This window comes from Gobius niger (assembly GCF_951799975.1).
Source record: "Gobius niger genome assembly, chromosome: 12".
NCBI lineage: Eukaryota > Metazoa > Chordata > Actinopteri > Gobiiformes > Gobiidae > Gobius > Gobius niger.
The window spans coordinates 16,983,740-17,105,635 of NC_136863.1; the positions used below are offsets into that span (position 1 = coordinate 16,983,740).

At 41.0% G+C, this 121,896-nt stretch overlaps 8 protein-coding genes across 9 annotated transcripts in view; 3 read left to right on the plus strand and 5 right to left on the minus strand.

Annotated features, from left to right (window-relative positions):
- LOC306971140 (guanine nucleotide-binding protein G(o) subunit alpha) overlaps nt 1-3,241 on the minus strand; it is an 84,952-nt gene extending 81,711 nt beyond the window's left edge. The window contains exons 1-2 of one of the 2 annotated variants that reach the window (XM_079567297.1): nt 2,501-3,231; nt 1,586-1,628 (exon numbers count right to left, since the gene is read on the minus strand). In XM_079567297.1, coding sequence (XP_079423423.1) covers nt 1,586-1,628; nt 2,501-2,618 — 161 coding nt within the window. In that variant the 5' untranslated portion in view covers nt 2,619-3,231. Of the gene's footprint in view, nt 1-1,585; nt 1,629-2,500 lie in introns of both variants that reach the window. The other variant, XM_079567298.1, reaches the window with a different exon arrangement.
- Nucleotides 3,242-11,470: 8,229 nt separating this feature from the next.
- On the minus strand, nt 11,471-18,175 carry hsf4 (heat shock transcription factor 4; the record flags this gene model as incomplete). Its single annotated transcript, XM_079568122.1, has 13 exons — nt 11,471-11,546; nt 11,639-11,721; nt 13,023-13,088; nt 13,165-13,282; nt 13,581-13,802; nt 14,071-14,189; nt 14,498-14,597; nt 15,037-15,104; nt 15,421-15,496; nt 16,711-16,835; nt 17,144-17,271; nt 17,362-17,470; nt 18,050-18,175. The coding sequence occupies 12 exons, from the start codon at nt 18,173-18,175 to the stop codon at nt 11,662-11,664; spliced, it is 1,317 nt and encodes a 438-aa protein (XP_079424248.1). The 3' UTR covers nt 11,471-11,546; nt 11,639-11,661.
- Nucleotides 18,176-18,938: 763 nt separating this feature from the next.
- LOC306972019 (cytochrome P450 2D10-like) lies at nt 18,939-31,383 on the minus strand (the record flags this gene model as incomplete). Its single annotated transcript, XM_079568462.1, has 22 exons — nt 18,939-19,126; nt 19,207-19,348; nt 20,072-20,173; nt 20,254-20,339; nt 20,531-20,669; nt 20,753-20,857; nt 20,931-20,999; nt 21,080-21,240; nt 21,664-21,828; nt 23,996-24,158; nt 24,223-24,391; nt 27,016-27,196; nt 27,268-27,409; nt 28,251-28,352; nt 28,482-28,567; nt 28,659-28,800; nt 28,888-28,992; nt 29,090-29,158; nt 29,654-29,814; nt 30,378-30,530; nt 30,698-30,860; nt 31,222-31,383. 22 exons carry the CDS (start codon nt 31,381-31,383, stop codon nt 18,939-18,941), a joined length of 2,955 nt encoding a protein of 984 aa, XP_079424588.1.
- Nucleotides 31,384-36,754: 5,371 nt separating this feature from the next.
- On the plus strand, nt 36,755-50,605 carry LOC306971171 (protein-glutamine gamma-glutamyltransferase 2-like). Its single transcript, XM_079567345.1, has 15 exons — nt 36,755-36,775; nt 41,637-41,807; nt 45,842-46,072; nt 46,143-46,261; nt 46,655-46,780; nt 47,189-47,366; nt 47,451-47,589; nt 47,680-47,783; nt 47,860-48,002; nt 48,078-48,177; nt 48,256-48,401; nt 48,474-48,603; nt 49,045-49,205; nt 49,277-49,413; nt 50,094-50,605. Exons 1-15 carry the CDS (start codon nt 36,757-36,759, stop codon nt 50,266-50,268), a joined length of 2,079 nt encoding a protein of 692 aa, XP_079423471.1. The 5' UTR covers nt 36,755-36,756; the 3' UTR covers nt 50,269-50,605.
- Nucleotides 50,606-50,731: 126 nt separating this feature from the next.
- Nucleotides 50,732-57,874, plus strand: psme3ip1 (proteasome activator subunit 3 interacting protein 1). Its single transcript, XM_079567614.1, has 7 exons — nt 50,732-50,849; nt 51,769-51,897; nt 51,979-52,077; nt 52,681-52,804; nt 56,097-56,234; nt 56,733-56,827; nt 57,114-57,874. Exons 2-7 carry the CDS (start codon nt 51,774-51,776, stop codon nt 57,365-57,367), a joined length of 834 nt encoding a protein of 277 aa, XP_079423740.1. The 5' UTR covers nt 50,732-50,849; nt 51,769-51,773; the 3' UTR covers nt 57,368-57,874.
- Nucleotides 57,875-58,923: 1,049 nt separating this feature from the next.
- Nucleotides 58,924-89,886, minus strand: cpne2 (copine II). Its single transcript, XM_079567233.1, has 16 exons — nt 89,508-89,886; nt 83,957-84,150; nt 79,042-79,221; nt 78,678-78,752; nt 78,427-78,498; nt 77,645-77,728; nt 77,344-77,433; nt 77,152-77,250; nt 74,216-74,302; nt 72,261-72,320; nt 66,365-66,498; nt 65,246-65,300; nt 64,809-64,860; nt 63,780-63,913; nt 61,151-61,387; nt 58,924-60,255 (listed from the first exon to the last, which is right to left on the minus strand). The coding sequence occupies exons 2-16, from the start codon at nt 84,128-84,130 to the stop codon at nt 60,148-60,150; spliced, it is 1,641 nt and encodes a 546-aa protein (XP_079423359.1). The 5' UTR covers nt 84,131-84,150; nt 89,508-89,886; the 3' UTR covers nt 58,924-60,147.
- A 1,066-nt stretch (nt 89,887-90,952) lies between these two features.
- Nucleotides 90,953-110,069, minus strand: nlrc5 (NLR family, CARD domain containing 5). Its single transcript, XM_079568464.1, has 55 exons — nt 110,004-110,069; nt 109,113-109,432; nt 108,531-108,602; nt 107,810-107,974; nt 107,554-107,702; nt 107,343-107,474; nt 106,752-107,067; nt 106,383-106,680; nt 106,123-106,288; nt 105,895-106,016; nt 105,287-105,500; nt 104,915-105,156; nt 103,198-103,281; nt 103,028-103,111; nt 102,837-102,920; nt 102,607-102,693; nt 102,450-102,503; nt 102,344-102,373; nt 102,145-102,228; nt 101,984-102,067; nt 101,764-101,853; nt 101,273-101,332; nt 101,098-101,181; nt 100,944-101,027; nt 100,728-100,817; nt 100,601-100,648; nt 100,485-100,508; nt 100,322-100,405; nt 100,155-100,238; nt 98,970-99,059; nt 98,834-98,893; nt 98,678-98,761; nt 98,482-98,565; nt 98,307-98,396; nt 97,928-97,987; nt 96,923-97,006; nt 96,741-96,818; nt 96,589-96,675; nt 96,451-96,516; nt 96,015-96,059; nt 95,862-95,945; nt 95,483-95,566; nt 95,327-95,413; nt 95,158-95,232; nt 95,011-95,094; nt 94,546-94,629; nt 93,489-93,569; nt 93,344-93,427; nt 93,116-93,199; nt 92,942-93,025; nt 91,687-91,770; nt 91,518-91,595; nt 91,353-91,436; nt 91,144-91,227; nt 90,953-91,085 (listed from the first exon to the last, which is right to left on the minus strand). Exons 2-55 carry the CDS (start codon nt 109,414-109,416, stop codon nt 90,977-90,979), a joined length of 5,517 nt encoding a protein of 1,838 aa, XP_079424590.1. The 5' UTR covers nt 109,417-109,432; nt 110,004-110,069; the 3' UTR covers nt 90,953-90,976.
- Nucleotides 110,070-112,146: 2,077 nt separating this feature from the next.
- On the plus strand, nt 112,147-121,379 carry LOC306972022 (myosin heavy chain, fast skeletal muscle-like; the record flags this gene model as incomplete). Its single annotated transcript, XM_079568465.1, has 38 exons — nt 112,147-112,353; nt 112,427-112,570; nt 112,663-112,819; nt 112,910-112,937; nt 113,016-113,127; nt 113,199-113,291; nt 113,380-113,443; nt 113,521-113,619; nt 113,710-113,813; nt 113,893-114,031; nt 114,113-114,231; nt 114,313-114,462; nt 114,538-114,708; nt 114,791-115,091; nt 115,173-115,240; nt 115,322-115,409; nt 115,503-115,620; nt 115,696-115,819; nt 115,914-116,396; nt 116,472-116,714; nt 116,802-116,978; nt 117,061-117,206; nt 117,284-117,374; nt 117,445-117,834; nt 117,915-118,041; nt 118,121-118,239; nt 118,310-118,506; nt 118,592-118,775; nt 118,860-119,025; nt 119,163-119,287; nt 119,385-119,693; nt 119,779-119,982; nt 120,278-120,403; nt 120,474-120,644; nt 120,739-120,843; nt 120,927-121,022; nt 121,111-121,242; nt 121,359-121,379. 38 exons carry the CDS (start codon nt 112,147-112,149, stop codon nt 121,377-121,379), a joined length of 5,898 nt encoding a protein of 1,965 aa, XP_079424591.1.
- Nucleotides 121,380-121,896: the final 517 nt, after the last annotated feature.

Below are 121,896 nucleotides of genomic sequence, written 5' to 3' on the forward strand. Positions count from 1 at the left end.
AGGTCTTCCGTCTGATCGAGATTTACCAGTTTTTGCGAACACAGCTAAAAACAAAAAGCAAACACTTAGCAACTTTAAAATGAGGAACCGCTCTGTTTCAGTCATGATTATTGTGTTCCATTTTAGCCTTGTTTGCTCCTGGTTAACCATGATTTAAGTATTTTCTGGCTCTACATTGTGCTATGCGGTGTGTCCTCAGTAAAGAACAATATGACAGTGCATTGTGTCTGATATAGAGTAATGAATGAATGAAGTAAGAAGCTCAAGTTATGAAGTTACGCTATTCTAATGATTCCCAAGTCAAATCAAATTGATTTCAAGCTGGATTCGCAACAAATGACAACTGGTGGCTGTAAGCAGACTGACAGAACTGAAAAGGTGGTACCATTGAGGAGCAACATCATGAACCATAGATCGAAAGAGATTTCTCTACCACGACAATCACTGTTTGTCACATGCAATAGTCGGTGTTGGCGTGATATTAATCTGGTTCACACTAGTGCACCACAGCAATGCTCGTAAAGTACAAAGTCACATAATAATTGATGGTCTAAAAATAAAAGGAGCATAAAAGCAAGCACACGTGTGGCATTGTCCACACTCATATCTGCTGCTATCACTCAGTACACCTGCACATCTGTGAATACAATACCGCTGTTGTTATACGTCAAACCCTTGCTGTCCAATCATCATCTTCTTCATGCCTTATAGTTTTAAAGTTCTCATAGCTTATTTTTTATCTAAATTCTGTGTTATATGTTTTATGTTGCACGAGTGTATCGAAAAAAAAATCCTAGTTTGTGAACCTGTTCTCAAACAATGGCAATAAATACAATTCTGATTCTGATTCTTGAACTAGTGTAACATGATTTTAGTAAAAATATCTAATTGGACTTTCATGGAGGTGTTGTGTTTGTGATTCAATTGGCAATACCTGATTTAATATCAAGAATGAAGAATGTGAAAACATATTGTACAGGTCAAAACTACAGGCTGAGCAAACGTATCAATCACTGATACTATTTTATAAAAACAAAATCTTAAGCGATGTGTGTGTGTGCAAACATGGAAACTTTGATTTCAAATAGTTACACAGCTCTATGGGGAACAACAAATCACAACTAATGGCACTTCCTATACGCCTAGAGCCGTCACTACCAAGGGGCAGTGATTGTTAATGTGCTGTATTACATTTCATGGCCGATCAGTTTGGTTTGGGACTATAATTTACAATTTTCCCAGGCATATTACTCCGTGGATTCCCAGCAGTGCAGGCAATCAGGGGGCCTGCAATTCCCATTCATCTTCGTGCCAACCCAAGAGCCACCTCACATGTTTGATGAGGGCTGACACAGAAAGCAATGCGTGGCCAACTGTTTGACAAGGCCTGTTGAGGTTAAGGGGAGGGGTCACCGAGCATGGTTTAACCAAGATAAACGTGGATGATTATAGCAAGCTTAAAATTAGATCCCACAACATTGATGCAGCCAAACGAAAGACGCACATAGGGAGGAGGGGGGGGGGAGAAAAAAGAGAACGCAACCATACTAAAGGTTTATTAGACCGTGTGTTATTATAGACTTACTTCATCTGTTTGACGATGGTGCTTTTCCCTGACTCTCCAGCCCCTGGGGGAGAAGAGACAAGAAGACAATGTAAACAGACTGTATGTGTTTGTGTGAGCGAGCAAGATGGAGACAGGAGAGAGAGGGGGTGGGAGGAGAGAGGAAAGAAAGGGAGAATCAAGTTCTTTAAAAGCTAAGTGAATAAGCGCGGCACTGGGGTGGAGATAAAAAGATACAGAGAGAGAGAGAGAGAGAGAGAGAAGGAGAGGCCGCAACACCCTTTTTCTCCTGCTCCGGCCTGGATCTTTCTCCAGTCAAATTAATCAAACAGATTAAAAGCTCACAGGTAATTTTGACGAGGAATCAATGAATCAATGCTCTGGCACAGCGGGGCCTGCTATTGCTGCTATTTTTCTCACACGGATCTGCAGTTACATGGAGAATCCGTAAATCCAATGGGCCTACCCTGTATTTTTTTTATATTACAGCCTGCAGGTATAGAAATGACACTGGGTGCTTCTTTATGTTTGATATGGGCCATTTAGGAGTCGCTTTACCCTTAATGGCGACTTAATGACAGATTACCTTATTTTGGTGTACTGGTGGTGCTAAAACTTGGGTGCAGATGGGATTTTACACAAGGTGGGGGGGAAATGTGTAGGCTATAGATGAGTAGTAGCATCATCATCCTCTAGCCTGGTGGCTGAGTGATGTAACAAGGATGTAGGGTGTGTTAATGGAGCCAAAACATCCATCAAAGAACAATTTCTTTGCCACATATTGCGTTTCAGTGCACGTCGCTGCTGTATAGTCAACGTCGTGTCTGATTTTGTGGCAGCCCATCCCCAACGCACCACACCTACTATGCCCTGACCAGAAAACAGCAACGAGCCCAGGCCCTGCGGTGGAGAAGAAGAGAGCAGCGCGTCTCTTACCGAGCAGCAGCAGTTTGACATCTTTGGCCGCGGTCAGACCGTCTTCCTTCAGGTTTTTCTCGATGGCTTTGCTCCGGTCCAGAGCTGCCCGCTCCTCTGCGCTCAGGGTACATCCCATGGTTAGAGAACACAGCTTGATAGCCTTCGCGGTACGGGGTCCACGGGGAAAAATACCAATTAATCACTTTCAACTTGAGCGCGTTAATGCAAAGGCGCTGGCAAAATCCTCGTTTTCGTCTTTCTGCGCGTAATTTCCTCCTGGTGTGCCCCGCTATCTCTCTGTGGCTCTCTTGGGCAGCCTCCTCTCGCCCGCACGATCCGCTAAAGCATTTAAATCACAAGGTAAAGCACGACAGGCAAGCGCGATGGAGGTGGTTTCTTCTTCTTCTTCTTCTTCTGCTGCTTCTTCTGCTTCTTCTTCTTCTGCTTCTTCAGGCGTGGTGCTGCTGGTCCGTCCTTGCTCCTTCTCTCCTTGCCGTGCCCGTCTGTAAATCACGATCACCGTTTTCCGCTCGTCGGTAGCAGTGTGTTATAGGACTGTGACTGAGAGCAGCGCTTGCATCGTTTGCTTCCAGCTCGGCTCTGTACCTCGGTGCGGCGGCGGCGGCGGCGGTGGGCGGGCGGGCGGGCGGGCTGGCGGGCGGCGGGTCTCGCTGTGAACGCTACTGCCTCCCGGTCGCTCCGGTTAGGGCTCGCTGCTCGGTCGCTCGTTCGTTCGATTGCAGCTCGTTGACGTCACAGGGTTTTTTTTGGGGGGGGGGGAGTGGGACCGTCGGCTACTGGGGCTCAGTGGCGCCGCCTGCTGCCACGTCACGGTACTAAGTATGAGAGCTAATATGCTAATTAGATTAATTAAATGCAATGAGCCACAAAAGTTTCGGAAAGGCGGCAAATTTGAATGCACCGATGTTATTGCGTGTTATACCACTTCAGTGCTGCAAAACAAAGATTATATTTATATGGCAAGGCAAGTCAAGTTTATTTGTATGGCACATTTCATGTACATGACAACTCAATGTGCCTCACAGTAGCACCAAACATAGTACAAATAGAATAAAAAGCATTAAAAACACGAAAAAAGCATTAAAAGACACAATGAAAATCAAGAAAACAAATCATTACTTACAATTTCATAAAATAAAATAAATAAATAAAAAAGTTTCAATCTCCATAGGCAGCAGTAAAAAGGTGTCCTTTCAGCCTGGACTTAAAAATGCTCAGGGTTGAGGCCTGTCTCAGATCCTCATTGAGGCTGTTCCAGACTTTTGCTGCATAAACCTGAAATGCAGCCTGACCATGTTTATTATTGACTCTGGGAACCACCAGGAGGCCCTTCCCTGAGATCTCAGGGCCCGAGGTGGTTCATACAGCTGAAACATGTCAGAGATGTACTTTGGTGCTTGACAATGAAGGGACTTATACACAAGCAGGGCTGTTTTAAACTCTATTCTCTGAGCAACAGGAAGCCAGTGGAGAGACCGGAGCACTGGACTAATGTATATCATGTAGCCTATTTAACACTAAAACAATGCTACATGCTACTGCTTCTCCTCTAGTCAAGTCCCGACCATAGGGTCCCGACACCCAATTTGAGAACCCCTGGGCCTTCAATTAGGGGCGTGTCCAGACTTACTGAGGCGGAGTTCAGCTAATAAATAAATAATGGTAAATATGGATATATGACTAATTATATTTTTTCTTAAAAAAGTTTTTTTTATTTCATTTTTATTGAACAGTTATAGAAGCGTTTAAAAAAAACTTGTATTTACTCTCCCCCCCTTTTTTTTTTTTAAGAAAAAATATAATTAGCCATGTATCCGTATTTACCATTGTTTATTCATTTATTACTAAAATTCCATCTCTGTTCTGATTAACTTGCAGTCATTCATCTGTGCTTTTTATGGACGATCCCATGTCTGTTCGGAGTAGTAATGGAAAGGAAGAGGAAGTTGTAACTGAAACACGTTTGCTAGTGTAAAAGAAAAGGGAAACAGCAGATTATAACAGAAGCAGGCACATTACATTCTTTATATTCCATCATCATAGATGCATAAGCTATATCCAGGATTCTTTACCTCCAGGAGAGAAATGGTTCCAGGCCAACAGCATTTAAGTCCACCAAGTTGAACAAATACATTATATAATTTCAATGAAACACAATATCCCTAAGTTACCTTATGTGTGTTCTGTAATGCACTTTTTGGTAAGCCATATTAATCATATGTATACCTTTTGTATAGTACTTGGCTTGGAGTATGTTTTATACATTGCCTGTTATAAATTGTTGTTTCTCTGCTTTTTTTAAATTTGGTAATACAACATGTGACTTTATACTTATTCATAAAGATTTCGTCTGCCATTTACTGAATTACATATGTCATGTTAGAAAAATATAAATAACAGGATTAACATGCATACGCCCATTAAAATACAAAATGTTAGTGTTGTGTGTGTTTTGGATCTCAACATCTGCAAATGTTGTGGAATACTGACAATTTATTGCTGATATCGGGATTTTTATCTGCCTCCATAAGAGAAGCAGCTGTTTCCTGTAAACACCATAATGACGCCATGCCCTGCATAAGGCGTTTAGCTCGAGTAAATGGTGCAGGAAGTGAGTAACAGCCTGGTAACGGCATAGTAGCCACATGCTGGTGTGTGCGTATTGTTCCACAGTTGCTGAAGAAGGCTAGTTTAGATAGTGTTACTGTTACTGCAAGTCTGAATGCAAGCAGCCAACATAATACATTTTTCATTGGTGAACAGAAAGAGACCTTTGTTTAAAAATGTAGGTGAATAAAAATAGAAGCACTTCATCCAGACACTACATAATCCATACAGTCATACGTAAACGATCACTCTTAGATGATAATTTACACATGACCAAAAAGTCTTGTGTCTTTCAAAGGTAAAGGTAATATTGTGGGAAAGAGCGATAACAAGCACCAACACAGTCAGAAGCAGAGGCCAAGCACTGTGTGGGCTTTCAAAAACAACACACCTACTGCTGTTTCCTGACTCCAGTCCGTCACAGTGGAAAAGTGTGGGCTGAATACTACATATCTTTAAATAATATCATGTACCCAAATGTTATCCTTTACTATGTTTCCAAATGCAGTTTTGTTTTTTCAGTAGACGTTTTTTGTCGACCCGAGTCTGGTCGTGGCCCTGACGAGGTACTTTAGTTCTTCCCCAGTTTCCTCTTTTGTCTATTTTCTATGTTTTCTATGTTCACTTCAATGTTTTTTGTTTATTTTGATGAAAACTCATTCAGTACAGCACATTAATAAGTGCTGTATAACAAAAGTATGGATGTGTTTAGTAAAAATGAGGGGGAGGGAGTTGCATTGAGTCTACTTAATTTAGCTTTTTGGTTAGAGTTAAAACTTGCTGTAATTCTGGGCTCTACAACCAACACACTGGCAATATAAGATGTTAGAAATAGTTGATGTTGTGAGAATAAGTGGAAATCAGTGGATGAGCGTGAGTATTCATGACACTAAACTACTTTCACCTGATCAATCCGTCTCTCTTCATTACACTTTAGGATCATTTTGCATATTCTGATCATGAGTTTGAGCCCAGTGGTTACATTAACTTCTGTTGGTGAGAGAGCAACATATAAAAGCAAAGCATAAGCATTTCTTGCTCAAAGGCACAGAGAATGAACTGAGCACAAAGTCATTCAGTCATTTTTATGTGGAGATGGGAGTGGTGACAGTAGCCAACTGATATACTGAAGGGGAATTCTCCAAGTGAGCATGTGTGCATTTTTTTTAAATCTTGTGTGGTTTTGTTAAATATCTTGTAATTTCCCTTTCTCTAAATATAAAATAGAAGCATATTCATTGCAGAGCTAATACAATTCACTCTTGCTTACAATAAAATATAATTGAAATGAATGCAAAGAGGTCGACAAAGAAGCAGGAGCAGAGGAGTGTTTTGATTAGAAGATATTCAAAATCATTTTATTTGGAGCATTCAGTGTTTGCCTTCATAGGAATTGCTCAGTTCTCCAATATAAAGTGACCTGACCTCGAAGAAAAGCATTTTGTCCAGTGTAAGCTAAGAGAAATACTGGTGCCATCATTTAAAAAACAACAACAAAACTGTACAACTAATATAAGAATATAGCCCGACATTTTCCAAATATGTATGTTTGCACTTTAGTTTTGTGTTTGAATAAAAAAGGACGAATATTTTTCAAGAGATTTTAAATATTCTGTTGAACTGTCATTTTCTCTGTGTAATTGTATTTTTTCTTTACCCATAAGGTTTTTCGCCGTGGTCACGCTCTCCAATCATCAATGCAAGATCTTGCATGCTGTAATCAAAGCTAAAGCTAAAGGTGGTCCAGCAACATATTAGAGTTTTTTCTTTTTCTTCTCTTAGTATAAATGCTAAACCATTCTCACTTGGACAAAATGCCTATAGGAATGAATCCTTTCGGTCCAAGCTATTAATGCCACAGCTGCAGGTGTGAGCCCAGTGAGTATAATGTTAAGCAGTGCATGATATTCAGCTGCTGTCATTCAGTAACTGTGAGACAGATCAAATTTATGACTTGCTCCTTGCAAATCCAGACTACCAACTCACAAGTTGAAAGGCCCCAAAAGGTTGTGAAGCAAGAACCCTGCACAGTAATCCTCTTAATCCTCACAAACCGCAAACAGCGCTGTTTAGAGTTTGTCCGTGTGAAGGTTTGTGTGTATAGAGGTTATGCAGATTCTATGTCTATTTATGGAACCTCAAATGAATGAAAACAGCTACAGTACAACTCAACTTGACTGTATGAGCCAGACAGATTTGTCACTGGGGTGGTAACGGGGTCTTCATGTGCCCCCACTCAAGCTCTGCCCCTCTGCCCCTAGATAGTCATTTTTATTTAAGTCAAGCAAGACAACCCAACTTTTGTTCCACATGATCAACCTCATTTCAAGGCTGGATCCCCACAACCCAAGCACAACTAAAAAAAGACACTGGTTATAAAAAATGCAGTAGAGCCTTTCAACCCCAGTGGGCCAGTCACATCATCACTGCCGTCAGTTCTTCTAAGAACACCAAGAGCTCTTCTTTTTATGTCTATTCACACAACTTACAATTTTGGCAAATTCCCATGAGTCACTGGCTCACACTTTTTTGAGCTATATTCATGTTAGATGATTTAAGCTTATGTAAAAAAAAAAAAATGGGCAAAGCTGCAGGGAAGGAAAAATATGACACAGAAGCTTTCATTCAGATCAAAGTAAATTTTATGAATATGGCACATTTATGACCACCACAGCTGGCCGCATTACATCACATAGGTTCTAGCAGTCAAAAATATCTATACAATTAGGCTGAAATCTCAACTTGCAGGCAGTGCATTTAAAACTGTTAATAGTTTGGGTCTATCAGGATTGGGAGGGTGAACTGTTTCAAAGACACAATTGTTTGCGTTTGCGGGAGACGGACTAAAAACGTCCAAGCAAGTCTAATCAAGGAAGTGATCTTTAAAACTAAGTGTTGCTGCATCTGTCGGCCCCTTTAACTTCACCCACAATAATAAACATATGACCAACAGAGCTGCCGCAAAACTAAAATCCATGTCCTCACTTCATACTTCTTTTAACTCAGGATTAAATATTTCAGGAAATGTACCTGTTTTTGTCTTTGTGGCTGCTGGTAAAATGCCTCAGGTCTACGGCACTGGTAGTTATGAATAAGAAAACAACAACCTTATTCTGTCAGAGCAACCTTTTTCACATCAAGGGCCAAATCAATTTTTATAAAGTGCTCCAAGGGCCTTATTTAGCGACATACATATTATATTATCTTTGTTGAAGCTTCTGATGTCAGCTGGCAGTTGTGATGATAATACTCGAAGATGGTTTTCAGACTTTGGCATGCTGGCTTACCTTTCACTTCGAAAAAGAATAAATAATTTGTCAATTTTTTCTGGAATATGCGGTATTCAAGATCCACCTTCCTTTTCTTAGTGGTCGCCATGATTCAGCATTTGTCAATCAAGTCAGTCACTGCCGCGCGACACTTCATGTAGAATCACATGACCCTTATCAATACTATATTAAATATGAAACATGCCTTGGGGGCCTGGTCAAATGGTCTGGCGGGCCACCCATGGCCCTGAGGACCGAGGTTCTCCACCCCTGGGTTAAAGACTGGTGTTTCCTCAGCTGCCTCTACAGAGGAATAATGGCTTTATTATCAGCTTTATTGTCAATCTCAACATACAGAGAATTAAAAACTCTCAAACCCTCGGTGCAAACAGTATTAAACCAAATTCAAAATCCAAACATATTTGCTATGGCTTCCAATTTCCTCGGATCACTGGAGTGGACCACAGTTTGTGAGTGCATGTGGGATGAGAGGGAGCATTTAAATGAAAGCACTGTTAATGCTGACTGTTTCAAATACATCTTAGTCTCCGGTTTCCCTACATCCAAAAACATACTGGTAAGGTTGGCCTACAATGACAAATAAAGCACTTACTATAGTATGGTGCAATGTACTGTATATTCCAGTGGCAGAAACAGCTTTTTTGTGACTATGTCCAGCAAAGACAGGTCATGAAAAAATGTCAAGACGCATCTTACCTTTGCTTAGAAGTCAGCAGACAGGGTTTTTCAGCTCATTTTTTGGCTTTTAAGAAAGCCAGGCCCCGCTTCATTAGTTTCTATGCAATATCCAGGGAACGTCTGGAAGCAATGGTTGGTATGGGGTATGATTGGACAATGACTGTTTTGGGGCGGGGTTTTGTGAAAGGTCAATTGGTCATCATTTTACAATAAACACAATCATCATCTTCATCAAGATTGGTTTCAATATAAACATCTGAACAGAAACTGATGGTGGTGGTTTCCTACCAGGCTATAATGAGTAAAATCCCCTCCCTCTGACCTCACACTGATAGAGGAGATGTTTACAAAGTGATTTTACCACCAGCTCGCTCACAGTGGGAGCTGGTTAAAAGGTCTGAAACCCAATTTAGAGCTTTTGCAAATGGATACATCCAATAATGGAGATGTAACTGTAGAGGGCTGTTGTGAGCAGAGGAGCAGACAGCCTGACACATGAAAGGATCATGTCATTTATAGATGATATATGTGTCTAGGATTTACAGCATTAAAATCAAAGGGCTCTTTCTCAAGAAAAATATAGCTTAAGGGAACCACTGTTGCATGTGGTCATAATATGGACATGTATATGATGGGTGTCCGACGAACCGCCTTCATTCATAATGCAAACCACAGCACATTTTAAAAGCAATACAAAGAGTCTTTGTAACTTTAAATTATTGACATTTTTTTTTACAACGTTTTATTTTTCTTACCCTCCGTAACAGCACATTTTGGAGAAAACATTTTTACTTTTTTTTAGCAGCACTTGGCCTATTTACAAAAGCATCTCGAATCATGTCTCACATTTGCATTGCCAGGCTTTGTTACAGCAGAGATTTTTTTTTCTTTTAAGTGAACAACAATACATTTTTTCTGAGCACTCTCGACAAGCATGAATGTCATTTGTACACACATCTCTTCATTTCAAGTGCAAATCTTGTAATGATAAAACAGAATAAATGAAGAACACAACACAACTGGATGTTTGGAGCATCACTCTTAAAAAGAACACACCCAAATCATTATAAGAAACAAATAAATGCTGATGTACCATATACCACCAAATATCAAATAGCTGTCTCTTTAGTGCAATATCAAGTGACGCGCACCGCAGCTTACTTTACCACCAGTCACCACAAATTGTGCACAGAAGCTCGGCCACTATCACAAGAGAGACGTACTTCTTACTTGTTTAATGGCTATGGTGCAAAGTATGGGATTTAGAAAAGTCTGGACAGTATTTTCACTTCAATTCAACATTTTGTGAGTCTTACACTCACTTTGAATTAATGTTAAACATAACACTGTTCAAACAGGAGAAGATGCATGAGAAGACATGTTTGCATATCCTAGTCACTATAGTACGCTCGGACCAGGAAGAGCCTCTTTCACTATGTTGTATTCCAGCTCCTTACATTCCTATGGTCATCCTTGTGTTGGAGTTTATAAGATTCACACATTTCTTTACAATATTGCACTGAAAAGTTAAGTTTTCAACTGTTGCCAGCAACCAGTGGGAGAAGTACAATATATACAAGTATTGGCTTCACACTCTTTGTTAAATATTCATTGGACCAAGGCCCAGAGGGCTGGTATACTGGATTTACATACTGTAGGTGTACATACCCCTCTATGACGGACTTAGTTCTCTAAAATGATCTTTATTTTATGAATTAAATGGCTGATATATAGTTGGGTGTTGTTTTTCCCCATGTCATATGCAGTATGTTTCTTTGGTATTTTATCTATGAAATAAAAAATAGAGAATAGTGCGATTGCACTATTACACAGATGTGCAAAAATGCAATGCAGTTTGAAGTAAAATAATAGGTTTCTATTGCAACAATGTAGATAATTCAAACTCACATGAACAGAAAGGGGTTGGCTACATGTTAGGCTGTGCAAAGGTGCATTAGATGGATGACATGTGTTTTATTGAAAACATATAGTATGTACATATATCCCAATAGCCTTCATACAGAAGTTTAAAGTGGCCCTCGGTAAAGAGCTACCTGCTAAAATTGAGGCTAATGCACCGCTGTAGAAACACATTAATATACTCTACATTTTGTGTAACTGCTTCATCTATGACCTTTTAATACTAGACATATACGTACAATTATCATCCAAGAAGAGTATTATCCTTCTGTACATGTCAAAGGCAAATTAGTATCGCAAAATTACGAGCAGAAATTCTCTCTCACAAAATGTAAAGTGCAAAAACCCAGATGTATTATCAGCATCCATCTGATTTTCATTTTTGGATCAATCAATCAATAAAACCATTGCCTTTCAGACATGGTTGAGGTCAAAATATGCTTTTGAAGTGGTCATTTTGACCGTTGTATTGATGTGATGTAAACCCCATGAAGAAACAGACTGGCAGGACCATGGGATACATGTAGGAATGAAAAGAGTGGCAACGCCTGTGGCCAGAAAAGAGAGAACTGATTATAGAACTGATAAAGGTCAGGAATTCAGGAGTGCCTTAATAACTCACTAAACATTGAGTAGATACCTCCAGTCTCCATCAACAGATGATCACTGATCCTCACAGTCGTTGACTGGAAATGTCTCTGCTTCCTGGTTATGGAACATGTACTGCAAAAATATACACATATTGAACCAAGCTATTCAATAAATGTAAAAGTAACTGCATCTATAACCACTGACATATTACAACTGTTAAGATGAAGATTTTACAGGAAGTTGAAAAAAAAACAAGACTTCCTTTAGGATTTAGGTTTCTTATCAGTAAACTCTTTTAAAGAGTGCAGTGCGTGAGAGAGAAGTCTCTGCATATATGGAGCTGACAGTCTGTGGGGTGGATGATCAAAGAGCCAAACACCGCTCATGGAGTTGAGTGTCAAAAATGAGCAGAGTTTTCCAATTATAGAGAGAAGTGTTGATAGTCTCACGTTCAAAAGAGTTCTGCTATTTCTATGACACTGAACTCCCATTATTTATGAACTACTGAATTAAACTTGATTAAGCATGCCCCCCCCCCCCCCCCCCCCAAAAAAAAAAAAAAAAAAAAGAAAAGAAAAGAAAAAGACAACACACACAAACTACAGTACCATAAGTAAAACAAACAATTGTACTCGTTAATGTTTGAATACATGCTTGATCATTATCTAAACTAAAGCATTATTAAAAGGTTTCACAACAATCACATCTAGTTTAGTACTTACATTATTCTACAGAAGCTGAGATAACTGACTGGATCATTCTTTGGCAATTTCCACTAGTATTTTGAGTAGCTGACAGCATTAAACCAAATCACTCATTATAGAAACTCCTTTTGTACTTTTTGGAAAGTGTTTGGATGCTCCGAGGCATAACATTTATTCACTTGGAGAGCGGGCTTCAAAAGCATTAAGTAATTGTTGTGCTTCTCTAGAAATCTTATTTCTCTCTAGTTTATGCATCTGACCAATATAAAGCTAACTTGGATAAAAAATGTAAACATCAATTCAAACACTGATTTCTAAAAAGTCAGGTACAAGGCCATAAAGAGTATGGCTTCAAGACGCTAGTTTCTGATCAGCCAAACACTTCGCTCTCAAGGGTGACTAGCAATTCCTCAAGTCTCCAAAATCCCAGGTAGAGCTCCCCTCTGGGAGAGGTCTCTGTTTCAGATGCCCTGCCACTGGCTGCACTGATAACTGACCACTGGGTTTTTGAGTTTTTCCTTGCCACATAGGACGGTCTAAGGACGGGGGACGCCCGGGGCTCGTATCTGCTGCTGACCGCTTTAGACTCTACATCTGTTTGGACATTACATTAGTTATTGTTTCACTGTTTAAATGTTTGATACAGCCCTGTAAGGAAACCCCTGTTATGCTATTGAGCTGTACAAACCAACTTGATTGAGTCATTGATTAAAATGAAAGATGTCTTACAGATTTGAGGTTTGGATCCATCTCATTGAAGTTCCACTCTGTGAGAGGCAGACTCAGGCTGAAAGGCTAAGACAGAATGGAAAAGTTACAGAGCGGTGGGAGATTTGGACATGTGTTTGTATGAGTGTGTGATGAGACATACATCTACAGCAGTGCTGGGCCCAGACTCCACTGAGTTGTGCTGGTGGCTCCTCATCAGCAGCTGCTGCAGCTCCTCCAGACTCATGTCCACATTCTCCACTGCATCGGACACCTCCCCTCTATACAAACAATTAAATCTAAATATTTTTATTTGTACAATAGGTGATTTCAGAAGTGTATACATATTTTAGACAATTATTATGATTGCAGGGGTCCAGTGAGACTGAGATTTGATCTGTACTGGGACAACTCCAGGCACTCTACCATTTGCAACCAACAATGGTTTCCCCCGAAATTGCAAATAAATAGCACTTAACATCCCTTTGCTCCTTTTACTTTAAACTAGGTGCATTTTACAATCCGCTACAACATGATGCTCCAAATCGGGCATGTGAATTATTTTCTTTGAACACTAACCTTTCTGGGGCCATCCTCTTACTCCTCCTATCCCCTACTGGTCCAGTAGAGGTCCTCCCCTCCAGAACAGACTGCACCATGGCCACAGGAAGGACAGGGGGCTCAGCGGGGCATGAGCTCAGGGCCGCAGCCTCAGCTCCAGCACTGCCCCCTTTAGGCGCTCCACCTGCTCTAACATCAGGACTGACAGGCTCCTCTTTTATCAGCATCATGCACTTCTCCCTGAGGAAACATGCAGAGGCTGAAGAGAGCCAAAAAAAGACCATGGCCTTTTCATAGTCTGTGAATAAGAGTCTTTGTATTGTGTGTATTTCTGCTGTCAGGTGATGATAATGGGAAATATGACTTAAAATATATATTCATTTCTCTACATCACAAAGGCTGTGCTTGTTTTTTAGCTTAAGTTACAGCCATACGTTACAGAAACAGCACAATATAAAAACAGAGTCAGCTGTAAAAGCATGCCTTTGTTACACGTGATGTGACCAACCTTGTCTCCTCAGTTTGCATCTGCAAGGCCATGGGGGGCTGAGGCATCTCCGTGACATCTGAAATGATTGGTCCTCCAGTCATTCCGCTGGTGGAGCACGAGGCACTGTCACTGGAAGGCTGCATAAAAATGTTGAAATGTTTTAATTACTATTATTGCAAATGAAACTAGAATAGAATTGCAATGTTAGTAAACACCAGAAAACCTCCTTCAATTGACCTATTCTAATTATTTCAAATTTTACTTGTGCAGTTGACATCCAGTATAAAGAAACCACTGTTGCCCTCTAGTGTTAAACTATAGAAAAACAAGCCCATCAAGATTGCAAAAGTGTCCATATGATCAACTGCAAAACACACACCGACTTGATAGCTGAGTTGTAATACATGTTGAGAGAGCAGAACTGAAATGTTAACAAAACACCCACCGACTGAATGTAAAAAGATTCGTTCATGGGCTCCACTTGGTGGCTATGGCTGAATTTTGATGCCGGTGGGCTGGGAGAGCCATCATCTAACATCAGTGGCCTAAAACAATACACATCTGAATTATTTCACTCATCATACTTGATTAAAACAAATTAAGAGTCAGTTGTAACTCTACAGTCAAATGTTAGATCATAAAAAGAAATGTACGGAAATGATCCTGTGTTTTCAGAACGGCTCCCTTCCTTGCACCGAAACAGGTAAACTCTTTGTCTACCTCATTATGTCTTTCCTTCTTCAACCTGTGTCGAACAGTAAGCGGTGAAAGCCTGAATCAGCATTTACCACACATACACAGGGGCTGAGGTCCTGTCGTCCCTGTGTGTTCAAATGTGGTGCGTTTGTGTGTTGTGTTGTGTGTGACTCTCTGACTCAGCACTCGGGCCCATTCACAGCTCCGGTGGACGGTCAGATTGTTCAGTTTGTCAGCTGCTTGTTTGTCTCACTTCTGATGATAGTACCATGATGCATGTGCACTCACAGCTTTCTCTTCAGGCTCACTGTGCTGGGGGAGCTGGGCTGCATCTGGCTGAACAGGAACTGGATCAGCTGCCGCACGGAAAAGCTCAGTATGAATCAGCTCACATCATTCATTCACTTACAACCACTTTCTATGAGAAATAAAGCGGCACTTTTATGTACAATTCTTTTGTTGTGATCGAGCCACGAACCCCTTAGAAAATAATACTAATGATACTGCTAATAAAAATGAATGTTGGGTTTGTTGATGTGAGATTAGAGAACGCCCAACTCTAAAATTGTGGCTCAGCATTAAACAAAGTGTAGCTACATTCCAATTTCTCTAGTTTTTTGCGCAGATATAATTAAAAATAGAGAGTTCACATTTCCCAAGGGGCTCACTGACCTTGTTCATGACTTTCTGCTGCTGTGTATGATTCTGTCTCAGTGACACCACCTCTCTCCACAGCACTTCATTCTGCCTACAACAATCGTAAAAAGGAGAGCAAGTTTAACTCACAAAACAAAAAAAAGACTTATAGAGCGCACAGTGGGACTACACAGCAAAATTAAAAATAGAGACATAGTTTATGGACCCTATAACAGTGGTGGGTAAGCAAGAACGTTTAACTGGGGGACTTTTTGGGGGTAAAAGGTCATGGGCCAAATCCTTCCCATGATGTCCCCAGCACAAGCGCTGTACAAATAGTAGAGTTGTTACTCTTAGAGGAAAATCTAGATCTGGAGGTCTATTTGTTTTTGTTTTTAAATGAATCTACATTTTTCTCATACCTATTTAGACCGCTGTTGAGCACAAATACATTTCTCCAAATTTTCCAGACCAAAGAATTTATACTTTGGGACAGGATTTGTCCCAGGGGCCAAACACTGCCCCATAACCACTACAGACACATTCCTCTCAATCTTATTATTTATATAACCTAAGCTTGAGATTATTTAAAAAACAAATGGAAAATAGTAATAACGATCTGAACATTTTCAGCATCAGACTTTTACATAACAACAATAAATATCATGGGTGTGTGAATACTTCTCAAACCCATAACAGGTCATTACGCTTCACCACTGTTAAGATTTACAACAATAAGAAGTGAATGTTAATGCTAAGTGGGTCAAGTTGAACGAGATTGATGAGAGAAAGCTTTTAAGGCACTGAATGTGAGCCAGGGGCCCCCCTCCTGTGACCACGTGGAAACAGCCCATGTGTGATATGTGTCAGTCAGGTCAGGTGAGCAGGTGAACATTCTCCTCGCTCATTATCAGACAATGGAGGGCACAAAGCCCCTCGCTAACACAAAGGACCCGCTGCTGCTATTTTGAGCAACAATGACTTGGAGAGAAAGTGTTGGTCCAGCCCTGTGAGCTTTTGTTCACAGAGTTAATTAACTTCAGTGAAAAAGGCAGAAAGTGCAGGTGCTTAAGTTAAGAAGAAGTAATATCAAGTTAAAGGCGAGCTTTTGTATGTAAAGTACCCCTGTTTGGGAGTCGCCGCGTAAAGAAAAAAAACAGCATTTATAGTCGACGTAAATGGTGAGAGTGTCTGGATATGTGTTCCAGCGTCAAAACATACAGCAAATTAATCCTGTAGTCATGCACATTATTTGGTCCTGAGAGGTGAGAAAGCTGTAAAGAAAGGCACCGACAAGTAACCACACGCCGCACGATTTGCACTCACTGTTTCATGTCTTGCATCTGACACTCCATGTTGTCCTGCTGTGTCCTCAGGAGCTGGACTTCATACAGCAGCTTGCTCAGGTCTTCCTGCCGCACTTTGGTTTCCTCGCTCTTCACGATGGACACCTACACACCAAACAGTTATAAATGACTCCGATTTGGCTTATATAGTCGATGACATATAACACAATTTGTCTTTGCATGTGAGTGAGTAGCAGTAAAGTAGTAGTAGTAGTAGTAGTGTAAAATAAAGTATAAAACGGTGATAGGATGGAAAGCATGTGGTTCCTAAAAGTGTAATAACATGGTAATGTGTCCAAACAAATACCATGTTAATACTGTGCTGTAAAGCAAAGTGCATGTTAAAAGAATACATTTCATTATTATTCATTTCATTTCATTTATTATTGAATGTTAAATGTGTCTCTCCTCACCTTCCTCTTGATGTGCTCCAGCATGTGCTCGTGGCCCTGCAGGAAGTACAGATGCTGGAACTCCGTGTCGTCTCTCTCCGGTTTTACCAGCCCGCTCTGCTCGATGTTGACGACCTTACGGAAACCATCTGTCCATCCCAAGTGCACACGGGACAGACGATAAATCAGTCGATGATTACAAACAGGGCTGAGCGACATAGGAGCTCTGCATGACTTACACATGTTGAGCTGGCGGACAAAGCTTGCCATGTTGTTGTGCTTGAAGTACTTGGGCAACACTTCCTTGGCGAAGCGTCCCTGGTCAAACACGTGGAAGCTCGTCCCAGTCTGAATGAGTCGAAAGACAATTAGCATTTCCATGGTGAAGAAGACATCATTATCGTTCTATGCTTGCCATAAATCTATATAAGAAAATGTGGAAACCCTTAATATCAGCATCACCTTTTGTATTTGTCTAAAAATGCTAGGCAGAATTTAAGTAATACAGTATAATGAGACTACTTCACGTTCGACTAATACACAGTGATGTGTACTACGTGATTTGAGCAGAATCAGTGGATTGGGAAGTGACTTGTTGCTTGAGATAAGCTAAGACTTTATTCTTCTCACAATGGAGTCTTCACAAAATGATATTTTAAGGGAATAAACAATAAACAATCTCATGAGTAAATTTAGCTTTTTTACCTTGATATACTGAATATCAAAATCAGTGTTTCTTTACAGTTCTGATGATTTCAACATTGATCGCAAGACTGATTATCCACAATTTATCAAGAGTCACTTAGCGATGACCCCTTTAAAATGATCCTGAGACCCACTTCTGATTCCCGGCCCACCCGTAGAGAATCACAGCTTTGAATGAATGATACAGTATCTTTGTATTGATGGAATGATAGTGTCACTCACAGCGCTCCAGCAGATGAGGTGGTTTGTGTCTGGATCCTCCACTAAGGTCCACAACTTGGTCAGAAATGCTGGGACGTTGCTGGCGTAACTGCCATCCACTCCCATGGCGCCTGGAGACTCCTGCATCCCGAAAGTGTCGTTCAACCACTTCTCACCAATCCAATTCTAAGTGCTATAGAGTGTAGACAAAATAGTCCAAAAAATTAGTCCATATTTAGCCAATCCACTGAACTGTATCTGGTTTGTGTCTTCTCTCCCATGTCAAAATGTCCTCCTTATTTACTGGTCTCCAATTTAGCTTTCAGTTTGTTATGGATGCCCCTCTGCCCTTTGCCACCAGAAAACCAACTGAATGTGACCACAGAAGGCCTATGTCAGCACCCCTCCCACCGCTGGCCTCCCGCTGACAATCAGCAGAGCAACAGTACTGCGTCCACACAAATAGTCCAACAATGCATCAGTGTTACTCCAGCAAAAGAGCCCGGGACAAAAGAGGGGTTGAGGGCTTTTCATACAAATCACTTAAGTCTTCATAGCTGGGTTTTTTATGGCAACACAAGACTTGGATGTGCAATCTCCTGTATAAAAATGACTTCAAATACAGTACTTCAAAGGCATTAGTAAGTGTGAGCTTCAAAATAATAGAACTTTGACGTATAAGCACAAAATACATACAATGGTGATATTGACCTTATTTACATAAATGTGCTTTGTTCTCTCATCTCAAAGATTACATGACAGCTCTGTCAGAATCAGAATTTTATTTCACCATATAATAAGTTTGCTCCAGACAAGTCCAGTTTAGTCCATTCTGAGAGATTTCATATGATTTTAAAGCATTAAAAGAGCACGACTTATTAGGAGAGACATTATAGCATTTGAAATGTTGTTAAGCAGCTGCTCTCATCTGAACTTTCATGTGGTAGGGCTTGGGGGTTTGGGTAGTCCCAAACACAGGAGTGTAGTCCGGTTCTCCTGCATCCTCAGGCCAGATAAACCGAAATGTTCTCAGCAGTGTCACCGTGATGAGGAAAAGCTCCATTCGAGCCAGACTCTCTCCCAGACATACCCGTGGACCTGAGCATTCATGTGCAAGCATAAATAAAGCACATTGATTTTTTTTTTATTTTTTTTTTAGCATTTCATGGCATACAGACCTGCAGAGAAGGGCATGAAGGCTTCAGGCTTCACAAAGTCTCCCTGATCACTGAGGAAGTTCTCAGGGTGAAACCCCTGTGGAAACTTCCACTGACCTTCCTCACTCAGCACAGATGACAGGTTAGGGATTACAGTAGTGCCCTAAACAGAACAAACAGAACACCCGCAGAAATGACATGGATTATTCTTACAAAGCACTTAATAAATGCAGTATAAGGGTATCATTTACTAATCCTTTGCTCATGTGCAGAACGAGCAGCATGTGCAAAAGTGGAAAGTGGAAGTCATTTGCGCATCTTTAAGTCAGGCTGCTTCTCTCATTAAGAAATCAGATTTGTCGGCCAAATACGTAATATCAAATGCCTTATTCGATGCAAGATGCCCACAAAAATATATACCTATTACAATTTACAGCTTGCACCTGTCTTGATAAATGATCCCCAAAGAGTCTTGAAAATGTAAATGTTCCTATATTCATAAATTGTGTTGTGCAGTTGTATAATAACGATAAAGGCATCTTAACCTTAAAAGCTTAATATTTTAGACTGATGACCAGCTCTGCACAGATAATGCTTGTTTGCGCTGGTTAATCAAAGAATGGATTTGGACAAGGACCTGCTTTTAGTCTCCATGGAGACGAGCTGGAGACATCCCGCTCCCAGTAAAGTTATATCTTTGGAGAGAAGAGCCACTCACAGCATAGACACATGTTTGTTTGGTTATTTTTAAAGGATTTTCTCAATGATACAAATATCTGTAATACAATAAATTATTTTATTTATTGGGTGAAATGTTACACAGTGTGGCTTTAACCCGAAATAATAATATGTAGCTGTATATCACATCAACTTTCTATGTGAGTACCTTGGGTATGAAGTATCCCATCAGCTCAGTGTCTCGAGTTGTTTGATGAAATACAGCAAGAGGAACCGTGTTGGAAACTCTCTGAATCTCGTGGATCACTGCCTACAAGACAAATATCTGTTTTAAGATGTAAACACTATTCATGCATTTATGTAGAGGATTATTGTTGAGGCTTCATGTACCTGCGTGTACGGCATCTGGTGTCTGTCTTCAAATGTCGCCAGAACCTTTCCCTGAAGAACTCGGTCGATCTCCTGCTGACAACGCTCTGAGATGACACGAATAGAGAAACTGCTGCAATATGATAGTGGATACAGTGTAGGGCAGGGTATTGTTTACATTGAGATTAAATTGTTAGTTGAAGGAACTGGTAATCCTGGGGGGTTAAAAAAGGTTGTAATGAAGTGGCAGTGATTAAATGATAGTGCCACTTTCTGTGCATAAAGCTTGTACATGTACCTTGCACGTGTGGGTAATTCATCAGGTAGAGGAAGGCACTGAGCAGTGTGTTGGCTGATGTATCGGTCCCAGCAAAGTGCAGGTCCAGGAGAAGGGCACAGAGCTGGTCCTCAGTGAAGGAGGAGCTGACATCTCCCCGCTATCAGACAGAAAGAAGACATATCCGCGCATTAGATCTTGGTCTGTTTTGAGCGAGGTATCCAAAACGACTCCCCAACAAACCTTTTCAATTTCATCCAAGTAACTGTCAATGAAATGCCGAGGTTTACCCGGAACTCTTGTCTTTTTGTTTTCCGTCAAAAGCTCCATTCTTCTCTCATGTGCATCCTGCAATGCCAGCAATTAATACGTTTATCATCAATACTAAAAACAATCACAATAAGTCCTCTTGCTAAAGTACCTTGAACAAAGAAAACACTTTCCTAAAAGGCAATGGTAAACCCCGGACCATTGGCAATGAGTCATAAATCTGTGTAACGAAAAGACAAAAGACCCATGTTATTGTCATTTTGATAAGCCTTCTAGTCAGCACATATAAGGGTATCTCACCATTCCCCAGCGCCCATTGATTAATTTAGAAGTCTCGTGGAAAAGACCGACAAAAAACTTCATGAACTCATCTTCATAATCATACTGTCTGGCAAACAGGACCTGACAAATAATGCTGGACGCAGCATTGTGGAAGAGCAGCTTGGGATCAATCGGCTTATCTGGTAATGACACAAACAAACATAAGGCCCTGAACAGAATGAAGCAGCTCTGAAGATCTTTTGTAAGGAAAGCATTAAAGAGATACAGGAACAGCTTAGGAAAATCAGTCTCTCGGCCTCCTCAGTCGTTGCATGAGGAGGTTGTTGTTAAGCCAGTCTCTAAAACCCTGGCTGATCCATTTCATGTTTTATTTTCAGAGTATGCCCTGTTGCCCTCGGGGAGGCAATACCGAGCCAGAAAATGCAATAGCAACCGCTTTAAATTTTCCCTCCTGGGTGGTGGGGAGGCCTTCAGCTGTGGATCCACCACCCTACAGGCTTTTTAATGTGAAATAATTTGGTGTGAGGAAAAAATTCTATTGCTATATGATAAAAAAAAACATACATATATATATAAACATAAATAAAACAATATTTTTTTACCTATGCTCTGCTGGAGAACCTTGACAATGCGATCGGTCTCCAGCAGGATGCGCTCCTCCATTGACTGTTTTCCGAGACCAAAGTTCCTCAAAGTCATCAGACCAAAGCGCCGCTGTTCCCTCCACCCCGGTCCATAGTCAGATAACACCACACCAGGGGCATTAGCTGCACAAATCAGTCACTTTCTTTTACCTTCATGCTTTAAATACAATATGTACTGCAAGGGTAAACAGCATTTTAATAACACAAGTACAGTGCCTCTCGTAAGTATTCATACACCTTGAACTTTTGCACATTTTGTCATGTTTACAAGCCTTTTTTTTTACTGAACGTTCACACACAAGTAACAAACAACTGTGAAGTGAAAGCAAAATGATACATAATTCCGTTATTTTTCAAAAAATAGAAAAGTGAAAAGTGGGGCGTGCATAAGTATTCATACGGCATTTTCTGAGTGCATTAAATTGCCTGTAAAACATTTCTAATGACTCCAGAATGTTCACACCTTGGCCTAACGGTTAAATAGAGGCCACCTGTGTGTAATCTACTCTCAGTATAATTTCAGCTGTTCTTTTAGGCCCTCCGAGCTGTGGTCGGAGTGTATTGGTCACTAAACAATATCATAAAGGCCAAGGAGCACCAGAGAGGTCAGGGATAAAGTTCTGGAGAAGTTTAAAGTAGCATTAAGTTATACAAAGAGTTCCCAAGATTTAAACATCTCCCGGAGCACTGTTTAATCCATCATTCGGAAATGGAAAGAGTATAGCACCACTGCCACCTTACCAAGACACGGCTGTTCACGTAAACTAACAAACTGAACAAGGAGAGCACTCGTAAAAAATGCACCCAAGTGCCCCAAGATAACTCTGGAGGAGCTGTGAAGTCCTGCCGCTGAGCTGGGGGAAACTGTACATGGGACAACTATAAGTCTTACTCTACACAAATCTGGCCTTCATGGACGAGTGGAAGAAGAAAGCCATTATTGAAAGGAGGCCATAAGAAATCCCGTTTGAAGTTTGCTAGAAGTCATATGGAGGACACAGCTCCATGTGGAAGAAGGAGCCCAAATGCAAAACGTTATGTATGGAGCAAATCTGACACTGCTCATCGTCCTGAGTTCACCATCCCCAGTGTCAAATATACGGGGGGGAGCATCATGCTGTGGGGCTGCTTTTCCTCAGTGGGGACTGGGGAGATTGTAAGAATAGTTGGGAACATGGATGGAGCCAAATACAGAGACATTTTAGAGGAAAGCCTGCTGGAGTCAGCAAGAGAACTGAGGCTGGGGCGGAGATTCACCTTCCAGCAGGACAATGACCCTAAACACAAAGATGAATCTACAATGGAATGGTTCAATAAAAACATATGAATGTGTTAGAATGGCCCAGTCAAAGTCCTGAACTAAATCCTTTTGAAAATCTGTGGAATAATCTGAAAACTGCTGTTCACAAACGCTCTCCTTCTAATGTGACAGAGCTTGAGTTGTTTTGTAAAGATGAATGGGCTAAAATGTCACTCTCTACATGTGCAAATCTTGTAGAGACAGACCCCAAAAGACTTGTGCTGTTATTATATTAAAAGGGGGTCCCACAAAGTATTCATGCATGCTGTATGAATACTTATGCAAGCCCCACTTTTCACTTTTCTATTTTTTGAAAAATAACGGAATTATGTATCATTTTGCTTTCACTTCACAGTTGTTTGTTACTTGTGTGTGAACGTTCAGTAAAAAAACCAAAATAAAATCTGTATGTTTAGGGTTGTAAACATGACAAAATGTGCAAAAGTTCAAGGTGTATGAATACTTACGAGAGGCACTGTATTTGGAGAAGGTGCCCCAAATATTTAGGGAGTAATAAAACAGAGACAGTAGGTTAGAGGAGTACAATTAATACATGCATAGAATATTAATGACAGAATGATAGTTAATGCACTTCATAGACATTATTGGAGATCATTACTTTTCCTAAAATAACAATGGCTCCCCTGGTAATATACGGGTCAGAGAGAGAGAGAGAGAGAGAGAAAGAGAGAGAGAGAGAGAGAGAGAGAGAGAGAGAGAGAGAGAGAGAGGGAGAGGGAGAGGGAGAGGGAGAGAGAGAGAAAGAGAAAGAGAAAGAGAGAGAGAGAGAGAGAGAGAGAGAGAGAGAGAGAGAGAGAGAGAGGGAGAGGGAGAGGGAGAGCGAGAGGGAGGGGTTGTGAACCACTGGTTTACAATGCAGTTCAGTGGCTTGTTTCACAATGCTTTTGTTGTGTGAGTGTAGGGGTATTTAGATCCGACTATTAAACAATACAATGACAATATGTCTATCTAGTTTATATAGACATATACCTTTGACGAAGATTGCATGGTTAACCATCATATCCTGTGGTCTGCCAGAGAAGTCCACTGCTTTGACGACCAGAGCTTCCTTTAGAGCCTGCAGACCGTTTAACACCACTGTCGGCCTTGACCCGATGTACAGACTGTAGATGCTTCCATAGCGCTTGGCCAGCTGAAAACAAACATGTTACTGTCATGAAAAGACAGACTTAATTACAAGATTGGTTGAATGTTACCCTCTCGAGGTCGACAATGGGACTGTCCAGGTTAAGTTCCAAAAGGTTCCCAATTAGAGGCAGTGGTCTTGGCCCTGGAGGGAAGTTTTTAGAATGAGAGTGAGCTTTGAACAGTAACAAATACAGCAAGACAGCTGCCACCAACAGGGCTGCTGAAGCAAACATGGTTCTGCTTTGAGTTTCCTTGACTGAACCTGGAACTATTTTATAAACAGTTCAGTCACCTTTGCACTTTGTCATGTGTGTGGAGCACAACGCCATGCCAAGGGTTTCTGTTTTCTGGTTTTTAACCTTATCTCCACTGCACTGGAATTTAGAACGATAGTTCCACCTACTTCCTCTAGATGGAGCTAATCAAGCAACAGTTTAAGCTTCTCTTAGCTACAAGCAGAGGTTCAACAAAACTGACATATTCAGTATAGTAGTCTAAGTATAAGTTTAGTGTTTCATGAAGTCCTTAACAATTCCACTATTGGTTATTGACTGTGAAAGTACCTTTTGAAGGAGTCTAGAATAAGATGGGTACATAGTGAACCCTTTTGTTTATATGAGAACTCTTTGGCGTTTTGCCTGACCGCGCTTTTAACCCCTTGATGCTTGAATTTATTTCCATCCATCCATGATCCATCCATCCATCCATTTTCTTCCACTTGTCCGTTTCCGGGTCGTGGGGGCAGCTGCTGGAGCTGCCCAAATCACATTGCACCAGCCCCTTATGGCTCCTCCTGCAGGTGGTGGGTCCACAGAAGGACGGCCTCATGGTCCTAACCCGGGCCTGTTGGTCTCTCATAAGGGGCTTCTGAACTACTCTTTGTATGACCCGTCACCTAGGACCTGTTTGCCATGGGAGACCCTACCAGGGGCACAAAGCCCCCGACAACATAGCCCCCAGGATCAGGGATGTGCACAGATAGAGCCCAGGTGGTGCTCAAGCACATGCCCCTTTGCTCTGTGCCCTTTAAGTGCCCTAGTTATGACTGCAGTTTTTTTTATCCCCAAAAATAAGTAAATATAAATATGTAATATATAAAAAAAATATTTTATACTTTTATATTTTATTATACTAATCCAACGTGTACAGTTTTAATGCTCAACAACTTCAATTTGCGCATCATTCCTCCTCTGCCTCTCACGTGCTCCTGATCAATAAGGGAGACAGAAGGGTGAGGAGAGGTGCCTGGGCTCTGGACAATGTGGCTCTGTGGGAGGAGCACAGAAACATGAACAGCTCAGTGGATTATTGCTATTTGAGATATTTTTGATATGGACAAAGATCCATGGGACACAAGTGTAGGCTATTACCTTTGCATTATTTATTTATAATTGTGCTAATCATCAGTGCAGAGGCTTGTGATGGACTTTAGAGGAGGATGTAAGACTATGTAGCTAGGTCCACATCATCTTATGTTGTATGTTGCTGGGTTAATCAATGGTGTGTTAGCGTTAGTAGTTTATATAGTTTATGTGAGGGGGGTTGCCCTTTTGCCTTGGTTGAGCACCTGCCCCTCAAAATGTCTGTGCACGCCACTGCCCAGGATCATTCAGGCACTCAAACCCCTCCACCACGTTAAGGTGGCGGTTCCAAGAGGGGGGATTTATTTCCAATTATAGAAGAAGAAGAAGAAGAAGATCTTTATTTATATAGCGCCTTTCACAGACATATAGTCACAAAGCGCTTTACATGAGACAGTTGTACATTCTCTCCATACTCGGTGGTGGAAAGCTACGTTTGTAGCTTCAGTTTCCCCTGGGGGAGACTGTCAGAAGCGCTTTCGCGACTACACACGTCTGCGCCAACGGACCCTCTGACCACCACCATTCACTCACATCATTCATCCTGGCCTATTGTGCATGTTTTTAGTGGTAGGGGAAACCGGAGTGCCCGGAGGAAACCTACGCAGACACGGGGAGAACATGCAAACTCCACACAGAAAGGCCCCGTCCCTGGTGGGAATCGAACCCGGACCTTCTAGCTGTGAAGCGAGAGCACTAACCGCTGCGCTACCGTGCCGCCTAGATATATTATCAGTGTTTTTTAGGTTTAGGTTTATTAAAAATTGACATTGCATGAAAGAAAAAAACGTTCAACCTGAAATGTGTCAATTACAATAGAATCAAAACAGCAATAGAAGAAAATAACAACATCTATAAAACAGATTCATAAAACAATGTTAAAGCTCGTGGGATAAAAGATGTTTCATGTTTTTGTGTTGCATATGGTCTTTGGTGCCTGAGCTGGTATCCAATGGAGCCGGTCTGAGTTCTGAAGGCGTGCAGAGGAGAGGAACTGTTTTTCAGGATATTGTGGAGGGTCTGCAGTGTGGCCATGTCCCGCCTCCCAGAGATTGGATATATTTTTGCTTTCAAGCTGATATATGTATGCCGTAAGGGGTTACTCCAGGCCATGCCAACCAAACTGAAGTCCGAGGACTTTTAATGCTTCAGTCTGTGTCAGAAATGAAGTGGGTCAAAAGAGAATGGATATTGAGCTTTTTTTTTTTTATATTCTGACTCATATTGATTGGTTTAAAAGAAAGAAATGTAGTTATTGAGTATTCTTCAAGTCTTTAATAATTTATGTACACATACATTATTTCCGGAAATACAATACAAGGAAATACAATTAATGTAAAAGCACATTTTTTTCTTTTACAACATAATCAGCTTGCACTGGTAATTTAATAAAAGTAACATTAAGAACAGGAGAGTTTCTTTATAACTACGAACAAACTCGAAGTACTGTAAACGACTAACAATAGCATATGCTGCTTGTCCTCTTGTGCGTTTTAGGACGCTTCCCGCAGCTGCACCTTCATGTGGTATGGTTTGGGTGTGAGAGTGACTCCGTAAACAGGAGTGTAGTCAGGTTCCCCTGCATCCTCCGGCCAGATGAACCGGAACTTTCTGAGTAGTGTCACAGTGATGAGGAAAAGCTCCATTCGAGCCAGGCCCTCTCCCAGACACATCCTCGGACCTGAGAATCAGACACACATGATCAAGTATACTTGTATTTAAGGCAACAAAAGGGTTTAGTGACATACAGACCTGCAGAGAAGGGCATGAAGGCCTCTGGCTTCACAAAGTCTCCCTGATCATTGAGGAAGTTCTCAGGGTGAAACCCCTGAGTGAACTTCCACTGACCTTCCTCACTCAGCACAGACGACAGGTTAGGGATGATCATTGTGCCCTGTAAACACCAACATGATCTACAATTAGGTCTGCACAATTTAAAAAAAAACAACAACATAAATCAGATATTCAATAACTGATATTATTGCAATGTATTAACGATTAAATAAAAAATATGGGTAACACTTTACAATACGGCACGGTAAGTCTATGTAGTTACTGTAGTACATCCTAAACATCAGTGGTACAACTATCATGGCACCATAGATGTACCACCCACTCTAACTAATGTGAAGAACCATGATGGGTACCATAGATGTTTTTTTCTAAATTTCTAATTTCTAAATCAGCTTGAAAACAAGGTTATTCTTGCAATATAGACATAGATTGATTTGATTTTGAGCAATAGCATACAGATGTGAAATGCATCACTCATATATTTATAAAAAACGCTCTGAGCAAGGCTTATGCCGAAATACGTTAGCGTTTACATTATGTTGTGGCCAAATAAAGAACAATGTGAGAATCTCTGTCTGGACATAGATTTATGAACTCCATCGACATGCTTCTCTTTACATTTTTTCTAAAATGTGTAATTTCTTTGGGAATTAGAACTCAGAACATTTGAAGACACGCAACTCCCCTTCCTTGCTATATTACTGTTCACATCAATACATATACATAATTTGCTCTAAAGGGAGTAGGGAGAAGTAAAAAAGGTATTTACCCCGCTAACTTGCACTGTCCCTACCAAATAAACCATAAATTAAAAAAACCCAAACAATTTTCCATTGAACTGTATGAACTATCCACGATTACATGGCGATATATTGTTGTCCTGTCTATAGCTGATACACATTTAAAATGAAACGGAGCTTGATGAATGTAACTGATCTTACTTTGGGAATGGTGTATCCCATGACCTCGGTGTCTTTGGTTGTGTTATGGAAAACACTGAGTGGCACAGTGTTGGCCACCCTCTGCATTTCATGGATTACAGCCTGGATACACAAAAAGGGATAGAAAAAGATTATGTGTAAAGATAGTTGGGTTGGAACATATATGATCATGGGCAAAATTGAATAAAGTAAAGCTACAACAGCCTGATAATGTTTTGTTTAAAGATGCACCTGCACGTATGGCATGTTGTGTCTGTCCTCAAAACAGACTTTATCTCTCTCCTCCAAAACTCTGTCAATCTCTTCCTGACAGCGCTCTGAAGAACAAAAGGATGAAACGCGGCTACGTCAAATTAAAAGAGACAAAAGTATCAGATGCAGCTGTTTTCAAACACAGTGTGAACATACCCTGAATGTCTGGATTAGTCAAGAGATAAAGAAAACCGGTGAGCAGTGTGTTGGAAGTGGTGTCAGTTCCAGCGAAGTGAAGATCCAAAGAGTACATGGAGAGAATGTCCTCTGAGAAGGTTGTGCTTGGATCTTTGCATCTCTAAAACGGGTCCAACACATTTCCATCTTAATGCAAGCGTGATTATGTCATGTCAAGGTCATCAACAACTATATATACTTGCAGCACCTTCTCCAGCTCATCCAGATAACAGTCCACAAAGTCCCGTGGTTGTCCCGGGACTCTGGTCTTCTTGTGCTCATTAATCCACGGCACAGCAATACCCTGGCATACCTGAGTAAAACATACCGATTTCAGTTCACAATGAAGCACCACGTTACCAGGCAAAACACTGACTAAATCCTTAAAGCATTCAAAACGAAGAACTTACTGCAATGTTTGTAAAGGCCTTGTTGAAGGGCAGCGGCAAGTGACGAATCATAGGAACTGAGTCATATAACTGCAACATTAAATAATCATTAAATAATTAAAATGGAAAGAAAAACAAAATAAACACAATTGAAACATTAAGAAATCCACATGCAACTCAATAACAAAAGATAAATCAATGTTTGGGTAAACTCTCAGTCATCCAGGAGTTTTTCCATCATAGTTCCATGATCTGTTCTGGGTGTTTTAGTGTTGGGGATGTTTTACCTCTTGCCTCAATACGCAACTAATGGTCTTTTAGAAGCAGAACTAGTGGTAATGACTCTCACTAAACGATAGAGGCTTTTGAATGAGTTTTTTAGAATATAAATGGCTTGTAGTACCAATAACACTAGATTAGTATGTATTAAGTCTTCAGTTAAAGATCATTATTTGCTGACAAAGCCTTTTGAGGACCCTGAAAAAACAACAGTCCAGATGGCAGATTAAGAACTATTAACTACAATTCAATAATGGTTAGTCAAATCTCTATTTAGCCAGTAACAATGTTTGTGTTCAGACTCACCATAGCCCAGGGTCCATTGGCCAACTTGGCATTCTCAGTGAAGCAGCGTACAATCTCCTTCATGGTCCAGTCGTTGTAGTCAAAGCGCATCCCAAACAGAACCTGACAAATGATGTTGGATGACGCATTGTGGAACATGACTTGAGGACACAGAGTTGAACCTGCAACAGTCGAGATGTGCCACTGTCAGCAAGTCAACACAGAAAAGGAAACATTTGCAAACAGAAACCACAAAAATATACATTATACTAAACTTTGGTGCTAGACTAAGGGCTCTAAATGCAAGCTCTGAATGCAATCGGATGGCAGCCTCACATTCATTTCCTAGTTTGCCTTGAGCTGCCTTGTGTTCTTCCTTAAGCATTATAGGCTCCCACAGGTCAAACTAAAAACTTCATTAACACCATCGTGAGCTAAACATATTTGTGACCCGAGAGAAAGGGACAGGGAAAGAGACAGGTCGACACTCGCTCGGCCGTAAATGCGTTATGGTCGACCAAAACAAAAGCACATGTTCACCCCCGTACCCCAACAACCCCTCTCCCTCCCCCTCGCAGCGGAGTCTGGTTGGAGTTGGAGATCTCAAAGTGCGTTCCCACTAAGTACAAAATGTTACGCTATAGTCTGGTTTAGATACACAAGATGTCATTGTGTGTTGAGTCAGTGGCCTTGAAGCAGGAATGATAAGCCCGTACAGTCCTTGACCTTGACATATCACACTTACCAACACTGTTTTCTAAGTCTGCTATAGTATGTTGAAGCTCTCCTAGAATTCGATCCTCCATTGACTGCTTTCCAAGACCGAAGTTTCTTAAAGTCGTGAGTGCAAAGCGGCGATGCTCTTTCCATTTTGGACCATAATCTGCCAGGATCACTCCTAAGGAAATGACATTAAAATGAAGACACAGATGGTATAAGAGGCACAACACATCGCTGAATTATCTTTTTCACAACATTAAGTGATGCAATGTCAATTTGGCAAGACTATTGTGCATCCAAACTTAAAAACAAAACAAAAAACAGTTTAATACTTATTTTTAATACCTTTGTTTTCAGTTGTAATATTGACATACATGTCCTGGGGTCTTCCAGCAAATTCTACCCCCTTATTGACCAGAGCCTCCTTTATGGCTTGGACTCCACAAAGCATCACCATTGGTTTAGATCCGAGGTACAGACTGTAGACATTTCCATACTTCCTCCGCAGCTGGGGTCCAAAACAACACTCTACGTTACATTTTGAGGCACATTTGGAACAAATCAAGCACTTCTTTTAATTATATTCAGTGCTGGCTCCAGAACCAACTGACTTTCAAAGGGGGGCGCTTTGTAATGTGATGCAACTGAAACTATAGCACAAACATTTTAATAAAATTAGGTAGTAACGCACCCTTTTGCTTCCCTGAACATCCAGAGTAATAATAAATCAGGAGCTTACATAATGCTATGCAAAGATTAGCAAAGCGTGATCCTTGTTCAAATATAACCACAGGGCTGTCAGAAATAATCTATGCTTTAGTGAAGAATAGTCCTAGAGAAGAGAAGCCCTCCATGACTCTGTGACTTACCCTCTCAAAGTCACGCAGTGGGTTGTCCAAGCTCAGATTGTGCAAATTTCCTAACACTGGCAGCGTACTTGGTCCGGGGGGGAAGCTCTTCGGCCTGCGGCTTTTGATTTGAACAATGAAAAAGCAAATAAAAAGCCATAGTAGAAAGAAGGAAACAAACATATTGAATTTGACACACGCTTCAGGTGCCTGTATGGAAGCTGGGGAGATTGTGACCGAGAAACAGCTTTTATTGACCTATGGCCCTCCTCTGTTTGTGTAGGACTTTGTCTCTGTGTTTCAAAGGTGAATGTGGCATCAATAAACAGGCAGAAGGAGCGCCAGTCGGTTGAATAGTAATATTTTGCATCAAATGACAAAAATATGTTAAAAATAAATAAATAAAATAAATATATTACAATTCTCTACTTTGTAATTGTGTTCATGTGCACAACCAACAATAAAGCACTTTTGAGTAAAAAGTGTAACAGATGACCCAGAACAGGGGCGGACTGGGACTGAAAAACAGCCCTGGACTCTGACAAGCCTGGCCCAAATTAGCGCAATTGCGCACTTCCACAAATACATATTTTAACCTCTTACCCCCCCGCCTTAACATTAACGAGTGCATTTTCTCCAGTTTGGCTTTTTATTATCATTTTTTTGATTGGTATCATCAGCAAAAAGAACGGGAAAGGTGGTCGTAGAAACAGAAGCAAAATCATTAATATAAATAAGAAATAATAATGGTCCCAAAATTGAACCTTGTGGTACACTATACTCCACGGAATTCCTTTTAGATTCATGTTTTTTTATACTGGGCTTTACCCAAATCTAAAAGCTTCTCGACTGGAGAGCAACAATGTAACGCCTCATTTGAAAGCTAAGACCTGCAAAAGTGATGGAAACCTTTCGTCACGTCGCCACATTTTTGTCATATTTTTGTTGTTTTTTTATTTATTTTTTCTATCATTTTTTGTTGTGTTTTTCTCACGTTTTTGTAGTTTTTTTTGGTCTGTGTTTTTCTCATGTTTTTGTTGACTTTTCATCCTCTTTTTCTCGCTATTTTGATGCTTTTCTTTTTAGCTTTTAGATTTGGGTAAAGCTCGGTTGAGGCGGGACTGGTGGCCCTAGAGCCAGTGGCCTTTCTGTGCTCTTCCAGAATGGACATAAGGCCAGTCTGCCCCTGACCCAGAAGGTTATTTTAGGTTAGTCGAAACACTGGACTAAGGGAACTGGATGTTCCCTTACAGAACTCACCGAGTAAACAAGCTTCAAATAAAGCACAAATGTCTAATGTTGTTGAGGCCATTTTTTTTTTTTTTTAGAAAAGTGTGTGTGTGATTATTAAGTAACCACATGTTTGTTATAAATTATAAATTATAAATTATATGTTATATTATATTCAACAGATAAAGAGGAAATATTTACACATAAAATCTGACATGGAGGAAGGTGGCACAGTTGGTAGAGTGGCTCGTCTCATGATCAGAAGGTCAGGGGTTCAAATCCCAGCTCCTGAAGGTGTTGTGTCCTTGGGTAAGACGCTTATTCCTTCTTGCCTCCAGTGTCTGTGTACATTGGTGTATGAATGGTTCCTTACCATATCAAATACAGTATAGCCTACCCACAATATCGAATAGGGAATTACAGAACATAAAATACATAACTATATATCATATTCATATAATGCATTGCACACTGATTTTGCAGACTTGCACACTGATTATATGTCTGCCGTTAGTTCCCCTCCATCTTTCACGTAATTGTTTTCAGATTCAGTTCATTTGAGTTCAGTTGTGATCTCCACCCTCTTATGTAACTGCCTGCATGTTCAGGGGTTGTATGAGTCAGCGTTGCACTAATCTCTAAACTCAATTGACAATCTAATCAATAAATCAACGTCCATGACACCTGCACACCTTGAAGTTGGCACACAATCAAACAGGCACGAGGGTTCATCTATTCTATACACAAAATAAGAAGTGGTTAACATGGGGCAGCAGAGAGCGGGTCGTAACATGATCGGAAGGTCGGGGGTTTGAATCCCGACCCCTGAAGGTGCACACTGTTATCGTGTCATTGGGCAAGACACTTCATGTCTGCGTACACTGGTGTATGAATGAGAGTGTGAATGGGTGAGTGGATCCTCGTGGAAAAGCGCTATATAAGTGGAGACCATAGACCATTTTTCTTCTGCAGCTCTCACCTGATGTGCAACTAGAGCACTCTGAATACACGATAACAAGGACATTGAACAGAATCTACCCAGAGGAGGAAAGTAATGAGGAAGTAATAGCTTATTATAGCTACCTCTGCCATAATGGGGCTGACTTGCAACAGTGACAGCCCACCACCACTCTTCATGAGCGCACAGGCAGAATGAAGGACACACTATAACAGCCAACAGCACAGCACCCAAAAATTCGAAGGACAGCCAATATATTAAACTAGATTAAATATGGAAATAAAGCACAACTACAGAAGCCCTAAAGCACAGTTAAAACTGTCAATTCAGGGCCAGGGCCGGTCCTCGCCAATTTGGCGCCCTAGGCAACAGTGAACTTTTGCAACACAACCAAATTATACTATGGCTATATATATATATTTTTATGATTATCTATTCATGATAAAAAAAATAAACACACACGCACGCACGCACACACGCACGCACGCGCGCGCGCACACACACACACACACACACACACACACACACACACACACACACACACACACACACACACACACACACACACACACACACACACACACACACACACACACACGCATATTTGAACAGGTGCAATAGTGAAATGTGTGCACAACAGTTAGCAGCAATTTTCACCGCAATGTTGTAGAAGGACTAAGCAGGGAGGGGTTGCCAACACAAAAGACAAAAAGGCAAGTCTCTATCTCCTTCTGTTCCACAGTTATGTCCGAAAATCGGCGATGTTACAGCTGGTTTTGCTCGCGGTTCAAAAATGAAAGCGTTGTTTTTCATCATGCAAAGATGAAGATTTTACGACCACACACAAACCTGACCGCGTGGGCCAGCATAAAGATACAGCGAGGACTCCATCTAGCGGGAGAAAAGAGAAAAAGCAACTTTCCAATGTCATGCATCGCCTTAACAAGTAGCTGACGAGCTGTCATCTTGTTTATCGAATAAAAAACATCCCTAATACCATGTAGAAAAAACAGGCGTGCAGTGTCGGTGCCACTGTGTCTCGCGGCTCACTGTTGGCTCATTCCACGTCTATCCTGCACACCCTGAGTGTGGGAGACGCGCGGGATGCGCTGACTGAGACGAGGCGAACCCCAGGAGACAGACCGAGTAGTGACAGGTGGTAGTCTCTCCTGCTCATCTACTGCAGCAGACTGCTCCACAAGTGCATTTAAATGTATGAAACGAAACTCCCCCAAGTAAAATGCAGCACCAAATCAAATTGGAGTTTGGTGTATAAGATCTGCAGTTGTGTGAAGTTCATGTCAAAAGAAAAAAGAGGGTAGAATGGGGGAAAGTGAAGGAAAAGGAAATCTCTGACTGTACTTTTGCTCAGTGGCATGTTGCTTTTTTCAATTTATATTTTGCCAAAAGTAACTCAAAAGTAGCTCAAAGTGGAACTCAGCTACACATTTTATACAGTAATATGTAATACAAATATATATATAGCCTATATATATATGTATATATGTTAAAGCTGTAATCACTAATATAGAATATATATCAATTTTAAAGTAACTTGCCCAAACACTGGTTGTATGTGGCAAAGCAGGCGGAGAGTGAGTGAGCTCTGTCTGTCAGACAGTCTGTCGTCAACGCGCTCAACTTGCGTAATCTGCATATAGGAAAAAACGGCTCTGCTGAGAGCTGAATGTAACAAGTGAATTTCTCCATTGTGAAATCAACAAAGACTTATCTTATCTTGGTCGACTTGTTAACCTCTCTCGAAAAAGTGACAAAAATGCACCAACAACACAACGAAAAAGTTCTGTAGGTCTTAGCTTTCAAATGAATGACTCTGTTGCTCTCGGATCCAGTTGAGAAGCTTTTAGTTTTGGGTAAAGCCGAACTGGAGAAAATGGACTTTGTTAAGACGTAAGAGGAAGCCTAATTGTTTAAACTTTCATCTGAGCCAAAGAAGTAGCCTGCAATGACATATAAAAAAATAAATACTCTATGATGCAGTTCATTGAGATATAGCCTACAGGCAGATTATTATAAAGCACAACCGATACCATCTCTCAATGGAGGATGATGTGCCGCTTGCTGAAAATCACAGCTCGGGACTCGGAGCTGCCAGCTTTAACTTTAGTTTAAGTTTATTTAGTCTATTTGAGCAGCATTAAAACAGCAACAAAATGTTTACAACAGGACAGTAGATTGAAGTTCACTGAACTTACAGCCCTAACCCTAGGCCTGGCTTATTGAGAAATTGAGAAAGTGTGAGTGAAATAACCTTATTTTGTTACAAAAATGTAGAATACATGGGAATGGAAAAAGTTTTCCCACCGTGTATTAATTAGGAGTGGATAATCCCCATTCATTAACGGGCGCGGCTGGTGGGAAATGGAGAACTATATTTTACCCACTGCGTAGAGAGGGTGAGGGCCCTCATAAACCTGTTCATTCATGCTCACTGTCGTGGAAAGAGGGTTTGTACCTGCAGGGCCCAGAGCACCTATCGTCATCGGTGACAGTGTGGTGTTATTTTGCTGCTGCTGAGATCATACAGTTTCCACTCCCTGTGTTCCCAAAAACACCTCCATCTGAAAATTCCTCTGCATTACTCTGGCTCTGATTCAAGCCTATTTCTGGGCAGCCACATGCACTACCACCAAAAGTAAATAATCGCTCAGTTGTCATGTTTATTTAGTCATGGAGATTTAGCCTTGTAAATGTTGCTCACCAGTCTTTTACATCATCCTTTTATTTGATGACAATTCAATTCAAATAACTAAAGAAAACACATTTTGATTTAAACCTAATGTGCCTCTTGCGTTGCCGTTAGTGGATGGTGATGATGTAAACTGTGGGGAGAGTATCAGTGATAATCATAACAAAAGAAATCAAGCTACCGCCTACTTGGTTCACAATAATGAAATCTCAATGTGAAGTCTTTTTGGCAAAACACGCTCAGTTCTCCTTGTTTATGTTAAACATTAGTCATTTTTGCAGGCATTAAGTAAGTTCTGGGCTCTAAATTTATATGGGTATAAGCAATACTGTTTAGGGGCCAAAACCTGGGGATAGTTTGCAATAAAATGATACCAATAACCCAACTTAATTACTTTTAAACTGCTCAAACATTACGCTCTGTTCCCCTGCTGTATTTGGACAGTCTTCCATTTTACACAGAGAAAAAAAACAGAGAGTATAGTCAGCGTGAGGATGAGGGCTGTATGGCAAACAGAGACTCATAGGGTTTCAGGCACAAAGATCATAGGTGACTGTCTGTGGGAGTGATCTGAACGGGAGGAAGCCTCATGCTGTATAAAAGCACCGCTGAGAGAGACCAAGTGCAAGAGCAGCAAAAGACGTCCGAAGACTTGGAGATGGCCAATCATCACAATCGTAAGTGTTTATTATTCATTTATCCAGTCACTTGTCCTGCAAACTGATTTATTTATTTTTAAATCTGGCATAGATCTAAAAGCATTCAACATTTGTCAGTTCAAAATCTCAAGGCAAGGTTTATGTTGGGCACATTTCATACACAAGGCAACTCAAGGTGCTGTACAGCAGTGGTGCCAACTTTTTTCTTCTTTGTTTTTATTTTAATCTCCCATACTCCCTTTTTATTCTTATTCTTATTAGTTTTTAAAGTCATACAAACAACGCACCATATTGACAAGAAAGAAACAAAAACAAAACAAAGAGGGAATGAGGGAAGGCAGAAATGTGCAATTCTACTATATTAAAGGGATATTTCAGGATTTTTGACATAGGGCCTCATTTCCTAAGTTATCCAGAGTGTTGCTTATTTTTTGTCATTCAAGCAGTTCTTATATTTGAAGAGTTTCGTGGCGCTAGGCTAGTGCAAGGCGAGCGCATTTCTACGATATCAGCTAGTGCACCTGAGGCATATCACTTATAGCGCCAGACTAGCGATACAAATGTCTGTGTCGATAGAATAATTTTAACCATTTTGCATTTAAAATAACTTATATTTGAGCAGCATCAGCTTAGTGGTTGTATAAGCTACGCAGCGGCGGAGTGATCTGCTAGAAAATAGTCCCTCAAAATGCGATCATTCATGTGATGCAAGGTCAGTTATATTCCAAAAATGATTCTAGCGACACAGACATTTATATGGTTATAAGTGATTTGCCTCAGGTGCTCTGTGGAGTGTGTCAGACTGTTTTGAATGCAGGCTAGCTGATACCATAGAACTGCGCTAGCCTAGCACAAGCCTAGCGCCATGTAGCTCTTCAAATATAAGAAAAAATCTCCAGAAATCAGCAACACTCCGCATAACTAGGAAATGAAGCCCTATGTCAAAAATCCTGAAATATCCCTTTAAATTAAACACGTCAATAATTTAAAGGAATAGGCCACCGTTTTTCCATACTGAGATATGTTCTTACCTTAGCTTTGACGAGTTCTGTAGGACCTGTCTGATCTTCACCCGTGCCTTCTATCACGTAAACACAGCGCAGACGGCGTTAGCATTTAGCCTCTCCTGCTCTCCACTATAGCTCCAAAACAGGTCAAGATAGAAGCTACCAAGCTCTTCCACGTTTTCCCTATTTAAATATGGTTACGTGAAGTGTTACACTACAAAGTATAATTACACAAAATCAAACAATGTGGATTTTCTAAGCGGATAAAAGGGGGAACTATATTGTAAGGCGTAATAATACCAGGAGTAGTTCGAAATCCGCGCAGTAATCTTCACTTTACTGTGCGGATACCAAACTACTCCTGGTATTACTACGCCTTACAATATAGTTCCCCCTTTTATCCGCTTAGAAAATCCACATTGTTTGATTTTGTGTAATTATACTTTGTAGTGCAACACTTCACGTAACCATATTTAAATAGGGAAAACGTGGAAGAGCTTGGTAGCTTCTATCTTGACCTGTTTTGGAGCTATAGTGGAGAGAGTGAGAAGCTAAATGCTAACGCCGTCTGCGCTGTGTTTACGTGACTGAAGGCATGGGGGAAGACCAGACAGGTCCTAAAGAACTCGTCAAAGCTAAGGTAAGAACATATCTCAGTATGTAAAAACGGTGGCCTATTCCTTTAAATCAACACCATGGAGGTTGCAGTTTTCCAGAAATGTATAAAAGTTTGACCGGATGTCCCAAAATGTATGGAGTCTGTTTCTTGACATACGGTATATGTAATTTTCTCCAAAGTTAAAGTTGATGTCAGCCCATTGAGCTACTGAGACAGTCCACATACTTTTTGCTCTTTCCAGTACCTGGCAATGCATCGTTTGGCTTCCAAAAGTCCGATGTTTATCAGAGCCCTGCTGTTTGCAGCAAGTACAAGTGTGGGAGCAAGTGCAAGTGTGGGAGCAAGTGCAAATACAAAGTGTGGGATCAAGAGGGATCACCCCTGCAACAACTGGACCTAATAAATGCAACACTTGTTTCCAAAAATGATTCACTTTAGGGAACTCCCACAAACAATCAAACAGTGACCCCCTTTTTACTCCACACTTATAACAAGTATCTGGGATGTTAGGGTTGAAATTATGCAATATTGATGGTGTGATGGGTGATATACAGTATTGCCCAGTTAACTATTTATATTGAAGGAGTTTAGATTGCACATTAATTGTTTGAGTTTAAGACAACAATATCCGTCTGTAAATCCTTCTTCCATGCCTGTAGTATATTCTGTGATGATTCTTTGGAATTATTCACTAACATTATAAACAGTACAGAAACCTGACCTCTCCTGTTTAGATTTTTTAGAATTGCACTTTCAAGAGAACACTATCTGGTTGCAATAAAACTTGGCACGGAGGTGTGTTTTTAGTTTCATTCGGTTCTGATCAGTTTTGACTGCGTGAGAAGTTTTGTACCACTGGGAGTGCTTCGGAAATCTGCGTACCCATAGACTTCCATTATAAACTCTTTTTTTTGACTTCCCATCTCTAAATCAAGGTGAAACTTATTTTTCCTGTGATTTCCCCATTTTATATTCTTTACATTTTTGAAAAAATAAGGTAATTAGAAATATTGCCCACTTTTAACCCCTCCCCCCCTGGCCCCCAGACCCATAAATCAGTGTTTCCCATTGACTTCCCCAATAATTTCAGATTTTGACCTCCCCTCTATAAATTTTACAGTTTTTTATGCTACCAACCCCTTACTTTAAAGGGGGGGTATTGTTCAAAATCAACTTTTTCAAGCTTTATATCATGTTATTATGTCATTCCCTCATTAAAAACATGCCTGAAGTCTTGCCTTGGCACATTCACGTATTTTTGAGTAATCTGTAAAAACGCCATTTTAGGGATAAGTTTGCCTGAGTCCTCCTAGGAACCTCCTGGAGACGCCTCCGAGCTTTCGTCACCAGCCGAGTAACCAACCACTGCTCCTCAGCAGAACCCCCTCCCCACTGATGCCACAGACAGCGTGTGGAGGGGGCGTGTCGGAAAGGGTCAGAGGTTTTTAAAGAGACAGAGGCCTATTTCAAGACATTCACTACAGCCATTTTGAGAGAGCAATTTTATACAAGGCAGTTATTCTAATTTACTGCATTTACAGACCAACAGAAGGTTTCGTCATCATTGTAGTGTGCTATAGACTGGTGTTATGTGATTGAAAAAAGCATAATACCCCCTCTTTAATGTAAAGAGGGGGCATTTTTAGTAGTATAATAAAAAATACAGGTAAAAAAATAAAAAAATAAAATAAAAATAGAAAACTGTAAAAATATGTACTTTACAGGTAAATATCTTACATTTTTTTGGATTAAATTGTGTAAACACGCAATTTAGACACAAACCTTTATGTTCAAGACCCAATGACCCCCTGAGGGTGCACGTGGAGGCATGTGGGGGCCGTGGGAAATGTGTGGGAATCTCAAATAGTCGTCAAAAATATGCATTCAGGGACAAAAAAAAAAAGCAAAACTCTGTAATCCTGCCTAGACGGATGCTGATGGCAGAAAATGGGCAGAAAAAATATATATAGATATATTTTTCCACTTTGTGTTGCAGGCGAGTGAATATCTGCTTATTCCAATGTAAGTCAATGGGACACGTCCTGTAGTTTAAGACCATGGAAGTAACTGTATTGTTCAAACTGATATTACACCAAAACAAAAACTGTCCCAAACTCAATCTTCCCATTGATCATTCAAATGGGTGAGCCGGTCACAATGATATCAGTCAAAGTGAAATTTGTCTTAACAGTGTTGAGTTAGGAGTCCTGAACAGTTACAAGTCAATGCTAATGCAAAGCCTTGGTTTCAGGATATCCTGAAAATGGCGTAATTTGGTATAGTCTATAGGACACAACTAAACAAACTTACAAAAAATACACCAAAGTTGATCTTCCCGCTTATTATCCACACTGACAGGCCAGTCACACTATGGTAGCCATAGTAAAAAAAACAAAAACTTTTATTATTATTTCATATTATTCAACATTGCTGATGGTCTATGTGACAAACACTGGCATTTCATGGGGTTAATTCTATTTGATCATTTATAAAGTTTATATGTCCCAATATATCCCAGTGGTGACATAAAGTTAACAGAGCACAAGGGTTAAGTTGTACCTTTTTATCAGCTAAGTAGATGTACAAGTTAAGAGGATTTTTTATGTTCAATGATTCTACGGAAACCCAAGTAGGCGGTTGCTCATTAACAAAGTAAAACATTGCCGCTCTGATTTGAGCAGCCCAAAAGTACCAAGTTAAATTAGGAAGTTGTAATTGTTCAATGTTTAAAAATACAGATGCTGCTCAGGTCCCTGTACCCCTGGTTGGAAACCCGCTTTGCAGAAAAAATCCATAATTGTCCCTATTTGTTGTTTCCAAAAGCTTTAGCCAGAAAAGCCAATACATTTATGCACCAGTGTGAAATAATTAGTAGAGGAGGAGTAAAAAGTTGTCAATGAAATGCATTATTGAGTAACTGAAGCAGAGGTCAAATATACTCTTAAGTACAAGTACTTCATGAAGTTATATGCACTTTTTGGTTTACGACTACGTACCACTGACTTTGACAAAAGTATGTTCTTTCCTTTTTTGCCACTTCAAGTTCATACATTTGAGATATTCAATGTATGTACAATCATTACAATGATGTGCTGATGTGGGATTTCACGGTTTGGTGAGACAGAGCCCTTCCTAATTCCTCTCTAATACAAGAGGAGAGTCCGTGCACTGTTGACAGGGCAGAGAAGGAGCAGCATTTGTATTTTAAACATTGAAGTTCTTCACATGTCTGAAACGGCATCTGTCGTTGCAGGTGTGATCACAGAAGTGGACGTGAGGAGCCATGAGAACAACCTGGCCCACCGCACCAGGGAGATTGACCGGGAGCGCCTGATCGTTCGCAGGGGACAGCCCTTTTCAATCACCCTGCAGAGCTCCGAGCCTCTACCCCCCAAACACTACATGGAACTGGTGCTGCATTTTGGTGAGTAGTACCAACTTGAATTTTGTGAATGCAATATTTTATGAAACCATTTCAACACAGTATGTCCCATTAAATTTAAATGAAAATAACAATTTGTCTTTTCATCAAACTGTGTCATATTAACAGAAAAAATATTAAATGTGGACAAAAAGAAGCGCAAATTGGAACTATAATGTAAAAGAATTGTCACTAAGATTAAACCTGTGCACGTTTTAAGTTTCAATGCATTTTGTGCAATCAACAAAATGTGTAAATCTTGGTCAGATTGACGGCCTCATTGATTTTGCGATGTATTGTCACTTAATACTGTAACACCGATCATTTTGAGATATTCTGTGCAACACTACAGCGAGTAGCCTCCTGCAGGAAAGGTTGAATATAGGAGTTTGTTTGGGATTGCTGCCATAATTGTCCATTTATCAGTGTTTTTTGGTAGTTTACCCTCTGTTGTGACAACATTTAACCTGGAATGTTCCTCTGTGAGGCTTTAATTTTCATACTGAGGACAGGTCTGAATTCTAATTTGTTGTTTTGACCTAGTTTAAGATTAATTTCAATGCAATGAATATATTTACACAAAACAATGAAACAAAATAAACAAACATGAAATGTTCTTGTCACAGTAGTAATGTTATCATGCTTTTAAGGCGAGACACTGCAGGTGAATAGGGAAAAAATGTTTATTTACAGATAGCAATTTGAAACCTTTGCTGTCGATCACTGGCATAAATGTGAGGAAAAAATATATTGCAAGTTTTCTGTCATTTTATCTTTTCATAAGAAGAAGGTGTTTTATGCCTAAAATGCCCTATATTTCCCATCTTTTCGGCGACGAAATCTGAATAATGGACAGAGCTACATTCAAATGTATTGTTTAATTTTATTGATGAATGAGTTGCCAAGACTTTTTCAGAGGGGATTCTGGATATTTTGTTTAGTTTTAAAATAAGCTGTTTTTTAGTGGAAAAATGTGTAAAAATTAAATTTTCGCCTCATTTTTTGACATTCAAAACTCAATAAATGGGGCTGGGGATTAGATAATAAAAAATCCCTCTGAAAAAATCTTCCAAATATTGTTCAGTCCAAGGCTGGAAAATTTGAAGTCTTTAGGTCCGACTGACGTGAACATAGTGTCGCCACAATGACAGAAAAATGTGTTTTGAGAAAAAGGCCCTTGAAATTGCATTGTCCCATATAAGCCTATGGGGGAACATTGAATCAGCGCAATATTTAAACATGTTATTGTGAAGATTAGGCATATTTTTTGTTTCCGGGTGAAAGCTTGTATGTTCAGAGACCAATTTAGCCCAAAACCTGAAAACTGAAAAAATTGAGTTTTGCCTGTAGTGTCTCCCCTTAACTTAATAAATTAAATGTATTGCTAGTTGATCCACAAAATAAACAAATGAATATATCCTTTAATATAACAAAAAGCAACAAGCAGGAGTTTTCAGTGTATTGTATTATCCATCCATCCATCCATTTTCTTCCGCTTTATCCGGGGCCGGGTCGCGGGGGCAGCAGTCTCAGCAGAGATGCCCAAACTTCCCGATCCACACACACTTCCTCCAGCTGTTCTGGGGGGACCCCGAGGCGACACCAGGCCAGCTCGGAGACATAGTCCCACCACCGTGTCCTGGGTCTTCCACGAGGCCTTGTCCCACTAGGACATGCCTGGAACACCTCCCGCGGGAGGCGACCAGGAGGCATCCGAAACAGATGCCCGAGCCACCTCAGCTGGCTCCTTTCGACGTGGAGGAGCAGCGACTCTACTCCGAGCTCCTCCCGGGTAGCTGAGCTCCTCACCCGATCTCGGAGGGTGCGCCCAGCCACCCTGCGAAGGAAACTCATTTCGGCCGCTTGTATTCTCGATCTTGTCCTTTCGGTCATGACCCAAATCTCATGACCATAGGTGAGGGTGGGAACGTAGATCGATCGGTAAATCGAGAGCTTTGCCCTCCGACTCAGCTCCCTCTTCACCACGACAGACCGATACAGTGACCGCATCACTGCTGACGCTGCACCGATCCGTCTGTCGATCTCACGCTCCATCCGTCCCTCACTCGTGAACAAGACCCCGAGATACTTGAACTCCTCCACTTGAGGTAAGGACTCCCCACCGACCCGGAGAGGGGAAGCCACCTTTTTCCGGTGGAGGACCATGGCCTCGGATTTGGAGGTGCTGATCCTCATCCCGGCCGCTACACACTCGGCTGCAAACCGCCCCAGTGCGTGCTGAAGGTCCTGGTTTGTTGAAGCCAACAGAACAACATCATCTGCAAACAGCAGAGATGAGACTCTGAGGCTCCCAAACCGGACACCCTCCGGCCCCTGGCTGCGCCGAGAAATTCTGTCCATAAAAGTAATGAACAGAACCGGTGACAAAGGGCAGCCCTGGCGGAGACCAACACGCACCGGGAACAGGTCTGACTTACTGCCGGCAATGCGAACCAAGCTCCTGCTGCGGTCATACAGGGAACGGACAGCCCTTAGCAGAGGGCCCCGGACCCCATACTCCCGGAGCACCCCCCACAGGGCACCACGAGGGACGCGGTCGAACGCTTTCTCCAAGTCCACAAAACACATGTGGACTGGTTGGGCGAACTCCCACGAACCCTCGAGCACCCGACGGAGGGTATAGAGCTGGTCCAGTGTGCCACGACCAGGACGAAAACCGCATTGTTCCTCCTGAATCCGAGGTTCAACTATCGGCCGGATCCTCCTCTCCAGCACCCTGGAGTAGACCTTACCGGGGAGGCTAAGGAGGGTGATTCCTCTGTAATTGGAACACACCCTCCGATCCCCCTTCTTAAAGAGAGGGACCACCACCCCGGTCTGCCAATCCAGGGGCACTGTCCCCGACCGCCACGCGATGTTGCAGAGACGTGTCAGCCAAGACAGTCCTACAACATCCAGAGACTTAAGGTACTCAGGGCGAATCTCATCCACCCCCGGAGCCTTGCCACCGAGGAGCTTTCTCACCACCTCGGTGACTTCAGCCCCGGTGATGGGCGAGCCCACCTCCAAGTCCCCAGCCTCTGCTTCCTCATCGGAAGACGTGACGGCGGGGTTGAGGAGGTCCTCGAAGTACTCCTTCCACCGCCCGACGACATCCCCAGTCGAGGTCAGCAGCCCCCCACCCGCACTGTACACAGTGTTGGTGAAGCACTGCTTCCCCCTCCTGAGGCGCCGGATGGTTTGCCAGAATTTCTTCGAGGCCGACCGATAGTCTTCCTCCATGGCCTCCCCGAACTCCTCCCAGACACGAGTTTTTGCCTCTGCGACCGCACGAGCTGCAGCACGCTTGGCCTGCCGGTACCTCTCAGCTGCCCCAGGAGTCCCACAAGCCAACAAGGCCAGGTAGGACTCCTTCTTCAGCTTGACGGCATCCCTTACTTCCGGGCGCCACCACCGGGTTCGGGGATTGCCGCCGCGACAGGCACCAGAGACCTTACGGCCACAACTACGAGCAGCCGCATCAACTGTATTATACTATTTTGAAAAGGGACCGCTGCTCTTTATTTCAATTAACAGTAAATTTCACATACATTTAAACAGCCCCCTTCTCTTCATCTGAAATTCTGATCTAAAAGTGTAGAAAGTTGGAAAAAGCCCTGCCCTCTCTCTATTGTTACTAATATGTCAGTGTTACACAATCATGACTTTCTTATTCATTGATGCACAATAAGAAAGGCCATAAGGTTACGCAAAGCTAGAGCAGGATTGCTTTTAACCTTTTTTTTTAAAAGGTCAAAGGAAAGGTCACGTAGACACATCCCTGTTTTTGTGGTGATTTCTTATGAAAATTACTCCTACTATCATTTTTATAGCATTTACAGTTGTGCCATACTGGAAAATTACAGGATATATTATGTTTCTACAGCAACTAAACATAAACATATTTTAAGTTTACTGAGTGAGTGAAATGTTACATAATTTGGCTTTAAGTACAATGTTTATGTTCTGTAGTAGACATTACTTGATCTGTGAAAAAGCCACACTTGTTCACTTGATGCCTGCTCTCGTATTTAAAGGTAAACGAGACAAGACTATGGTAAAGGTTCAGAGGGAGCGTGGCACCGGGGGCAGGTGGTGGTTCGTCCAACAGGAAGTCCAGGACGAGATCCTGCTCACTCTCCACAGTCCAGCCGATGCCCTCATTGGACAGTATAGTCTGGTGGTGCTGGTGATGTCCCCCGAGGGCCACATCAAGGAGAAAACCGACAAAATCAAGTTCCATTTGTTGTTCAACCCATGGTGCAAAGGTAAGTGGTCTAAATGAAGTGTTTATATCATGCCTGCTTTATATATTCATGTCAGTGTTTTTGATTTCAGATGATGAGGTGTATCTCCCAGATGAAAGCCTGCTGCAGGAGTATATCATGAATGAGAATGGGGTCATATACATGGGGTCCAAAGATTACATCGACACACGTGACTGGAGTTACGGACAGGCAAGAAACACAATAATCATTCAAATGCAGAGGCTGGTTACGCTGTTATTACTGTGTGTAATGTACAAACATGATTTTAGTAAAGTAATGCTACTCCACAAACATGCTCTTACCGGAGTAAATATTTTGGCTACTCTACCCACCCCTGATCAAATGTGTGTCTTAGAGGGATTTGTCTGTCGGGTCGCTCAGTGCAGTGGGGCAGCGCTGCGATCGATGTCCCACTGTGACCTGTGGACCGGAGGTGTCAAAATGTAACTCAACCACACGAGCGAGGGCTGGTCTCTTCACAGTGTACTGACGAAGTGTAGTTGAAGACATGCTGGCAGGGAGACGGATGAAGGGTGGAAGGACAGGGGACAACTATCTCATTGTCTTACACTTGCTTTTCAGTTTGAAGACTATGTGATGGACATCTGCCTTGAGATTCTGGACAACTCCAATGAAGCATTAAAGAATCATCAGGACAGCGAGAGCAGAGGGGACCCCGTCTACATCTGCAGGATCATCAGTGCCATGGTGGGATTCCTTTTGGAGTTGGAGAGAGCACATAGTTTTTTTTTTTAATGTATTAAGCAGTAAAAGGGTTTATGTGTGCATTATACTATTATATACTCATATTATACTGCAAATGCAACTGAATTGAACTAAATTAGATCGAGCTATTTCCAACGACAAAGATCTCAGTTTGAGTCAAGGCCTGGGTAATGGGATGTATTAGTTCAAGGTCTCTTACAGCGAAAGACATAAAGAACTTCATGTAACATACAAATTTAACAATAGCATGCTTTTAATGACTATTTCTACGTATATTCCATGATCAATAATAGAGTACAATATGCTGTGTGTTTGGTAATTGATGCAACTGTATGACTTGAGCACTCTGCAATATTATAAGCTCTTTGTTTGTTTTTCTATTTGCTGCAGATTAACTCCAATGGTGACAGAGGGGTGTTAAGTGGTCGCTGGCAGGAACCCTACACAGATGGGGTCTCACCCAGTCACTGGACGGGCAGCGTGCCTATTCTCCAACAGTGGAGCAAATCCGGTGCCAGAGCCGTCAAGTACGGGCAGTGCTGGGTGTTTGCAGCTGTGGCATGCACAGGTGGGGAACTTAAACTCTTATTATTGACAGGTTTCCACATGAGAGAAAATCATCTGTTAGAGTAAACGAGTTGTGTCTGTGCAGTGCTGCGCTGTCTTGGAATCCCAACACGTGTCATCACCAACTTTAACTCTGCCCATGACGTTGATGGAAACCTCTCCATAGACGTTCTTTACAATGAAAACCTGGAGAGAATTGACAGGGGCAGACAAGACAGCAGTTGGTAGGACATACTGCACTGTGTGAATAATGTATTTGCTAAAACCAGTGCTGAAATGACCCATCCCTCTCTCCCTGACTGTGATAATCGTAGGAATTTTCACTGCTGGGTGGAGAGTTGGATGAGGAGAAGTGACCTGCCCAATGGGAATGATGGCTGGCAGGTTCTGGACCCCACGCCACAGGAGCTCAGTGAAGGTATACCATCTACCTATTTAGCTGTATATCATTTAAGTTTCATTGATTGATTGATAGTTTATTTTTACTTTGGTAGGTACATTTTGCTGTGGCCCTTGCCCAGTGGCTGCTATCAAAGAGGGAAACCTGTCAGTGAAGTATGATGCTCCATTCATATTTGCTGAAGTGAATGCAGACATGGTGGAGTGGATAGTTCGCAATGACGGCCACCGCCAAAAGGTACTAAAAATCATGATCATTTTCTTTTCTTTACAATCAGAAAGGCCTTTATAACAGGCATATTTATTTCATCAGGTTAGAGTGGACGAGAGATATGTGGGGAAGTATATCAGCACTAAAAGTGTCTGGGGTGAGCACAGAGAGGATGTGACTCAGAACTACAAATATCCAGAAGGTCAGTTGCCCATTGGTCAATAAGAAGGGGTTTTGTAATTGTACAGCTTTAAAAATGTCACTCTACTCTTTTCGACAGGTTCCATCAAAGAAAGAGATGCATACAACAAAGCAGGACAGAGAACTCCAGTGCCAAATAATGAAAGCACAGGACTAAAAAACCTGCAGCTTTCCATCAAACACACAAAACCTGTGTTCGGGACAGACTTTGACGTCATTATTGAGGTATTGTCATGAAATATGTCCCTGCATTCCCAGCATTGCTAGTCCAGTAAATCACTCATTCCTTTTGTATAGGTCAAGAATGATGGCGATAAAGATGTCCACGCCCAGCTGACAGTACTGGCCTTGGCTATGACGTACAATTCCATCCACCAGGGGGAGTGCCAGAGACAGAAAGTCAGTATTTCTCTTCGAGCTGGCAGAGGTGGGTAACTTATGAAGTGCCACATTTGTTGTTTGAATTTTTTTTTTTTTATATATATATATATATGTTATAATGCAGCACATGTATTTGCTAAGACATAAGATAAATGTTATAAAACAGAAAAGGTTGAAAAAATAAAAACATAACTGATCAGACCTAAGACAATGCAGACCTTTCCCATTGCTCTCTTTAGATCATACATACAAATTTGATCTGTGGTAGATTCTACTCATTGCTCATGATACAGAAAGGTACATCTTCCAAGCCCTACTGTAGATTTGTTAAGGTAAAAAAGAGCATTTTCATAACCTTCAACATAATAACAACACAGCAGGGCAAGAATACTTCCTGAACCCACTGTGCTCAAAATGTAACTAAAGCTGTATTATGTGTTGGCCCAAGCATTTGAACTCATATTTCTATATTTCCTTTGCGTTTCAGTGCACAGACAAGTTTTGCGTCTGCGCTATGAGGACTATGTGAGGTGCGTTTCTGAGCACTACCTGATCGGGTTGAAGGCGTTCCTGGAAATGCCTGGGGAAAACGAGCCCATCATGAAGACGGCCAACATCCCACTGAGCAAACCTGAGCTGCTGGTTCAAGTGAGTTCATCATTTAGGCCATTGACAGTAAAATATGTGCAATGCTCTTTTAGTAACAGTAGGTTTTCTAGGTGCCTGGTAAAGCGGTGCTGTTTGAGCAACTGACCAGCATCATCTCTTTCACAAATCCTTTATCGGTGCCACTGAAGGGAGGGGTATTCACTGTGGAGGGGGCTGGTCTTCTGGCTGCCACTGAAGTCCCAGTTAAGTAAGTGTGCAGAAGCAAGTCCACTTGAAACAAATATTGGCATTAAAATCATTGTTATTGCAATATTATGTGATGCAATATCCACATCATAAGAAGCCACAATACTATACATCAGGCGTAGACAAGTTTGTGTCATGGAGGATTTTCTTCATTGCCAAAACACCAAGGGCCGAAACTCACAATTGTAGCCCAAAGTAAAGCACCTTTGCTCTACAAATATAAGTTTTGCACATAATATATGACCTAATGGGGTGTTTTGACAGTATTTTCCACATTTAGAGTCCTTTTCATGTATTTGGTCTCTGATTTATGGATAAATGTTTCTTCAAAATTCTCTTGGGGGCCAAAGGTTTTATGCTGGAGGGCCGAATTTAGCCCCCAGGCCTGACGTTGCCTACCCTTGCTATACATCATCAATGAAGTCTTCCATTTGACGGAGATTAGCACATTATTTTGCTAACACAGCCCAAATCGAAAATACATGGTACCTTACACAGTGAGCAAGATTTCAGTTTTAGTCATAATTGTCCTAATTTATACATTTGAGCCCTGTTTTTGTCCAAATTCAGTATTTCATTTAGGTTAAATTTAATGGAACGTGCTGTGTTGACATTGTTATGTAAATTAACTTAAGGCTTATACGTTTACCAATATAAATTTTGTCTCTTTGGGTTTTTCAGAGGGGACATAGCACCTGGCCAGAAGGTGTCTGTAAAACTCTCCTTCAGTCCTGTCAGGACAGGAGTGAGAAAAATCCTGGTAGACTTTGATTCAGATCGGCTGAAGGACGTGAAGGGCGTTGCTGCTGTGGTTGTCCGCAAGAGACACAATCCGTTGATCATGAGATATTTTTAAAGCATGGTGGATTGTTATCAACTCTGAAGCCATGGTGTGTGAGCTTCTTGTTGTATTATTTATGATGCTTTCAGATTTTGTCAAATTATGTCGTTATAAATATTTTTCATCTATTCAATCCGTTTTATATGTATGTCTCTTTCTTGATGTTAAATGTAATATAGTTTACACCAGCTCATCCTTACAGTTTTGCACAGAAATAAAAACAGAATGGATTCCAAAATGTCACTAGTGGTATTTGTCTGCTGATTATTTTGATTATTACTATTGATTATTGTTTCTTAACTTAACTTAAAACTTGACTTGACTTGAACCAGTGGTTTTCCTAAGATACAGTCTGCTGTAATAATAATGATAATGATAATGATAATGAAAATAATAATAAAAAGAATAAGATTAGCAAATATGACCGGAACCATTATGTCATAGATGCAGTACTCGGCGACCCTATTTCGCCGTTACACCAGACGTCATTGCTTTGCTGCTCTTGCAGCTTCAGAGTGCTAAATTTCTAATCTGTCGGTCTATTAATAAGTAAGACGCACATTTATAAATTGAAATCTTCGCAGGATTCGTAAAAGGTAGCGTTTTTCTTTCCTCTACCAGTCAATTTCACGCTGTTGTGGGGTGACACTTGCAGCCAGGCGCGGTTAGGTCTGCACCCGTGTATTTGCTCTACTATGAGTCTTGTTAGCTCCGAGTTTGGACAGTGGCCTGTAACGAGAACCGATGTGCCATGTCTGGTAGTTTGGTGCTGATCTATTCTGGGACAAGCGTGTTTTCCATTTACTTCTGTCTTTATTTCGCTTTTTGCTGATGTTTTTTATTGTATATAAAGACTAAGGCTGTTGGCTTTAGGTGAATGTAATATAAAAGTAATCAAGCATAGCCTACATATTTGAACTACATACTAAATGGAAGGAGGAAAAATGCATTTAAACGGAGTATTGAAAAGAATAGCCTTAATTTTGTATTCATCTGATGTTTCAACCGTACATGCAATCTTTCATCTTGACCACAAGAGGGCACTAAATACCATGTTTTAGTTTCTGTAACCCCAAATGAACAGAAGATAAACATTAGCGTAATAAGCTAATGTTGTTGTTCAGGATGGTTATGAGACACCCTCAGTGCAGGACGGAGCGCTACCGCAAAGCCTTCATCCCCACTGCTGTCAGACTGTACAATAAGACTGTGAAGTAACGCCGACTGTAACAAGTGAATTTCTCCTTTGTGAGATCAATAAAGGTTTATCTTATCTTATAACTCAGGGACTTTCATGGCTAAACAAAAGTCAAATAAAACAAATATAATAGCGCGATACATTTTTCATTTAGACGTTGTAAACACAAAGAACATTCTGTGGTTATCTTCTAAGTCAAATGCATAACAAAATGGTTTAAATATAAGTCTTGTTTTTTTTAAGGCAAGTAGAGTGAATTAGGTTCAGAAAAATATATTCTTTAACGCACATATTTCTTTGGAAACTGAAATAACAGTTTTCGATGGCTGAGGCGGGGACTGGTGTCGACCTGAGCAGGAAGTTTGTGACTGAGGCTGAACTTGATGAGAAAAGAAAAAAAAGACAAGAAGAATGGGAGAAAGTCCGAAAACCTGATGATCCAGAAGGTAATGTGGCCTTTATAAAAACAAAACAATAACACGTTTGCTTCAACTGTCTGAGTGTATTTGCTGTTGTATGTCCCTCAGAGGCCCCAGAGGAGGTGTATGACCCTCGTTCTCTGTTTGAGAGGCTGCAGGAGCAGAAGGACAAGAAACAGGAGGAATTTGAGGAGCAATTAAAATTTAGTGGGTTCCTAATTTATAACAAATTCATAAGACATTGGTCAGGTTTAACAACTGCTCTTTTTGGTGCAGAGAACAGTCTTAAAAACTCCCCCCAAAACTCAACCTTATCAGTCCTTTCACACACTACAGCCATGAAGACAGGACAGAGGATGTGTCTCAGTCATTCTTTCTATTATTCACTAGTATTGTGAATTCCTTTTCGCTGATACATTTCTACCACTTTCAAGGTCAAACCTTTCTGCATTACTCAAATACTTTTTTAAACCATAAGTTCCCTAAGGGTTGTTTGTTTTTGCCAAAAAACACTCTAGCTCTACAGAAGCAGTTAACATAAAGGTGAGCACAAAACGCTGTACAGTGCCAGTCCTAAACATTTAGATCAAAGATGGCCCTATAACATTTTTGCTGCTGTTATTCTATTGCATGCACATGTAAATATTTCGAAACAAAATGGATCGGACATTTTATTATGTAGCAGTAAACAGAAGGCGAGAAAACTCACATTTATTTCATGTAAAGAGTCGGCATATGGATTATTGTTTGTTTTTGAAAGATGTCATAGTTTGCTCCATGTGTTGAGTATGTGTGTTTCCATGGTGACAGAGAACATGGTCAGGGGATTGGACGAGGATGAGACCAGCTTCCTGGATGAGGTCTCCCGGCAACAGAGCCTCGTGGAGAAGCGGCGAAGGGATGAAGAGAAGCAAGAACTGCTGGAATACAGAATATCCTTTCATCCACATGTTGTTTAGAGAAATTACCATTTTAATTACTTGCTATCACTGTCTGACTACAATGAGAGGAAATGTTCTCAGCTGCTGTGTAGGATGATTGAAGTCCTTGTTTTTTTAGTGATACACTTTGTGCCAGGTTGGAAATAGTTTTCAATTGGGAACATAACTTTCACAAATACGTTTTTTGGAAGATTACCTTGAAACTCGCATTTCTTTTGTGTACTCATTCCTCAAGTCCTTTGCCTCTAAAAAACAAAGAAGCCACACATGCATAAATCTTAACAAGACTTTCTGCAGCTCTACATTTTAGGTATTGGGTTATTTGATTCAAATTTAAGAAATTGTTGGTGACCAATTAACGTATTGACTGCCAATGACGTCTGTAGACGTCAACTGGGTTTTTCAATGGGAACAGCTGCAGCAAAGCCTTGAGCATGTCTGGTGTTAAAATCTTATTTGTGCTGCCTATTGCTGCCACCTGGTGACTCAATAAAAACAACTTATTTTATTGAGTCACTAGGTGGCAGCATTGCTCTTTCGTTTTCTCAGCTTTTTGGTCAGAAAACAGCATTTTGGGTGATTTCACCTATTTTCTACAGCCGATTACAAAAGAATGGAAAGAGGTACAAACAAAGTGTTTTTTTTTGTTTTTTAGATGAAAGAAAAGAGACGAATCTTTCCTTCGGTGGGTTTTGTGTTGACATAGACCCAGACCTACATTTTCTGTGGGTCTTGAAAAAACAGTCAAAATCCTGAAAAACCTCTGGCAGTGGGGAGCTCTCTGATTTGAAAATGGCTGGCAGTCAATGAGTTAAAGACCAATAGATAAGAGTCAGTCACCTGCAGCTCTGCCGCTCCCAGGCAGAACATCAATGTGCGATGTTTTTACTTCTTTCAGTCAGAGCTAATTTAGCCAACTGTTTGCTGAAGATCGTGCTCCCTACGTTTTCCATGGCCAGGCGCAGAAAACTGACACCATATGAACACGACTAAATGGGAAAACAAAGGAAATGCAAACATTATACATCGCAAAAGCTCATAATCTCAGGCTTTAGAGTTTAGCCAGTTTGTGCACCTCTTATGGCTATTTGAATTCCCTTCCTGCTGGCTGTACATGTGAGGCTATGCACGAGGTTAATATGGGACTCTATGGCCAACACTTGATAATCAGCTTCGCATGTGCTTGCAGAGGTACCCCCACTCCTGCATCTTGCATAATGCATATATTACAAGTATGTCACAAAACTGCCAGAAGAGTTTGTAGTGCTCAATAACTGACCTATTGTGAATGCGGAATAGATTTATTTACATTGAGACTACAGCCATGCATCCATAGGGTCAGGAAAAGTATTAATGCTGCATGTGGGACCTTTGAGAGGTTAGCCCTCGTGCCTCACAGCTTGAAGGTCCCAGGTTCGAATTCCCACCTGGACAGGGCCTCTCTGTGTGGAGTTTGCATGTTCTCCCCGTGTCTGTGTAGGTTAGTGGTAAAAACATGTGCAATAGGTTAATCCTCCAGCCAGGTGTTTCTGACCACCAGCCTGGCTCCACATCATGGAGATTGGTCCCCAAAGGCCATCCCATGCTGGCAGCTCAATGCTCCTACAGATCGCTCAGCAACACTCTCTCAAATGCAGAGAACGAATTTCTCTACAGAGATTAATAAAGTATATAACGTAACTTAACTAAACTCAAATATTGATTCCAGAACCTTACCTGATCTGCGTGCAATTTCTTGAAGTTGAGCCCATTCCAGTTCTGGACCGGCCTACATATTTGCCGGGTTTTTGCATCTTTGAGATGTTCTGGATCGTTGTATCCATGTGGCGCTCCAGGAAGAACAGAATAACATCCCAGAGGTGATCGTAGACAACCTGGTCTACTTCGCGCCAAAGAGCCGTGTTGCTTTGTGAAACGTTGGACCCACAAGATATTAAACACACTTAATTTCTTCAACCTGACTCGTTCGTGTTTGAAGGAATGCCACTCCTTATCAGATGCCAATGTCAAGATGTAATGGACAGTGATCTGAAGATTATTCAATAACAAAATTACTTTTTGATTGGTTTCATATTGTATTGCATAACCTTAATGATAGTGAAAAAATCGAAAGTGTAACATGGGACGTTCATATTATTGTTCAATGTATTTAGATGTTGAAATATATCTATGGGAGACTGCAGTGAAGACAACAGTGATGCAGACAGTACTTTCCTACCGTGATGTGGACTATACAGTTCAGGGTGCATCTTGCTCAGCGGTCCCTCTGTCAACATCGTGATAGGCAGGCTCGTTTGCGGATGAAACCGAAAGGGTTGTCGTGGAAACTGTATCACGGGCTTGTAACTACGGTGACGGTGATTTTTAGGCCTGCTCGCAGAGGTGCAGGTGTTAGTTAATGCACAGAATCCTATGTCACACACGGCTCTAATTTGGTCCGCACTGACGCATGGCCTTGAACTCCCATCACTCATTCTGTCTCCTCTTCTTCTGGCCTACTTCATGTCTCCGGAGTCCCTGTCTAACCCTATTCTTGTTTTAGACCTAATCTGTGTCATTTTCTTTTTTCTTTTTGTAGACCAACGTCAATAAGTAACTAACCTGGCTAACACCAGGCTGCTGTGTGCGCTCGAATTATTTCGAACTGCACAACAGCCTGGGGACCATGGCCAAATCTCCGGTGGATTTGGGAACCAATCACAGAGCGAGGAGGGACGGCAAGACGATGACGCGCTATTCGATATATGGAAGCTTGTAGTTTATTTACGGATAATTAAAAAAAAAGTTTATTTACGGATCCAACGTGACAGCAGCAGACACGATGGTATTTTTTGATCAAGCTTTAGACCTTGTTCTAAATAATTTAGCTCAAAAGTTTACAGTTTTTCTTTTTTCGTATCGCCCAATAAACGACTATGGACGCTCGTAAACCACACCTCTCCTACGAGAAAATGAATTGGTGGTCCCCAGACTAAATATCACTTGTGATTTTAGTCTGGTGTTAGCCAGGCTAATAAGTAACTGGTTTGGGTTAGAAACGGTTTCAGGCCTCTTTTACACTGATTTTCCTACAATAACACGCCATTAAATGTTTGAAAAAATAAATAACAAAACATCCTGAAAATGTCATAGTGACATAAGCTTGCAGACCGAAACCCAAGAAAGTCCCACTGATATTCAGAATCTCTTTTGCAGAGGAGTTCTGGTCCTCTAATAGAGGGGTGTGATTATTTCCTTAACCCAGTGTGTGTTTGTTATCTTTACCACCTTAACTGTATACAACAGTGCAATTGCAAAGCATTCAGCATCTGAAACCCGGAAAGAGCCAGAAAAAAAGACCGCGGCAAAACAACCGATGGTAGAGCAACGGACCAGCCACTTGTCCCAGGCCCATCTACTAGCAGGAGCTGTCAAGAGGCGCAGGTACACACGCAATGATGGCGTGTTGGTGACATATACATTCATAATAAAAATGCATAATAATTTACACTACAGGTCAAAAGTTTGGAAACACTTTTTATATATATATGTGATTCTCATTGACAACATTCAACTATGAATGAGCACATGCGGTAATGTATGAAACAAAAAAGAGTAAAGTAACTGCACCCTTTATTGTAGGCATTTTCTCAATGAACTTCATATAATAAGGTCGTCACCTGAAATGGTTTAACAGTCTGTGAAGTGAAAACCATGTCTGGTGACGACATTGTGTTGCTCATTGAGAAACTGAGGAATCTGTTTCAACTTTTTAGGTTTAAAACATAATTCCATATGTGTTCAGTCATAAATAAAAGAAAAAAACGTAACAATTCCTAACAAAAGCGTCTCCAAAACCTTTGACCGGTAATGTACATAGTTTAAGTGAAACAAGCTTATGATGATGGCTTTATTTCTGTGTATTGTATTTTTCCCCCAAAGTTCTTCACAGTCGTCAGATAGCAATAAGAAACAAAAGGTGGAAAATACAAGTTCATCGACAAAGTCAGCCACAGGAAATGGAGACGCACACACAGGTGGGCAACAGCTAAAGACATCAGTGTAGAAGGGCAGATTTTGCTAATGTTGCTTTCTAACTGGATAGACGTATTTGGCCAAGTACAGTTTTGTTTGCCATTAAGTATATATTGGACAGAAGATGTTATTTGTTTTGATACTTACTGTTGAACGTCTGTTTAGAATGAAAATAATGCAAGTGTATTCCCTCGGTTGTACAAATATTTGAATCTACTTTGGCCTTTGGTGCTCCTCTGTTTTGTGTAGTTGGTATAATTGAATTCAAATGTTTGCTGTGTTGTCCAGAGCAGGAGGGAGGAGCTTCCAGAGGAGCCGGGGCAGCTGATCGACCTCAGGGGCCCACATCCAGAACCTCCTCTGCCCCCCTGAGCTCGGATAAGGGCGTGGTGCACCTGCCGCCTGCTGCCGTCTGCGTGGGCGTCCTACCCGGACTCTGCAATTACTCCGGCAGCAGTGACTCTGACAGCAGCTCGGACAGCGAAGGTAGCGTGGATGCAATCATGTCGCCATATCCCCGGCAAACCAGGGCATACAGATAGATAAACTCAGCATATCCAGATAAATATTTTTGACTTGTTAATGTTTGCTCCCAGATTAATCCTCCTAGAACAAGCTGTGACGTAATTTGACTTAATATCGAAATCTGAACCTGTGCTTTTTCTATTTGTGCTTTTCAAACGTGACGCCTCCACCCACCTCCATCCTTCCCTCAATCACATGCTGCGCAGTTTAAACCCGTTCAGACGACAACCCGCCCCTTACCCTCCATCTTTCTCTCCTGGTCCTACCCAGAGCCGCTGTGGCTGTAGACTGCACTATGGGCTGAGGGAAGTGATTGACAACTTATGGAGACAAAGGACGAGACTGCTTTCACTGCTCTGTGTCTTTTAGCAGAGGAGAGCAGACTATGACAGGACCCCACCCTCTGTATCTCCCAGAAACTTGCTAAAATGGTTGGTGTTAGTTGTCATGTGACTCATCAGTGATTGAAAGATGTTGGACTTTGTGCTGCTGTGCTTTTTCATTGGAATAGGTGAATAAAGTGCTTTACCTCTTCCTGTGTAGTCTATAGACATTTGTAAAAACTCAGGTTTGACAGTTTATTAATATTATTTTTACTTCCTTTTTGGAAAGTATATATACAACGATGTTGAAGTTCCACCATGTAACCATACTGTACAAACAGGCCATGAGTCCCAGTGCTACCTTTGGAATATGGGACTCTGTCTACATCACAAGTGTTCCTGAACAAATGCTCAAAAAATGCGTTATGCCTCTTCTCCAGCTTTTTCTCAAATATTGCTTCTTCACCTGAGAAAAACGATATGATAAATACTCAAAATACCGCTATCCTAGTAAGTAATATGAATTAAAACCATGTCATATACTGGACACGTTATTACCTTTTACATGAACAAAGGTATTGTGTAAAGTGTATTAACATGATAAAAAGGCCTTATTGAATAGAGATACTTGGCCACTTATGCAGATGTCCTGTTGTTGATAATAACAAGAAATCTCTAATGGCGCAGTGTATAGCGCTCGTGCTTTACAGCTAGAAGGTCCCAGGTTCGATTCCCACCTGGACTGAGCCTTTCTGTGTGGAGTTTGCATGTTCTCCCATGTCTGTGTAGATGGGTCCCTGAGCACCGCCCCAAGCTGGCTGCTCACTGCTCCTACAGGTCGCTTCAGTGACATTGAGGATGGGTCAAATGCAGAGAACTAATTTCCCTACAGGGATTAATAAAGTATAAGTTAACTTGGTTGGGATAATGGCTTCTAAAGAAGTGTGTTTTGTCATGAAAAATGTGGAGACAAATAAGGCTTGAACAGAACCGCCTCATGACCAGAGACCAAAATGACAAATGTTGTTCCACTTGAGTTCAGGCATTTTAAAATAATTTTCTGTAATAAGTTCAGCGAGCTGAATGTATGATTGCCATAGGTTTCTTGGTTCATGTGAAAGATGAAGCCGACCCAACACTGGTGGCGAGGCAGTGCACGGAGTTGCTATGACAACAAATAATATACCAAACAAAAGAAAATCTCACATCGAGGTTGAAGCTTTGACGAGAAACATCCACCAGCGCCGAAATGGAGAAAAATGAAGAGTTTATTGACAACAGGAAAACACAATGAGAACTGGGCACTTTTGTAAGCCTGGAGTGAAATGACTGCATTGCACAGGAGAAGACTGGTTATCTCTGTAGGCCATTCAGAGAAAATAATGTAAGCTACTGTGAAAGGTTTTTGTTGCCTCCCACATTTTCCATTATGAATGTTATGGTATTGTTTGTTTTTTAAATGTTTTTCCTAATGGGTATGACGTACGTAAACTTAATTGTTTCTGTGTGTATGTGTGCATAGCACAGACAGCATTTAAACTTAATTCAATTTATTTAACCTGAGTGTGGACAAAGACACAACTTTATAAAATTGGCCACAGTTTGTACATGGATGCACAATAAGACACACAGTAGCAGTAGAGCACATCATTTAGCACTGCATAAAAAGTACATTAAAAAGAGACTATAACAGCATCATATAAATGTACATTCAATAAATATGCATAATAGGACCTCTGCTGACAGTAACACTCTGACATTTAACACTTCTCTTTCAGCAGAATTGCATTAAGGTATGTACAAAATATAAATATAGACAAATACTTAATAGAATAATTAAAGATTTCATGCTTTCATAGTTATCATTGGTTTGTAAACAATTGGTACATTACTGGCAACATGCAGGAGAAACTGAAGTCAGCGGATAGACAAGAATATTGCAAAAGCTGGCAACATGGTTCCTTGTTAAACTGCTTTAAGGAGCCTCGTACTGCTACAGCTTCCTCTTGACAGAAACTTGATTTTCATCAAATTGAGTTTCTTCTTCAGACAATTCCCTCTTCATGAATCAACGGCTTTTCTCTCAAACTAAAGCATATGTATGTCCTGTCAGGACCTGAAGACTCACAAGGGCATCTACCACTGATTTATTTCAGCGTAGGAGTAACTGACACTAAAGGGTTTCACATTATTTACTTACAGACACACATGCATGAGGCAAACTAAGGTCTGATCAGTTTCTTAAGGAGGCCAGTTTACTGTTTACTCTCTGCTTAAGACATTTGGCAGTGCCGCCAGGCCCTGGACAAACCATCATCACAGCTGTGTGCGGACACAAAAACTGGATATTAACCAAACAAGGCAGGGTTTGCTTCAGTGCTCAGTCCACAACTTACACTCATTCAGTACTCTTATAGTCAACAACAACAATGTATTTTGGAGATATTGTACATGGGACAGTTCTCTGTGATGCCTCACTCTGGGGGAGAATTGTTGGGTGGGACATTTCGCTGCTTAAAATACTGGGTGACTTGCTGAGGCAGCTCGGCCAACACCGACTTGGCCAAGGTCTCCTTTGGAGCCTGAATGGAAGAGAGAAAGAGCACATTAACGTAGGGGGACAGTCCCAGGTGGCAAAACAGCAAAAAGGAACCAGCCAGTCAATTTCTGCATGCAAAGGCTTCATTCATTTTTCATTTCATTTATCTTGACGCGTGTGCAGCAACTCATCTTTGCAAAGACCAGAAGTAAAAAAATAAAAAAAAATACTGAGTGTAATAGTTTCATAAAACCTGTTTCAGGGACTGTTCACCTGAAGCGAAACAGTGCTATTGTGCCATTACTGACCAGTATCAACAAAAGACAGCACCAGCCGAAGAATGGTTTTGTCTTGCAGCCGATAGCATTTGAATGGACAGTGCTCGGTAGCTGATCCCGAAAAGATGTACAACAGACACGCAAGAATGATTTGCTAAACGCGTGTGTTTCTTGTAAAAGTTGGCAGCCTGGTTTTAGGTGGCTCTCATTAAGCAGCTCCGTGCTGTCAGCCACGCTCTTGTGTGTGTGTGCTGGTGTCTCTCACTCTCCCACCAACAAACTGGACTAAAGCCAGCAAAGCCTGTCTGTTCCTCCCACTTCACAGGAAGTCAGCGCGCCCACTGCCTGCCCACACAGACCGCACTAAATGATTGTAACAAGGACAGTGTCATTAACCCGAGTGGCAAATCACCTAAAACACCTCTCCATGTGAACAAATACACCTGATGTACAAAAGCAGTGTATTGCAATAGCCTACTGCTGTCATGAACATATTAATTACCAACCATTTATTTTTGATATACTTTTTTGTTAAACTGACTTTTTTGAGTTATTGTGCTATTTCGTCCTGAAAAATATACTGGGTTTGTGTCACTCATGCATGTTTGAGCAATTTTAGCTTTTCTTTTGGTTAGGAAGTACCAATGAAACAGCACTCACATTACGGAAATCTCGAAAAGGGACGAACTGCACTATGTCCCGGACCGCCTCCTCTCCAGTGCTGGACCTCAGGACACTGCCGTCCCCGTCCAAAAACTCCATGGCAGCGAAGTCGGCGTTGCCCACTCCGATGATGATGATGGACATAGGCAGTTTGGACGCCTGAACAATGGCATCCCGCGTCTCGTCCATGTCGCTGATGACCCCGTCTGTGATGATGAGGAGATTGAAGTACTGCTGCACAGGGACAACAAGGAAATGTTTGGTTTCAGCATCAGATATACTTGTAATAAAACAAAAACAAAAACCCTAAAAGAATTTAATTGCATAAATCACAAATAAATACAATTTTTAACTACTACAGCTTTCACTTCCACACTGTTATCTCCAGCTGAATGTAAACAAGTATTTAGGAACAACAATTCTTTTAATGTGTACTGTATTCACAAGAAAGCATGGCAAAGGCTTTACCTCTGGTTTCTGAATTAGTCTCAGAGCCACAACAAACATAAAGTACACTAATCTTTTGTTAATATCATTTATCATCAACTTCTGTAGCAGTAGAATTAGCTGAGACAACTCTATGGACAATCTAATGAATCAGGCAGGCATTGATGGAACTCAAACTGGAACTTACACCCATGCAAAAACGATTATACATACAGGACAAGTACAATTTACATCAATACAACAATAAAGGACTTTAAAAAGGACAAAACTATGCCCCAAAACCACCCAAAAAAATCATGAATTTTACTAAAGAATTTTGTGTGATAGGCACAGACCAACAATGGTGACCACTTTGTACAAAAGCTGCCTTCCACTGTACACACAGACACACAGGGAGGGCTCTGAAGCCTGTCCCTTTTATGTGTTAACAGCAATGCTCGTTAGAGAATCATTATCCCAGAGACAGACCAGTGCAGTGAGTGAGACTCACAGGTTCTCTCATTATCGGCAGAACGGCAACACCAGACCCGAGCGACAGCGACCATGGTCTATCCAGCTACTCCCACCACATACACACCATGTGTAACTACTACAGCCATAAGGGGTCTGTGAACTGGCACTGAGGCTGTCACATGTCATTGTCAAACTTCCTTCCCGTCTGATCACTCTGTTATAAGAAAAATGAGAATGTGCAATCATTTTCTTCTAGAGACAAAGACACAAAAGTGAATCCTTTTTAAAATTTAGTCATGTATTTTGTTCGCAGCTTGTGACAGGATACAATTAGGGACAAAAAGCCCCGTGGGTGCATAATGATACCCAGCTACTGCAGCTTCTGAACACAGGGGCAGGAGACATGTCACAGGCACCCAGGGAGTGGACCAGGAAGCGGCTGGTCAAAGTTGAGTGTCTGTATTAGCTGGTGGAATTGTCCAATTTGGATTGTACAAATAACCAGCATGTGATATATTAAATTAATGTCAATATTTATAACAATCTCTCTTTTAGTCGTCTGCAATTTTCAATTTCATTCCATGCATTCCTGCGTGTTTAGCCAGGCAACAGTAAAAGATTTCTCAGCTTGCAGCTGATAGTTTGTACTTATTTCTGTACCAAAGTGACACATTTGGAGAAGTTGCCACAGAGAATTAGCAGTGATTACACATAAGGCTGCAAACAGTTTGTGAGCAGCCAAACACTGGCCCGAATCTCTCATTTGTGACTCCAGCAGAGGCAAGGTGAGAAGAATCCATGCTGTGGTACAAATGGCAAATAAATGTTTGGGTATAAAAAGCAAAACTGAGGCAGAGCGATCCACACAGGCACATGACATTTTAGTGATGCTATAAAAATGTGTTTGGAGGGGCATTATATTACTTTGGTACACTCACAATCAAATGCAACCAACGCATTTAGTACATTTGCCTTTTCTCAGCTGCAGTTACAACTTTCTTTTTACCCGAATAGATACTATAACGAAAAAGGCAGAGAGCGACATAATATGCTTCAAAGACTGTTGTGTAAATATCCATCTTGGGTGGAGTTTATCCTGAATAGATTTTATGTTTTACTGTGTTCACTGAAATGTCCAACATGTTCAGGACAAAATAAAAATGCATCTAAAACAGGACTCATCAAACGTGTGGAGAAATGTAAAAATGCTACGGGGAGCTACTTGGAAAGATTGGAGAGCTACTGGTTGGATCCCTGATATAAGCACCAAACACACATTGTTCAGTACAGTAATTCAAACAACCCATATTTCTATTTTCACTGGACAAAAGGGCAAAAAACCCCAAAACTTATTGATATGGTTTTTGAACATATAGACAAGACCCTTTATAAACCTCAGCTGACGGTCCAACTTTACTCCTCAAAACCTGCTGCTGTTAATGCCACAGAATTGACTCTATCCTGATGATTAAAAAGCAACATGGCTGAAGTAAATATTGCAATTTATACTTAATTGTAATTAAATGTACAGCCATAATTTCAATGTTTTCTCTTTATACCAGGGACCGCACCTGGTCTGACCCTTGGTAAAAATCAAATATTCCATCTGGGAGCTGGAGATCCTAACAGAGGGAGCTGAATAGTCTGAATAGAACCCTCATTGAAATGCAGTGTTGCCTTCACTACTACAGCATGTAAAATTACATAAAGCATGTGTGTCACCTACCGCTGCTTTCTCTTGCTGAAGGGCCTGGGCAGCAAAGCGTGCTACATGGTTTATAATTGGAGCGAAGTTGGTGGGTCCATAGAAACGGATGTGAGGCAGGCAGGCAGAGTACGCCTGTGCGATCCCTTCCACACCTACACACAGAACAATTTACAATGAAAGGATTCAAATCACATATCTGTGGTTACATAAGATTTTCCCCTCTAAAAGTCACACTGTGCGCAAAAACTAACTGCAAATTACTTTCTGAGCTCAGCTCCTCGTTCCTTCATATCAGTAGTTATTGTTTGGCCTGCAACTTTGAAGAGCACTGGAGGCTGTGTTGGCCTTTTGTATCGGGAACGCTGCAATGTTCTTTGGGCATTTTGAAGATAGCTCGTGGAGTAACCTCGGAGAGAGGGCACTTGTGTAGGCAGATGTTTAATAAAGATGTGCTGTACAGGAAAACTGGTCTTCAGCTCAGGGAGAAGTGAAGACATGTGTGTATTTAAAAGTACCTCTTGCCTCCTAACAAGATAAAAAAAAACAAAAAAAACATTCTTTTCATTCCAATGTGCTGTCAAGAAATGCATTTGCTGCCTCCGCAAGTGTTAGTGCTGCATTACAACCAACACAGTAGTAAAGAAGGTTTGTTACACAAGAAAAAACAACTAAAAAGGAGAAAGCAAGCGCAGTACTTCAATGAGAATATGGAGTTAGATTGATGCATTGTTCATAAATCTATATAATTCAATTAAAACAGTTGGGCAAGAAAAAATATTAAAATGATCAGAAATTGTCTGCACAACGAAAAACTCCCAAAAGTTAATTATGTAAACTATTTTTTCTAAAGTTTCATTCTTTTATACTTGAGACCTTTTTAGAAATGTAGTTGAAGTGAAGTATTGTATTTACATCTTTTAAATGTAGTAGAGTAAAAGTAATAAGTCACTCATGCAAAGGACACATTCTCAAAAACTCTGCTTCATTTACTTCATTACTGCTTTCCACCGACAGAGTGTGATTGCTTTGGCGAGACCTCACACTCACCTGAGCAGAAGGGGTTGGTGGGGTTGAAGTTGATAGCAAACTCGTGTGAAACCTACAAAACAACAAACAAGAAACGACACAATTCTCATGAGCATCATCATTCAACATTGTGAGTATTAAGAAAACACTGTCCATCTCTCCCACTCGCAGCCTCCCACCCTCTGTGTGCCGCGCTCCTTTGTCCTTTTCATCCGTACACTGCCATAGCAACACAGATGGGTTGACAGTTGCGTAATCACGTGAATATGCATGTTTAATACTTTGGCGTCTGTGTGTACAAGTGTGTACAGATAGTGTTAGAGAGCTCACTTCTAGCATTTGCACCTGACAACCTCCCGCACAACAACAGCCTATCACAGTCGAGACCGTCTCGCACATGCATGCACCTAGCAGCATCAACAACAACAACAACAACAACAACAGAGGCACGCACGTACCTTCCAGTCGGGTGGGAGTTGGGCGCCGAATCCCAGCGCAGGAAACATTTTGTCACTGAGTAGGAAACCATGACAACAGATTGGGATGTTAGTTAAAGCTGGCTTTTTTCCCCCAAAATTAATTCAGCAGGATTTAGAAGGCACTGGAAATCCTGTTACCTTTTCCACTGAGTATCAAAACATATTTATAGGAAGACGAGAAGAGAGTGGGCAGAAAACTAGAGGAATGTGGTTAAATGGCCTCTCAGTATAAAGAAAAGTCAAGTATTATCGGATGTCCAACCAAATGTATGCTATAATTTTGTCAAAGTGCCGTCCTAACTAGAACTGGGAGACATAGTTGTGATTTTAAAGGCACACTGCGTAGTGTTGATACTGTTTCCAGCATTACAAAACATGCTCCTAATGACCAGCTAGACACTGAGAATCCTAATGTTGCAGTGGGTGATCAAAGAATGAATTTGGATGAGGACCTAAATCACACATCTGACTGCCTTAAGTCAACGTCTCCATGGAGACGTCCCTGCTCACAGCAAACACACATTTGTAATTCATTCTGCATTTATCAAAATGTCTGCAACAAAATAAATGCTTGTATTTCATTATATTTATTGGGTGAAATGTTACGCGGTGTGGCTTTAATATTATCAGTATTCTTGCATACCTAGTAGAAGCTTCATATCAACTTATTTGCAAATTATTTGCTTCTTTAGAAAGTTCAACCTTCACTGTGAATGGCTAAATTCGCCTCTCACTCACTCAGAGCAAGATGAAGGCTGAAAAATAGGACAAGTGGGTAGGGAGAAGACTTCAAATCTTCATATCGCCCAGCTCTAGTACAAACAGTGTAATGGAGGTCCAAAAAAAGGATTTCTTGTGTAAAAGAAAACATTTCTTTGTCAACTGAACCATAAAACTAATTATTTGTTGGGACACCTGGTCAGGCAGTAGAAGGGATTAGTAATATTCCTAACAGTATACTGTAATTGTACACAGACATATAGCTTACTGGACTGGACTGACTGTCTCACTATTTTTGACATTAGAAATAAAAAAGGTCACTGTGTGAATGTGAAGATTTACAAAACATCTTGAACGGTGTAAATATGCAATACATACGTGTCATAGTCTTGTATAATCTGTCCCACTGCCAGAATCGCTGCTAGATACTCGTTGCTGCCGAGTGGATTAATATAATGGAGGGATGATGGCTCACGAGGGTTTCCGTTGGAAGCTGTGAAGTCTATGCCAACCTGAAAAACAGAACAAGGGTTTTCAGATACAAAAACGGGAAAGCGCTGGTTTTGGTCTGGTCATCGATGCGAATGTGATGATGTGGTCGAGGTCAGTGTTTTGACAACATGGTAAAGCATAATTTAAAATGAAATAAAACATGGTGGTATTGCCATAAGTGCACAGCTTTTGTCATCGTGGCATGAGGAGATACTGTACTGTCCTCTCACCAATGACAGAAGTAGCCTGAAAGCACATGAGGTATATTTTTAACACAGATGGCTACAGGGCAACACTGAGAAAGCATACAGTGTGTAATAATAATAGTAATAATCTGATGCCTCCAACACCTTCACACCAAAAACACACACGGCCAATATAATGTGAGATTAGGAGTGACAAGTCTTTCCTCCGGCTATCAATCGAGGTAGCCGTGTTGACAGGATCCCGACCCCTACACTCCGCCTACCCCCATCAGCTCAGGCATAGCCAGACACCTCCCTTTTGTGAGCATCCAGACAGCATTAAGCAACGATGTTCTGCTCCAGTTCAGTGACCAAGAAAAGAGAAATCCAAAATGGGATCACTAAAGGTATGTTTGATTAAAAAAAAAAGAAAAGAAAGAAAAGAAAAAACAAGCATAGTGGTGGGTATAAAAAGCAGCAGGAGGTGCACGAGTGATGGACAGATGTATGCGGGGTGACAGAATCGGGGTGCTGCTGTGTCGGGTGTGTGGGAGCTACTTAGTTAGCCGAGAAACACATTTGAGGAAACGGCACTCACAGTGTCTAAAAAACACTAAAGGTACCAATGTGCTTAGGTTTGAGAATGAGCCTTTTAAGATAAGCACCTAATCAGGCATAGCATGGTCTCACAGTGGCTAGAGTGAACAAACCTTGACCTTAATTTGGCCATAAATAGTCTGACCTTCAACTTCAATCTCAGCTGGAAAGAATAAACTAAAAGTAAGTATCTTGAAAATCATAATTTGTGCATTAATAAGGTTGCAATGAACATTTATAGCATGTTTTATTGTGCACCGTAGACACTAAACTATCTTAGGTCAGTAGCTCAGAAGCTTAAGTCAAACCCCAGCATGTATAGGCAGTGATGAGATACAAAGATAAAAGAACAGCTGCAATTCTACAGTAATCTTGCAGTAAGGCAGAAAAATGCACCTTAAATAAATCGTAGAAGCCAATATCTATGTGAAAAGCGTGTTTAAGCGTGGCTGTGGGAATGGTTATATTTCTGAGAATCTATATATAGAACGGTATTTCATTGTACTTGGTGCTATAGTAAATATCCTGGCATGTCTCCTGCTGGGCTCATCCCTATGTCTTGTTGAGAAGGCTTGTTGTTGAAGGGGGTTGGGGATGTCACCCGCTATATGCGTCTGCACCATACCTACGTGGGAGATCACACTAGGCTGTCCCCCATACTCGCACATATGCTTTACATAGCCTTAAATAATATCAGGCCTGGGATACGCATAAGTCGTCTGAATGGAGCCTTCCACAAACACTTGCAGCTTTTGTCGCTTTGTGTCTAGGAGTGCAGCACAGCTTCCTTCCTCCAGCTCACACAGCCCTAAGGAGAGACTTTCTCTTGGTGGAGATTAGGATTAGAGCCATAAGTCTGATTGAACACCGCACTCATTTTTTCACCACACTTTTTTTTTTTTTTTATCTGTGTGTGGCATTTTTTGTATATAGCTTCGACTATCTAACTTAACCGTGGCAGCAGGATGTCACTCATGATTGATACCTTTGAGATGAAAACAGAGACGGCAAATGTGACTTTTTCCTATTTGGACACCTCTTGTCTGGTATGCAAAAGAATGATAAAAAAAAAGAAAGCATAAAGAAAGGATTTGTGTGAGAATGAGGAGGGTATTATATGTGCTGAGCATGTATATATATGTAAATGAGAGTGAGGCAGGAGGCATCTGTGTTAAGACAGACTTGCAGAAGGTATAAGTGTGTACATGAGCAAGAGCAAAAAAGCACAAGATTAGGAAGGGCGCAGCGAGGATTTAAGAGTTTCCATTCCGCCTTAAATTTGCCCATCTCATCAGTGAGCTGAGGAAAAACCACTGCACGAAAACGAGGCCTATTACCAAAAAGGAAAGCTTTGAAACACACACACACACACACGCACACACACGCACACACACACACACAAACACACACACACACGCACGCAAGAAATGATGCAGTGCATGTTTAATCTCTCACCTAGGATTTCTGACAAGTGAATGGATTTTCATTTTGAATTGTGATCAGAGTGAAGCTCACTTTAACATCTTGACTCCCGAGTAGTGAATAGCTTGAGTGTTGTCCTCAATGGTGCTTTGGATTGACCTCACTCGTTCACCACTATCCCCCTTGAACATTATGTTGATAGATATGGCTGAGATATTTCAATTTTAAATCTATTTACTTGATATCATGACATGTTCTACGATTGCTAAAATAATAATGATGACATATAGACTAAAGTAACTCCACAATCTGGTACAGAATATTGTCTGTATAGAGACACACTTTTTTATCTAGCTTTTGTCTCTTGTTTTTGCTTTTTCTGTATTCACACCAAAACTTTGACTAAAAAAAAAAAGAATAAATTGGCAGACAAACCAATGCTGACATTTTCATATCCTCTTTGTAGAACACTGATTCTTGCTCTTTACATAACACCATACCCTTGCAGCATCTTATATGTATATAATATGCGCCATAATTAATCACTCACACCCCACATTCCCCAACAGGCGAGGAGGCGAGATAAGGTTGCCCATGGACATAATGACAGTGGGTAATGGTCGGGGCTGGATTCAAACGGCTGAATTTTCCCACATGGTCTCCCATCCTGGCTACAGAGATCGTATGGCTGCAACATTGCTATAACTGAAAAAAAAAAAAAAAAAACCCCGACAAAGTTGAGCTTTCTTTGTGTGTGTGTGCCTGCTTACAAGGTTTAGACGCCTGCGGAAATGCTCATTCAACTTGAATTGGGCTGCTTACATTGTTAGCCTAATCTTATTAGAGCACAATCACTGAAACAAGAATACTCTCCGCATTCTCACTGCAACTTCATTACGCTCATGTTGTACGCTCAATTTCCCCATGTCTGTTTTGAGTGTTTTGCCCTGAATTTCCCTGTTGTTTTTGTCTGGCCGCAGGAGCACTCTCGACAGCATGGTCTCCTCCTGACAGCTCCACGGAAGTGAGAGCACCTCTGTCTCTAGCCAGGCCCCCAGGCAGACAAGTGCTACACATAATGACAGCATTACCCTTTACAAGAGCCAAACATACATCCGCATAATACTTTACAAGTGAGCTTTGTAAGACCGAGGCCTGCTGCAAGAACATACAGTGTACTGCCAGAACAAAACAAAAAAAGTCACCACATGGATTTAATTTGTAATCTGAGGTTGCTGCGGTTGGTCTGGTCTAGGTTCACCAACACTATTTCCCCAAAGAATGAGATCAGATGAACACCTGCAAGGTTTTCTGGTTTTCAAGTTTTTCTAATTACCAACAGCATTTGGTGGGATAATGAGTTGGATGAGAACTTCATGAAATGCCTCTCAATTCTTTATAACTGTCAAGCCAATTGAAACAGAGGGAGGGTGTCGACAGGGCTGCCCTTTTTCTCCATGGCAGTTTTCTTTGGCGATCAACCTCTTAACCCTTGCCTGAACTGAACACATTTTGGATGAACAACAAGGATGAAAACGCAACAAAAAGAGCGACAAAAATGGGCTGGAAAAGCAACAAAAACACACACAAAAAAAATCATGCCGAAAACACAACAAAAAAGCACAAAAAGCTCCAATCAAGAAGCAGGGAAGTAAGAGGTTCGCCCCGTTAGAGAAATTAACAATGGTGTTCGAGAGGATGGATGAAAAACAGGCAGAAGTCTGGATGTCTTATACAGGAGATGTTTATTTACCATCGGTGCGGGACCCGGAGACATGAAATCGAGACATTGGGCTAGTCCTACCATTCAAGTCTGTCTATGCTTCCACAGACAAGGGATAAATACCCTCTCAGAGCGTCATACTGATACGCAAGCAAACATTCAGTGGCTTTTGACATTGCAGAAGCTTACTGAAACAATGCCACAGCAAATCCGTGCTGTAGTCAAAACGGAAGGTGCTACAACCAAATGTGTGTCAAGCAATGTATAATATAAGTGTGGAGTTTGAAGTTTGAAATCCATACTACTACAGATATACCAGCCCTTTACCCTCCTGAGTCTACAAACTAAAAACTAGCCATAGAGGAAAAAGGAAAGTTGGAGAGAGTCTCATTTTGCGATCCAATATGTTCCGACAATGACACACACTTTCAGAAAAGTATCATCCAACCATCTCGTTTGCCTGTAATGGGGCCGAGGCTCGACAACCACGCGAGGCACAGGAGTCGTATTGGACAGTTCGAGATAGATGTGTTACACAATGAGGCACGCCGAAACTCCATTACAAAACGTCTGCTGTTGGTGGGAAGCCTGTATGAGCCCAGACAGTACTGTACACACATTGCCTGTTACAGTGACCGACCGGGCTGTCCTCTCCGGAGACGCTGTGGGTAAGTGAAGCCAGCCTATTGTTTGTGAAGCTATTATTAAGCATCTCTCACACTTTCACTTAGCTCCGAAAGTGCGACAACACCAGGGACTCTGAGTTCCTCCAACACAAGACAACACATTGGAACAAACATTTTCACCCGCTCATGTTTATCTTTCTCTTTTATTAACTGTACATGCTCTTAAATAATCACCTTTTTTTTTTAAGTTGCCTGCAAAAGTTCTGAGTTCTGAGAATATGGGTTGTTGTCTCAATAAACTACAAACTCAGTACAGATGACAGCTTGAGCAGTTTTGTCTACGATGGAAAACTTACACAGCTTTTTTTTTATGTTGGATTTGTTTTTCCTATTCCTATTTGGTTTTTCCTACTGCTGAGATTCAGATGTTATCACACTTTTCTAAAGGCCTATAACTATGTTTCACTGTTGTGCAAAATGAGCGCTGTTACCATGGCAATTAAGAACTACACATTCTGTTCCTCCAAATGACGTCCATAAAACTCAATTGAGAACGAGGCTGCCATAGATATTTTTCTGTGTAATGGTGAGATCATGGCCCTTTCCTAAAATAACTTCATCAGTTTTATTTTTTTGTGGATTCTTATTTTGGATAAAATCACCAAGCGTGTGACACCATTGCGGACCGTGACACCATTACGGTCCAGAATTGAATGAAAATTGGTCACAATCATACAATTGCAGAGACTACAATTACTAGATAATGTAGGTGATGTGCTCTGGAAACAAAAAAAATAATCCTCCATTTGGAAGTATTGTTGATCAAAGTTGCTGACCCTGTAGAACCATGTTTCACCTAAAGGTCACTTGAAAGGTCACAGATGGTTACAACAATCATAATTCAATTATTTTATTTTATACGCATTCACACAAACATTTGCATACTATATCTAAAACACCTCGCCCAATTCCCACTAACAAGCAGCGTCCTTGAATTTACGCTCTAATGCTAAATCTTCCCGACAGTCTTTCCCACCATATTCCCATATGTGAGTCCTGGTCCTTTATGTAAACGACGGTGAGCCAACTCCAACCCTGGCAGATGCAAATAGAGCTGTTTCCTGTCTGTTTTTAGCGAGCAAAGCAACGCAGCGCGATACAGCAACATGTATCTCATTATGGCATCGCCGAGGAGGCAGAGAAGAAAGCCATGCTAATGTCATACTCACCGTGAACATGAGTTGGCAGCCTCCCAGTATGTAATCCAGGAAGGTGTAGTCCCTTGTTATCTAAAAGCGGGCACAGAGCACAGTTAGACAGTGGCGACTAAGACAGGCAGGTGTGCGCCTAACACCTATCCAACGTTTTTAATTCAATAAGCAATCTCACATTATGGTCAATCTCAATATGGCTTTTGGCAGTAGCAGCAGCATCTTTTTTGGAGTTTGGAGGAGTAACAAGGAAACTTTTCTTTATGGAACACCAGTGTAAAGCTTGTTGTTTAAGGTTTATTTAAAATATCAATCTTGTCACACGAAAAGCTTTTGTGTTTTTAATATTAAAACAATAAATAGATATTGATCAATATAAGGAACAAAATCATCTTTTGTTTTTGCCATGGCACCCTGCCCTACACCAGAGGTACCACTCCAACAGCAGAGTCCGACTATTATCTTGTACAGCACAATTCCCACTCTAGTTACAATGAATATTTAGCATGGATTTAATTTAATTAGTCTAATCCTCACTGGCAGCCAACAAATATAATTAGAGCATTAGCTGCATCTGTTGCAACTTGTCAGTATCGTAGTGCTGATATTTCTATGTGTGAGTGTGACAGCAGAAAAGATTAGTTATGGCGAAAGAAAGAGAAGCGCCAATAAAGAGAGCTTGTCATCATACGACCAAAGACCCAATATCCTTTCAGTTTACTACGTCTAAGATTTGGTGAGCAAGATGACAGTAATACCAGGTAATCCTAGTGCCAAACGGATGGAAATTAGCCCATGGCTACAATCCGGTGTGGCATGTTTACATGCATGAGACCCATGTAATGTTCATTAACATGCACTGCCCAGACTAAATAAACTAATAGATAAAACAAGGGCTGGGCAAAAACTCAATTTGAATGAAAAATCGTTGGAAAATCAAATCATATCATATTTTCAGAAAATCACTGCTATTGTTGATCCACTTTACCTAAAAACAATATATACATATATACATAAAATATATTTACATTCAGCATTCAGCATTTTGTTTTAAATGGGGAGGCAACACATCGAATTGAATCGTTACGTTTTTTATAAGAAAAAAAAAAGATTTCTTGGTGGAGAAAATCGGTCCAAACACTGGACAAAGACTCAAAATGAGACTTGAGCAACACTTGATCATAAGCATTATTATTCACTTCACTGTTATAAACAGAATATAAAGAGGGAAATAAGTAAAAGCATGAGCGTAACCAGACCAGATTGCATGACGCAATGCAACCTTTTAATTTTTTGTTCTTTTTAAAGGACAGCATAACTTTCCACGTTTAAAATGCCTTTCATACTGCAGTACAGAATATGTGGTGAGTCACTGACATTTTTCTTTCAGACACAGGACCTTGTGATGTGTGGCTGAGCTTGATGGAAGTATTATGTTCAAAGAATTGGAACTGTCACCTTTTTTGCCTATTCTTTGAATGCGCTCTAAGCCTTATAACCCAGCATGAATCTTTGGTGAAAATATGCAGTAGTACTTAAAATGACAAAAGAAACAGCCCGATTGTAACTGCCTCATTACTTGAAACAGTTTGTTAAAGCCTCACTGGGATTTGTTTTTTTAATGATTCACCAATGAATGACGTCATCATTTTGCTATATCTGAGCACACTTGGCTATTACAAGTGCTCGGCTAGAAAAGCAGGGACTGAAAGGAGCAGGGAGGTCTTGCTAGCCAATCAGAGCTCATTGAGATTTCGAGCAGAAAGTCCTCAAAATGGAAGCAAAAGGGCATTTACAATCAGAGCCTGAAGACTGTATTATTAAAAAATCATTTCAGAGGGTTCATTGCGAAGCAACAAAGGCTGCTACAAGTTGACTTCTTCAGTAACTTTCCTCCTTTGCTTAAAGTATATCCTAAAATATTCAGAGTTAACACAGCTCTTTGCACGTGATAATCAGAGGCTCATGCTCACCTTACACGACTTGACAATGATAAAACCAGAGTTCTTATAATTTTTCTTCTTCTTCTGTTTCTTGGGGTTGATACAGTCAAACTCCACCTGCAGAAGGAAAGAAAAAACAACAACACATTCACATGTTGAGAGATGGAGAAGATGCAAGAACAAGAAATCGAGGCAGTGATGATAGGTTCAGAGATGGTGTGACACGCAGAGAGATGTGAGGATGAAAAGAGAGTACACGACAACTCAAAACCTCCAACATTAACTTCACTGTGACAGAGTTTGGGTTTGAATAATATAAACTGAGCGTTATATCGGCAAAGTCAAAAACAGGAAGCGTCGTTCATAGAAATACATTACCCTAAACAATATTGAAATTGTTAACAAAGCAGCAGAATAGTTCGTTATCTAAAAAGTCACCATAGTATCAGCATATTTCAATGTGAACACTAATATGGTGTTTATTGACATGTTAAAACCTCCACTGGTTTAACATTACACTGAGAATTTGATGCAGTTATCAAAATTACCCCAATCCTGATCGTTATTGTCAGATTTATTTAAATTTAAAAGTATGGGCTGTACAATATGAACGTGTCTCAAATCCAACCCGCTTTATTTATGAAGGTAATTCAAAAAACAAAAATGTTGCCAAAGTGCTGCACAAAGAAAAGCAAGAAAACGAGTGTCTCTGCCTGTTTAGCTCAACCAGCACTACTTTTTTTTATTTGTCCTTTATTTATAAAGGCTTGTCCCTAAAGACCCCTAGAGACTTGTTTGTTGAAACATGGCTCTGAGTTGTTTAATCCGCTTACACCATGGTCCCACAAACTGAGCCTGTTCATCGGGAAGTTATTTCACTTTTTACGCTGTTTTACCTGAAACTAGTTCCAGCTCAATTGTTTGTCGTTACTATGGAAACAGCTGCAGCGGAGTGATATAGAAATGTGATTGTTGCCGGACTAACTGTGCGGTTACATGAGAATAATGCACACCACTAGACTTCTCACTGACCATGGAATAAGCAAGATTAACGTTGTCTGAGTATCTTAAAAGTAACTTAGTCTTGTGCAAAATGACAACACATGATACAACAAGGACGCCTATCATAACGATGCATTAAGACGTGTGGAAAAGCTATAAGACACACCTTGACAGTAGCAGGCGGTTGTTTCTGACAGGCCACTCTAAACGCCTTGTCAAGTTACGCAGCACAGCTAAAGACTGTTTCCCCCCCCCCTGTGTAAAAAACACCCCTCCCATGTTCTGATCCTCTCCTCCACACTCTCTCCATCCCCCTCATCCGCGTTTATGGCTTCTTCGCCTGTTATTCACCCCACATCATTAGCACACATGAAGAGACTGTGGGGGAACGAGGCATGAGGCTGATTTGGCATAAATGCTGTTTCACAAATTAATGCCGCATGCACAGACGCACGACCACAAAGTTACTTCTGAATGAGGGGTCCCCGAACTGAACACACCAAAGCAAAACACATAAATCTCCAGGATGTTCATTAATTAGTCGTTTATTGGAATGACCCCAACAGTCCTCTGTGGTTACTTTGTTTACGAAAAAACAAAACAAAAAAACTGTTATGCAAATTGCAACATGATTATTCAAGTTTCAGTTTATTCACAGGAAATGAGGCGGTTTTAGACTGCAAATGAATATTGCGAGTAGGGGGAGATTTTCTGTTAATTTGTGGCAGCTTTCAGGCCTGGATCCAGTCAAATGTAGGGATTTGAATTTTCAAGCCACTAGTGAGCAGAAATATTGTGTTTTTAATACTATCCACAACGATCTCTCTTCCTTATGGAACCTCCCTCTCCCTTGGACCAGCTTTTTGCCTTTTTCTGCAAACTGCATTTGTGGTTGCTGTGTTTCACATTGTTTTAGTGGATGCTTTTGTACGTCTTTGCTGTTCTTTTGTGGGGTTTGGCAGACTTTTTTTAACTGCAAAGATTCCATAATGGTCCTGAAGAAAGCAGCTTTTTAAAAGTAGACAAATAGCTTATCAGCTAAACCCATTTGAGACCAACAAATCTCTTCTTCTGAGGAACTAAGAGCACCCCACACCTGCAGCACAGTAGAGGCTTCACAAGTGGCAAAACAGGAAACAAAAAGGTATCCAGGCAAGACTCACAGCTAAGCCACACATGCCTTCTATTGTTTTGGCTAATGGACGATCACTGGAGAATAAAACAGATGAACTGTTAAGCTCTTTCCAGAAGATGGTGAACACACTGTGTGGAGGGAGCTGTGCAGGAGGAAGGAAGAGGTGGAGCTGACCAGTGCAGGACACCACACTCTGGGACAGGGACAAACCTGGGAGGCGGTGCACCGTTTCAGAGGATCACTAAGGCTACGGTTTCTCCGACCTCCAAAAACCTGCGTGTCAGGTTGGCCCACAGTGGCCGTGCGGCTCAGGACTAACGCCTGAACACTATTTCCTTGTATGGTTGTAGCCTGGCTAACGGCAGACTAAAATCAAAAGTTATATTTAGTCTGGGGACCACCAATTCATTTTCTCAAAGGAGAGGTGTGGTTTACGATTGTCCATAGTCGTTTATTGGCCACTACAAATGTCTATCAGATGCATCTGCACGTAGCCATAGCCAATCGTATCATCATATCAGATGACGTATGACGTACCCGCTGTAAACTTTCGAGCTAAACTATTTAGGAGTTGAGACCATTTACCATTTATGCCAGGTAGAGATAAGCCACATTAGGGACTAATGGGAAAAAAAAGTCTCTGGAAAAAGCTGTCCCTTAAAATATGAATAAATCAATTAAATAAATCATGATAATTGATTAAAGAAAATTAGACAAAACATTAAATAATAGGACAACGCGCCCAAAACCCACTTTGTAAAAGATTCAAGTTTAGTTGATGATTTAACATGAACACAAGAAAGAACTAAACATATGAATCACACTGTACCTCTACTCCATTCTGGGCTTCACTCATTTTGGCTACAGTCGTCTGAAACTCTCCAATAAAGTCATGTCCTCCGTCGTTGTCATAGTCGTAACACAACACCTGCCATAGTGACAACAGAACAAGCAACTTTAGCCAATTTACTTTTTACGCTAAAGAACCCTTTAACAATGTGACAAGGCAAGGAGCACTCACCTTTGTGCTTCTGTGCACATCCCCGTTGCACAGAGAAATAAGAGGCACAGTGAAGGACTTCCACGATGGGTCTAAAGTGTTCTTTATTACCTAAAATTGCACATAAAATACCTATTAGTAAAAAGTAAGCATTACAAGTGTGTGTGTAGTGCACTGCAGTGCACCAAATACACCTGAGTCACCTTGAGCACTGCTGACAGGAGTGGGTGATCATGTTTAAGGAGCGGTTTAGTTGACAATGACAGCTCATGGTCGACAATAATGACAGTTATCAGGAGGGACAGAGCGGTGCTCGACTCACCTCTGTCCTGTGCACCAGCATCCACTTGCCATCCTCCCCCTGCTTGTGAAATTCCAGATAGGGGTCTGACTTTCCAAAAAAATCCTACAAAGGCGACAGTGAGAGATTGAATGTATTCCTGTCGCAACTAATTTTTAAGTTGTACTATTGACCTTCTGCACTTTGAGCAACAGACAATCCCTTCCAACACTGTCTTTGTAGTTCACTGTACAGTACATTGTATGTTTTTTTTTTAAATATAAATGATCAAATAAAGACGCTTCACAGTTTTGAAAAGATAACAAATTGCAATTTTTCAGACATATATTATGATTGTGATTAGATACAAAAGATTTACAATAAAAAATGTCCCAGAGCATAAACATAAGATTAGAGAAGAATGAAATGTAAACAGCTAAATAAATACAAGATTTAGAATCACAGGCATATGAGAACATGTTTGCAGAAGTCCCAACAACACAGTCACTCTTGTACATGGTGACTAAACTTTATGAAAACAGATTTTTATTGTTTCACCTTAATAACAACATTGCATTTTCTAACTAGGAAATTGCTTGTTTGGCTGCAATTACTGTATGGTGTGTGGCCCTAATGAACAGGCCTAAGACCTTTTATCCTGTATCTACTTCTCAATCCGCTGGCATTAGACCAAAATATATAAATCCTACACAGACTTGATTTCCAGTTTCCCAAAGGTGAGCAGTGTGATAGCATGTTCTGTAGATGCGCTGTGTGTGGGCTGGTTTAATGTGTGTTTGCGTGTGGAGGGTCTAAAAGCCTACCTTCTTATCCAATTTGCGCCCACTCAAGTTTAAAGTGATGATTCTGTTGTCAGACAGTTCCTGAGCTGTTATCTAAAATAACATTACAACACAACATTAGCAGCAACCGAAATAGTGGCACCTACAGCAACTCGGACTAGCAAGAGCATCAGAAGCAGTCGTGACAGACATCTTAGCAGAACTATCGTAAAAGACATCATGATGCAAAAAATACTGCAGTTTTAAAATGCACTGCAAAATAATGATCTTACCATAATAGATCCTTTACCAGCCGGCTTTCCATTGGCCAGGATTAGTGGTCTGTGTAGTTTCTTATTCGACACAATCTGAAGGACATCAAATACAGACATCAGATTTAGTCAATACACTTTTTGATTTGAAGACCAAACATCTACACTGCTTATAACTTAACAAAATTATTGGTCAAATGTATCTTATATGTCAATTCCTTAGTACAGTGCAACAGTATGCCTATTCACTCCTGGTTTAAGCCAGGTTTGGGCATCTATAGTTTGGATCATTAAAAAGTGAGACGTTCAAGCATAACTTTCAGGCCTGTCCTTCCTAAGCAGTCACACTGTATTTGAAACTTTTAGTGAAATGGGGCAGCCATACCACTCCCAAATTGCAGATGAACTCCCCCAGGAAGTCGTGCTCATAGAGCTGTGAGGCGCACTTGTCTTCATCGAACATGGCGAAGCGCAGTTTCTGGATCTCCTCAAAGTGATAGTCCACATGGAACTTCTTTCCAAACACTGGGTTCAAGTTGTTCACGGCAGTCTCAGTTCGGCCAAGCTGCAAACAACAACATACAGGTGCAAATTTAAGAAAGACAGGGATAGATGGGAGTGGTTTAAAGGGAACGAAACAACAAACATATACAGTAGGTAGAAGTGAACAAGGTGGCAAAAAAAGAAAAGAAATCCATATCTTGGCAATTCTCTAAGCGCCAATATCTCAATTTCAAGTTTTTTTTTGTTTTTACCTGTGCAATTAGTAATGATACTGGCTTTGTGTAAACAGGAAGCAACATCCCTCTCTCCTGGTACAGATACATTCTTTACCTTTTTCTGCAAATTGCCTTTGTGGTTTCTGTTCCACATTGTTTTTCTGGATACTTTTGTACGTCTTTGCCATGTTTTTGTGGAGGTTTGGTGGATTTGTTTATTTTGAGAGTCCAAAATGCTCCTGAGGAAAGCAGCTTTTTAAAGGTAAACAAAATGCACCCATTTGAGACCTACAAATTTCCTTTTCTGAGACACTGAAGAGGCATCAAGAGCCCCCACACCTGCAGCACAGTGGAGGCATCACGCGAAGTGAAAGACTGTTGTGGAGCGGAGGGAGCTGCAGGAGGAAGAGGAAGGAGGAGGAGGGGGAGCTGACCAGTGCAAGACACCACGCTCTGAAACAGGGACAAACCCAGGAGGCGCTGCACCGTTTCACAGGATCAGAGGAGACAGAGGGCAGCCAGCCAGGTTTCTTCCGAGTGCTACAGTTTCCCCGACCTCCAAGGTCACGCGGGTCAGGTTGACACACAGTGGCAGGAACGTTTTAGACAAATCTTAATTTTTACCTTGTTTGTTTCATGTCCGTGAGTTAGCACATAGCTGATTAGCCGGAACCGTGATGTTAAACTCTTAATAGTTGACTTTTTCGAAAAGTCAATGCTAATAAGAGTGGGTGGGACTATTGAGCTCCATTACCCCCTGAGGGACTACGAAAAGGATTTATTAAGGTAAACAAGTTGCTTAGTACTGCTTTTATATTTTGGACTTTCAAACTGTCACTGATCCTTCTCAACTGTTTTTGTGAGGGTGCCCTGCTTTGACATACAGTGTTAATTTTCATTTATCCGGACAGCCTGCAGACAGAGCAGCGTGTGTGGGTGTGTGCGAGAGCAGTAGAGAGTCCTGTTATTTGCACTAAAACCTCTGAACCAGGTTTAGTGACTAAAACTCTCTGGCCGTGCTACTCTTCACTGTGACTAAGCCCCGCACCCAGCATAATGTGTGTATTTACCCTTGGACTGGGTCGGTGTATGGCCTCACAACACTCTTGATATACAACATGTTTAAAAAATACGTCTGCATGATCACCACAATTAAAATACAGCACAATGACAGAACCCACAATGTGATAATAACATTCATTATTTTTCGCTGTTCTCTCGGGATCTATTTTGATGTTTTTTTTTTCATAATTTCAATTCTCTGTACTGGTGAAATTGACAATAAAACTAACTTTAATCACGCATTATACTCATAAAATGTAATGTACCACACCATAACATCAAGCTGGTGATTCATTAATAATTGATAAAGAAACTTTTGTTACATCCTGCGCTCCATTTCAAACATAGCTGCTTCTTTAGCCTAGATCCTCATTTAGGATTCTAGTTAACACAAATAAATCTCTATGAAAATGTTTTTCTATTCTCCCGAAAACCTTAAAATATGACTGACAGCTAGGCCATTGAGAAAACATCACTCTTACTATTACACTATAGACAATCTAATGAGTATCAATATGCTTTTCATCGAGGGAAGTCTTGCAAATATACAAGTTCACCCAGTTGCACGTTATATCAGTGCCTTCAACACGGCAGAGATTAGCTTTTGGATTAGGAGCTTGCGAGAAAAAGAGAATCAAAGGATTTAGAAAATAGCCAGAGTAGTCAGCCACTGTGCCACGTCATTTGCATAGCTGAGATCCACTTTGGTGAGATGCCACTGCTGCGGTCTGCTCCTGGACTTTGGACCACTATAAATTGTCTTTTTCTTTCTGTGTTTTATTCACACCTCTTCTGTGTCACAGGCTGCTCTTGTATCTCCCCCTTTTTCCCATGTGGAGCCAGCTGCTTCTCACACCTCCATCTCACAAGACAAAGATAGACAGAGTGACGGAAAGGGATCAGGAGGTACAGGGCTGGGGTCATAAATAAAGAATACAACCATGGTACCGCAGAATTTTTGTTCACTCCATCAATAAGATCCCATAGGCTATATTTGTGGCAAGAATCTTTCAGTGCTTGGTACTTCCCTCTGAATCATTATCCAAGGGCAGCTTTGTCTAAAATGTAGGTTTAGAGCTGTGCAACGCATAGCAGTGAATAATGTCTGATTATGTACATAAACAGAATTGGCCTGAGCACGCACCCTTGTGGCACCCCATAGATCACTTTGGAGCAAGGTGAAAACGGTTTACATTAACAATCAGATAACTAAGATTGAAGCCAGTAAAGGGCTGTTCCTCTGATGCCCACCTCACGTTCTAACCTCCTCAGGACAGGGCAATGTTGTGGTTGATCGTGTCGAAGGCTTAAGACCAGTCCAGTGTCTGCAGCTAATGAGTCGTTGGCAACTTTGACCAATGCAGTCTCAGTGCTATGATGAGCCCTGTTTCCCCGACACAGAAATCATTCAAAAATCTATTGTCCTATAGGTGGTAATAAAGCTGTTAACCACTACTCATTCAATAAATGTTTGTCTGATCCTGTGATACATAAAGTAAATATCAGTTTTTAAAAGAAAAAAAATGAAGGAGCTCGTTGCAAATGAGACAAACGGCAAACTGTGAGCAAGATTATTTACCAAAATAAAAGGTTTCAAGTCTTGCATCTCCTCCTCCGTCCTTCCCTCGCTCTCGGCACTAAGCTTTTGTTTCCCCTCCCGTTACCATAGAGACCATGTGCAGTTTCACATCGGAGGCCCATGCCCTGCTGACCGACAGCTCGCCCCAGCCTGAGGCGCCCGCCCACACGTACAGACATGCATCGCTCCTGCACACATGAACACACCGCCAGCCTGCCCCGCGGCCCTGCATCAGCCTACACAAACTTCAGCAGTGCGCTACTCTTTGGCAACTTTAGCGCAGTTTTCCCTTTCCTGTGCTTCTCTTAAAAAAGAATCTATTCGGTCAAAATGGAAAACAAAACGGGTGGTACAAACTTGAAAGGTTTGTTATAAACAAAGACGTCAGAACTCTTCCTCACTAGACAACGTTTCACATAAACGATCTGATTATGTGAAACAGATACAAATATTTGCGCACTCAATACCATTAGAATATTATTTTCATAAGCTGATTTTTGCATTCACAATCTTGCAATCTTGGCAGATATTTTGAAGTACAATATTTCAAAATCATTAGAGTCTCTTGCTTTATCCTGGGAATATGGTTTTGATATCAGTGACGTCCTTGTCCATTGTGAAAGTAACACGAAGCTGTGAGTGTCAGAGAAGGGCAGGAAGGACAACATTTAACCAACGTGTCATTTGCAGTTGCCACTTGGCTGCACCTGCTTTTCTACTACTTCCTACCACTAGATTCTAGTTTGCCAAACATACTGAGAGACAAATCTCGCAGATACAGAGATACTAATTTTCTGTTCAGCAATTCAATGCAGGCTGAAAACAGGCATACGTTTACAGGAGAAATGTTGTTATATCCAATCTTTCTCGCTAGCATCAACGTACATACTTTTGACAATGCCCTCATAATTACTTTGTGTGGATTATACAGCCAGCGCATACAGGAAAAGACAAAACAAACAAAGCTAGTTCCTCAACAGAAAGGTGACAGAACAGGTAACAGAAAGAACGACTCCAAGCTTGAAGCCCTCGTGCCCAACCCGTCCCACCCTCTTCATGCTCTGGAGGTGATCAACTTCCGCACCTTCAGTCACTGATGGCACCAAAGAGCCAGTCCATCCGAGCGCATCAGAGGGACCATAATTCCAGTTCCAAACACTTTCGATACACGTGTATGTGGCTGTTTGATGCATGAATTTAATGATTTGTTGCGTCTGTGTGAGCTCTGTAACATTGTAATTTCTTGAAAAGAAACAAAAATGATCAATTCATTTGCCTTGTTATTTTCTGTTTTTTTTTCAAATAAAGGATACAACCCTGATTTCACAATGTGGCTTTTTGTTCTTTTTATGCCATTTAAATAATAAAAAATGAGCACCCTACTTCGTTCTGTCTGTATCCTCTGTTTCCTTGTTTGCAGAGGTAGACACTGGGTCTACCGATAAAACCTTCTCTAATCAGGCAGTTTTGAAACTGACAAAGGAGAACATGGACGACAGAGCATATAATTTTGTGTGCATAGTATTTGCATACCATGAATATACTACAGTTCTGTCCAAGTTTAAATAAAAGGTCTGTATTGTGGTAAAAAGAAGCACATTTGGACTATCTCAACTCTTGTGCCAGCGTACTGGGCACAGCATGCCAATCCTTATGCCAGATGGTCAAGACTTCATGTGTTTGGATCTGGCTAAAAACACGTGCCACAATCAAAGGGAAACTACAAAACTAAAACTGGCAATGGAAAAAAAAACCTTGAAAAACCACATCCTTTCTGTTTTCTACATCTCCGTACCGCTCACCCTTCGTCTGATACCGTCCCCTGTTGCGCCACAGGAAGAAGCACCACTGATAATGAAAACATTATCAAACTGTTCTGCCTGACTGTCCTCCATCTTGCGGCTGTTTCATGCAAAGCTCGACTTTCTTTGGTATCTTACCTCCACCCAGTTCCCGTCAACATCATGGAACAGCACACAGAAGGGGTCTGATTTGGAGGCTACATCTCGGTCCAACAGGCTGGTGGCAGTGACAGAAAGCTCCACTCGTGTAACACAGTGCTGGGGGCCAACGCGGGTCTGACCATCAGTGGTGGAGCTCAAAGTGTAGGCCATGCTGCTCACACTGGATGGTCCTACACATACAGATTGCACATTACTGTAACTCCAACACATGATGACAAGTGAACTATAAGAGAAATCACACAGCAATTAGAAGAAAGTGGGTTGTTCATGTTGCATCTTTGTCTAGGGTTAACATCAACATCATCTTAAATTACCCAAAATGAAATCTTATCATACAGTAGTATCAAAAAGTGGTGACGTTACTGAATTACAGTCGTTGGCAGTGGAAAGGACTTCAAGCCAAAAGAACTACAAGGCAAGTTTGTGGACCATATCACTAACAATGATCAGGAAAATATTTTTGGAGATTGTTTTAAAGAGCCCCACCCCCCACAGAGGGATATGGGTCCATATCCTCTGTATGAACAATGTGACATCATCAAATTGTAGAATGTAATTCCAAAAATAGTCCCACATAGAATGATCACTTCAATAAGTAGAAAAGTGAGACAGGTCTATATATTACATTAAGGCCGACAGAATCATTTTAAAGACTCCTATGGACAATGAAAGAACAAGGACCGTGACGCCGCCCGGCATGGCGCAGCCGGGGCCCCACCCTGGAGCCAGGCCTGGGGTTGGGGCTCGAACTCGAGCGCCTGGTGGCCGGGCCTTTGCCCACGGGGCCCGGCCGGGTACAGCCCGAAGAGACGGCGTGGGCCCGCCCTCCTGTGGACTCACCACCCGCAGAGGGATCCGTAGGGGTCGGGTGCAGAGAGGACTGGGTGGCAGTCGAGGCCGGGTGCCTCGACGACCTGGTCCACATGCGCAGCTTCTGGCGTTCGGGACATGGAACGTCACCTCGCTGGGGGGGAAGGAGCCTGAGCTTGTGCGGGAGGTTGAGAGATACCGGCTAGATATAGTCGGGCTCACCTCCACACACAGCTTGGGTTCCGGATCCCAACTCCTGGAGAGAGGCTGGACTCTCCATTTTTCTGGAGTTGCCCGCGGGGAGAGGCGGCGGGCTGGGGTGGGTTTGCTCATATCCCCCCAGCTCAGCCGTCACGTGTTGGAGTTCACCCCGGTGGACGAGAGGGTCGCGTCCCTACGCCTTCGGGTCGGGGACAGGTCTCTCACCGTTGTCTCGGCCTACGGGCCCAACATCGGTGCAGAGTACCCGGCCTTCTTGGAGTCCCTGGGAGGGGTACTAGATAGTGCTCCGACTGGGGACTCCACTGTTCTGCTGGGGGACTTCAACGCCCACGTGGGTAACGACAGTGAGACCTGGGAGGGAGTGATTGGGAGGAACGGCCTCCCCGATCTGAACCCGAGTGGTGTTCTGTTATTGGACTTCTGTGCTAGTCATGGTTTGTCCATAACGAACACCATGTTCGAGCACAAGGGTGTCCATAAGTGCACGTGGCACCAGGACACCCTAGGCAGGAGGTCGATGATCGACTTAGTAGTTGTGTCATCTGATCTCCGGCCGCGTGTCTCGGACACTCGGGTGAAGAGAGGGGCTGAGCTGTCAACCGATCACCACCTGGTGGTGAGCTGGATCCGCTGGCAGGGGAGGAAGCCGGTCAGACCTGGCAGGCCCAAGCGTGTTGTGAGGGTCTGCTGGGAACGTCTGGCGGATCCCTCTGTCAGTGGGGTCTTCAACTCCCACCTCCGGAAGAGCTTCACCCAGATTCCGGGGGAGGCGGGGGACATGGAGTCAGAGTGGACTCTGTTCTCCTCCTCCATTGTCGATGCGGCTGCTCGTAGTTGTGGCCGTAAGGTCTCTGGTGCCTGTCGCGGCGGCAATCCCCGAACCCGGTGGTGGCGCCCGGAAGTAAGGGATGCCGTCAAGCTGAAGAAGGAGTCCTACCTGGCCTTGTTGGCTTGTGGGACTCCTGAGGCAGCTGAGAGGTACCGGCAGGCCAAGCGTGCTGCAGCTTGGGCGGTCGCAGAGGCAAAAACTCGTGTCTGGGAGGAGTTCGGGGAGGCCATGGAGGAAGACTATCGGTCGGCCTCGAAGAGATTCTGGCAAACCATCCGGCGCCTCAGGAGGGGGAAGCAGTGCTTCACCAACACTGTTTACAGTGCGGGTGGGGGGCTGCTGACCTCGACTGGGGATGTCGTCGGGCGGTGGAAGGAGTACTTCGAGGACCTCCTCAATCCCGTCGTCACGTCTTCCAATGAGGAAGCAGAGGCTGGGGGCTCGGAGGTGGGCTCGCCCATCACCGGGGCTGAAGTCACCGAGGTGGTGAGAAAGCTCCTCGGTGGCAAGGCTCCGGGGGTGGATGAGATTCGCCCTGAGTACCTTAAGTCTCTGGATGTTGTAGGACTGTCTTGGCTGACACGTCTCTGCAACATCGCGTGGCGGTCGGGGACAGTGCCCCTGGATTGGCAGACCGGGGTGGTGGTCCCTCTCTTTAAGAAGGGGGATCGGAGGGTGTGTTCCAATTACAGAGGAATCACCCTCCTTAGCCTCCCCGGTAAGGTCTACTCCAGGGTGCTGGAGAGGAGGATCCGGCCGATAGTTGAACCTCGGATCCAGGAGGAACAATGCGGTTTTCGTCCTGGTCGTGGCACACTGGACCAACTCTATACCCTCCGTCGGGTGCTTGAGGGTTCATGGGAGTTCGCCCAACCAGTCCACATGTGTTTTGTGGACCTGGAGAAGGCGTTCGACCGTGTCCCTCGTGGTGCCCTGTGGGGGGTGCTCCGGGAGTATGGGGTCCGGGGCCCTCTGTTAAGGGCTGTCCGTTCCCTGTATGACCGCAGCAGGAGCTTGGTTCGCATAGCCGGCAGTAAGTCAGACCTGTTCCCGGTGCGTGTTGGTCTCCGCCAGGGCTGCCCTTTGTCACCGGTTCTGTTCATTACTTTTATGGACAGAATTTCTAGGCGCAGCCAGGGGCCGGAGGGTGTCCGGTTTGGGAGCCTCAGAGTCTCATCTCTGCTGTTTGCGGACGATGTTGTTCTGATGGCTTCAACGAACCAGGACCTTCAGCACGCACTGGGGCGGTTTGCAGCCGAGTGTGTAGCGGCCGGGATGAGAATCAGCACCTCCAAATCCGAGGCCATGGTTCTCCACCGGAAAAAGGTGGCTTCCCCTCTTCAGGTCGGTGGGGAGTCCTTGCCTCAAGTGGAGGAGTTCAAGTATCTCGGGATCTTGTTCACGAGTGAGGGACGGATGGAGCGTGAGATTGACAGACGGATCGGTGCGGCGTCAGCAGTGATGCGGTCGCTGTATCGGTCTGTCGTGGTGAAGAGGGAGCTGAGTCGGAGGGCAAAGCTCTCGATTTACCGATCGATCTACGTTCCCACCCTCACCTATGGTCATGAGATTTGGGTAATGACCGAAAGGACAAGATCGCGAATACAAGCGGCCGAAATGAGTTTCCTTCGCAGGGTGGCTGGGCGCACCCTCCGAGATCGGGTGAGGAGCTCAGCTACCCGGGAGGAGCTCAGAGTAGAGTCGCTGCTCCTTCACGTCGAAAGGAGCCAGCTGAGGTGGCTCGGGCATCTGTTCCGGATGCCTCCTGGTCGCCTCCCGCGGGAGGTGTTCCAGGCATGTCCTAGTGGGACAAGGCCTCGTGGAAGACCCAGGACACGGTGGTGGGACTATGTCTCCGAGCTGGCCTGGTGTCGCCTCGGGGTCCCCCCAGAACAGCTGGAGGAGGTGTGTGTGGATCGGGAAGTTTGGGCATCTCTGCTGAGACTGCTGCCCCCGCGACCCGGCCCCGGATAAAGCGGAAGAAAATGGATGGATGGATGGAATCATTTTAATTGCTGTTCAACTCCAAAACACACACAGAGACTGGGCCATTAATCAAAATTGAATCTCAATCTCAATTTTGGTCAATCTCAATAATCTTCATGGGACTTCATAATTGTCTTGTTTACAGCCATTTCTTTGGCAGAAACACTATAGTATTACAGTTTGGATGAGAGACAATGGAAGAGTTGTGTGTGTTAAATGATAGTGGAGTAAAGCACTGGCTTTTGTTTGAGCAGAGGTTTGTATAGGTATAAAGTTTATGTCTAAGTTCAAGAATCAGCAAATAATGAATCAAAAATCTAGATTGACGATTCACCAATATGAGAAAAAAATATATGTTTTTTTTCCCATATTGAACATCCAGTCTCGGATATATTATGTAATGATCATTATCTATGTGCAGGGGTGAGGGCAGGTGGTCACCCCAGTCAACATGTTTATTAGAGTTACCATGATTTTTAGATGACTTCTTGGATCACCACAAAAAAACCATATTCCTTATAATTGATATTGCAATCTACAATCAAGGCAGCACTTAAGATACAGGCTAGCCATCAGAAAGGATAGGTTTGTGTATTTTCCTTTTTCCACACCCACTTCTGTACCGAATCTTCGCAGTGGTCTAGTAATGGCTACCCATAACCATGAAACCACTGTGATATTATGACTTGGAAATAATATCCATCTACTACACAATGTATATAAAATAATCCCTGGGGACTCAAGGACAAACAGGCAACGTTGGCAAATGTGGTTTGTGGCTGAAGCTGATGCTGTCTGTTGCTAAGATACTAATGTGTCATAACCAACGTACTCCTCCCAATCTGCCCTGTGATGTCACACTGTGGATGCTGGACTCAACTTGACACTATTTCATTCACTTCCCTCATCATTTATTAAGACATGGATCAAAGTCTTTCATTGTTTAGGTCAGTATATATCCAATCATAAATACATTTGACAATAGCATTATCCTCTTTTGTTGTGCTACCAGTGTCAAATATGCAAAACACTTCAAAATAAACATCACAATGATCAGAATAGCTCCAGCTGGATTACATTTTATCACATGCAACAGACCAACTGAATTAAATACACCAGGATAATACAATGCCTATTGCTGGACATATTCTGTGTAGAGTTAAACAAAACGATATCATAATGTTGAATATTACAGCTCAGTTCCAGCTGTAGTCCGACACTCACACCTCGAGTCACCTCTGCACGGGGACAGCATGGCACACCTGACGCACGCACTGGTTAGTTTAAGTGCGACTGGTCGACAAAACTAAGCAAACATGGAAACGGTCTTTCCTCTTGACAACAACAGACTTTTAACACAACCATTTAGCCTAATTACGTCCTGCCTGTCACATTCGCGCCAACACAAATGAGAAGGGTAAACAGTATTTAGTGGAGATGGAGAGAGTAGGCTGCAATAAAATTGGTCAGATGATGGTCACATTTTGGTCATTTTTTTAGGCAATTCATTTAGTCAACATACAGTTTATGTTTAGAAACCAAAAAAAAACGAGCATTGCTCCCTCCATCATAAATCAAACTTAGCATAGTCCGTCCTTGAATCCAACAGAAAGTAAAACGGACGCCTTATTGAATGTTGTCAATTCCATTTTTAACATTTTCATCAAGAGCTATACTCACCTGACGACGATCAACTTCTGTTCAGGTTTTTGAAGATTAGATGTTCCACTTTTACGCAAACTGACCAAAGATATGGAAATTACTTTTTCCCATACGATAGCGAAAAAACACAACTTGTTATTGCCATTTTATTCACAAAAATCTGGCAAACGCAACAGTGTGCGGCTGTAAATCATCCCCCGTGATGGCTCTCTCTTCCCTTTGCGCACCGCGGCTGTTGGATGCAAATGCGTAAAGCGCGCTTTAGCAGTGCCTTATAGGAAGTCCACGTTCAAAGTAAAATATTTCCCCGTGTGATTACGCTGTCACTTTTTAATGAGACGCATGTGACTTTCAAAGATGTGTTTGCATTTGTTCGGCCATGAAGCTGAAGGTGCGTTTGCTTTTTTGAAGACTTTCTGACTCCACGTACTTATGTTGCAAAAAAAAAAAAAAAAAATGCCACTAGCGCACCCTTATGGCAACAGTAATTATTGTCGCTTCAAAACTTAATCCTCTGACGTAGTCATTCCCGAAGTTCGGAACCTCGCGGCCCTTATCATTCCGAAAATCTTTTTGGGTCCCCAATAATAATATATTTACAAAGGAATTTGTTTTTATTTGATTTGACTGAAATTACAAGAAAAGCAACATTGCAACATATATTGTAGCAAAGAAATGTACATTTATAATTATTATTTTTATTCAATGTACTTGTTTTGTCGACAGGCTTTGCCTCTCCCCGTAGTAATAATAATGATGGTGGTAACAATAATAATACATTTTATTTTTAATACACTTTACTTTGACATGAAATCTCATAAAATCTCTCTGAGGTGCTCCGGACCCCACTTTGGGAACCACTTCTCTGATGCATTAAAACTATATTTGAACAGACAAACATATAATGCATAGCATTTAAAATATTTGGATACACAAAATATATATTACCAGTCCCAACCACTAGGCAGTGCCAAACATATTCTAAAAGGCAGCGCAAATAGCAAATACGGTCAGGTGACATGGCATTTGGATGTGCCTTGCCTGTGATCAGGTTCCTCCGTCACACCACTTATGTTGCTGTAATTTATTAGATGGAAAATGCTCAAAGGAAATAGATAAATAATTCCCCTCTAAAAATGCAGAGTAGGCAAGAATGACTAGAACTAAAACAAACAAAAATAAATTAAAAGGGAGATAAAACATGAATAAAATAAAATAATTATTTAAAAAATGTTTATAAATAAATAGAAAAAAATTCAGCACACGGTTAAAGTAAACTGTTCTAATAACAATACATTCAAAATCTTGGCAAACTCAATCTTCAAGCTGATCAGTGCACCCAGTACAGTTTATGGAAGACTGAAGGTTCCTGCATTTTACCTTTACATTCACAATTTTAAACATCTGTTTGTACAAGATAATTCTTAGCTTATGCCACTGATATGTTTGTAGCTGGAACCTACAGTAAGGCCATGACCAAGCAGCGTTTAGGTTGAGGAGAAACTGAGTCTTTTATCCTTCAGACTGAGCCTTTCTGCTGCAACCGGTGGGACTTTGTTTTTCCACAGCCTAAAAAGAGGGGGAAAAACATGGAAACTATAAGTTACAAATAATCTTATAATATTACAACATTGCATGTGTCACAAAAGCGAACCTGATGATCTTCAGAGCAAGTGAGGATTCCATAGCTTTAAGAAGGGCTTCAGCACCAACAAGACTCACATGGTTACACTCCAGACTTCAAAGAACAACAACAAAATCTTAAATTTTACACTCACAATGAAATTAAGGAAATCATTCTAATGTTTACAGACTAAAATGTTAATCAGAATGGCTTTAGAGGCAAATGAATGGTTATCTTACTCAATTTTTTCTAAACTTTGACAGAAGGGCAGCACTCTGACTAACTCCAGTGCCAAATCATCACCACAGCTATTCCATCCCAACCTGGTTAGAAATCACAACATGCAACAGAAAATATGATGACATGTTATTGACATTTTACTGATTTGGTAACACAAGTTTTACCTCACATCCTGTATCTGGGGACAGTTGGCCAGACTTGCAACAACAACACACAACTCTGATGTTCCAATGCAGGTCAGACTAAAAGAGAAACATGAGCTTGAGCACTGTGCATGAATCCATTCACAAAATGTTTGGGTTATTAAAAAGAAAGATATTTAAATTGCCATACTTCATCTTGGTAAGGCTCTTCAAGCAGGATATTGCTTTGGCCAAATTTACACAACCTTTAGGCCCAATATTGTTCTCTGAAATACTAGAAATGAAAGGAGAAAATAATGTATACATGCGTTTCCAAGGACATCACGCATCGTTCTTGCAGCCGTTTTGAATACCAAAGTAGAACTATACAGTACTACAACATGTAACAATATCTCTACTCAGGATGAAAATGAATGACAACTGATCGACAGTGGCATTTTTATTTACTCGTAATCATTGCTCAAGAAGATAACAGTTAAAACACGGCCCCCAGAGAGCAAATGTGGCACAGACGTAGCAGCGCTGTCTGTGGAGCTACAGCAGGATTCACTAAAGACCTGCTGCACTGCTCAGACTAAATTGACACATGAAAGAGGAAAACCTCTCTCTGTGATTTTTACAGTTTGTCATGTCAACAGTCTCAGTCTCAGTGTTTAAGCTGCTCAAGACGTTAGCATGCTACCGGTTAGCAAGTGTCTATGGCTTCAACACGATGAACACACATGTGTGGCTCACATCTATGAACACTGAGGAAATACTACAGTAACAGCTCAGCTCTGACCTCTGTCACATGTTGTATCCAAGCCTTGATGTTTGGAGTGCGGTTCAGGGCTTTCTCTTGGAGAGGTCAGAGCTGAGTAGAATGCTAATGTCTTGAGCAGCTTAAACACTGACTCACTGGTTTCTTTGCATAAACGTGTCTCTGGGGCCGTGTTTTTAGTGTTATCTTTATGAGCAATGATTACGAGTACATAAAAATGCCACTGTCGATCAGCTGTCTGAGTAGAGATATTGTTGCTACATGTTCATGTACTGCATAATTCTACATCGGTATTCAAAATGGCCACCATCACCACCAACAAAAGTCATGACTGAAATGCATGTATTTGTTTATTTAGTTGGGACAGTGCATGTTAATGAACATACATGGGACTCATGCATGTAAACGCGCCACACCGGATTGAAGCCTTGGGCTAATTTGCATCCGCTGTCCCACACAGGTACTCTCAAACACACTCTCATTCATCCTGAGCAATTGTACATGTTTTTAGTGATGGGGACATGGGGAGAACACACAGAAAGGCCTCGTCCAGATGGGAATCGAACCCGGGACCCTCTAGCTGTGACGCACAAGTGCTAACCGCTGCACCACCATGCATACAGTAAACTAACAACATACACACACAAACACATTTTAAATGTAAGACAAGTCAAGATCGACTTACTCAATTACACAAAGATGAATCAATGAAGGAAACACCAGTGCCATCTTTGTTGCAGTAAGTTCACCCAAATGGTTGTGTGATATGCTGTGAAATAACAAAATATATATTACGGTAATTACAAATTATAAGAACTAATATATATATAAGCAAATGTAAGCATTCTATCTGTCTTACTTAAGCTCCTTCAGATGGGTACAGTTCTTTAGAGCCTCCAGCAGTTTGGCGCCTGATTGGTCATCGTAAAGGGTCTTGGACAAACTGAAGAAGTGGAATAAATGCATTTGTTATTCATATATTCCATGTAAGATGTACTAATCTGAATGATTACTTCATCTATTGTCAAAAACATTTATTATGAGAGAGGTTACACATATGCACAAGGTTTAACTTTACTTAACCTACCAGATCTTTTGGAGATGTGTCCAGAGAGGAAGAAGCCTCATCAGCTGCTCTACTTCCCTATCATTCATCTTCCAGCTGCCCATTCTAAAAATAATATTTCCATTAATTTCAAGCATGATTTACAAAAACTTGTTTTCATACTTACTCTAAATTCTCCAAATGGGCAAGTCCTTTCAAGGCAACAAGAACATCCAACACATTTGATGAAGTCGACACTTTACTGAGCCTGAAAGTTAAAAGAAATGGTTGTGTCTCCTCACAGTAAGTCCAGATACAGATAATATGTCAACCTATTTATTTTCATTTATTTAACAACTAAAGTAGAAGAAAGTAACAAACATAAATTACGGGTAACAGTGAAGACCGTTGAAATTTCAACCAAAATGAATTAGTTAAAGTTGTTATGTAGGCTATTATTCCTGATTGTTGCCATCAGGTTGTTGTGTATTGCTCTGCTACTGGCTCCAACAAATGAAATGATGATACTTACAGGGGTGGGAACTTATAAGTTATACTTCTACCTTTTCTACCTACTTCTACATTTTCGAGTTTAAGCACAGTATTATATATATATATATGGAAGCATGTGAAAATGTCAAGAATGCATGTTAAAATGTTGTAAAAGCTGCGCATGTTAATGTAAAAAATAGACACGTTTACATGTAATGTACATTGAACTCGGAATTATCAATCAATCAATTTTGAACGTACGGATACTTTATAACACTTCTACAAGGCACAGATTATGTTGAGGCCGCAGAGATCCGGATCTGTTTCTGAAATAGTCTGGCTCTACCAGCTGCTAACAAGAGTTTTATATGTGGTTAAGCAGCACTGACATTTCAGTTATGTTGTGTCATTGCCAAACATCCACTACCAGGCACTATCAAGGGATATGAATCTAATTTGAGAAATGGGACCCCAGAGATCAAGCACTATAATTTATTTACTCTCAATGAGTTGCTGACATGAAGGTATGATAAACTGCAGCTACAGTAGCTGCAATGCGATCACAGTGCGAGTGCGAGCAAATGCAGCTCATCCCTGGAATGATAATAGATAATTTGAGTAGAACGAGCATAAACGCTTAGGATAATAGTGCCAGCATGTACATTGGACAGTGACAAAGGAAGTACTAATCTTATACCACCAATTAAATAAATAAACCAATAAATAAGCCTAAATTAGTATAATGAACTTACTTGAGAACACGTAATGTTTTAGTATTTGTCAGAGACTGGACAAGGCACATTTTGCTTTCTTGATGAAGATGGACAGCATCTAAACTTTATATATGGAAACAAATGTAACTTTAACATAGCCATAAATAGAAATATGTAAACAGAGTATGAGGTAGTTAATACTTTGACTGAACTGTTAACTGTTAACAATTTAAAGACCATATAAAACTTTGTTTTATGACTAGTTTTGACATTCATGAGGTTATGTGGCTGACATTAGGAAGGACAAACTATTTTCAGGAACTCAGCTGACAGACAGGGTATAAAGGTCATTGGTTGCAGCAGACAAGTAAAGCCATTTGCTGTGTATTTTCTTTTCCTAAAATGAATAATCTGAATCAAATCTGAATTACTCAGTTTCTGAATTTCTCTAAAAAAAATAAAAAAATATTTACATTTTGTGACGGAAATGAAAGCTTGCGTTACCAAAGCTCCTCAAGATGTTCACAAAGTGCCAGACTTCTGGTGAGCAGCAGAACTCCAGAATTCGACCAGGAACAAAATGACAGACTACAACAAAGAGCAGAGCTTTTAAATATACAATATCACATTGTGAATGAGCCAAAAACTTACTTCAGCAATTTAAGACTTGGTAACACACTGATCATTGTTTCAGCTGCCGTCTCACTAATCACACCACCTGAAAGACTAGATAAATATGAACATATTAAGAACCAGTATGTGACAAAATTGTAACATGATATTATGAGTAAACAACAGACAATGGCTGATAGTTAATTACCTCAAGTTCTGAAGGTTTTTACACTGGGGCAAGGACTTGCATAGGATTTCCACAAAATGTTCACATCTGCTCAACTCATGGTCAACACTGCACAAAACACATCCTTTAGTCAGATAAAAACAGATTGTCTAGAGTCGACTATGTGGAAAATGCTACCTGAGGGATGTCAGCTTTGGCATTGAGGGAATGATGAAAGAGAGAAACTCTGCTCCAATTTCACCAAGACAGTTGTGTGAAAAACTAAAAATATTAGGGGAATAATAATGTTGGATAAAATACAGTATATGAAGAGTTCATTTGCAAAAGCAAATATTTGTGACAGATGCCACTTACAAAACTAAAGTTATGTGAATTTAATTACGAACAAGTGACTTTTATTTTTATGGCACAGATACAAATGTGTAATGAAATATACTGCTATAAAGAGAAATTTGCAAGCATACGTTTTTTTTCAATGGCACTTTTTTTTGCAAATGAACTCTTAATATGTAAATTACATGATGGATTTCAAAAAGTTGAATTAAATCACACTAACTCTAACTCTGTTAAGAAAGGACATCTCCGAAGAGTATCTTCCATGAGCGCAAGATGACCTCCCTGTGTCCCACAATCTACAAGACTTGAGCAAAGGAGTGAGAATATGTAACAAGACAGGGAAAATGTCAGCTGGTTTCAAATACAAAAGTACCCAATTTTCCTTGTGGCTGTAAAGGCTTGTTGATCTGGGTCTCCACTGAAAAAAAAAAAAAAGTAAAGTCATGAAGTCTTAACTTACTGCAATAAGGTATGACTTTGCATAGATCAGCTTTCTAGTTGGCACCATCCACTGGTTGATCACGGTATAACATACATGGCCCATGACAACAATGCACACATGTTGTGTATCTTTGCAGATACACAACCAATACGGATGAGGTTAGCAAACTATAAACGATGGGTCCCGTGTATACGTCAGTGTTTTTTTTGTTTTGTTTTTAATCTGTTTACAGAAATCCAGAATTGTACAGGTGAATTTATTCAATCTCCTATTTCTGATTTGGTCACTTCGCATCAGACTGGTGACAATGGTGCAAAAGCAACTCAACATAACTATATTATAGCAGTAAAACATATCAAGGTATTACCAAACTGAGTAGTGGCTTGTGTCATTGGATGTCTCCAAACTCAGGTGTAATGTTGTCTGTTGAATGCTGTGGATACACATATAATATTACATTAGTCATATTACATGTTAGATGGCCACATGACATTTACTTTTGTACCTGATAGAGCTTATGTTTCTATTAAGCTCCAGACAGTGACACAACAGCCTCACAGCCTCCTCTGACCGGATCCAGGACTCTTCGATACTGCAATGACAGACTTTTCTATATTATGTTTTAAGTTGCAAACAATACCATTCATTTTAACTTACGTTAAAGTGCATCCGGCACTACTGCTATTGAACATTTCAACAAATTCTTCTATACTCTCTGAAAAACAGTTCTTCAACCTGAAAGTCAGATCTTAATATCACACAACACATCAAAAGTACATTCAATGCAAAAATAAATGTCAAATAATGAATGAAATAATCATTATATACACAGAACTTACTCTATTTTGATTGGCCAGCGAGACCAGGATACTATCTTTACCAACTGGCCTTGGTGTTTTCGAGTCAGCGTTGCCCCGGTGACCCTGACACAAATTATATACACAAAATTGTAGAGCTGTAAAGCAGTTCCCAACCTTTGTTGTCAGGCAGTGGTTCCCAAAGTGGGAGTCGGGACACCCTGGGGGGTCGCAGGACACTGAAGTGGCAGTGAAGCAAGATGATTTTGAGATTGAGTTTCTTGTATTTTTGATTGAAAACATTATACACAGTAGCCAAACTAACATAATTAAACACGATTTTGAATGTTTTGCACCTTAAATTATCGTAAAAACGAATTGGTTGAGTGATTTTGGGAGTCGCGGCCTGACACTTTGGAACCCCTGTTCTAATGTACCTCTTTCGTTAATACTCCGAGTATCCCCTACCCCAAAGGTTTTGTCAATTATTTAGAAAATGCTCAACTAAAACTCCTCTTTCTGCACAAAGATGTGTGTTGTGTTCAAAATAATTCTAAAACACCCTAATACCATAAAATGTGTGATAAAATTAAATTTAACTGATCAGTGTCACAATAGCAACAAAAACGTGTCAAAAAGTGACAAATTAAAGCCACAAAAGAGCAACAAAAGATCAACAAAAAAGTGGACAAAATGAGATGTAAAAGAACGTGTTAAAAGTGACAACAACAACATGGCAACAATGTGAGGAAAAAAGTCAGTTTAGATCAGTTTCTGTAAGTCTTAACTTTCAAACGACGCGTTACTCAGGCCTATAGTCTGCAAAATCCAGTCGATAAGCTTTTAGATTTGGATAAAGCTGAACTGGAGAAAATGCACTCGCTTTACTTTATTTTACTTTTTTTCCCTTCTGGAATAATGACAAGTTACTCCTGCCAAGTGCTTGCATTCCCCCAGGGGTCTCCGCACCAATGGTTGGGAACCACTGCAGTAAAGTGCTTTATTCTGTTGACTAATAGAGCTACTGAACATTAATTCTGATCCTACCTCAGCTGTTTCACTTGTCCTTTTTTAAGCCAGATGATGCACTTTGGGTCTTGTGCCAAGCTATAACAAGTGTTAGATAAATGAAACATTAACACCCACATAAAGATATATAAATGTGTATAACGGGGTTGAACAGTATGTCACAGTTTTGCAAACACAAGCTTAAAAGACATGGCAACTTAAAAACGAGCTGAACTACTACAATACTGTAACAATAAACCATAATTGGTAATGCTTTGTAATAAGGGTGCATGAATAACTGCATAATTCATGCTAGAATTCATCAATACGTCATACTATGGAGCGTTACCCAGTTATTGAACATTGTAACTTTTTTCTCGTATTGTACAGCCCAAGTGCATAATGTTCTAAAACCTACCAAACCTCAACAGCAGAAACATTGTCACATGTGGACAGAGTGTTCGCCACTTCCAACATCGCCTGCTCGTTCAGCCCATTGTTGCTCAAACTGTGTAGGAAAAAAAAAGATAACTATCAAAAATATGGATTGATTGCTGTACAGAAGAATTATATTTTCATTTGAACCATCTTACTTGATATAGTTATTGACTTTAAGCCTCGGCAGAGTCTCCGCAAAATGTTTCACTTCATTTTCACTCAAATTGTTGTTTGATAAACTACAAGAGTTGAAAAAATGTTCAGTCTTCAAAATAAATGTTTAATCTTCATATATAAAGTATAAGCATTTCCATAAACTTCACAAAATTATAACATCTAGAAGAACCATACTCCAGCTCTGAGAGTTGAGGTCCGCTCTGCAGTGTCTCCAGCAGCATCCCTAAGCTGTGCCTGTCCACATGGAAATGGCTGAGCCTGGTTATAAACAGCAGTTTAAATATGACACATCCAATTAAAGCAGCATTTAACATTTCAGTGTGATTTTACCGGCAGCTGAATTGATTTTGCTTCTTTTTATCAAAGAGGACTAAGGACTCTCTCTGTGGACTGAATTTGAATCTGGATTACTTTTTGTTACTGACAAATGTATGTAATCAGGTGAAGATGAAATAAAATGAAATACCTGAGCTGCACTGATTTAACTCGCTGACAGTCAGTCAATCCTCTGACCAACATCAGAGCTCCAGGCATGGACATAGAAGAGGCAGTCAGGCTAATTCAATAGTGTAATGGGATAAGATGAAAAAGCATTAATCTTTGCCAAACATCAGACGAAATATCAATAAAAATTAACTTTGTGTTTAGGCGTCGTATTGACCCATTCTTCAATACAGCAAAGGTAACCTGAGAATTGCCTGAGGTCCCATCTTTCGATGTAGAGTTAGATTTGGTCAGGACCCCCTAGCTGGAGCTTCAAGGCTATTGAACATGTTTTGAGTTGATGGGAGAAACTGGAGCACTTGGAAGAAAATCCCACCCACCCAAACACGGGGAAAACATGCAAACGCCAAACGGTCTGGGATTGAAACCCAGGACCTTCTGGCTGTGAGTCGCCTTGTACACTAACAAGCAACAGTTCACTAATATTCGTTGGCCTTCACGTTGGCCTACTTGGCTGCTTTATCTAAAAGGTGAATGTCACAATCAGTTTTCCAAGAAGGGCATGACCATGGCTTTCAAGGTTGAGGAAAATGTGATTTTGAGACACAGACTTTGCACCATAACACCAACATTGACACCTCCACCAGCGCAGCTCAGAGGAGTGAGCAACTTCTTGACACTGAGGCATGGAGCAGCTGCTACATGATCAGGCTGCAAGGTGCCCCCGCACAGGCAGACGCAAGAACCCTGTACAGCTATATACGCTGTGACATGGGACACCAAATGTCAATAGTGGCTGAGAAATGGCCCCCCACACCTGCTTCTGTGGTTGCCATATTTAGGGTTAGAGGAGACATTCCACTTTCTCCTTTAGCAACAAGCTGACCTGAACTATTTGTGCCGAAACAGAAGCATAAGCATCTGTCGGAAATGCTCATTCTTTACTTTGTCACAAACATTTATAGAACAGAGACATGGGGACAGTTTGACTTTGCTTTGAGGATGGCATTTACCTTTATACATGGCAACTCGCCCATTCATTAAGTAATTGAAATAACTGATAATAAATAATACAATAATATGAACAACTTTCTCTGGTAATGAGAACCTTGAACTCGTATTTATTTTTGTGTGTGATCTATTGTGTCTGCAAAAGGTGCTGTATGAATAAATTGCTTGTTTGCTAATTGACTGAGCATTTAGTTACTTGAGCGTCTGCAGTGAAGTCATCTTTGGCAGGACTTCCACCAAGTTCTTGATTGTGTCATTACTCAGTGGGCTGTGAGACAAGCTGCAACAGCATAACGTGGGATCATTAAAAACAAACAAACAAAATATATATTTTGTCTTTGATCAAAATGCATTTGCCCTCACTCCAACTGTAACAAGGTGCGACAGTGGATCAGCTTTGTACAAAGTGAAGTAACTTGTTCTGGCCTCAAGCAGCTGTTGTTTGCTCTGTAATATAAAGTTAATTAGCAAGACACATTGGTTGCTTATCACACAATGAAGTGCACAAGTATGGAACATAAAATACCTGAAAATCCTGAGCTCATCAGTGCTAAAAAGAAATTGTACACAAATGAACAAAGCTAATGATGCAAATGAATCAAGAATATGTCCACACAGAAAATAGTTTCTGAAGAATCTCACCCTTGATCAGAGCAAAACTTTAGAAGTATTGTCTGACTGCCATTATGACTGGAAACACGCAAGAGTCAAACATTGCACAATGGTATGCTCAAGTTAGAAAATGTTACAAATCAATTTAAAACAGTACCTTGTATGAACTTGAGTTAAACGGTTGTGGAAACATAAAGCCTCTGACAACAGTTTGACTCCTTCCACAGTAACGCCATTGTTACTGGCACTGTAAACAATCACAAACTAGTGATTCAGTGGAAAGGCCATATTTCCCACACTAAACAACCCTGTATTTGAACAAATGCCACTTTGCAGTCGATATCAAGTCTATATGCGCACTCTGAGTACTCACTTTATTTCATGGATTCTTGTAAAAAAAGACAAGCCATTGAAGAGTATTTCCATTCCTTCGTCACTGAGAGCATTGTTGGACAAACTAAAATAAAAAATGCTGCATTATACAGTTTGTTATCAAAACTGGTCTATGTGCATTTATATCACATTACTCTAGACTGGTGAGATTGGATGGTTGCCCCAAACTCTGCAGAATTTTATCCAGATGTAAAGGCTTCAGAGCACAGCTGCTAAGACTATAAAAGGCATATGCTTTAGAAGTTTGTAAATGTTTATTTACATTAGATTTGATAACTTATGTTGATGAAATATGAGTGAAATACAAACCTGAGTGATTTGGAGCCAGACCCACCACATACAATGGTGACTGTAGAGGGGCTTTTGCGCCTGAAAAGAGAAAAACATTATTTCAGGATCATTTTAACTGATGACTGTAAAACTGTAAAAAAATGTAAAAAAAAACAACAAAAAACAACAACCAACCAAACAAACAAACAAACAAACAAACAAACAACTAACAATACAGTCAGCCACCTAGCGTAATTGCCCAAGTATTTTTTTTGGCCAAATTTGAGATTTTTGTTACATTTGTCTTACATTGCTGCATGGATCTAGAGGAATCATTGAACATACGGTATATTTTGTACACGGTACAAGGCAATTCAAAGACCATCACAAAAAGACAATCAAAACTGAAGTCTCAGTCATCTGAAGGAGGGTTAAGATCTTTTTTTCCCCTCAATTTTACTGAAAACCTTTAAACATAACAGGCAATATTGCGAGGAGGGTAAATAGTTGGTAAATACAAATAGCTTTACCTAATGTGAATCTCACTGAAAGTGGTGCAATCTGACATCAGTGTGGTGAGAACAATCACAGCTTCAATTGAGGAGCAGCTGCTGTTCAAACTGAAAACAAGCACATTGTTACAGTCAAGGGCTTCACACACCTATCAACAATTTGCAGATAAAATCTGGGCCTGGCAGCACATTTCATGTTATTTGTGTCACAATATTATATGATTGTGTTCCGACTTACATAATCTTTTCAGTGATGTTGAACTTTGGCAAAAAGTTTACAAGCTCCTTTAATGTTTCTACTTTCCACTGACCTCCAGACAAACTGCAAATCACATGGACAAAGATATTTGCAATGCTTCATGACTTCATCCTCATTAATCTACTCAATGTATTACTTACTTAAGGACAGATATTGGGGGGTACTGTGTGAGTGTCTGTGCAAACTTTTTCATCTCAGACTTGCTCCATTTCTGTTTTAACAAACTAGAGAAACAAGCCCATGTGTTAATAATAAAAAATGTGTAATGTAAAGTGTAATATAATATATTTACAACATTAATGAAGTATTAAGACCTGTATTGTGAGAAAATAATCTTACCTGACCTCTGCTTGAGATTCAATTATAGGACTGAAGACAAGGAAAGAACACACTTTTAATATTGTGATATTGACCACAGTGCATTTCAACCAACTACACCACACACCTATTTCTGTCACGGCTTGGATCCAAGGTTACAGTTAGGTTCTCAACACCACCACTACAAAGGTAATAGAGAATTTTATGAAATGGAATATGTAACATGTATATATGTTTCCTTTATTTATTCTTTTTTTTTTACTGTTGATAGTCTCAGCACTCACTCAATATCAATATGCTGGATGTTCAGTGAAGATATTTCCTTTATCAAACATACGGCTGCTTTCAGGCTGTTGTTGTTTTGGCCAAGACTGTAAAAAGCATACAGACGAAGTGTAAAGTACAAAAAAGAACATTTCATGACAAAAATGAACTAAATAATAATAATATATTTTATTTAAAAGTGCCTTTCAGAACACCCAAGCACACTGTACAATGGACACAGTAAACTTACTTTATAGAGGAAAGCCGTGGGAGCTTAGAGACAATATCAGTAATGTGTTTTGTCCCTTCATCTCTAAGATTGTTGCCACTAAGACTGCAAAACAAAGAACATTTTAACAAGAAAAGCAAACAGTGCAATGAGTCTAACACAAACAAAAAGACATCGTTATCATGACAGTTACAAAAAGAAAAGCACTATACTTGATTTCCGTAATGCGTGGACACTCCTGCAGAGCGGAAGCCAGATAAGCTGCTCCTATTGCAGTCAGGCTTGCATCACAGAAACTTAATAACAAAATAAATGCAGCATATTACATTTCTGAGGCGAAGATACATAAACATGCAAATTGATCAATGAAAATCAAAAATACCTAAATTTTTCCAAAGACTCAAGTTTGGGTAAAACAGTGATTAATTTCTCAGCAAAGCTGTCTCCATACTTCCGGCTGTGAAAACTGACAAACTCAAGTCAATAAGTATATTGACACACACAGAACTGTCAAAACATGGTCACTAAAGAATCAATTTTGTATTCACAATTATCTGAAATCTATTTCCTCATCCTGAGTCTGCTACCGGATCTTTGTCACATGTCATCGTCGTTAGGTGTTGGTTGCATTTTGTGTAACTTTGTGCTTCTGCAGCATGATTGTAAACCTCTCTGTGAGAATCTATTGCCCCCTGACATACTTGTATTATTAGTAGGGCAGGCCTACTATTAACATGTCAACATGAAGCATACAAGTCCACATTTCAGCACATCAGTGTGCAGTGCCTTAGGGACATAACTGAGCTGAAGTAGTAGTTAATTTAAAGAGTCGTGTGGCGTTGCATTTGCTGGAGAATGTAAGGTCAAAGTAGTTACATGCTCAGAGCAACAACTGCAGATAAAGCCATGAAACTCAGTGATGTCGTCCCACCCACCTTGAAACCCATTCTGGAGGAAATAATAATAATAAAACGTGTTTTTTGGAGCCAGCTCCATTATTTAGAAAATAATAATAATTAAAAAAATATATATATATATTTGGAATAAATGGGCGATGTTGTGCATGTTAAGACATACATGTGGAGGTAAGAATGACAAGCCTGTGTTTAATAATGACTTAAGAGCCAGGATCTTTCAGATCCATCTCACATTTCCTTACGATTTCAGGAAGTAGGAAAGAATTAGTTCATTCTTACTTTACAGACCATGATGGTAACACATGCTCATAAAACACACCATTTGAAATGTTTACTTAAAAAACAAAATAAAGAAACAGAAAACAAACAAAAACACATTTTTTTTTATTTTTCTTTCACTTAAATTAACTGTGTTATGGTCATTAGTTACCAAATAAAAATAGCTAAATAGCTTGTGACCTAGTTTTAAACACAATATATGAATATATGAAACACACTATATGAAGTTTATGGGGGGGATGAATGGGCTTTTTTACTTCAGGAAGTAGAGTGTGGGGGTAGGACTGCTGAGCTTCATTAGTGCAAGTAGTGCAGTATTAGAAACATACAAGTTAATGGTACAACCAGGGCCGGTCCAAGGCATAGGCGACTCAGGCAGCCGCCACAGGCGCCATCTGCTGGAGGGGGTGCTGAATTGCGCCTTAATTTTTGAACCCCATACTCTCGCCTTCTACAACATCGCCGATTTTCAGACATAACTTTGGAACAGATAGGGTCTTGTGGTCTTTTGTGTTGGAAACTAGAGATTTAAAGCTTTCAAACAAGCCCTCTTTGGTCCTTCTACGCCCCCAGGAAGTCGTGTAACATCACGATGAAAATTTGTTGAAAACGAATGAAAATGTTCAATCTTGCCAAGGGCGCCAAATTGGCAAGGGCCGGCCCCGGGTACAATATTGACTACTACTGTAAGCAAGCCAAGTACATAGAAAAATCATGAATACAGCGCTTTAGAGAGTTTCTATAAATTTAAATTCTTTGATTTACTATCTATCATATTTTTCCTTACAGTCTGAAAAAAGAATTTTACAAATGTTATTTCTTATGGTAAAAAGTCGAATAAGTAGGATAATCAAGGGTAATCAGACTGACTGATGTTGGAAATGATAAAACAAAAAAACATACCTGAGGTCATTCATTGTTTTGCACTGAGATAAGAGCTCCAAACTGTCTAGTGCGATTGAACATCCTTGAAAATCTAAACCAGTGATATTCTCCTCACTGGAGTTAAGCACAAAAGCCAGAACTTCTAGATCATTAGGCGACAGGGTCATGTTGTGCAGTTCCAGTTTAGGCTTGGCCCTCAGGAGTTGTTTAGAAAGATCGTTGTCCTGAAACTCCCAGATACAATGGCAAAGTTCCAGTACCTGCAGAGTGACAGTGTTCCGAAGGAGACAGAAAAAACATATATAATTGCTCTTATGTGTTGTTTTCAATACACAAATACCAACACTGTCTTCCTCATTTGGCTTCATCGCATATTTGTAGTAATGTTACCTTTGGTCCAGTCAATGTGGCATGGCACATATTTTGAATCCATTTTTTAACAGTTTCTTGTCGTTTTCGGACAACATTCTCATCTGCTTTGGTCAGAAGAGTGAGTATTGCCAAACAGCATGGCGAGGCCAAACCAGACAGAAACAGATGCAGAGAGTTGGTGAAAAGTGTTCTCTGGTCTGACTTGCTGGCCCAGCGGGTTCTCAGCCTCAGCCTACAAAATAGCAACGTACAATTAAGCCAGATATACATTATACATAGTACTAACATTTTTTTTGTGTGTGTAGGCTTCAGCAGCGTGAAAGCTGACAAGACTTTGTCGCGTAAATCTCTGGCCGTACTCGACCCCTCCCAATGCCGGCACTAAGCCCTCCTTTTTGGGAACGTCAAAAATACGTCTTCAACATGTCTTCACAGAGCTCATCTTCCTTTCAGACCTGGGTCGTTCCTAGTTTGGAAAGTGACTGTGTATGGCTGTCATTGAATATGTAAACTAAACTAAAACTGTAAACTAAAACTAAAGTCTATTTTTAAAAAATGTATGCAAATGAGGTGTAACTATCTAATGTCACGATTGGCAGACAGCTAAAGCTTATACAGTGCCTTACCTGTTCTTCAGCTCATTGTCATCCTTACTAGTCATTATTTTGAGTGCTGAAAGAAACTCTTGCACAGTGATATGTATGAAGTAGTAGGCATTGACAAGAATTCCACTTTGTCTCAGTTTAGTCTAATAAAAGGAGATTATCACACATTAAATAACACAATTTATTTTCTTAAAAGTACTGTGTCTTTGCACAATATTAATAAAATAGAAAAAACTACAGTATATTTACCTTTGAAATAAATCCTGTATTCACTGAAAAATCTACGATGCCATAAGGAATCTCTTCTTCAAGAAACAAGATTTTTCTTGCCTGTAACCCTTCCCAGGCCAGTTTACATAGATCAGTCAGCTCAGACTTATAGTGGCTTATCAGACTCACCAAATGGCATAGAACGCTGTAAACATGTACAAAAACGTGCTTCACACATAATGAACCAGGTAGAAACTATATTTTATATAACGGGAACATTGTTTGATGGCATGACTGACCTCTGGGAAAGATCTACTGAGGTAGTCAAATGTTCTTGCTCTGAACCGCAGCTCAGAAATGCTCCAATGCTCATGAGGTAGATCTGGCTGAGGGTTGAAGGCATCTGAGGTACCGAAAATACATCCTCTTTGTCTTTTTTAAGATGTTCTTTGTCCTTGTCACTTCCTTGCATTTTTTGAAGTAAGTATTCTAAGCAAATGCAGGAAATATTGCAAAGTGCAGGAATGGATGACATGGCGACAAGTTGTTTGCTTGAGAAGAGCAGTTTTGTTGCATGCTTCCCAAAAACCAAATGATCTAGACAGTTACCATACGCATTAGGAAGCTAATTAAAAGGACACACAACTATCAATACAACAAAACATTACCTTTTAGTCCAAAGTACTTGTCTACATACTTCTTAATTTCATGGTGGTTCCAATGTTGCAGCAGACCAATTTTATCTGCTTGACCCTCAAAAGCTGTACTATCACGCAGACGACAAGTAAAAATAACCGTGCAGCCTGGAAGAATGTGACGTTTTAGCAACCCTGAGATCAGATCAGCAACAGGCCTCGGGCTTCTCAGGTCCAACTGTGCATCATTGCTGTTTCTTTCATCCACGTTGCATTGAAACTCATCATAGCCATCGAGGACCCAGCAACTTTGCTCTGGATTTGAGAGGAGGTAATCCAATATGGCATTCTGTGGAAACACAAATTAAAATGATGTTTTCTGCAGACTACTGTCATACACTGACCTATCGATGGCTGTGAAATACATCTTCACACTTTCATTTAGACAGTTGACAACAGTTCCTAAACGTTTGTAAAAGTTTAGCAAATATGAAGCAACAATGAAAATATATGAATTTTTTATCAAATAATACCAATTCCAGTTCTGTGCGGAGGAAAGGGGATTAATATTGATAGTGGTTCGATTAGAGTCCTTTATGTCTAAAAATCATGAATACAACAAACCTCCTTATCTTCTTTTCCTTCTGAAGGGAGATAATGCTGGAACAGTAGTTCATGAAATGAAATGGGTTCAGACATTACTTTGAGGTGGCGTAATTCAAGCAGGATGAACAAGTGTGAAGAGGGGATGGGGCCCTAAAATCAAAGAAGAAACATTGTCCATCAAGAGCTTAAAGTAAAATATACTTTCATGAAGAAGTTTGCGAGAGCTTACCAAATTATTTGCCCAAAGTTCTCCCAAACGAGACATGAGAATTGTTTTTCCTGATCCTGGTGGCCCATTCAAAACTGTGACTTTTCCTGTACATCCTTGAAGGAAAGTGTCCAGGGTCACCTGGCCCTCCTGAGGCCCATGTTCATGTTCTGTCAAAGAGTTTATTAAGACATTACTGCATTCTTAATTTACTCGATAAAATTACAGCAATGATGAGCTAAACTTTAAACTACAGTCAAATAGTTATGCCAGATACCTTTTGTTCTTGGCGTTTGGTCCGTCTGTTCTCTGGTTTTGTTTACTCTCCTCACATTAACCCACACAGTATCCAGCTCCACGTCCATCACTAAGCCCTTTCTTGCTGCTTCCCATCTCATTATCTGCCAATCTTTGACTGAAGTGATATACTGCTCCCAGTAATCTGCATTAAAAGACACATGAATCAACAGTGTATTGCAAAATAATCCCTGACAAAAGTCAATAAAATATCACAGCATTTCCAAACAGAACCAAACAGAAATTGGTTTCACAAGGATTTAAATTAATATTTAATTTAAAACCTGCAAAAATCTAAAATCCCTGTAATTCTTGTAGAAGTTTAGCCATTTGTATTAAGTGCCACAATTCTTATTTCTTCCACAATTGCAGCTGCAGTTCTGTTAAAAACATAACATTTGACAAAGATCAGCTATGTCCAATCAAAATTGGTAGTTGTGTCATTATGTCCAATGACAGAGATGTTGGAGCAGTACGGTTTAAAGCTCTGTAATCCGATGCTCAAAATGCGCACTGTTAGCATGCCTCTTTTACCACTGGCCCTAACACATTACACGAGAACGACAACTCCTGTTGCTTTCACTTGAACAGCTGTGCAAACAGATTTTTAATAGTTATGGCTCGGTCTTATAAAGTTGGCTTTCAGAATTACAGCAATTATTACAAATGTTTTAAGAGGGATACATGGCAGCACTTTGTACCAATGCGAGGTCGTTTAATGATCTGGTCCTCAGAAGACTCTGTTACACTTAGTCTGGAAATGTCACACAAATCTGCAAAGAAACAAGCAGAATATAGGTTCAGCATGCACAATAAAATAGTAGGCTACTATCACTTTAACTTTGTTGTGTCCAAAAGAAATGAACACGTTTCAGCATTACAGGAATTATAGGGGATTTCTGTGGCGCAAGAAGGATTTGCCAAATATGCAGATTGTTTGCTGTGCGAGTGCTACTTTCATTTTTAAATTCATTTAGGCAGTCAACTTAATATAGGACTCTGTATTTTGCTTTTTATAATTTGTAAAAAAAAAAAAAAAGAAGCAAACAAGCAATCTGTGGAACAAAGTAACATTGTATTCATGGCACAATAAAGGCATAAACCACAGTGATAAGAGATTTGCCTCGGCTCTCTTAATCTTTTGATATTCACTATGAGCCTCTCTTCAACATCAGTCAGTGAGGAACATTCAGTTACAACACGTTAAAAATAGTTGACATAGGATATGACTACCCTGACATTCAAATAAAAATACTTTGTGCAATTAACTTGTTAGCACTTACTTGTTGGATTGCCAGACACTGACATGAGCCTTGTTTCCAGCCACATAGGGATGTTCTCACATAATAAACATATGCCCTGGAGAAAACCACTGCACAGTGAAGAGTCTGCTTGACTGTAGAAGTCCATCAAAGCTTCTACTGTTGTTGAAAAACTAGTGGGGTTGAAGGTATCACCAGGGACCATTGCACATAACTTTTGGATGACCGTTGAAGGCTGATTATTGAGGATGTGCAACAGTTCTGAGTACTCTTGATCTAAGACAAAGTTGGCATTTTCCTGCCCTGAGTCAAAATCTCCCTCCATGTCGAAGATGCACTAGCTGGAAACAAAACATAAACAAAAACACTTACTAGAATCTGACAAGTAGCTACATGCAGTAATTCACAAGAAAAGTAAAATTTGGGCAGACCCAGGAAGAATTCAGTCATCATCAGAAGCAGGTGAATTCAAAGTCACTTTTTAATTTGCTAATAGTCCAAGGGAGATTAGACACAGCTTTGCTATTGTAGGTAGAGTGGGTGATGCATATAAATAAAGGAATAGATTGAAGATGCAGTTATGAATAGCCTATTATTTAAAACAGTCTCCCACAACATAAAACCATATCTGAGCCACAATCTCCAACCAAGCGGTACATTATTAATTTGCCAAATCTATCATTTTATTGTAGGTAAAGAATGGAAATAAAATTGCCGGTTAGCCTTAAGAAAACACCCAAATGATTGTTAGAAATGTAGATGAATGAAAAAGATATAGAGATATAGATAGACCCACGCAATGTCTTACAAAATAACGCGCATGCAACCATAGCCTTTGCCTTGTAACGCGGATAGCCCACGCAAACATCTGCGCGTTATACTGTCGAATAATAAATGCATTGCTTGTCCTACCTGATCTGCCGTTTTGGCAACACGCTGCACATGACCCTGATCTGAGCGTCTTAAGTTTAATGTCTAACACGTCAAGTGCAGTCACAATAATGGCTAGCCGAAACGGGAGTTTTGGCAAAGCCAGAAGAGAAAATGAAACTAAACTAAAGCAAATTCGGTTTCGTTTAGGCAGGTCTTACCACATGGAGGATAACCAAATGTAGGCAAAGGATGCCGTGACTATAGCTTGATGAGAAACATTTGGTCCAAGGTTAGGCTATTGCTTTATTTATTACATGGGTTTATTTTAACAATAAAGTAACAAAGAAAGAAAGGATGCTCAATCATCATCCTCACTCCCCCTTTGATGTAGTCCACACTTTATAGGAGGCAACACACACGAGCACAAATTTGAATGTCTTCTGGTCTTGAGGACGACACGCGCTCGATTTCTGTGAGCTATCCCGTTACGCAGAACTCTAATGGGGGGGGAATGCATACTCAATGACAGAAGGCGTAAAAGGGATGCAAGTACTGAAACATTATGTACCCATCAACCTTGCCAGTGATGACACTTTTATTAAATTACATTCAGCAAGCATCCGGATTCATTCTACTTGTTACACATAAACAGCATGGTTTTGAACGGGCTGACTCGAAATTCAACATTAGCATTTTTGTTTCTGTCCTTAAAATAGGCCTATAAAAGCCAGATAAATAGTTTTTTGTACAGCTTCCTAATTAAAGAATATCGGATCAGGCATAATAACCCATAATGATTATGTTGACAAACAAAAATCTGGATCAAGAAGAAAAAGAAGACGAGCTTTATTTTTCATTATACAATCAAAAAATGTAACATGAAACATATTAATTGTAGGCCTATTTAAAACATCTAGCTAAAATAAATTTGGAAAACAGAACAACGACATGGAGCAAAATCAATTCTAATTTTAGGAGGGGACAAATATGCTGCTTGCCACTGTACTCGGGTATCCCACAGACCATATGTGGCATGTGGTCATCTTTGCGTCGTGCTTTGTAAGCACAACTGACAGAATATAAGGGGTCTCACTCCACCCTCAGAGTGTGTGGCTGAAGAACTGTTCCTGCTAGTGGTAAGTTCAGTCCCTGAAAATTAATGAATGTTTTAATTTATCTATTTAAATATTTCATTATTTGTTTGTTTATTTATTTATTTATTTGTTTATTTGTGTCTTCAACAGGATTGGGGGATATCTTATTCTTTTCAAATAGACAAGGGTTAAGGTAATGTAAAATGCATTATACACACTTCCATCATGATTTTTTATTTTTCTGCTTACTTGTGCAATGTACACAATATTTTTTGTAGTATTGGCAGCATCTTGTCTTGTACAATTGAACCATTTCCTCAACAAAGAATCAGACCATTGTCAACTCTTCAAATCTACTAGGGTCATTTATTTGCGGTCAAGACTGATGCATCTTCCAATACTACTACACACAAAGAGAGATTTAATTTGATGAAAAACGCATAGGGAACATCTGCGACGAGACGATTATTTTATAATGATATTGGTCCATCTAAATTTAAAGTGCAACAAGCTCAAGTGTAACTCATAGCAGCTTTAGAGGTCATTTTTGAAGATGTGGACAGCATTTCAGTTAGCTCTTTTCTAATGTAGTGTTTTCTGATCAAGGACAGCATTCAGAGCTGCATCTTCAGCTCTCCTCTAATAAGCTCTCCACTTATTAGAGGAGAGCAGAAGATGCAGAGAGGGATGTTTGAATCAATCAATCAATCAATATTTATTTGTATAGCGCCTACAGTTAAAAACATATTTAATAAGTTAATCCTTTCAGCAGATTGTCCAACTAGATGGAATTTCACAGGTCAAATAATTTCTAATCATTCTAATCAAAATGAAAATAAATAAATAAATAAAAATACACACTGTAAGTCTGCTAAACACCAACATGGCATGTAAGACTCCAGATGGAATCTATGCATAACATTTCCAAATTGAACGTAGTGTTACTTGTCAAGATAAAAACAACATCAACGTAATCACTGCTTTCAAGTAGAATGTACATGTAATTTGCACAGCAGCCATGTTGAAGAAATGCATACTGATATTGATCAATACCTGACAATAACTTCCCACAGAAACAAACCGCCACCATGAGTACGGACGCGGAGATGGCCGTTTATGGCAAAGCTGCCATTTACCTCCGTAAACCAGAGAAGGAGAGGATTGAGGCACAGAGCAAGCCCTTCGATGCCAAGAGTGCCTGCTTCGTGACTGATAAGGCGGAGCTGTACCTCAAGGCAACAATCCTCAAGAAGGAAGGTGGCAAAGCCACCGTCAAACTCTTGCTAACTGAAGAGGTATGACTTATGCAAGGTACAATACTGTCAATAAATCAGGACTTCCCTAATCACACAGACTGTTCTGTTGTAGGAGAGAACAGTCAAGGAAGATGAAGTCTTCCCCATGAACCCTCCCAAGTATGACAAAATTGAAGACATGGCCATGATGACCCACCTCAATGAAGCCTCTGTGCTTTATAACCTCAAAGAGCGTTATGCAGCATGGATGATCTACGTAAGACACCTATTTTATTGAAGAGCAACAAGCACAAAAACACTGCACCAAGAACAAGATTCTGAACACATGTTTCTGTGCACCTTCTTCAGACCTACTCCGGCCTGTTCTGTGCCACTGTGAACCCCTACAAGTGGCTGCCAGTGTATGACCAGGAAGTTGTGAGTGCCTACAGAGGCAAGAAGCGCATGGAGGCTCCACCCCACATCTTCTCTGTTTCTGACAACGCTTATCAGTTCATGCTTTGTGGTATGGCATTATAAACTCTTTTTGTTATTGGAATAATGTTCAGTGGCAAATTAATAATATGTCTGTTTCTATATCATTGTAACTTAATAGATAGGGAGAACCAGTCTGTGTTGATCACGTAAGTTTCTAATTTGTTGCTCTATGTGACATGTCTTCAATTAAGACAGGATTCTTTCATGTCTGTTTTCATCCCCAGTGGAGAATCTGGTGCTGGAAAGACTGTGAACACAAAGCGTGTCATTCAGTACTTTGCCACAATTGCCGTTGGTGGTGGTGGAGACAAGAAGAAGGATACATCAAAAATTCAGGTTGGTTGTTACAATCTTTTAACACAAATTCAAGAACAAGTTCACAAACTTGACGATTATTTCCTGTGCAGGGCTCCCTGGAGGATCAGATTATTGCAGCCAACCCTCTGCTGGAGGCCTATGGTAATGCCAAGACTGTGAGAAATGACAACTCCTCTCGTTTTGTAAGTATTGCAACATTAGATTGTATTTTCAAAAATGATTTTTCTTCATGTTTGTATGGAATTATAATTTCATGTATTACTCAAATAGGGTAAATTTATCAGAATTCATTTCGGCACAACTGGTAAACTGGCTAGTGCTGATATTGAAACCTGTAAGTAAAATACTTTAGGTTTGTGTTGGGGCAAAATGTGAATTTGTTGTTTCATACTAAATTCCTCACACTTACAGATCTGCTGGAGAAGTCTAGAGTGACATTCCAGCTTTCTGATGAGAGAGGCTACCACATCTTCTACCAGATGATGACCAACCACAAGCCTGAGCTTATTGGTACGTAGACATTAGACAATACAGATGAAACATAAAAATGTGGGACTTGCTCTTCCCTTTTATCCTAAAATGATAATGTCTGGTTTGCAGAACTGGCTCTCCTCACAACCAACCCCTATGACTTCCCAATGTGCAGCATGGGTCAAATCACTGTGAAAAGCATTGATGACAAAGAGGAGCTGGATGCCACTGATGTGAGTGATTCAGAAATCACATTACTGTATTTACTTGAAATGTACACAAAAAGTAATAATGGGAACCGTTTAAAACCAGAATGCCATTGACATCCTGGGCTTCAGTGGTGAGGAGAAGATGAGCATCTACAAAATGACAGGTGCTGTGCTCCATCATGGCAACATGAAGTTCAAGCAGAAGCAGCGTGAGGAGCAGGCTGAGCCCGATGGCACAGAGGGTAAGTCTTCTGAAACAATCGTGAGAAATGGTGTAGTTCAATTTAAAGAATCATAACAGAAGGCATGATAATCTCTTATAGATGCTGACAAGGTCGCTTACCTGCTGGGCCTGAACTCTGCCGATATGCTCAAGGGTTTGTGCTACCCCAGAGTCAAGGTCGGAAATGAGTTTGTCACCAAGGGTCAGACTGTACCCCAGGTAAAGTGGAAATTTCAGTGACAATCATGACAATGTTGCCATGTTGTGAAGGGTTTACAGCTAACGCCAAGTTTTTCTTAGGTGCTGAACGCTGTCACTGCCCTGGCCAAGTCCATCTATGAAAGGATGTTCTTGTGGATGGTCATTCGTATCAACCAGATGTTGGACACCAAACAACCGAGACACTCCTTCATTGGTGTCTTGGACATTGCCGGCTTTGAAATCTTTGATGTAGGCTTCAATCTTAAGTGTTAATAAATCTAGTAAAGCATTTGTCCTCATACAGTATGAACTATTTGTCAACAGTTCAACAGCATGGAGCAGCTGTGCATTAACTTCACCAACGAGAAACTGCAACAGTTCTTTAACCACCACATGTTCGTCCTGGAGCAAGAGGAGTACAAGAAGGAGGGCATCATCTGGGAGTTCATTGACTTCGGTATGGACTTGGCTGCCTGCATTGAGCTGATTGAAAAGGTAAGTCTTAAGTATAGTAAAACAGTATAGGGCAACTTTATTATTACATTTATAAATTACATTTCTCTTGACGTCTTTCTAGCCCATGGGAATCTTCGCCATCCTTGAAGAGGAGTGCATGTTCCCCAAAGCCTCTGACACCACCTTCAAGAACAAGCTGTATGATCAGCATCTTGGCAAGAACAGAGCATTTGAGAAGCCTAAGCCAGCAAAGAACAAGGCTGAGGCCCACTTCTCCCTGGTGCACTACGCTGGTACTGTGGACTACAATGTCCAAGGCTGGCTGGACAAGAACAAGGACCCATTGAACGAGTCCGTTTTGCAGCTGTACCAGAAGTCTTCTGTCAAGCTTCTGGCTCTTTTGTATCCTCCCGTTGTTGAAGGTATGAAAACTTGCTTCTACACAGACAATACCACTATAACAAAGACTTCATTTTGAATTATATGTATATTTCTCAAAACAGAGGCTAAGGGAGCCAAGGGTGGCAAGAAGAAGGGTGGCTCTATGCAGACTGTGTCCTCACAGTTCAGAGTAAGAATTCACTAGATTAAGTCAATTGGAGCTTGTGTGATCCTTGGTTTGAATCTTTTTTTTATTTTTATTGTGTTTTAGGAGAACTTGGGCAAGTTGATGACTAACTTGAGGAGCACTCATCCTCACTTTGTGCGTTGCTTGATTCCCAACGAGTCCAAGTGTCCAGGTATAGTAAATAGCATTTAATCATAGCACTTTGGCGGGCATCCAATTTACTTTCTGTCAAACCCTAGGCTGAGTTATTTTTACTTTACTCCAGGTCTGATGGAGAACTTCCTGGTTATCCACCAGCTCAGGTGCAATGGTGTACTGGAGGGTATCAGAATCTGCAGAAAGGGTTTCCCCAGCAGAATCCAATATGGTGACTTCAAACAGAGGTATCACTGAACTTTACGAAAAAGCAAAGTTGTTGAAAATGTATGTATTTGTAATGTATTTTCTTCCTCAAAAAGATACAAGGTGCTGAATGCCAGTGTCATCCCTGAGGGTCAATTCATTGACAACAAGAAAGCTTCAGAGAAGCTGCTGGGATCAATTGATGTTGATCATGATCAGTATAGATTCGGGCACACCAAGGTACCATTGTCATCACTGTCATAATAGTGTGATAACGGTCCTTTGCAATTCCCATTTCAGTGTTCAACATTTTTCCTCCAACCTTTCGTGATAGGTGTTCTTCAAAGCTGGTCTTCTGGGTACTCTTGAGGAGATGAGAGATGAAAAACTTGCAGCTCTTGTATCCATGACACAGGCTTTGTGCCGTGGTTACCTCATGCGAAAGGAGTTTGTGGAGATGACAGCAAGAAGGCATGTGTTGATGGAAAAAAAACAACAACAACTAAACAGCACTATTTATAAAGCGTGTTTATGTGTAACTAAAATGTTGAAATTTCACAGGGACGCCATCTACACAGTCCAGTACAACATCCGCTCATTCATGAATGTCAAAACTTGGCCATGGATGAAGGTTTACTTCAAGATCAAGCCCCTCCTGAAGAGTGCTGAGACTGAGAAGGAGCTTCAGCAGATGAAAGAGAATTATGAGAAGATGACCACTGACTTGGCTAGTGCTCTGGCTAAGAAGAAGGAGCTGGAGGAGAAGATGGTGTCTCTTCTGCAGGAGAAGAATGATCTGCAGTTGCAAGTGGCATCCGTGAGTACTCAAGCTGTGCCTTAAAAAGTGCCCACAAACAAAATTAGTGAACTTAAAACGTAATTTCTCTTTTAGGAAGGTGAGAATCTCACTGATGCTGAGGAAAGGTGTGAGGGTCTCATCAAGAGCAAGATTCAGCTGGAGGCCAAACTCAAGGAAACCACTGAGAGACTGGAGGATGAAGAAGAGATCAATGCTGAACTCACAGCCAAAAAGAGGAAGTTGGAGGACGAATGCTCTGAGCTCAAGAAAGATATTGATGATCTGGAGCTTACCTTGGCCAAAGTGGAGAAGGAAAAGCACGCCACTGAGAACAAGGTTTGACTGAGTTATTATACAACATTGCACAACCTCCAGTACTACTGTATCTGATTGTTAATTGATAATGTTTTTTAAAACCAATAGGTGAAGAATCTGACTGAGGAGATGGCCTCTCAGGATGAGAGCATCGCCAAGCTGACAAAGGAGAAGAAAGCTCTCCAGGAGGCTCACCAGCAAACACTGGATGACCTGCAGGCTGAGGAGGATAAAGTCAACACTCTGACAAAGGCCAAGACCAAGCTTGAGCAGCAAGTTGATGATGTATGTGATATTTTTATTGCCACTATTGAGACTGAAATGTGTTGAAACATGGAATAATGATATGTTTTCTATTCTTCTTCAGCTTGAAGGGTCTTTGGAGCAGGAGAAGAAGCTGCGTATGGACCTGGAGAGAGCCAAGAGGAAGCTGGAGGGTGACCTGAAACTGGCTCAGGAATCCATCATGGATCTTGAGAATGACAAGCAGCAGTCTGAGGAGAAACTGAAGAAGTAAGAAAAGCAATATCATGTATTATTCCTGTTTAGTGGAAAAACAAAAATGTGATGTATTTTACTATCCCCATCAGGAAAGACTTTGAGACCAGCCAGCTGCTTAGCAAGATTGAAGATGAACAGTCTCTGGGAGCTCAGCTGCAGAAGAAGATCAAGGAGCTTCAGGTAATGTTTCTTTTGAACTTGTAAAAGAGACTTGGTACTTAAGCGTAACTCACAAATCCTCTATCAACAGGCCCGCATTGAGGAGCTGGAGGAAGAGATTGAGGCTGAGCGTGCAGCCCGCGCCAAGGTTGAGAAACAGAGAGCAGATCTGTCCAGGGAGCTTGAGGAGATCAGTGAGAGACTGGAGGAGGCTGGCGGTGCCACTGCTGCTCAGATTGAGCTGAACAAGAAGCGTGAGGCTGAGTTCCAGAAGCTCCGTCGTGACCTTGAAGAGTCTACTCTGCAGCATGAAGCCACTGCCGCTGCTCTGCGGAAGAAGCAGGCTGACAGCGTTGCTGAGCTGGGAGAGCAGATCGACAACCTCCAGCGTGTCAAGCAAAAGCTTGAGAAGGAGAAGAGTGAATACAAGATGGAGATTGATGACCTCTCCAGCAACATGGAGGCTGTGGCTAAAGCTAAGGTAATGTGATGAGTGTTACATTGTGAATGGACAAAAAAATAATAAAGAAAGCGCTTACTAATGTACAAGTATTTCTAAAGGGAAATCTGGAGAAGATGTGCCGTACCCTTGAGGACCAACTTAGTGAACTGAAGACCAAGAATGATGAAAACGTTCGTCAAACCAATGACCTTGGTGCCCAAAAAGCACGTCTCCTCACAGAAAATGGTAAAATTAACACAATTAAGCAAATAGCCTGCTTAAAGATCAGACTTTTTGTAATCTAACTCATCATTTTACATCTAAGGTGAGTTTGGCCGCCAAATTGAAGAGAAGGAAGCCCTGGTCTCTCAGCTGACCAGAGGCAAACAGGCCTTCACACAGCAGATTGAGGAGCTCAAGAGACAGATTGAGGAGGAGGTTAAGGTACGAAATACAATAGTAGTTTAACATGCAACAAATGTTCAATATCCTTATAACCATAAGTGTTCCACAGGCCAAGAATGCCCTTGCCCATGGACTCCAGTCAGCCCGTCATGACTGCGATCTCCTCAGGGAACAGTTTGAGGAGGAGCAGGAGGCCAAGGCTGAACTTCAGCGTGGTATGTCTAAGGCCAACAGCGAGGTAGCTCAGTGGAGAAGCAAGTATGAAACTGATGCTATCCAGCGCACTGAGGAGCTTGAGGAAGCCAAGTGAGTTTGGAATATGTGGCATAACAAATTCTTACAGAACACATTCTCAACTTAAGTTTATTTCACATTCATACTGTTTTTAAAGGAAAAAGCTTGCCCAGCGCCTCCAGGAGGCTGAGGAACAGATTGAGGCTGTCAACTCTAAGTGTGCTTCTCTGGAGAAGACCAAGCAGAGGCTGCAGAGTGAGGTGGAGGACCTCATGATTGATGTGGAGAGAGCTAATGGCCTGGCTGCAAACCTTGACAAGAAGCAGAGGAACTTTGACAAGGTGCAGTTTACTTTTATTCATATCAAATAGGAAATTATCTCTTATGCTTATTTCTGTTACTCATCGTGTCTTATAAAAATGTAGGTCCTGGCTGAATGGAAGCAGAAGTTTGAGGAGGGCCAGGCTGAGCTTGAGGGAGCTCAGAAGGAAGCCCGTTCACTGGGAACTGAACTGTTCAAGATGAAGAACTCCTATGAGGAGTCTCTTGACCAGCTGGAGACCATGAAGCGTGAAAACAAGAACCTCCAGCGTAAGTTTTTACTGGTGATTCTTAAAGGGACTAGACAGAGTTTAAAAACAGCTAAAGACAGCTTCCATCTCGTCTCTTTAATTTCAAGAGATTTCTACACCAAATATTTTAAGAGTAAATATTCAATTCCCCCACAGAGGAGATCTCTGATCTGACTGAGCAGATTGGTGAGACTGGTAAGAACATCCATGAATTGGAGAAGTCCAAGAAGCAGATTGAGACTGAGAAGGCTGAAATCCAGACTGCCCTTGAGGAAGCTGAGGTAACAAATTCACTATGTACTTAAACTTGATGAGAAAAAAAAAATAATCTACAGGAAAAAAAAGTAGCACTGGTAATTTCTTTCTGTTTTTTTTTAGGGAACTCTTGAACATGAAGAGTCTAAGATCCTTCGTGTCCAGTTGGAGCTTAACCAAGTGAAGGGTGAGATTGACAGGAAGCTGGCGGAGAAAGATGAGGAAATTGAGCAGATTAAGAGGAACAGCCAGAGAGTCACTGACTCCATGCAAGGCACTCTTGACTCTGAGGTCAGAAGCAGGAACGATGCCCTCAGAATCAAGAAGAAGATGGAGGGAGATCTGAACGAGATGGAGATTCAGCTTAGCCATGCCAATCGCCAGGCAGCTGAGTCCCAGAAGCAGCTCAGGAATGTGCAGGTCCAACTCAAGGTATTGTCTGACATTTAGCATTGTGCCATGTTGTTGCAATATTCAACCAGGATCTACTTACATGCTTTATGTCTCATTTAATCAGGATGCCCAGCTGCACCTTGATGATGCTGTCAGAGCTCAGGAAGACCTCAAAGAACAGGCTGCTATGGTTGAGCGTAGAAACGGCCTGATGGTGGCTGAAATTGAGGAGCTCAGAGCTGCTCTGGAGCAGACAGAGAGAGGCCGCAAAGTCGCTGAACAGGAGCTGGTTGATGCCAGTGAGCGTGTTGGACTTCTGCACTCACAGGTAAGCACATTCACCATGTTATGTCTACTTTTTCTTTTCTTGAATAAGTGGTCATTACCAAAATAAATGGAGAGGCCTTTGCTTTACTGTGGAAACCTGTGGAACTGTGGATTATGTTCAAAGCATAATGATCTCCAACACCATCAAGTAAACAAAAATAACTGCATGTCTGGAGATACTAATGGTCAAGCTCAAGCTAAGGTCCAGGGAGCTAAAGTGGCAGGATACAACCCTCATTTTGCCACTACAATGGTGATACCAATGCTTTAATGAAATATTGATTTTTACCTTGCAGAACACTAGCTTGCTGAACACCAAGAAGAAGCTTGAGTCTGACCTGGTCCAGGTCCAGAGTGAAGTGGATGACACTGTTCAGGAAGCAAGAAATGCTGAGGAGAAAGCCAAGAAGGCCATCACTGATGTAGGTTTTTGACTTACGGTCCTCTTGGTCTTCTAATGAACACTCTAGTCAAACTAAATGTGCTTACCAGGCTGCCATGATGGCTGAAGAGCTGAAGAAGGAGCAGGACACTAGCGCTCATCTGGAGAGGATGAAGAAGAATCTGGAAGTTGCTGTCAAGGACCTGCAGCACCGTCTGGATGAGGCTGAGAATCTGGCCATGAAGGGTGGCAAGAAGCAGCTCCAGAAACTGGAGTCCAGGGTAAGAAAAAAAACAGTGAAACAGTAACTGAAAAGTTGCTGTCACAAATCTTTCCACAACAAACACATAATCTTACAAATTGTACATTTCAAAGGTGCGTGAGCTTGAGACAGAGATTGAAGCTGAACAGAGACGTGGAGCAGATGCTGTTAAGGGCGTCCGCAAATACGAGAGGAGAGTCAAGGAGCTCACCTACCAGGTATCATGGCAAACCCAAATAAGTAGTCATTCTTTTATTTCATTCTCAGATCTTAAACATTAAATATTGCTTTTGTGCTCCAGACTGAGGAGGACAAGAAGAATGTGACCAGGCTCCAGGATCTGGTTGATAAGCTGCAGCTCAAGGTGAAGGCCTACAAGAGACAGGCTGAGGAAGCGGTAAGTTCAAAATATTTACATTTATCACATTAAAAATCTATACTATGTATATTTGTCCAAGTTGACATATATTACAAATGTGTTACAGGAGGAGCAGGCCAATGTGCATCTGTCCAAGTGCAGAAAGGTTCAGCATGAGCTGGAGGAGGCTGAGGAGCGTGCCGACATTGCAGAGTCCCAGGTTAACAAGATGAGAGCCAAGACCCGTGACTCCGGCAAGGTAATATATTAATGTGTTTAAACTTAATTAACATGCTATACTTTTTAACTTTACCCAATGGCTATATTCATCAATTGGAAATATATTTCATTGAATTCTTTATGGTTCTCTTGCAGGGAAAAGATTCAGCTGAGTAAAGCCCAGCATTTTTATATGTAAACACTGATTAATAAATGAAATCATAAAAATCAACTCTACAATGCTTCCTGTGTTATTATTTTGCGGTCATCTATTTAATTATCATTTATGCTATTTTTGCTATGCTTGTTATGTCTTTGGAAAGACATCAATACATTTTAAGACTCCATTTGGTCCCCAGCCAGAAAAAGACATTTGCTGTGTTCAGCGTAAACCCAAACATGGGTTTGAAACTATGCACGCAGTGCCGGTATTAATGGCTTGACAAGAGTGCGAATACCACAGCCATATGCCGTCGCCCTTTCCACTATTTCTTTAATTGAAATGTGTTCATTTACATATTATGACATAATTGATATAGAAAAGTCATTAACATATGATTCACTATTGTCGGGCCATTACATGGGAAACCACATGTAAGTAAATGCCAAGAGGAGAATTGCCATACATTTTAAACATTCCATTCAGTACACATGGCACATGAGATGTTCTGTAAATACCAGCACCAAATGTTGC

Excerpts from the sequence above, each read along its gene's own strand:
- LOC306971171 (XM_079567345.1), top strand. Across the intron at positions 48,178-48,255 it reads GAACTACAAATATCCAGAAG|GTTCCATCAAAGAAAGAGAT; the intron begins GTCAGTTGCCCA and ends TCTTTTCGACAG. Across the intron at positions 49,414-50,093 it reads GCCACTGAAGTCCCAGTTAA|AGGGGACATAGCACCTGGCC; the intron begins GTAAGTGTGCAG and ends TGGGTTTTTCAG.
- psme3ip1 (XM_079567614.1), top strand. The coding sequence starts at position 51,774 with ATGGCTGAGGCGGGGACTGGTGTCGACCTGAGCAGGAAGTTTGTGACT. Across the intron at positions 51,898-51,978 it reads AAAACCTGATGATCCAGAAG|AGGCCCCAGAGGAGGTGTAT; the intron begins GTAATGTGGCCT and ends TATGTCCCTCAG. Across the intron at positions 52,078-52,680 it reads TGAGGAGCAATTAAAATTTA|AGAACATGGTCAGGGGATTG; the intron begins GTGGGTTCCTAA and ends CCATGGTGACAG.
- cpne2 (XM_079567233.1), bottom strand. The coding sequence starts at position 84,130 with ATGGCCTACACTTTGAGCTCCACCACTGATGGTCAGACCCGCGTTGGC. Across the intron at positions 77,251-77,343 it reads ATGTGCACAGAAGCACAAAG|GTGTTGTGTTACGACTATGA; the intron begins GTGAGTGCTCCT and ends TCACTATGGCAG. Across the intron at positions 66,499-72,260 it reads GCTGCCAACTCATGTTCACG|GTTGGCATAGACTTCACAGC; the intron begins GTGAGTATGACA and ends TCTGTTTTTCAG.
- nlrc5 (XM_079568464.1), bottom strand. The coding sequence starts at position 109,416 with ATGGAGGGAGATTTTGACTCAGGGCAGGAAAATGCCAACTTTGTCTTA. Across the intron at positions 108,603-109,112 it reads AGTGTCTGGCAATCCAACAA|ATTTGTGTGACATTTCCAGA; the intron begins GTAAGTGCTAAC and ends GTTTCTTTGCAG. Across the intron at positions 107,068-107,342 it reads AAGGAAAAGAAGATAAGGAG|AATGCCATATTGGATTACCT; the intron begins GTTTGTTGTATT and ends GTGTTTCCACAG.